General features: G+C 34.1%; 21 protein-coding genes and 1 non-coding gene across 34 annotated transcripts; 12 read left to right on the top strand and 10 right to left on the bottom strand.

Moving 5' to 3' along the window:
* Nucleotides 1–1,704: 1,704 nt before the first annotated feature.
* Nucleotides 1,705–3,036, bottom strand: LOC108223954 (uncharacterized). Its single transcript, XM_064088639.1, has 2 exons — nt 2,793–3,036; nt 1,705–2,573 (listed from the first exon to the last, which is right to left on the bottom strand). The coding sequence occupies exons 1-2, from the start codon at nt 3,030–3,032 to the stop codon at nt 2,052–2,054; spliced, it is 762 nt and encodes a 253-aa protein (XP_063944709.1). The 5' UTR covers nt 3,033–3,036; the 3' UTR covers nt 1,705–2,051.
* A 5,354-nt stretch (nt 3,037–8,390) lies between these two features.
* On the bottom strand, nt 8,391–9,000 carry LOC108209774 (histone H3.2). Its single transcript, XM_017380873.2, has one exon. It carries the CDS (start codon nt 8,926–8,928, stop codon nt 8,518–8,520), a length of 411 nt encoding a protein of 136 aa, XP_017236362.1. The 5' UTR covers nt 8,929–9,000; the 3' UTR covers nt 8,391–8,517.
* Nucleotides 9,001–9,932: 932 nt separating this feature from the next.
* Nucleotides 9,933–13,891, bottom strand: LOC108205008 (transcription factor VOZ1). Of its 3 annotated transcripts, none has more exons than XM_017374752.2 (5): nt 13,735–13,891; nt 13,301–13,549; nt 12,547–12,693; nt 10,767–11,283; nt 9,933–10,680 (listed from the first exon to the last, which is right to left on the bottom strand). In XM_017374752.2, exons 2-5 carry the CDS (start codon nt 13,526–13,528, stop codon nt 10,145–10,147), a joined length of 1,428 nt encoding a protein of 475 aa, XP_017230241.1. In that variant the 5' UTR covers nt 13,529–13,549; nt 13,735–13,891; the 3' UTR covers nt 9,933–10,144. The 3 variants fall into 3 exon arrangements, with proteins under 3 accessions (XP_017230241.1, XP_017230239.1, XP_017230240.1); XM_017374750.2 differs by having other exon boundaries at nt 13,647–13,854; XM_017374751.2 differs by lacking the exon at nt 13,735–13,891 and having other exon boundaries at nt 13,301–13,640.
* A 3,659-nt stretch (nt 13,892–17,550) lies between these two features.
* On the top strand, nt 17,551–23,933 carry LOC108196021 (transcription factor VOZ1). The gene is made up of 6 exons (XM_017363080.2): nt 17,551–17,630; nt 19,518–19,773; nt 20,134–20,280; nt 21,725–21,862; nt 22,599–23,115; nt 23,200–23,933. Exons 2-6 carry the CDS (start codon nt 19,552–19,554, stop codon nt 23,580–23,582), a joined length of 1,407 nt encoding a protein of 468 aa, XP_017218569.1. The 5' UTR covers nt 17,551–17,630; nt 19,518–19,551; the 3' UTR covers nt 23,583–23,933.
* A 494-nt stretch (nt 23,934–24,427) lies between these two features.
* Nucleotides 24,428–26,547, bottom strand: LOC108194761 (ras-related protein RABA1f). Its single transcript, XM_017361701.2, has 2 exons — nt 26,100–26,547; nt 24,428–25,028 (listed from the first exon to the last, which is right to left on the bottom strand). Exons 1-2 carry the CDS (start codon nt 26,318–26,320, stop codon nt 24,596–24,598), a joined length of 654 nt encoding a protein of 217 aa, XP_017217190.1. The 5' UTR covers nt 26,321–26,547; the 3' UTR covers nt 24,428–24,595.
* A 4,277-nt stretch (nt 26,548–30,824) lies between these two features.
* On the bottom strand, nt 30,825–33,776 carry LOC108195974 (WUSCHEL-related homeobox 9). 2 transcript variants are annotated; one of them, XM_017363016.2, is made up of 5 exons: nt 33,654–33,776; nt 33,356–33,553; nt 32,450–33,271; nt 31,195–31,422; nt 30,825–31,051 (listed from the first exon to the last, which is right to left on the bottom strand). In XM_017363016.2, exons 2-5 carry the CDS (start codon nt 33,474–33,476, stop codon nt 31,038–31,040), a joined length of 1,185 nt encoding a protein of 394 aa, XP_017218505.2. In that variant the 5' UTR covers nt 33,477–33,553; nt 33,654–33,776; the 3' UTR covers nt 30,825–31,037. The 2 variants fall into 2 exon arrangements, with proteins under 2 accessions (XP_017218505.2, XP_063941939.1); XM_064085869.1 differs by lacking the exon at nt 33,654–33,776 and having other exon boundaries at nt 33,356–33,617.
* A 6,859-nt stretch (nt 33,777–40,635) lies between these two features.
* LOC108197452 (GDSL esterase/lipase At5g45960) lies at nt 40,636–43,431 on the top strand. Of its 2 annotated transcripts, XM_017365090.1 has the most exons (6): nt 40,636–40,721; nt 40,931–41,116; nt 41,228–41,358; nt 41,654–41,890; nt 42,706–42,967; nt 43,045–43,431. In XM_017365090.1, exons 2-6 carry the CDS (start codon nt 40,963–40,965, stop codon nt 43,239–43,241), a joined length of 981 nt encoding a protein of 326 aa, XP_017220579.1. In that variant the 5' UTR covers nt 40,636–40,721; nt 40,931–40,962; the 3' UTR covers nt 43,242–43,431. The 2 variants fall into 2 exon arrangements, with proteins under 2 accessions (XP_017220579.1, XP_017220571.1); XM_017365082.2 differs by lacking the exon at nt 40,636–40,721 and having other exon boundaries at nt 40,771–41,116.
* A 2,833-nt stretch (nt 43,432–46,264) lies between these two features.
* LOC108214928 (GDSL esterase/lipase At5g45960) lies at nt 46,265–48,464 on the top strand. Of its 3 annotated transcripts, none has more exons than XM_017387194.2 (5): nt 46,266–46,568; nt 46,678–46,808; nt 47,107–47,346; nt 47,519–47,693; nt 47,870–48,464. In XM_017387194.2, the coding sequence occupies exons 1-5, from the start codon at nt 46,307–46,309 to the stop codon at nt 48,067–48,069; spliced, it is 1,008 nt and encodes a 335-aa protein (XP_017242683.1). In that variant the 5' UTR covers nt 46,266–46,306; the 3' UTR covers nt 48,070–48,464. The 3 variants fall into 3 exon arrangements, with proteins under 3 accessions (XP_017242688.1, XP_017242683.1, XP_017242674.1); XM_017387185.2 differs by having other exon boundaries at nt 46,268–46,568; nt 47,519–47,783; XM_017387199.2 differs by lacking the exon at nt 47,107–47,346 and having other exon boundaries at nt 46,265–46,568; nt 47,519–47,783.
* A 2,283-nt stretch (nt 48,465–50,747) lies between these two features.
* TRNAE-CUC (transfer RNA glutamic acid (anticodon CUC)) lies at nt 50,748–50,820 on the top strand. The gene has a single exon. It is a non-coding gene; the product is annotated as a tRNA-Glu (tRNA).
* Nucleotides 50,821–51,996: 1,176 nt separating this feature from the next.
* Nucleotides 51,997–55,077, bottom strand: LOC108212658 (uncharacterized). Its single transcript, XM_017384383.2, has 8 exons — nt 54,968–55,077; nt 54,804–54,895; nt 54,656–54,722; nt 54,536–54,566; nt 54,256–54,396; nt 52,563–52,588; nt 52,403–52,461; nt 51,997–52,313 (listed from the first exon to the last, which is right to left on the bottom strand). Exons 1-8 carry the CDS (start codon nt 55,007–55,009, stop codon nt 52,268–52,270), a joined length of 504 nt encoding a protein of 167 aa, XP_017239872.1. The 5' UTR covers nt 55,010–55,077; the 3' UTR covers nt 51,997–52,267.
* Nucleotides 55,078–56,308: 1,231 nt separating this feature from the next.
* Nucleotides 56,309–57,522, top strand: LOC108223946 (uncharacterized). The gene is made up of 2 exons (XM_017398427.1): nt 56,309–56,662; nt 56,914–57,522. The coding sequence occupies exons 1-2, from the start codon at nt 56,309–56,311 to the stop codon at nt 57,520–57,522; spliced, it is 963 nt and encodes a 320-aa protein (XP_017253916.1).
* A 1,188-nt stretch (nt 57,523–58,710) lies between these two features.
* Nucleotides 58,711–61,654, top strand: LOC108209685 (uncharacterized). Of its 2 annotated transcripts, none has more exons than XM_017380732.2 (5): nt 58,711–58,849; nt 59,167–59,504; nt 60,407–60,486; nt 60,627–60,685; nt 61,103–61,654. In XM_017380732.2, exons 2-5 carry the CDS (start codon nt 59,199–59,201, stop codon nt 61,405–61,407), a joined length of 750 nt encoding a protein of 249 aa, XP_017236221.1. In that variant the 5' UTR covers nt 58,711–58,849; nt 59,167–59,198; the 3' UTR covers nt 61,408–61,654. The 2 variants fall into 2 exon arrangements, with proteins under 2 accessions (XP_017236221.1, XP_017236230.1); XM_017380741.2 differs by having other exon boundaries at nt 61,108–61,247.
* A 464-nt stretch (nt 61,655–62,118) lies between these two features.
* On the top strand, nt 62,119–64,718 carry LOC108213002 (protein IQ-DOMAIN 9-like). Its single transcript, XM_017384718.2, has 5 exons — nt 62,119–62,524; nt 62,716–62,841; nt 63,136–63,363; nt 64,012–64,125; nt 64,210–64,718. Exons 1-5 carry the CDS (start codon nt 62,450–62,452, stop codon nt 64,519–64,521), a joined length of 855 nt encoding a protein of 284 aa, XP_017240207.1. The 5' UTR covers nt 62,119–62,449; the 3' UTR covers nt 64,522–64,718.
* A 445-nt stretch (nt 64,719–65,163) lies between these two features.
* LOC108215369 (nudix hydrolase 15, mitochondrial) lies at nt 65,164–67,786 on the top strand. The gene is made up of 4 exons (XM_017387854.2): nt 65,164–65,545; nt 65,632–65,774; nt 67,159–67,278; nt 67,358–67,786. Exons 1-4 carry the CDS (start codon nt 65,242–65,244, stop codon nt 67,568–67,570), a joined length of 780 nt encoding a protein of 259 aa, XP_017243343.1. The 5' UTR covers nt 65,164–65,241; the 3' UTR covers nt 67,571–67,786.
* Nucleotides 67,787–68,050: 264 nt separating this feature from the next.
* LOC108205276 (magnesium-chelatase subunit ChlI, chloroplastic) lies at nt 68,051–71,156 on the bottom strand. The gene is made up of 3 exons (XM_017375168.2): nt 70,914–71,156; nt 70,407–70,513; nt 68,051–69,308 (listed from the first exon to the last, which is right to left on the bottom strand). The coding sequence occupies exons 1-3, from the start codon at nt 71,017–71,019 to the stop codon at nt 68,259–68,261; spliced, it is 1,263 nt and encodes a 420-aa protein (XP_017230657.1). The 5' UTR covers nt 71,020–71,156; the 3' UTR covers nt 68,051–68,258.
* A 3,511-nt stretch (nt 71,157–74,667) lies between these two features.
* LOC108208395 (histone H3.2) lies at nt 74,668–75,301 on the top strand. The gene has a single exon (XM_017378931.2). The coding sequence runs from the start codon at nt 74,744–74,746 to the stop codon at nt 75,152–75,154; it is 411 nt and encodes a 136-aa protein (XP_017234420.1). The 5' UTR covers nt 74,668–74,743; the 3' UTR covers nt 75,155–75,301.
* Nucleotides 75,302–75,882: 581 nt separating this feature from the next.
* Nucleotides 75,883–87,184, top strand: LOC108206123 (uncharacterized protein At4g18490). Of its 6 annotated transcripts, XR_010288133.1 has the most exons (20): nt 75,883–76,116; nt 77,606–77,669; nt 77,889–78,012; nt 78,333–78,521; nt 78,687–79,502; nt 79,806–79,991; nt 80,187–80,366; nt 80,426–80,581; nt 80,667–80,786; nt 80,971–81,105; nt 81,241–81,369; nt 81,688–81,879; nt 81,974–82,151; nt 82,376–82,443; nt 82,539–82,740; nt 83,411–83,527; nt 83,639–83,698; nt 83,896–84,037; nt 85,454–85,613; nt 86,803–87,184. XR_010288133.1 is itself a non-coding variant. In XM_064085865.1 (18 exons), the coding sequence occupies exons 2-17, from the start codon at nt 77,606–77,608 to the stop codon at nt 83,681–83,683; spliced, it is 2,898 nt and encodes a 965-aa protein (XP_063941935.1). In that variant the 5' UTR covers nt 75,883–76,116; the 3' UTR covers nt 83,684–83,698; nt 83,896–84,430. The 6 variants fall into 6 exon arrangements, 5 of the variants coding, with proteins under 5 accessions (XP_063941935.1, XP_063941934.1, XP_063941937.1 ...); XM_064085865.1 differs by lacking the exons at nt 85,454–85,613; nt 86,803–87,184 and having other exon boundaries at nt 77,892–78,012; nt 83,896–84,430; XM_064085864.1 differs by lacking the exons at nt 85,454–85,613; nt 86,803–87,184 and having other exon boundaries at nt 83,896–84,430.
* A 6,715-nt stretch (nt 87,185–93,899) lies between these two features.
* Nucleotides 93,900–98,849, bottom strand: LOC108194053 (GDSL esterase/lipase At5g45920). Its single transcript, XM_017360948.2, has 5 exons — nt 98,662–98,849; nt 98,235–98,453; nt 95,982–96,049; nt 95,682–95,846; nt 93,900–94,287 (listed from the first exon to the last, which is right to left on the bottom strand). Exons 1-5 carry the CDS (start codon nt 98,758–98,760, stop codon nt 94,128–94,130), a joined length of 711 nt encoding a protein of 236 aa, XP_017216437.1. The 5' UTR covers nt 98,761–98,849; the 3' UTR covers nt 93,900–94,127.
* Nucleotides 98,850–106,455: 7,606 nt separating this feature from the next.
* On the top strand, nt 106,456–107,453 carry LOC108194512 (signaling peptide TAXIMIN 1). Its single transcript, XM_017361477.2, has 2 exons — nt 106,456–106,814; nt 107,060–107,453. The coding sequence occupies exons 1-2, from the start codon at nt 106,693–106,695 to the stop codon at nt 107,181–107,183; spliced, it is 246 nt and encodes an 81-aa protein (XP_017216966.1). The 5' UTR covers nt 106,456–106,692; the 3' UTR covers nt 107,184–107,453.
* A 7,396-nt stretch (nt 107,454–114,849) lies between these two features.
* On the top strand, nt 114,850–119,766 carry LOC108204706 (GDSL esterase/lipase At1g28580). The gene is made up of 5 exons (XM_017374270.2): nt 114,850–115,255; nt 115,628–115,843; nt 118,739–118,887; nt 118,969–119,248; nt 119,347–119,766. Exons 1-5 carry the CDS (start codon nt 114,973–114,975, stop codon nt 119,595–119,597), a joined length of 1,179 nt encoding a protein of 392 aa, XP_017229759.1. The 5' UTR covers nt 114,850–114,972; the 3' UTR covers nt 119,598–119,766.
* A 68-nt stretch (nt 119,767–119,834) lies between these two features.
* Nucleotides 119,835–121,705, bottom strand: LOC108223936 (adenylate-forming reductase 03009). The gene has a single exon (XM_017398416.2). It carries the CDS (start codon nt 121,651–121,653, stop codon nt 119,977–119,979), a length of 1,677 nt encoding a protein of 558 aa, XP_017253905.1. The 5' UTR covers nt 121,654–121,705; the 3' UTR covers nt 119,835–119,976.
* Nucleotides 121,706–125,215: 3,510 nt separating this feature from the next.
* Nucleotides 125,216–127,147, bottom strand: LOC108204705 (adenylate-forming reductase 03009). Its single transcript, XM_017374269.2, has one exon. It carries the CDS (start codon nt 127,056–127,058, stop codon nt 125,385–125,387), a length of 1,674 nt encoding a protein of 557 aa, XP_017229758.1. The 5' UTR covers nt 127,059–127,147; the 3' UTR covers nt 125,216–125,384.
* Nucleotides 127,148–138,386: the final 11,239 nt, after the last annotated feature.

The raw sequence follows: 138,386 nt of genomic DNA, 5'->3' as shown, positions 1-138,386 counted from the left end.
TATTTGTACTAAAATAACAAAAGTGATGATACACATACATGATTATTTTGTAAATATATAGTACTAGCGATCCATGACTTTTTATAACGTATATGTAAATTATCTTTCCGCCTCAAAGCAAGAGTTTTAGGAGAAAATTAGATATTATGATATATTAGCGGTTTGATCATGTGAATCATATAACATGGCAGATGTTTTGACAGTCAATATATTGAAACAGTTTTCTCAACTAGAAAATTGACGTGTATCTAGTTGAAATAAAATTAATTAAATAATTATTTATCAGATAATTTCATTCAAAACTACTAATTTAATACACTAGCTAGACAATGACTTGATAACATGCGTAAGTTATTTTTCCGTCTGAAAATAAGAGTTTTGAGGGAAAATTAGATATTAAAGACATATGAGCGGTTTGATAATTTGAATCATATAATATTGTCGATTGTCGATAAACAAAGCAAATTAAATAAGGATTTTTACACAGTGATTTAACTTGGTGCCCAAATTTCCAACAGTTAATACACAAGTTTTGTCCTGATATAATTTCATTTTCCCAGGAAAAGTCAAACATTAAGAGTGAAAAAGAAAGAAAGAGGAGTAGGTAGGTTAAAAAGGGTAAAAAATTGATAAAAGTGATGGTCTATGTTTAACATAAAAGCACTGTTACTTTCAGCAGATGTCAAGTGAAATGTTTGGAGTTTATCATCTTTAAATTTACTCATTACAGTGCCCGTGCCAGACAGCCTGCCTGCCAAATACTCCATGAGTTGAGCTTTTTGTATGTATATATCAATCCATTTTTAATTACACTACTGCCTCGTTAGCTTGTTGTTCGCGTTTTAAAGTCTAGAAAACCTATAAATGTCCTTCTTGCTTGTTCACAATGGCTATTACTCCCTCCGTCCCACCCAATTGTTTACATTGAGTTTGGGCACGGAGGTTAAGAAATATGTATAAAGTAGTGAAAAAGAGGAAGAAAAGTGGGTGAAGTGGTGGGACCCATCGATTTTTAATATATAAAAGAGAGATAGTGGAGTAAAAGTAGTGTGAAAAGGAAGGAAAAGTGATAAAGTGGTGGGACCCATTAACTATTTTGGGAAAGTTTTGTAATGTAAAGAAATGGATGGGACGTCCAAAAGAGGTAACTGTAAAGAACCTGGTGGGACGGAGGGAGTATTATTTGTGTCTTGCTACTCTAGACCTCATCATCTCGTTTATTTACTGTACTGTCTCCTTCCTGGCTGGCTCTATGGTGCATTTATACGCATCTTTACTTTCAGACATATTTCAGTCCATAGGTTTTAATTAATTTCTATCATTGTGGTTCCAAAAAAAATTAATATATAATTGTATTAATTATTCAAATCAAATTATAAGATACTCCATTTTCTAAGTTCAACCCCATTGTAATCTAGTTTGACTAGCTTCTCGATGGTACTCAATTTCACGAGATCATAATCAAAATTAATTTATGAAATTTTAATATATTAGTATATATGTATATATTTACATGTTCTTTGGATTTGTATATCATTGATTCAGGTGTTTTGGAATCAATTTTTTTTTTTTTAAGCTCCGGAACAAGAAGAAGTTCTATCCTTATTTTGATAGACATGATCATTTCTTTTTCTTTTTGAGAAAGACATTATCATTTCTTTATCATCTAAAGAGTTTTGTACTGCAACTGATAAATTTTGCGAGAATTTAATATCACTTTATTCAAATCAAATCGAAATTTTTACAAGTTGCTCTGAGAATACCCATTTTTAATATACAAATATACAAGTAAAACAATGAATACAGTAAGGACCAATGGGCTTCCAACTCTAAGTCAAGGTTTGCCAGCCCCACGTTGTTTTATGGGCCTCAAATTCTTTACTATTTCGAAAGATAGGCCTTTTCGTATAATATACCCGATCAGCATCCAACAAAAGAAAAGGCCTTATTGCTGGAGCTACTCGCTGATCAAGTGATATTTGAAATTAAACCAGTTCTGAAACAAATGACAACAAATTTTAGTAAAAACAAATGCTTGATGCACAAAATTGTTATCCTAACATCGGATGCTTAGCGGGTCGCTTTGCATGTTGATGTAACGGAGTCGTGTTCGTGTCGAGGTAGTGTAACAGCACGACCATAACAACTGAGGATACAAACATAGGAATCGGACCGAAAAACCACAGCAACAGAGTAAGAGCAAAATACAGTGATCTAAGTCCAAATGACCAAAAATCACCTGCCCTTATAACTGTTGTCTCGACATGTTTCGCAGTAATGTTGCTATTAGGCATAGTTATCAGAAATGTGGCATGGATAAAACATCTTGAGGATTGAATGAAACACGAAAATGCTAAGAGAAAACATACGAGAAGACATGTGTACTTGACAGACAAGGTTGCTGGCCTTGTGTCACCGTATATGAAATCGCTTTCCAGGATGCTGGAATTGGTTGTCAAGACGGCTCCCATAACAGAGCTGAGAGTTAAACAAACTGATGAGAAGAAAGTTGCAGCAGATACACTTGATGAGATCACGCTCAGGGCCATGCTAGCATTTTTGTTATCACCCTCCTGCAAAATATCAGTTACTTTTATTACAATATTAGCATTTTTTAATACGTTCAATGCTTTTAACTGTTGAATGTGTAAAATGACTTCGTCTAACGGTTAAAAAACGCTCAACATGTTAAAAAAATGTTATAATCTTGACAGCTAGATATTAATCCAATGGTCGGAAAACAGTTGTTGGAGACCAGGACCAGAAAAGAATGGAGGAGAAGAGAGTTTTGCCTGCATAATGCTCTCAATCCAAGCCTTCTTGTCATTATTTTCGAAGCCAATGACTGTAGTGTGGGGAATTTTAAGACATCTATAGAGCAGAAACAGATGGTAACCAAACATGATAGCTAAGCCACTCGGGACAAACACGAGATCAAGACTCTCCTTTTGGAAACTCATGCCTTCAATCTCTGTACTATGCTGTATAAGCTGGTTGATTATTGGATCATATAAAGAACTCGACATATTCATTTGGTGTTTATCTAGCTGGAAGTACATGACTTTTTGATTGTTTCGTATGTACCCCAACGTTTTCGTAGATAAGTAGGAAAAACAACTAGGATTGTTGAATTCCCTTCTCATATCTACTAGATTAAGATTCTCACTCCATGTTGATATTATGAACTTGTTAAGCTTAGATTAACAATGAAGATTACTAAGTCAAATTTGTTAAAAAAATGCTCAGTTGTCAAAGCACCTTTCTCAATTTTAATTTTTACCCTGCATAATAGACAGATAATACACGTGATAAGTTTTTTCACATCGAATCTCAAATCTCTCCAGATGAAATTCAGATTTTATTTTTATTTTCCTCACTCTTTGGTTGTTTGAAACCGGAAAAGGTGAGCGCTGTCTGCAAAAATAGTATGAAGTTATACTGGTGGGCTTCTCAGATTATAATGAAATGTCAAACATTTTTTTTTCAGTTATAATAATTTCTTATTTTCTTAGGAGATGAATGACATAGTATTAAATAATTCTTCAAGAACAAATAAAAAGTAATTATCTACAATTCCTTTCTGAGATTATCTCAGAAACAGTGTATAACCCTTTGAAACATAGCATCAGGACAAGATCACAAGACGATATATGAAGTTCATGATTGCATATAGGATTTTTAATCAAACACAGGGCAAGCATAGTCCTGCATCGTGAGAGCAAGTCCAATGCCCCTGCCCAAATCACCTGTCATTATCCTATTTTTGCATGCCTCCTGGGTAAATTGCTGCGATACAATGTGTTGGAAGTTTGTCATTTTGAGCACCAATTTGAGTGAGGCTCGGCTACGTGCTCGTGGCGGGTTATGCTTGGATTATGTTCTCCTCCGAGAGAGCTTTCCAATGCATGTTTATTCACTCAAAACGACTAAGGAATGGATGAGTTATGATGATCCAAAGTTGCTTCCTTGGTAGTGGAAATTTGGAGAGAAATACATGAGTCCCACATTGATTCTATAAAGAGCCTTTAAAGGCTTTATATAGTAGAACACTTTTGTAGTGTTTAACTTGTGTTAGTATGTTATGCTCCACCACCTACGTGCGCGCAGGGGGTTGCAAATTGTGGGATTTCGAGGGGAGTTTCGTGGCTTCGCAAGCCTCGGGCTTTTCCGCGTGTGCGACCTGCAGACACGAATGCAGCAAAATCTGGGCCCGAAGAATTACGGACTAGTTTTGCTGAATTTAATTTTCCACTGGACTTGGGCTCAATTACAGAAATTAATTCCGATTTGATTTCGGATTAATTGTTTGGTTTTAAATTAATTCGATTTGTCGGATTTAGTTTATAACCGCGTAAATTAATTAAACGCGTTTTAATTAATTGTGAAGCGTAGCGCGCAAGCCTTGCATCGTCTATATATATTCATTATAGCTTAGGGTTTTAGATATACGGAAAACGGGTTTTAGATACGGAAAACACACAGCCTCTCGCACCCAAAACCCTAGCCGCGTCGGTGATAGTTTCAGTCTTGTTCTTGTTCGTCGAAGGTGCTTACTGCATCGTTCAATCCGTTTTATCCTGGGAGGCGATCGTTCATCACACACGGTGAGGGCGAAATACGCTTTAAGGAGACAGTCGCGCACTAGACTTGGATTCTTTTACATATATCCTTCGCTTTAATTCTGTCTCCTACGTTTTGCACACACGAACACTGTTTGGTTTTTGCACAGATTGTATAACACAATGAACAAGTTCAATGTTTTACTTTGCAGGTTTGTAATGTTTTTCAGCTTGAAAGTAAGCCCTCTTGGATAAAAACTTAATCAATAGCAGACAAAGTTATAAACTTGGCAAGAGTTGGCCAGGCCAAGTTGGTGGCCAGTGACCAACTTTCTCATTCCACTGCAACGCTTAAAAATGAGGAGGATACCCTCCTCTCTCCTCCAACTAACAAGTATCCTCCCCATTGGACCTGCTCTGAGTTACTTGACCGGAAGGGTCTCCAGTCAATTTCATTTCATTTACAAGGTCACATGTTTATCTTTCATGGCCTTGGACCTGAGAATTCATGGCACTGCTCCTCTGGGGAAAGTTCTGTACTCTTCGATTATATGACAATTTGACAGGAAAGATTATAATTGACCCTAAATTTCTCAAGAACGCGTATTAGTCAAATCGTTGAACTTGATATGCTTAATTATGAGAAGTTCTTTTTGTACAAAATTTTATTGGATCACTCTGATCTAACAAGCGTGTGATCAATTCTCACAGGCAATGAGCAAAAGTCTATCCACAGATTCATCAGTGTTCTTCCTCGAGGCTAACTCCACTGAGTTGGAGAATGCAACATACTGTCTGGTTGTCATTGTAAAAAAAGCACTTGAGATTGAGACAGGCTGATGGGAAAGCAAACAACAAATATGGTGGCACATTTATCATCCACAACATAAAATGCTGACCATTTTTTTTTTTACAAGATGGGAAAATGATGGAGCGAGTAAGAGACTCCACTCTTGTAGAAAACAGGGAAAAGGAGCCTAGTTCAGATTAATTAATCTTCTGCAAACATTCAGCTGAGGTCTTTGATGCAACCAATTTCCCTGGCTCCCATTTCTAAAGAGACTAAAGCATTCCATGTGTTCTATAATGATTAAAAACGTTGATGAATTACAAATGCATACGTATGCTAAATCAGATGCCAGTAAGATTATGCCAAGATGGGAACAGATCCCTTTAGCTTTTCTGGATTCTTTTCATGATAACCCTTCTATTAAAGTGATACTGAAATTATCCTGGCTTCTAAATCATTAAAACAAAATCAATTGATTTCCAGCTGTAGTTGCTTCCAACAACGGCTCATAGAACAGAGCTGAGATTTAAACAAATCAATGCTAGGAAAGCTGCAGTTGAATAAGTTCGTGATCACTATGTTGTGATCACGTTAAGAACGGTGCATGTGCTTTTGGTAACAACCTGAAGAATATAAGTACTTCGATTACAGTATATTTATTTTAAATGGAGGAATGGACGAGGGTGGAGTTTGCCTGCTTATTAGAGCTTTTAATCCAAGTCTTCTGGTCAATATTTTTGAATATAAGAAATGCAGTGTGAGAAACATTAAGGGATATAGGAAAAACAGACAGTAACCAGACATGATGACTGCAGAAAAACACAAGATCAAGACCTTTCTTTGGAAGCTCACATCTGATAAGTTCTCCAAACTCTGCTCTATGATTTGTTTTACATGTACTCACAAAGTTTCCGTAGATACATACGTTGACAAGGCAACTAGCATAGTTAAAATCCCTTCTCCTGTGAAGAGCAGGTCGATTGTAAAAGCGCCTTAGCACCTTCCTCTTTGGCACATGCAAAGAGGCGATAAAATTGTGCATTTGTAACATTAAACTGTTACTTCATAGATACATTGAAAAACCAGAGTAAGGCACAATTGAAAAGCTCAGCTAATAGTCTAATACAAATTGTTAAGGTTTCAAGTACCTTATCCATGATGTGCGTGAAGTCTAGATGCTGGAGCCCCTCTGGTGAGCACTGCTTTCAGTATATATGTATAGTTTCGAGTTTTGACAGAGACTAGTTAGCTACTAGTAATTCGTTATTGGCTTGAATTTCGACCTTTCATAGGTAAGTTAGTAAAGCATGCATAAGTATAATCAGAAAGCAGTGCCAAAATGTAGCATGGCATTAATTGTAACATTCTACTACTATTCTTGTAGTACAACATGGTGTTCATCCCTTCCTGTCATAGGAGGATTCACAAACAGATAGCAAAATGTTGCTGATTTATGGAGAACCCATGTCACATTTGAATGTTACATTGTGGCCTTTGGAGTTGGCTCTTTTCAGAGTTGGGGATGGCGATAAAGACGTAGGAGAACTCGGGATAGAATATCTGCAATGATTCTTGTTTTTATGTGGACATTTCAAGATACCTTTCAATGGCTTTGTTGAGGGAGATGAATTCTCCTTGCCAGGAGTTCCATCGCCTGAAACGCCTTCATTTTCTCTAGCATAATCATCACCTAAGCGACCCCCCTCTCTCACGCGCACAGAATCCTCACCTGATTCATCTTCAGGAATTTTGGTTTGAAAGAAATTGCCTCTTCCATAACCTTTCCAGACTTTGGATACGAAACAATCATGTGCAACATTGTCAGGATAGGCATCAGTACGAACACCATAATAACTATGCACAACTTCGGAGAACTTGCTTCCAATATCTTTTTTGCCTTTCACTAATTTAGACCATGCTTCATTCACCAATTTCATTGTGTTGAATCTCTTCAAACATGAAAATTTCTTAGGGCTCCCTCTTAATATATTCTTGCTATCAGCGCCTAGAAGTGTCATGGCAATCGCACTTGACAAGAAGAGTTGACACATTGCAGATTTAATTCTCTCATGTCTCTCAAAAGAGGAAGCATCAGTGAGAGCCATCATTTCCTTGATCCCCAGAACCTTTCTTGCAAGCTCAGCAAGATCACATTTCGCATACTTGGCATTATTCCGAAGCTTAGCAGCCATGTAACCAACATCAGTCTTCCACGCATCCAATCCCAGCTCATCAAATGGAAGCAGATGATTCTTCTCAGGAATCCCAAAACCAACAAAAGTAATCCTCTTATCCGTGAGAAATTTAAGAATTGGTTCAGACAAACAATCCCCAGCCCGAAAACGTAGGATCACACAGCCAACTCCAAAGCACAACAACAGCAACACAATGTTCGGGTCACGAGGGTGTCGTATGACATCCAAACCAACAACCGGAGTGTGTTGCCAGACTTTCCCTCTCGGAAACAGAAAATCCATGGTGCACAATTGATCAAATTCTTTCGTTTTAAAGGTAATCGCTTCAAGTTTCACCTCGAACCGATTGGTTCTCAGGAACACAGTACCAGCCATCGTAACCTCACAAATTCTGTCTGCAAGGTATCTGTGCAGCGCTTGGGTATACAAACGATAAACAAAACCAAATTGTAGCACAAAATTCATGAGCCAACTGTGTGTCACCCCAAAAGGGTCAAACACACAGAGAGCACACTCATGATCCACATTACAAATCGGACATCATATATAGAAGCAATAGCAATTTGTGATTCCGCGCTAATGTAGCTCAATCAACTTACTTATGCTAATTCTGGGTTTTTACTAAATATAGCATTTTTACTCTAAAATAAAGAACCAAATTGAATGAGATAATATGATGATTCCTTAAAATGCATCAGGAGCCTAGCAATACACAATTTTGTCAAACACTAACCAAGCATCATTGCTTTACATAACAAACCCAGAAAATATTCTAAACAATTTATTAATCATAAATTAAACAATTTTATATAGCAATTTTAATCTAAAATACGGGACAAAATTGAATGAGATAATATGATAATTCATTAAAATTCATCAGAGCTACAACTTCAAATCTCAAACCCTAACCAAACAGCATTACTTTACATAACAAACCCTAGATATTCTTCTAAACAATTTTTTAGTCATGAAATTAAGCACGCTCTCCACGAATGCGTCTTGCCAACTGGATGTCCTTGGGCATGATGGTAACTCTCTTGGCATGAATAGCGCACAAGTTGGTGTCCTCGAACAAACCGACCAAATAAGCCTCCGCTGCCTCCTGAAGAGCCGCCACAGCAGAGCTCTGGAAACGCAGATCGGTCTTGAAATCCTGGGCGATTTCACGGACCAGGCGCTGGAATGGGAGCTTCCTGATGAGGAGCTCTGTGGACTTCTGGTACTTGCGGATTTCTCGGAGAGCGACGGTTCCTGGCCTGAATCTGTGGGGCTTCTTCACTCCTCCGGTGGCCGGGGCTGATTTGCGGGCGGCTTTGGTGGCGAGCTGCTTCCTGGGGGCCTTTCCTCCGGTGGATTTGCGAGCGGTCTGTTTGGTACGCGCCATTGGAATGGAGAATGTGGAGATGAAGAAGAGATTTGTGTTTTGATTTGTTTGTAGATGTGAGAGGAGAGTGTGATTTGGGGATTTTATTTATAATAAAGGAGGGGGATTGTTGGGCGGGAGTTGAGAGAATCGTGGCCGTGGATTTTGGGGATTGAATGGACGGTGATGGATATATTTGGTGCGGATCGATGACGTGGAAGGGGTTTGTGCTGAGAGATGATTCTGTTCGTTGATTTGGGTTGTGGGAGGCTATTCATCTACGGCTGACAGTGATTTCCAGAAGTGAGGGGCGGATCGATGAGCTGGCTTCTGGGAAATGGAAACTTTGAAATGAGTTTTCACTTTTCAATTTGCAGCGGGATATTTGAATTTGAGATAAAAACACAGATATAAATATAATGACGATACGAACTTTTATTATATAAATACACAAATAAAATATAGATTAATAAACAAAGGTACATTAGATGGTAGTATAAATTATTACATTAAAGGTAAATCATTATATTTTTAAATTTAAAAATAAAAATTATTTAAATCTCTCACTTAAATCTTAAGATTGCAGTGTACTAGTATCAATTAATATATTAAAATAATATCTTACTAATAAACCCACTATTTTTACGATATACATCGACCTCTCATTTTTACGCATTTAAAGTCTTGTATAAAATATAATTCCACAGTTTATTATTATTATTATTAAATAAAAAATTTAAAATAATTTATAAAATTATATTTTCCGTTTTATAACATACCGCATAGAATTTACCCTAATATATGCTCCCTTCATCCTTTTTTACATGTTCATTTTGACTTTTAAGCAATCAAGTTAAATGTCCATTTTAATTTTTGACCACTCAAGTAAACTATATTTTGACTGAAATTTATATGTATGATATAATTGAAAGAAAAAAAAATTCGGTTTTGCACTTCCCCCAATTTTCCCAAAAACCCACAAAGGGGGAACGCCCTCTCAATTAGACAGTTAGGACTTGGGAAAGTTGTATGCAAAGATGTTTCAAAATATATAGAAGTGACTTGACACGATGATCGAACTACAAACATTTGAAGCATGTCACCGACTCATTGTGCATTGTTTGACAGTGACCTATCAACAATGTATCTTATCTTTATACTACAGTTTAAATTCATCCAAGAATAAGGGACCAAGGACATGACATTGTGGATTGTATCAATGGACGTCGGAATTGAGCTAAGTCGGGTAGTAACCAGATAGGTCCTCAATAAGATAGTCGTAAGGCTCGCCAGCTCCATAATCAAACACATCGCTCTGGTTTGAAGCCGAATAAACATACGAAGAACCATCTTTCAGATTAGGTTTGAATTTTCCGTCAATAGAGGGCTTACTAGGTGGAACAGCTGAAAGCTTTCTCATTTGCTTTTGCAGATGCGCAACAGAATCTTTGCCAACCTTTCCTTTTGGACTTTTCTTACCATCTACAAGCTTAAGTTCCAACCTATACAGGGCAAAAGCATCGCACTTGCTAATCTCGTATTCATACAAATGCCATTCGAGATTTTTCATTGGTTGAGGATCCATATAGTATGATCTCTTCAACCCTCCAAACTCATTCATCACTTGCTTCCTTGACTCGTGCCAACCCCGTCCCTCGTAATCTGGAAGAGACCTTTGCTTCCTATTTCCGCTCTCAAATGCTCTTCGAGGTTTATCAAAGAACAGCCACTCTCTAATGGTTTCTCCTTCAAGAACTGAAAGATCGAAGAGCTCTGCAACAGCATAGAGAATCGATGATTTATTAATTATAATAAAGACTAAGACATAATAGGTTATCGACTTTAGCTTTCAAGCATACCAGGTGCGTTCCACGGGGCTTTTGTAGTTGCAGCCCCCTCACAATTAGGAACACCAACATCTTTTCCCTCTGTCTTAGCTTTAAGAGCTGAAAAAAGTAAGTTATCCTTCAAACCAATGCCCCCAGGACGTAGGACCGGAGTCATGCCAGGACGGCCTTCAATCGGTGCAAGAGCGCCATGAAAGCTGCTACAGTAGTCTTGATTCCATCCTTGTTCAGGCCTAGTACAATCCCAAAGTGCACATTTTGGTCCTAGGAAAGCAGAAGGTGGAGGGCAGATACTTGGAAGAAAGCTGGCTATCTGAGGTAATGCATCCTGTCCGTGGAAACCCACATTATCAAATCCAGTATAGAAAGTCTGCTCCAACCCTTTGTGCAAATCAAACAAATTGTAGTCAAACTGAATTGGAACATCCATGTTATTAACTCGCATTTTTGTAGCTCCTGATGGGGAGTCTTTGCATTGATCTACTAATCCATAGCCATGCTGTTGCGGCACTTGAGTGGCACGACAATCCTGGAATATATTATGCGTGTTTAATATCAGGAAGAGCATAATACTTGCTAAAAATGATAGAAATAGAAAACAAGTACAGACCACAACATAGACAGAAGTTATAAAGCAAAAATTAAGGACCAAATGGCCATCTAAAAACATACTTTTATGACCAAGAACTCAAGAAGCTTGTAGAACCTTTATAATTCATATTATGATGTGTATATACTAGGATATACGGTATTAAATTTTAAAGCAAATAAAAGGAGCAACCAGATTACATGAGGATTGAGACAGAACCAGGCCTTGGCTAGTGAAAGGAAGACACACAGATTAAAGTTAAACTTTAGAGACACCGACTAAAGGGGATACAACAACCACTAATGACATAATATTTTGTAAGAAGACAATGGTGGAAACCATTATGATTAAGAGAACAAAACATAGAATATTTCGTTATCTTTCTAAGTTCACTACCTGCCAATGAGAATCTATGCATTTAACTTCTTGGATGTTCAAGGTAAATTTTGGCCCCATCGAACATCAAAATTTCACAACCAAAAAAAATAAATCATTACTTGTCGTTATATTTCTTTGAAATAAAGGGAAGCATAAGGAAATATAAGAGAAAAAGTTTACTGCTAGTGGCAGGGAATTTTAGATATTCCTATATAGTATATAGTGCAAGATGGTCCTAAATTTATCCATTACTAAGAACTGTCCAATATAGACACATAGTTATATACTTTTATATAGTGCACGATGTTCTACAAGAGCATTTTCCTGTAAGTACTCACAGAGAAGAGCCTCCAGGTCCCACCATGTGACATTTAGCTGACTATCAGTCATCATGGTGGTTTCAAAGTTCCAAACCGAAGACCTTATATGGACAAGACTAGTGTTGAATGCTAATACTAGTAGCCTATGCAAGCTCAACCCAAAACTGAAACATGTTTTTATACAGATTTAAAGAAATAGCATGACTTACAAGTTACAACAGATATATGTTGATGTAAAGATTTGATAGCACAAGAGGGGAAAGGCAGAGGAGTCTGGTGTGATACTTAAACATTAGTAAATAACGACTACCAAGTCTTCCAAAGGTAGTATTGGTCATAGCTAAATTCATTGGTCACATGAACATGTGCATAACAAAGTGCCACCCATAAGTAGATACTATTAATAAGCAAATGCTAACAGTAAAAATAATAACCAATATATAAATACCAATGGGAAACTCCACACAATTGGACATAACTCTGGAAATCACTTCTTAGTTCTTACCTGCTGGAGTACAACATTGCTATAAACTTTTTGCATATCTGGTTCCGGCTTTGGTGCTGGTAATCCACTAGTGGCATCATCTTCCTCCTCACAAAGCTGCAAGAGCCTACCAATTTCCGTAGAAAAAGACCCTAAACTCACACCACCCTACACAAACAACATTCACACTGTTATCTACAATAATCAACACATTCTTAACAAAACCACAAATATTTACATCAATATCATCATCACCTACAATTTCAAGCACAAATTCACCCACAATTTAAGCAGTCAATTATAATCTCACATCTTCCTATACAAACATCAGCACAAAGTTACCACAAAAAAGGGACAGATATTGTCTAAAATCGCAGTCCTAGGAAACCAGGATACTTGGTTTCTCAACGCATCCCCTTATTAGCAATATTGAATACTCCACATATTCGCACTATCCCAGCTTCTTTTCCTTAAACCGTACTTAAAATTGGTGTTAATCAACTACTTTCTTGAAAACAAAGTATTGACATTTACAAATTACACTGACATCTACAGAAACCAAAAATCTCGACACAAATGCATATGTTTTAGATAATTAGGCTACACATTTTGATTCCATTTCCATCAAGTCTTTATTCTCCTAACAGTAACAGGTCTGATCATACATAACATTAGACTATCGCAGTATACCCCATACAGATCAAACACTAAAAACAACTTTTTCCGCAATCACAAAGCATAATATCCAACAAAAACACACAAACCCGATAATTACCTGGAAAGAAGAAGCAGGAGAAGGCTGATTAAGCTCAGATTGCCACTCCCTAAGCATCTGATTAACTTGTTCTTCCAACAAAGCCACATCATTAGTCCGGCTCTCTTTCCTAGCTGATTGCAGATCACAAAAAATCCCCTGAAGATCATCCACCCTATTCTTTGCTCTCTCTTTCATCACCTCATTCTGCTGCTGCCCACCAACTCCATTCTTCATCCCTTTCCCCATACAAACACAATCTCTAGCTTCCTGCAACAACTCAGATCACCAAACTCAATTACTTATCAAAAACATACATGAAATCAAGAATAGTAACAAACAAAAGATGGGTATATATTCGTTTTACAAGAGAGTTGAAGCACTGAGAGCTGTGGGGCTGAGAAGAAGGGAAGGATGGAGATTAATAAGTGGAAAAGTAGAAGAGAATATGATACCCCTCTTTGCTTAATTTTAGAGTGGGTGAACAGTAAACGGTCTTGGTTGAGTGAAGGACGGTGCTTTCAGCTTTTCTTACACAAGCACAAGCACAAGCACAAGCACTGTTCTAGTGTTCTGTCCTTTTTTATACGCGGCAAGACCTCAGACCTCAGTAATCTCTTTTGAGTCTTTCAGAGCAAGTCCAATAGGTGTGCTAAATCAAGTCTTAAATCCAAAAATAGGGAATATGGGATAAAATTGCACTCCAACACTATACTAGTGATGTGCTAAATCACTGGCACAAGCCTCCTCTTCCCTATTTTTAGAATATGCTAGCCATTTCTAAACTATTTTTATCATTAAAATATTCATTTCCTTCTCTCCTCCACATCATTCCCCTCTCTTTTTTTCCCTCTCTCCTCTACTATTTAATATTATTATAATAATAGGGAATGGATATAGGGAGTACTATTGGAGCTCATGTGCTAAATCTTGTGCTAAATCATTAAGACATATTATTTTATAATATTTTTAGGGAAACTCTTAGCATAGTGTTGGACTTGCTTACACCGTTTCACTGTGTGACGTACCTACTACCCGGAACTGATTTACACAAATTACTCCGAAGTTTTAATACTCCCTCCGTCTCGATTTATAAATGTTTTTTGGAAAAAAATTTGTCCCAAAATACTTGTCTCGCTCTTCTTTCAACACAAATTTATCTCTATATTAATTATGATTTTTTTGAAACTCAACATTATTCTCATTTCTTAATGCACTAAATCCCTATATTTATTGTGATTTTTTTGAAATTCAACTATTTTCTCGCTTATCAATGTACAAATTAATGATACATGAGATAAAATATCATCCAACCAACTATTTTCTTAATATGCCAAAATGAACCTATAAATTGAGACGGAAGAAGTATTACAGTAACAATTACTCCCTCTGTATATAAAACACAATTACATCAACTACTTCCACGATCCCCCTTTTATAATACTCCATCCCCCCATTTCATGTGATATTATCACTTTTTGCAGGTCTTTTTAGATATATAAAAAAGTACTTATATATAATATTTTTTTCGTGATTTCTTTTCTTATAAAGATTTTAACTTTAGACTTTTATACAAAATAAAAATTATGAAAAAAATTTATATACAAATATATTTACCAAACACATTGAAATATGCGTAAATAGTAAATCATCCAAATAAAATGGGACGGAAGAAGTAATATAAAGAGATTATTGCACTTTGTACCACTGGATTTTAGGTCATCAACAAATGAGTACTCACATTTTGAAATATGGTAGTTCGTACCAAAATTTGTAGCAGTTTTCAGCTTGTAACACTAATCCACCATTCCGTTAAAAACCAACATTAACGTTAAGTATTTGATGAGTAACGGTGTATATATTAGTTTTAACTGCTACTTTATCTACTGTGGCCCCTCAAAGTATATTTTGAAATTATTTTTAAACACACAACGGTGTAAAACAAACATTTTGGTATTTAAAAATAAATTTATCATATTTAATATTTGAATCCATCTTTTTTTCCTATACCCTTACAAATTTCATGTAAGTTATAAATTTTAATAAAATATTCTTGTGAAGTTCAAACTAAGCCCGCAAGGGTTGGTTCTGGTTAAAAGAGGGGACATGTATCCTCTTGGTCACATGTTCGACTCCTCAAGGGAGGAGAATTTGTGATTATGCCTCCTGGGCTAGAGTCTGTTGCTTAAATGCGCCTACGTTAAAAAAAATAATAATCAAGTAAAATAATATATAAAAAGTTGCTAATATTAATTTAAAATACAAGAATTTAATTGATTTGTTTTACAAGGGTGATTAAGAAATAATATACGATGAAAAAAGTAATTACTAGAGAAAAAATAGCAATACAATTATTTTTGGGAAATGTTATATACAGAGCTGGTTTTTAATATCCAGAGTAAACAAAATATATAAAGCCAAAACTAACCCGGTGCATATATAATAATAGCAAAGGAAAAAAATAAGATCAAGGGTAATTTCGTCTTTTTATACTTTCTCAGCTCTGGAAATAAAAGATTTGCTCTGGAAATAACATTTCCCTTATTTTTTTAGTACACATATTTTGTCATCTTGTGACGAGGAACATTTTTGTATAAATATTATATGTATATCACATAATATTATATGATAAATTTATAATATCGGGTTCGATCGGATTTCGGTTTGGTTCAGATTTGAATCGGGTTTCGGAAATTCGGATCGGGTGTTGGTTCGGTTGACTTAAAGATCAAAACCTGTATCAAATTCTATCGGTTTTCAAAAATAAAAATCAAACCCGTAACCAAATCATAAAAATCGGATTTGATAAACATCATTTAGATCGGTTCAGTTGGACATTCTTCGGTTCAGAAAATTCTCCATCCCTAACCTAGATCGGCTCGGATTGTGTGTATATGAGCTCGAGTTGGTTGCTAGAAGACCTCAAGTCTAAAGTCAACAAAACATCACAAAAAGGCTAGCAACTTTCAAGATAAGTGTGGGTGGGAACCGGGAAGATGAATGAGCTAGAGAAGGAAGGCATAAAGTTGCAATCTCTTCACTATTCCCTGGAGATTCTTCTTGTCAATTCTTTGGAGGATCGAGATAAACTGGTCCTAAGAGAAGCAATTATATTATGAACTTTTAAGGGGTCGTTTGGTTCGACCTTTTCAGGTATCAGGTATGGGTTTGGTTCATTCTAAACCCATACCTGATGTTTGGTTGGAAAATTTATTTTTAATACCTTAGGAGAGGTGGATATGGAACATGGGTATAAGGAATCAAAAATATTTTTATATTATATATAATTACATCAAATGCTTGACACAAAATTAAATCAACAACTTAAAATTGGATAAAATAAAATTATAAAATTATTTTTCATCAATAAAAAATCAATAAAAAATAATAACTTAAAAATATTTAAATTCAATATATTATTCATTCCATCACTCAACCAAACACATGATATCAAGAATAATATCTCATCCTCATACAACCTTAACCCCATTCCTCATTCCATACCACCGTGAACCAAACGACCCTACGGAGCATCCGCATCCTGCTATCCTAGTGCTTCAATAAATTGTCTATACATAGACGCAAGTTTGGATGGATTATTTTAAAGTCCATTTGACTTATGATTTATAAATTGTTAAAAATATGATAATAAAAATAAAATAATTTATGTATAATTTATGATTTATAGATATTTTTTGAAAAAAATAGATAGTTGAAAAAAATATTTCAAATTAATTTCTGACTTTAAATTAATTTTTTACGAACAGGACAAAATTTTATTTTGATGTATTCGGTCTGGACCGGATACTTTACATTCACATTAACTTTAGTTTATAATTTCTATCTAATTATTTTTAAAAATACAACTAAACAAATATTAGAAATAATTTTTTATCATAGATTCTGTACTTCTTTTCCATCTATGTTGCGTATAAAACTTATAACATAATTTTATATTTTGAATTTATTTCAAACTAATTCAAAAGCAACACTAATGTACCTTATACTCCAATAATATTATAAAACATTATTACTAGTCTTCTCCATTTCGAAATTTGATGATCCATTTGATTTGGACACATGTATATTATCGTATAAATTACTTTTCTAATATTTTTATAAATAACTTATTAATACTTAAATTTTATTTATAATAAAATGTTTTTTTAGGAAAATTTATAATAAAATGTTAAAAAATAATTTACAAAATTAGGTAACCCGAAGTCAAACATATGACGCATGAGTAAAGGTCAACCGACCTAAACGGGTCTCCTTCATAAACAAATATCTGCCTTTCGAAGTGTTGTCGTTAAGGGTATTCTTTGCTCCCGTCTTTTTCCCAAGTTTCGAGGTACGTGAATTCTACTCTAAATCTATGCGCATCAACATGCAGTACTCCGATTATGTGAATTGTTCTTTGTTACTAATATTATGCTATGCCATCAAATTTAAACGAAGCCTTGTTGAATTTATTTCTTTTCAATGATAAAGACTGTAACTTTGTACTGTACTGGAAGTTTAAATAAGAATGAATAATATGCGATAGAATTCTTGTTCTTTTTGAATCAGCTACACTTGTTAAATTACAGTGGGAATGTTTTTGCCCTTGAATTGTGGTTGGTTTGGGTCACGATAAAATCTCAAGAGATAAAAAATTGATGAATTAATATATTTTAGGGACTTTCTTTTAAGTTCAATATTTTAATAAAATTATCCAGTTTTGAGGTGACCGATTTGTGGAGGATTAGCTGTAGAGTAATGGTATGGCAGTTAGGTGAAAAATTGGTGCTGCTATGTATGTATCAGGGTTGTTAAATCACGCTTGGCTATGCTAGTTGTTTGGGTCACCCTTGGCTATTCTAGTTGTTTAGGAGCGATTCAGTGCGATTATTAGATTGACATAAAACGGTGCATGAAAAAAATGCAAAACTCGTGGTGTATAAAGCGGGAAAATAGTCACACTACGTATAGTAGACTGACATACCCTCGACTCAGAAACCATACTTGTCTTTTTGAACATTAGTTGAAAATACTACTTTTAATGTGTATGATCATAAAAAAAAAGAAGCAAGAATACTATTTCTATGAAAAATACCATTTATGGGTACTTCGATAGAGATATCCGAAAGGCGTCAGTTCGTTCTTGCGTCTTTGAATTAATTGAAGTGAAATAATTAATCTTTTTCTTCATATTCGCCGTATAGAATGGTCTGATCTCTGAGATTTTAATGAGCAATTTGTCTGCCCTCTTAAGAAAAAAATATATCGACTAATAATCTGGTACTTTTGTTTGATATTTGTACTGTTAAAGAATTTTCATTATGTTTAGAACTATAGTACTAAGTACTATTGTATTGTTATATATAAAAAAAAGGTATATATGCATAAATATAGATAACTATATTATATAATTTTCATTTTTGGCAAAAAATCGAGCGCTTTGCGCTCCAAAATTAGATCATGAGTTTTTTTTAGTTTTGTGCATTTCACATCACTAATATGTATGTCCTCTCTTTTGGAATCGAGTTTGTTATTTTACGCCATTAGTTGGGCTATGGAGTCCAGTGAATAAAATGGTACAGTATGTAAATTATAATTTTTCGTGGATACTTGTACAATATCAGTAGCGCTCGCTTGTGGAGTCTAGTAGAATTCTCAGAGTTTGCACTCTTTTGATTTACAGAGGATGTTAAAATATCTTTACTTGTCTGTGTAGTGTTTGTTAGTTACATTCCCTGTACGAACATTTGATTTTGATCATCTATTGGTTTAAAGAAAAATTGTCTGGAGTTTGTACTTATAGGTTTTAGGTACTTTGGAGAGTTTTTCACTGTATTCGTAAACACGAGTAATATATTTACCCTCGAAATGATTAAAAGAGCTATTTGTTTGTGTAAATGGTGATATTTATTGTTAAACGATGCCTATACCTTCATGACTTCATCCATATGATTTATGTTATACATATGATGTTTCTTATGTTGTGTTCTGCAAATTTGTTTTTACAATTTTTATTGGAGTTATATTCTGAGAAAAAAGTATGAAATACGGTTTTAACAAAAAAAAAATAAGGTTCTTAGGAGGGTAACATAGAAAGGGTCTTACAAAGTATAAATAAGAGATTTGAAAAATACAATTTTTCAGCATAGTAAACCCTTTCGCTTTTTCAGCATGTTTGAATTTTTAATTTTTGTACCTGTGCTATGGGATTGAATTTGGTTATTGGGGGTTCTTGCAGGAAATTAGAGATTGTATTTAGTGGTGTTGTGTATATGGGTGACGGTAAGGAGAATGGTGTTGGTGGGAAACATCAAGTTCTAAAAGAGAAAGCGAAGAATCGGGTGGATAATCTGCAGCGTCTGTTCTATGATCTGCAGTTGGCTAGGAAAGAGAGCCGCACAAATGATGTGATTTTGCTGGAAGAACAGGTTAATCAGATACTCCTGGAGTGGCAAACTGAACTCAACCAACCTTCGCCTGCTTCTTCTTTCCAGGTCCTTTTTTGAAAAAGATGGTTTTTTAACTGGCAGACTATTTTTGCTTTGTTAGTATAATTAATTATTATATAATGTTTGAACTGTGCTCAAACTCGTGCATATGTTTTTTTTGGGTTGAATGTGTTTTAAAAGAATGTAAAGAGAGTTTCATAACTAATAGAGTCAGTTTCTCTGCTTGACTGTTTAAGAATGTCATGTATACGAGCTTGAGACTGTAGACAAGGCGTAAGGGGAATGAACTTGTGAAAGTATTTTGAGACTGCACTTTGATAATTTATGTGATGACTATATTTTCAGCATGTGTGGTTCTGCTCGGAATTTTAAAATTTTCATATATAATAAAGGTTTTCTCTGCAGGGCGGTGGGAGTTTAGGGTCTTTTTCTTCAGAAATTGGTAGGCTATTGCAAGTTCATGAGGAGGGAGATGATGCGATTAGCAGATTACCAACCCTAAATTCCAAACCAGATATGCAGAACTTTTGCGGCAATGTGGCACCTCAACAGGTTAGAAGTGATTTATATACCATTGTCTGGTTGTTTTAGGACCATAATGCACTAGATATGTTTTTGAGAAATTTACTGCTACTAGCACTATACGTCTCTTATATTTGCCACCATCGTTACCCTCAATAAAAAGAAACAAATAACACGAATCAATTATTTTCTTTATTTATGGGTCGTCCTTCTGTCATTTCACTAGAATTATACATGAATATTACCAAAGTTGGATATACTGTATTATTTGTTTAGACCGGCCGTGAACATTATGAAGACACAAATATTGTTTGTTGGATAATAACATTTTCTACATGTTCCTCGAAATCCTATTATTTGTTTTCATGCAGGGACGGACATAGGCGGACTGACATGTAAGGGAGGGGGTGCCCCGGCACCCACTTGGGCCTGGGTTTAAACAATAACTTATAACCAAAATAATTTTGAAACCCACTAAAATTTCAATAAGAACCCATTTACCCGACCTTCAGCATAGAAAAAGCCCAAAAAACCCAAGAGAAAAAGCCCAACATATTAGCTTTCAAGAGTTTACACGTTCAATTCTATTTCTAACTCCCTCTTCCCTTATCTCAAAATTCCCAAACCTTATGCAGTGTCTCTGCCTCTTTGATCCTCTCTGTAAGATTTTATGAAATCAATTTGTTCTTGATCTCCTCCTCCGTCTTGATGAATTTTAGGAACTCACTAGAATAAATACTTGGGTCTGTCACTGGGGATGGATCTAGGATTTTTAACTAGCAGGGGCAAAAAAATGAAGGGGAAAATTTGCCACAGAAAATCAAATATAAACTACAAAATCTCTGGAAGCTCTGCTATGTATACATGCTAAGAACAAGAATCGAACAAAAATGAAACTAAATTATAAAAAAGATGACAACAAGTGTGAGTTGAACATGACACGGGCCATATCGGTGCGAAAAAAATGCTTCCAGACCCCCCACCAAGGGGGCTAGACTATGCATATACGTTACCAATTTATACTATAAAATGCAGATATATCAGAAGTCATGGGGCAGTGGGAGAAGTCATGGGGGAAAATGCCCCCACTGCCCCCATACTAAGTACTAACTCCGTCCCTTTTTTCATGTACCCGTATGTTTTCTTACAATGTCATCAGTTTCTGTTATGTTCCACTTGACTGGTCTCTTAGGTAAATATTAAAGCTGTTTGATTTTGCTTTTATAAGCTTGGCTTGATGTATAGCATGTATTAAACCTGACAAAGTTTGTACAAGATATGCCAGTCTTTATGGCTGTTTGTTTGGAAATGTGGGTGTCTTTCTGCTGGAAATTGTGTATATGAGGAGGAACAAATGTTAAAGTTCCTCGAGACTACATAATATGAAATTGTACGCAACGTCTTGTTATTGATGTACATTTGTGTCATTTTGCCTGACTGATGAAAGATGATGGTTTTAATGTTTTTTGTGCAGGTTGATGTTAGTTTAGGGTCTTTGTCTTGGGACCTTAGTGGGCTGTTGCAGCTTGGTGAGGAGGAAGATGATGCCACTAGTGGTTTACCGGCTCCAAAGCTGAAACATGATGTTATGCAGGAATCTGGTTGCAACATGGTACTCAAGATGTGTGGAGTTTAGATATGCTATTTTAATCATTGATTTATTATCATTATATTCACATATTATCAATGGTAATGTTTTGGTACCACAAGTCTTCTTCCTCTTTCCCAGGCCTTCTCCCATCTGTAATATCAGATTATTACATCAACTTTAAATTTATCATGTATCAGGGTCATGCACTCAGTCCATTAAAATGAATATATCTACTATTGGCACTACAGCCTTGTACATATAACTTAAAAGCTCCCTGGTGTGAAATTATGAAACTTGTGTAATGACTAATAGTAAGGTGTCAAGTCAGCTAGATGTTACGTTCTCAATCCCCGAAGCTCTACTCTTGGAACACCTTCTGGGGTTCTCTAGAAATATAGTACATGCTCTAGAATCTTACAGATAATACTAGGAGTCCTTAGTGATGGGAAAATTTAAAATTATCCCAACTACCAGCAGTCTACTTCCCTTGCATATTCAATCATGTTTCCTTCCATTAAAAATAAATGAATTATAGAATTAAATCTACTACATGTTTTCTTTGCTAAAATTGACTATGAATGTTGCGAAAGCTGAATATATCATTTGATTCAGATGCGGACAGTAGGAGGAAATTAGAAAGAAAATGAAAAAAATGCTTTTTCCTTTTTTTTTTTTTTAAATACTTGTGCTTGTTTGCTATCTTTTTGATCTAGTACTATGCTTTTATGAACTAAAAGGTAGGCATAATTTCTTTCAGGATATTCGCGACACTCAAGTGCCCTATCAGGACGGCTTTGTGCAAGTTGATCAATACAAAGACCCTCTATTAGGAGCTACCGGAATGCAAGTTAATAACATGGGTGTTCCAAGTCAAACTGACTACAATCTGTTTGATTCACGTCAAGGGTTGGATCAGACTTTCATTGCTGAAATTAATAACACAAATATCTGCGGCGAAATTGCTGTGCCTCAGACTGACAGCTTTCTACCAAGTGTCTGCCACCCACCTTCTGCTTTTCTTGGACCAAAATGTGCACTTTGGGATTGTCCTAGGCCTGTTCAAGGGTGGAATAAAGACTATTGCAGTACCTTTCATGCCACTCTTGCACCTAATGAAGGCCGTCCTGGCATGACTCCTATTCTACGTCCTCAAGGAATTGGCCTGAAGGATAACTTACTTTTCTCAGCTCTCAGAGCGAAAATTGAGGGAAAAGAGGTTGGTGTCCCAGATTGTGAGGGTGCTGCAACTGCAAAATGTCCATGGAAGGCTCCTGGTATAGTTAAAAACTACTTTCAATAACCTTTTTAACCCTTTTCTTTTGTATTCATTCGGTCATTGATTGTTTTTGTCATTGCAGAGATCTTTGATCTATCATTTATCGAAGGCGAAACGATTAGAGAGTGGCTTTTCTTTGATAAACCTCGAAGAGCATTTAAGAGTGGAAATAGGAAGCAAAGGTCTCTTCCAGATTATGAGGGACGGGGTTGGCACGAGACAGGGAAGCAAGTGAATAGTCAGTTTGGAGGGCTGAGGAGATCTTACTATATGGATCCACAACCAATGGAAAATCTGGAATGGCACTTGTATGAATATGGGATTAGCAAGTGCGAAACTTTTGCCTTGTATAGGTTGTCACTTGAGCGCGTAGATGGGAAGAAAAATCCAAAAGGGAGGCGGGGCAAAGATTCAGTTGCTCATCTGCAAAAGCAGATGAAGGACCTTTCCGCTTCCACCCAATGAGCCTTCTTCTGGATGCAAATTAAAATAGGTCTGATGGATGGTTCGGCGTATGTTCATTCCTCCAGACCATATGAAACTTTTCATTACGGAGCTAATGAGCCTTGAAATTATCTTGTTGGCGGCCTATATGGTTACTATTGACATATACCAAATTCTACACCCAATCAATAGATTAACAATGTTTTGTGTCTTTGTTCCCCCCCTGTGGGAGTTTCAATTGTACCATAAAAAATGTTACTTTAAATGTTTTAGAGATGGATGAATCCCCAGATATACAAGTTTAGACATCATTTAGCAATCCTTTTACAACTAACAGTGGCTTTAGCAGTGTTTTATTCGCTACTCTTAGAAATGTGATTTCAGCAAGTCTGTGCCAGGGTTTCGTTTCTTTTTTTTTTTTTGGTTTGAACATGTAACATAGCTTGCGCCAAATGAAATCAAATTTCGTGTAAAAGGAACGTAATGAGCTCTGCTTGAAGCGCTGGTAATGAAGTCTAAATAACAAGAGCTAATCGTAACGCTTTTAGATCATCGACATATTTAAGCTGCGCGCTAGTATAACACTAACCGTAATGTTTTCAGGTCATCGACATATTTTGCTAAAATGTCGTGAACACTTCACGTCAAGCACGTCAAGCATAAGTACTTTCACGTCATCTACATATTTTCCTGGAATGCCGTGAAGCTGCGTGCTAATATATACAAAGAGTGCTAATATATACAAAGAGACGGGATAACAAATATGCACGGCAGGGTATTCAATAATCTCAACAATACTTCCAGAATCGATACAATAACAGCAAACCAAAGAATAAAAGACAATGCAAACAAGAGTGGTAAATTCAACAACAAAATAGAAATATATAACTGCATTTTTTGTAATGTAAGTTACATCAGTCATCAGCAAGAAAATGAGTGAAATATTAGATTTTACAAGAAATCCTCTAGTAGCCTTAAATCAACCAAGTATCAAAATTACATTCTTCAAACACTGAATATTACTACCCTGGACTTCAGCTTGAGCAACATCCGCCTTTCTTCATAGCCGATACATCATCTTTGCCTCCAATATTAAGAGTTTGGCCCTTGGGCAAAACAGCCGGGTCGTCTCCAATGTCAAGCGCCTTCCTACTTACAACATGATAGATTTGAGTGAGCACTTCGGTGAAGGAAGACTCTACATTCAATGCCTCTAGAGCTGATGTTTCCATGAAAAACGTATTCTCACGTTCAGCAAAGGCCATTGCATCATCCATTGGAACAGCACGTAGGTGACGTAAATCTGCCTTGTTTCCTACTAGCATGATTACAATATTGGTGTCTGTGTGATCCCGAAGCTCTTTTAACCACCTCTCCACATTTTCAAATGTGATATGGCGGGTAACATCATAAACTAGTAAAGCACCAACAGCACCACGGTAGTAGGCACTTGTGATTGCGCGGTACCTTAGGGGTAAACAAGAGAAGATCAGATAAATTATTGAAACCTAAATGCAAGATCATCATAGATCTTAAATATATATCTCAGAAATGATATGTCTCACTCTGGTTTTAGCTTCGGACTTTGATTTATTATCAAAACTCAAAAACTCTGGTTTTGAAGCATTACCAACATCAAGGAAAAATGAATCAGGATTCTAACTCGCAAAAAGGCCAAGAATGTATATTGAATTCACAATTTACAGGCCCATGAAAAAATAATGACAGTCCAAATACAAATACAAGCATAAATCAAAAGAATGCAGAAGGTTAACTCTTTTATATCAAACTCTGACAAGATTCGAGTTTAACAGTGTCAGCACTACAAGGACTCTTAAGTTTAGTAGTGTTAATGAATGCTGATATCCTCTCCTACCATAGGCATCTTTGGTTGATTACCATGAGCAAAACAGAACTTATGCCTTCCAGTAAGATATTACGTTCTTGTAATTATCACTCGTTTGTTCAGAATTAAAGCATCAATCTTGTCTATGACACTAGATATATATCCTTTGACTGTTTGAGCATCTCAAATGCATTGAGTTACTTCTGACAAAAGAAATGGAGCCAAGAATAGTTCTCAATTTCAGTACGTTGATGCTCACATCTGTTTCAGAAAAGACGCGGACATTTGAACCCAACAACTGACAGATATTATGCAATTCCGAGAACACAAATAGTTACGAGTCTATGAAATTTGCCACAAAGTTATACATAGTATCCACAAAAAACTCGATTATCACATTGCGAAATTCTTCACTACATCATGCTATTAGAAAAACACCCATGGATCCAAAGAACAAGAATGATCAATAGCCGAGGATATAGCATGATTCAATTAAGACAATCATCGTCGCAAACAACAATCCCTCAAAGAGCACATAAAAGCAATCAATCTATTCGAATCTATTATCAAACATCAATCACATTGCGACAAATTCTTATCATAATCTATACATGATCAACAACAAATCACAAACTGCATGTGATTTATCAAACACATAAATAAACATGCATAGAGGGAGATAAAATATACACCTTTCTTGGCCAGCAGTGTCCCAAATCTGGGCCTTAACAACCTTATCATCGACCTGAATGCTACGTGTTGCGAATTCGACACCGATAGTCGATTTCGATTCAAGGCTGAATTCGTTTCGAGAAAATCTCGATAAAAGATTCGACTTCCCAACACCCGAATCTCCGATCAAAACAACCTTGAACAAATAATCATAATCCTCATCTCCTCTAAATGATGCCATTTTCGATACCCCTCTTGTTCTTTCGAGCCTATATATTAATTATAACAATGTCGATATATTTGAATGATGATGATCAAACGTGAAAATTTTGATGTAAAAATTGAATCAGGTGTGTATTTGTTTGTTTCATTATGTTTAGTTTTTCTTGAATGGGAGATTAAAATTTGCTAATTAATTTCCCCCAACATTTAGGAGGATAGAGAGAAACGGATTTATTATTATATGTACAAAATGTTTACTTTTATCGGGTATTCACTTTTGTTTGTTGGCAGCTCAATTGGTGGGAAATTTCAAACCCCCGGCCCCGTTTTTAGGAGGTTGTTATTCTGGGCTTTTCGATCTCTCAAAGTGTACATAAACGCTTTGGGCTTTACTGGATTCAGCGATTTTACAGATTTCACTGAATGTACCAATACTGGTTTGGAGACTTTACGAACTAAAGTAAAGTGATTTTAATATCCGCTTTCGCAATTTCTTACATATAATTTAAAGTAAAAAAGATATATTTTTACACATTATTTTTTAAAATTTATCTTTCGTAAAAAATTTGAATTTATATTTTTATTTAAAAAGTATATTTTGTAATCTCAAATTATGTGCCAATATTAAACCGACTATTATTTTAAAGCAAAAAAATCTTTAATTTATTATTATGTATCAATATTGATGTTAATACTAAACTCCTGAATTTGGATGTATATCTGGTGTCGGCTATCCGAATAAATAAAAACTATTCAAAAACTTTCATTTATTCGGATAGTCGACACCAGATACTGAGATCCCGATTCAAGCTACATACAAGTACGGTTTTCTTGTTATTGAGCATGTAATTTGAGATCTGTTAAATACGATTCAAAATATGATCTTGCGTATCATTCGTTGGCTATATAAATGATGATTTTAAAACAAATATAATATTATAAAAATATAGTGATAGCTAAATAAATATATGCTATATTAAATATATATTGATAATTAATTCATGACAAAATATATACGAATTATAAGATAATTTAAAATAAAATAAATTATATTAATATTTTATGATTTATGCAATTAACAATATAACAATGATTTTATTTTTTTTTGACAGTTATTTAGAAATTTGAAATATGAATATAACAGTATAAGAGCATCTCCAACCATCTAAAACCCTTGGCTAAAAGGTGAGTTGGCATACTTAAAATAAAAAAAATTAGCCAACAGCTCCAAAAAATCAACTCCAACCATGATCAGCTGTTGTCTATAAATTTAGCCAACCTCCTATGGATGGTTAAATTTGTCGAATCTCTGCAGGTCTGTAAGAAAATCTGTAGGAAGATTGTACATCATTTATTACCATATTGAACTGATATATTCTATTTTAACAATTTAAAATATTAATAACATATTATTTTTAAATTATAGCCAACCAATATAGCCAGTACCATTGAAGCAAAATTTCTTACAGGTTTAGCAAATTTTACCTAATATCTTGCATGTCCAATTTAACCAACGATTAGAGCCAACGCCATTGGAGATGCTCTAACGCAGTATTAACACAGCCGTGGTGTGAGTTGATTCATGCAAGTGAAACAGTTTGAAGGAAACATGTGTAGGTACATGAAGAGTCAAAATGGAGTGTTAATACAAGGGAATTTTGCAGAACACGGCCGATATATACAAATCACTCAACTCAATCAATCTTTTAACATCCACAGTGAATACACTGTTCCTACTGTTCACGGGTATCACTCCTAAGTCCTATTCCCCTTTCAACACTTCTACTCCACACGGACATGTGTATCTTCGTATCACGCTGCTCCCTCTGTCCCATTTAATTGTATACGTTTCTTTTCAACTGCTCGACACGCATTTCAATGCTCTTATAAAATATAGTTCCGTAACTTATTTTTGAGATTTTCTTTTTTCTGTATAAAAATATAACATCCAAACTTTAATTCAGAAAAAGAAAATTTTAAAAATAAATTACACAACTACACTTTACAGGAGCATTAAAGTCCGTGCCGCGTCCCCGTCCCCAATGTATACTACTCAGGGGACGGAGGGAGTACTTTTTACGAACTCGCTCTTGCTATTTCAATACCGAGCTGCATTGTGGCAGAATAACTTCTCATCTGACTTTCAACGGATCTAAACTGTACTTAACCTTTTCAATCCTCAAAATTAAGGAAGACTTGGACAGAAAAATTTAGAAGGAAAACACCTGCAATTTGCAAGGTACTATCAATATTACAAATGTGTGAAATAATTAAAAGTACTCCCTCTGCCCCCGCTAATAGTATATATGGGAGGAGGTGGGATGGATTTAATGCTTCAGTAAATTAGTAAATTTAGTATTGTAATTAATTTTTAAGATTTTCATTTTCTGTATGATAATTCATATTTTTATATAAAAAAGAAAATTTTAAAAAATAAATTATAGAACTATATTTGAAAGAGTCTTAAAATACATGCCGAGCAGTAAAAATAAATGTATAGAATTGAATGAGACAGAGAGAGTACTATGTTATATACGAGCAGTTTTATGTGAATGCTAGTACGTACTCCTTCCGTTTTGAAATATGGATCATATGATTTTTTTGCACAAATTTCCAAATTTTTTGACCACGTAATTGAAATCATTATTTTTATAATAATTATTCTAAATTATAATATTAATCATATATTTATATTTAGAAAAATTTTTTTGAAAATAATAATTTTAATTATGAAGTTAAACGACTTAAAGGTACGTGTCAACGACTTAGAGCATTCTTATCTATGCACATTTATAAAAATCGGTATTTGAGTTAAAAAGATGAATTATTTACATACTACTATTTTACCTGTGTAAAAATTGAAAATTAGAATTAATCGGTGAAGGTGTTTATTAGAGATTATCCGATAAAAAATCGAATATATAATATTATAAAAAATATTTAATATATTAGTTTAATTTACTATATAGCATATCATTTAAGAAGAGATTATAATAATTAATAGAATTAAAAAATTCTAATCTTCTGTCAAAAAAAAAAAAAAAAAATTCTAATCAAGAGTCACCTTTAATCGGATCGACCGAACTAGGGATTTTTAACAAGCATTTCAGAATTCTAGTTTCGTATCTGATAATCATTTTTGAATGAAAATTCAAAACTCTCGAATCTATTTTGAAGTATTTCAAAAATCTAGTTTCACGCCCTATTCTTGCTTTGTATCGTGGGAGGGTAATTAAGACAGTATGCTTGATCTTTTTTAGGGCTATGCAGGGAACTAGTACTGCTCATTTGTTTTGTTCACTGCAGAAAAGGCATACAATATTATAATAAAGTACAGTAAAAAAGAAGACTTTACAGGGAAAGATTGTTTAACTTTCAAGTATTGAATCAGTACTTATGTTTTCCATATAGATTGGTTCACAATAAGTACAACCAGGTGTCGACTAGCTAATGGTCTGATAGCCCTTTTTTCTGTCAAGATGTGAAAGAAAAATCAATAGCTTCACTTTTTACTGACTGGGCTTCAGTACTGTTAGGATAGCATTAACTTATGGATAATTTCAAGTTAAATCCGCTGTTAGGTTTTTTTTGTCTTGTCTATATTTGGATGTATTATCGGATGGATCTCTCTAATGTGTGCCCATGAGCACACATTATACATTAAATTTGAGAAGTTTAGTAGATTTTAATTGGTGGATTTGGTGTAAATGCAGGGGGCCATCCTTATTTATGATTAGATGACCAATAATAATGCACCAAATTCATAAAATTTAGTGCTTATTGTGTGCCCATGGGCACACCATATCTTAGTTTCTGATTTTTGTAAAATGATAGAAAGTCCTGTAAATTTTAACAACAGGACTCCTATAATTCCATGCATGCACTATGTTTCTGTTTCTTTATATCACAGAATCTCAATTATCTGTTGATTTTTTATGACAAATTTTTAGATTTTTGGAGGCAGATGATCTGTAAATATTGTCATGACCGATCAATATACCGATTTTTAAACTCTGCCGATTATTTTTTTGTACTGCAACCCTGCAGGCTGAAGCTGCTTATAAACAAAAGGCTTCTTGATCTAATGCACCAGAAGTAAAACAAAAGGATTTTTTAATGACCTAGCTTGCGTTACACAACTTTTAAGTGTTGAGAACTAACTGCCTTTGTATCCATATTATATTGTGAGTATATTGGGAGTGACAAAGAGTCGAATTGTGAGAATATTGAGATTGACGAAGAGTTGAACTTGAAATCTATGTGAGAATATTGGGGGTGACAGAGAGTCGTTGGAGAAATGTCCACATAGATTTTATGCTACATGTGAACATAAACAGCAGCAAAACATATAATTATAGTAACCAGAAAACCTGGATGAAGTTATGAAGATATGATATCAGCTTAAGTTGCATGCATACACACAGTTTGAAACATGTGGCCTACCAGTACCATATAATCAGATTTCAGATGCCAGTTGTAGAAAGTTATAAGAAAGTAGAAGAAGCAGCATATGTCATTATACATATGGTTAACGTTTCAATGTACATACACACATAACACAAACATAGTACTAGCAATTTATATTAGTCCACAGATTTTCATATTATCTGTTCCTCCATTTTCAGAACCATTAATAGAAACTTATACAGATTCAGCTAATTCAGCAATATGTAGATATATAGTAACTGATGCAACATCTACTGAATGATCAATCAACCGGTCACTCCATCTTCCATTTATATCTCTAGTTCTGCAAACCATCAAAGAAGAGCAATCAAATTTATGCAGTTTCGAAAACTATTCATGTAAATCAAGTTGAGAATTGGGTATATGGCCACCCTTATTATATTCCGACTACAATAACATAATATACTCATATGATGCATATATTACCATGTGAATGGAGATGTGAGTTAGCGATGGAGGCGGAGAGCAAGTAATAAAAAGCACCATGCTGGAGTGAGTGGAGGGTGACGCCCCACTCATTGGTGACCACAGGCTGTCCTGAAGAGTGTATGAGCACAGCATCATCGCCAAAAGCTTCTCTCACATTGAACGGCCCAGATGCCACCTCAATGGCTACGTCATTGATGAAAACCGTTGATTTCCTCACTTCCTCACCTGCACCAAACATACTCCTCATAGAAACACAACTATATATAAATACACGAAACCAGATCGACTAAGCAAAGCGGAGAAGTCAATGAACAGTAAGTAATACTAGGGAGGCATGCACACGTCCAACCAGACAGATTTAACACAAATTCCGGACCATGACACTAAAAAATGACCTCTTCTTTACTCCATCTAACAAATGTTGTTTACAACATGTAACGCATGCAATTTAAAGTTCCATCTGGAGTCTGGACTGTGTTTACAACATATATCAGATTTCGAAAGAGTCGGAACTAAAAAAGTATAGTTAATAATTTATCAGTCAACCGAAGTTTAAAATAGTTTTTCTACTATTTTTTAACCTCAAATTAAAATTTGGGAAAAGAATATATTAATATTAATCTTAAATCAGGATAGCTGCCTCTGAGTCCACGAGTATGATGTTCATACAGTATTTGTTAGAGTTTCCGGAAAAAGTATTGTTTATACAGAAAAATATAAAGATACAAAAAAAACTCCCTGTTAGCAATCTGGCGCAATTGACATATAAGGAGTATAACTCTGTTTGAATCACTGATTTACAAGTCAAACAACTGTATATATATGTGCTATCAAATCTAGGCTAGGAGCGCTGAAGTGATTACTCATTCAATATGTGCATATGACCAAATATGACTGTGATTTCACTCTTCTTCTTCAACACTATAGATTGTTTGGTCATGTGTATACTCTTAAGGTTTACTTGTGTCAAATCTAAGCATTGTTGTTTCCTAGATACATAAAACACCCTCTATGCTACAAGGAAGAAACTGACTTTTATAGCATATTAAGATTTGTTACAACTTTGAAAAGCCTGCGTAAACACATTTTTGGAATTTAATGATTATTGTCTTGATTAAAAACACAATCTTTACACCTAATTAGTCTCTTGTTCAAGCAGTTGAAATTAAAAACAGTGACAGAATAAACAAGTGTTGGATAAATTATAAGGAAGGATGGGGAAATAGAAAAGACAAGTAGAGAGTTGAGAAACCTTGAATGTGATTGATGGCAGACATAACAGAGGGAGAGACAGCAGGAGGAAGAATGGTTTGAGCACAAGTAGGAGTTGCAGTAGTCACACTGTAACTCAACAGTTGCTGCATCTTAGTTTTGTCATTATCTTCCCCCCTCTTATAGTAATTACTCACACCTCCAAGATTCATCAAGTCAGTAAGCAAAACACTAGCAGAAGTACTACTACAATTCCCAAAAGCCTGTCCTAAGTGTTGAGAAACACTGTTATTGTTATGACCTACATAATCATTTGATGCCACAAGTTCAGGAAAACAAAACCCTTGTGCCAAACTTAAACCAGCTGCACTTGAACCACTTATTAGGCTACTCTGGCTCCCCGGGAACATGTAGGGTTCCGGCAAGAAGGCACTAAAGTAGGGCTGGTTCACTGAGCCAGTTGGTGAGTTGAGCCCATCTAGGACATTACAAGAGAAGGGTTTTCTTTCGGCTGACTTGTGCGAAGACTTATCGGATGAGGATGAGGATGAGTTGGACACTAGTGGAGCAGGCTTGGCTATGGCTTGAGGGGAAAGAGTGTGAGTACTGAGTGATGACTTGGTGGTGGAATTTTGAAGGCTGTTTTTCTTGTTTTTGCTTCTGGATTTTCTGTTCTGGAACCAGTAGAAAACATTAGCATCACCAACTTGACCATATTCCTGAAGCTGAGCCCTAATCCTCCTTATCTCATCTCTGGGAGGATTCACCATTCCAGAGTTAAAGATCCCTTCAAGTATCCTGATCTGCTCTGGCTTCGGGTTCCACCGCGGCTTCGGTTCATGACTTCGTTCTTGATCACTCACTGTTACATCAAATTAACCATATATATTATCAAGATTTTATTTTTTTTTCACATGAAGCAAAAAAAGAAAAATAAATAAATTACCTGAAGATGTGAAAGGTCTTGAGATAAGAGGGGCAATATCATGTTGCCATTGATGGCGGTGAGAGTTGATAGAAGGCTTAGACCTGAACATGCTAGGCCAGTTTCTTTTTGATGAATCCATGTCTCATAGATCTATCTATCTATCAGCTTCCTCTTGAATATCAAATGAAACTCAACACAAATATGATGTCTCAGTACCTTATGATGATAGAATAAAATATGGTCAAGTTAAAAAAAAAACAATAAAGTGGAAAATAATGTGATAAACAAAAAAGGGAAAACAAGAGACAAGAATCACCTGTAGAAAAACAAGCAATAATAGAAAAGGATATTAAATGGAGAGGGAGAGGAGATAGAGGAGTCCCATAACCTATACCTAAGTTGTTGGATATGATAATTGAAACAATATGTATTTTATATTATATGGTACTAGTACTATGTGTATGTTGATATTATGAAACGAGCTGGGGAATACTTGTAGACTACACAAAGCAGAAAAAGAATGCCTGTGGAAGAGCAGCATGAGGAGGAATGAAAAGAATACATGCTTGGGCTTTTATTAGAATGCTTGACAGTGAAAACTCCTTTATCATCAAGAGATAATTAGCAGTTTTGTGTGGGAGATCAGAACATGTCTCTGATCTCCTTCTTGTACTTAAAAGAGTGAAATCAGAAAAGCTAAATAGCATCGCTAAAAAAAAACAGGACAAAACTGACCGTCTGATAACAAAAAATACGGAACTTAACTCTTATGCAAGAATTGTGTTTTAGAAGTCAAAAATGTTGAATTTGGAGAAAATTTATTGGCAAAGTTATGAGCTGCATGTCTTCCTATTAATAGGGATGGGCATTCACCCCGCCCCGCTCGACCCCGATCTGATCCCCGTCCCGTTCGGGTCGGGGATTCGGGGAATTTTTCGGGGGCGGGGCGGGGATCGGGGAAAGTTCTATAAAAAATTCGGGGATCGGGGCGGGGTCGGGGATTGGTGTCTCCCCGCCCCGATCCCCGACCCCGATTATATATATATATAAATAATAATATATTTATGTATATATATTATACTAAATATATTATTTGAAATAGATAATCTTTATAATATAAATAAAATTAAAAAATAATCTTTATTTTTATTGATTGATTATAAATATATTATAATATAATATATTTAATAATATTAAATTATCATTTAGTTATATTATAAATCAATTGTAATATGATTTGATGTTGAAATATAAGATAATATTATTTTATTAGTATATTAGGAGTTAGTAGTTTGTTTTTTTATTAAAAAGTATATTATATATTATAAATTATTATGTTTTTATTAAAAATAAAATTCCCCGACTCCCCGCGGGGATCCCCGTTCCCCATTCGGGGCGGGGATTGGGGAGAAAAATAATCCCCGTTCGGGGTTCGGGGCGGGGTCGGGGAGGGGTCATGAATTCGGGGATCGGGGTCGGGGATAGCACTCCCCGCCCCCGAAGTGCCCCCGTGCCCATCCCTACCTATTAACTTCTTTGGATTGACTCGAGGGCTTTTTTGAAATATGTTATTCTAAGCAGATAAGGGAGGAGATGAATGTGACTATGAGATAAATTTGTTTTTCTGAATTTTATTTGACTGGATTAAATAAATATTATTTTGAAGGAAGTAAATATTCTTTTTTGAAGTCTGAACAGTTACGTCCACGCTTGTACTTTGTTCAATATTCACCTTTACTATTTTGTTGCAATGTTGTCCATGACTATAAGATCGGTTTCATGGATTCGGTGATTTAGTAATAAATTGATTTAGACAGAAGTCAGGACGTATGATTTCAGATTTCTGATGAATAAACACGTACGTTTCCATATCTATTAATGGATCCGTTTCCCAACTTTTTCCTTATTATCATCTTCTTCTTTTTTCTATCTCTTCCGACTTGTCTCCGACATATATATCAATTACTTTCTGCTTCACCTCACCTTTTTTTGGGTGAAAACCTGGTTCTAGAAAGAATCTTTTCCTTCCTGTATCATTTTCTTAGGCACGAGTCATTTTAAAAATACCATGAGTGGGTTTAGAATACTCTTAAAAAAAATAAAAAAATGTGATTATTATTATTTTATAATTTTGTTTGTATTTGTATACAGGAAAATATTTATTTCGAACCTCTCGCTGAGTTATAATATTAAGAAAGTTATGTTTTTGTTGAGATTTAATATTGAAATTTATAACAACTTCCTGCAAAAATTAAAAAAACAATTTCTTATAAAATATTGGTGGAGCGCAATTTTTAGCTCAAAAAACTGTTGTTCGGAAAAAATATTTGTTAATCTACCAAATAATTTTTCACTATTTTTCAACCGGAGTGAGCTTAAGTATTTTGAAAAGATTTTATTCTAAAATTAAAACATCCCGAAAGAGAATAACGTGTCGGAAATTTGTTTCATCATACATTTTGAATTGTTTAACTTTTGAAGGACAATATGGGCGATGGGCCTTGTAGTCGGGACAATGATGGCGTGTCTTGTTTGTTAGCTGAAGGTTGAGTCTACAGTTTGCTATTTTTGGGCCATGACTTTAGAACCGGGCTTCGTAAGTAGTTCGGATTTGCCACGGTAGTCACACGAGTTGGGCTGGTATTTTTTTATTTTTTTTTATATAAATACTACTCCCTCCGTCCCAGTCATTTGTATACAAATGGCTGGGACACGGAGACCAAGAAACTGAGTAAGAAATGAGTAAAGCTGGATGAAAATTGGGTATAGTGGTGGGACCCATTTATATTTAATAATAAATTTGAGATAGTGGAAGAAAGTAGTGGGTGTAATAGTGTTTATATTATTATAGAATGGAGATAGTGGAAGAAAGTAGTTGGTGTAATGATGTTTTATATTATAAATAGTTTTGGAATGTATACAATTGATGGGACGTCCCAAAAAGGAAATTGTATACAATTCATTGGGACGGAGGGAGTAATACTCTCCGCGTACTGAAATGAATGATTTTGCTAACACGGGATTAGGTATTATTTCAAGAAATAATAATTTTTGACAAACATACTAAATAAATTTTATTATATTGCCACGATAAATTATCATGATTATAATATCAACTCGAACCAATTTTTCCCAACCCAAATCTGATTTGATGCGATACAAGCCAAATCTGTTCACTAAAACTGAATTAAAATCGAAGAAGATTCAATCAAAAATCATCTGATTATCCGAATTGGCTTTAACACTTAATTTTCTTTATCAGTATTTTGAGCACGTTTGGCTAAACTTATAACTTATGAATTAACGTGACTCAGTTGGAAGTTTAAAATATTGAGCAATTTTGACTTATTAATAATTTATGAGTTGTTAAAAATATAATAATAAAAATAAAAATGATTTATAGTAATTTATGTCTCATAGGTAATTTTTATAAAAAAAAGGTTTAAAAAAATTAATTTACTAGAAACAAGTACCTCAAACCAACTTTTGGTTTTAAGTCAGTTTCTGTCTTATTTATCATTTTAACTGACTTTTGACTTATTACACAAACAAACATTTTTCAGTTTAAATTAGAATTATCTTTAAATCCGCTTAAGGCCGGGACAAACATGCTTTTTGTCTTGCGGTGAATAACCTCGTTCATTCTGATTCCTTCCAGGAAAAGTTCTTATTTTCAACCAGGGATGTCATTAACGAAAAAGAAACCCTGATAGGTGTGTTTCGGTTTGCTTTAATATCTGTGAATACACCTTTAACTAAAAGTTCTGTTTAAGCTCCAAACAACTGCAGCACATAGTCACTCGGAGATTAAGCAGCCACTAAAATTGTACTTAAACACTTCGGTTTAGTGTAACATCAAGTCATCAATGATTAGCGCAAGTCATATAGAGCAGTATGATCAGCCTATTTTAAACTCTTCTGTCGCTTTCTCTCGTTTCCACGTTACTCCCTCCGTCCCAATGAATGGTATAAAATTTCCTTTTGAGACGTCCCACCAATTGTATACATTCCAAGTAGTAAACTTTTATAATATAAAATATCATTACACCAATTACTTTCTTCCACTATCTCCATTCTATAATAATATGGGGTTTATGGGATTTTCTATGGTGTGCCCAGGGCACACAATAGTCCCTAACTCCAATAATGAGACGTCCCACCAATTGTATACATTCCAAGTAGTAAACTTTTATAATATAAAATATCATTACACCAATTACTTTCTTCCACTATCTCCATTCTATAATAATATGGGGTTTATGGGATTTTCTATGGTGTGCCCAGGGCACACAATAGTCCATAACTCCAATAAAAATAACTCTTTTTGATTGGTGGATGAATAATAAATGATAATGGCCCCCCTGCATTCACATCAACTCCACCAATCAAAATAAGCCATTTTTATAAAATTTAGTGATTATTGTGTGCCCTTGGGCGCACATGAGAAAGACTGTAATAATATAAACACTATTACACCCACTACTTTTTTCCACTATCTCAAATCTATTACAGTATTAAATATAAATGAGTCCCATTATTATACACACTTTTCATCCAACTTTACTGATTTCTTACATAATTTCTTGGTCTCCGTGTACCAACTATTTGTATACGAATGGGGACGGTTGTATAAAAATGGGGACGGTGAGAGTTCCTTTTTTCTCACGCGTAAATTCATGGATTTCGTTATTGTTTCGACCGTTTCTGGGCTATTATTTAATCATATTTCTATAATAAATATTTTTTTTTCCCAGGAACAGAAGTGTCATAGTTATTGATAATTTTACATATTGCAGTTCTGGTTAGAAGAGCGTGGCAAAAAAAAAAAATTCTGGTTAGAAGAGATGTTTTTATTTTTTATTTACTTCTATTATACCCTTCTACATGTATTTTAAAACTTTGGGAGAAAATAAAAACAAAGTATAAATTGATTATCGAATTTTTAATATTTTAGGGGTCAACTTTTAAATTTATAATAAGTTGGTCATATATTTTTTTTAATTTATAAAAAAGATGGTTAAGTGTCACTTTTCTGAGGAAAAAGATTAGGGAATTGTTTGGTTTAGTTTTAAAAAAAAAATAATTATTGCTTAAAAGACAGAAGTGGATTATAAGTGAATTTGACTTATAAGTTATTAAATATGTATGGATAATTGTATTTATAAGTCAGTTGAGTTTTTGCTAATTTAAATTTAGAAATTAAAAAAAAACATAGTATTATAATACAAGAAACTTTATTACTAAATAAAATTTATTACACACTAAAGATATAAAATTTTCATAATAAAATACAAATCACTAAAAGAAGTCCAAAAAAGACTAATATTTTTGAATTCCAGCTTCTTACTTAAAATTTACAAAATAAACTCTTCCACTTCTTTTACAAACCATACGCAAGAAGCAGAAACAACTTAAATTGCTAAAAACATACACTTCTGCTCATAACCACACATGAACTATATTTTTTCTCCTAAAAATGATCTTTAACCATTTCTTTTAAAATATAAAAACCTGTCCATTAAAATATAAAAATGGATACAGTTCATCCACCATATTTTACCGAGCAATAACATAGTTCTGTATAATGTGGATGCGTTAGAGGCATGGTTTAGTAAAAATCGGCGGAAACTTTAAAATGTGAACACAATTATATACTTGGATCGGGTGGTGCTAAATATAACTAGTTACCAATAAGTGGAATTGAATTGAAGTACAAAAATGACAATTATTTGTGGAGCAAGAGTTTCTAGCTTCTTCCTTTTCTTTTCAGTTTGGTTTAATATAATAGTAGGCTAACGTTGATGAATTGAGTTGTTTACATAAATGTTGACCATCTTGTACGAAACAAAGGAAGTTAAATCATTGATCATCTACTTCGAAGGCTAATAAAAAAGCTTGACATGATGCTGATTTCTCAATTGACCTATCATGAAATTAGTAGATAAAATTTATACGCTGATTGCAATAATTTGAATTTACATGCTTCCTTCACCGCATGCTGCACGTGATATCTCATCTCGCGCTCACTGCATCGTATCAAATAAACCCTAGCTAGCTTTCTCAAATATTTAAGCATCTTGCTCATACATTTACTGCAGCTTACAGACATGTTACTGTTAGGATAACTATAATTACCGGATGTAATCAACAAATATAAAACTACTTTTAACTTGGCAGGAAACCAAGAACAGAGGAAACTAAAAAGATAACGAAGAGGTGGTTTGGAGATCTGCCCATTCCAAACCCATACTTAGTATTTGGTTATAAAATATATAATTTCAAACCTATACGTCAGATTCTCATAATACGAGTTTTTGAGTATTTAAATATTAATATCAAATAGAAGAATAATCAATGATGCAAAAATATATAATAATAACAATTTCTTAATATAAATTAATAATTTTATTTTTTTTAAATTAAATATATTGATTCTATCACTCAACAAAACACATTATGTCAGACATGATATGATGCCTTAATCATACCATATGATTATCCCGATTACTCATTCCAATCTCATACTACTCAGCAAACGAGGTCATGTTTAGAATTTCTCAATTTTTTATAATCTTTTACACGACATTTTAATATGTATATAAACTATATATATCTATATAAAAATAATCTACTAATTATTTTTAAATTTATATTTTTTATAATAATTTAAATATTGAATTTTATTTAAAACAATTTATAAACTTATATTCATAGAAATCTTAAATACCTGTTACAACTTGTGTCCCCATCTAAAAAACCCAAATATAATTCGGATCTCAAACACTTCCACTTATTTTACGTGACACCTTTATCACCTCGCCTTTTCACGAATTGAATGCAAGGTGGGACCAAAATTTATCTAACAAAAAGCCAAATTAGAGCAACTCCAAGGGGCTCTCTAAACAAGCTCCTAAGTCTAAAATTTAGGAGCAAATCAAAATTTAGTGCTCCAATGGGCTCCTAGATGCTCTTTAAAAATTTAGGAGCCTACTCTCTCTCCTTTCTTTTAAAGAGCATCTAGTAGCTCCTAACTCAATATTATATTATTTTTCCTTCAATCTTCTCTCTCTTTTAGGTAACTTTTTCCTCTCATTTATATAAAATAAATATAAAATGTGAATAAGGAGCCAAATATAAAGAGTAGCATTGGAGTTCTCACGTTTTCCGGTGTATTAACTTACTAGGAGCCACATTTTATATTATTGTTTAGGGAATGATTTAGGAGTACCGTTGGAGATGCTCTTATACTCCTATATACATAGGTGTCGATGTAAAAGTTCTAATATAACCTTCTTTACCTGAAATGGAGTCGAGAAATTCAGAAAATAATTACAATTTTCCAAAGTAGAATGCAGAAGCTGCACATTTCCGGCAAATCTAGCAGGTATAAATTGTTAATTTTCTCCTTTAAAGGTGCCACATGCAATTTTCACCATACTTGAAATTTTTTACCTAACATCTACACATATATAGTACAGAATCTAAGAGGTTTGTGGTATCCTTGTTCTGACAATATGCCTACTCATTATCCTATTTACTGTCTCCATTTCTTCATTCTGTTTATTTCGGTGTCATCATCCGGAACACAAACAGGATACAGCACTAGTTCTGCGGCTAAGTTAGCCATGTTCGTGTTTGGCGACTCCACGGTTGATCCTGGTAATAACAACTACCTCCAAACCCCTTTCAAGAGCAATTTTCCGCCTTATGGCCAGGATTTTGTGAACCACATTCCTACTGGAAGATTTAGCAATGGTCGCCTCGTCACTGATTTTGCTGGTAAATAATCTAAATAGACTTATCTAGCACAAAATTATTATTTTTTTGAATTTTTTTACTGGCTCTGTGTCAGTGTTTTCATTTGCTGATCGAAGTTGTGTGATTAATTAGCATCTTATGCTGGTGTCAAAGAAAATGTGCCACCATATCTGGACCCTGGCCTTAGCACGGACGAGCTTCTGACAGGTGTTAGTTTCGCCTCTGCTGGCTCTGGACTTGACCCTCTCACGGCCAAATTAAGCGTTCGTCTCTCTTCTACCTCTCAGATAATCTCTCTGGTGTCACTCATTTGAGAAGAAGAGAATTATAAATATGCTAGTGAACTTTATGTTTATTTCACGAATTAAAGTGAATACCCCACGAACTATAATATGTTGAGTAAGACAAAGGACAAACGGCAGAGCATTATTTCACAATAAGCAAAAAAATTAAATTTTTACTCTTTTCTCTGATTAGCAGTTATATTACATTTACAAGCAGAATTTAGTTACTTCTTACCTTTGGCATTTTCTAAACGTTTTTGAAATAAATGTGCAGGGTGTGATGTCAATACCGAAACAAATGGAGTGTTTCAGAGAGTATAAATCAAAGGTTGAAGAGATGATTGGGACAGAGAGAACTCAAGCCTTGCTAAAGAAGGCTGTATACATTATCAGCGCAGGAACGAACGATTTCATTGTCAATTATTATGGTGCCTCTGGAATTCGAAGATATAGCTACTCAATTCCCAGCTACTCCCAATTTCTGACGCAACAACTCCAAGAGTTAATAGAGGTCAGTATGTACGTAAGGCTGGTGTTATTTAGCATGCATGTTCACTGGAGTAATTGCGAGGACAAACAATTCGTCTGTCTCTGCAGGTTCATCAGGATAATTAAAATTGTCATCCTGATCACTGATCTAGTTGTCACTACTCTGTATAATGGTGGAACCTGGATTTGAAAAGAACCAGGATGAAAATTCAAGATTAGCATGGGCTCATAAGAGGAAAAAAAAAAAGAATAACTAATTATTTCATTTAATCAGAGTTAGCCCTGCCCCTTCCTTAAGTGACCTTAACTCTGCGAGTAACTAGATTCCAGAGCTTCTGTCCCGACATGATCACTTAATAGTTCTCACTTTTAGGTTGGACATTATTGCATGGAATCATGGGTGGATGTAGGATGATTTTTTTCAGGAAGTATGAAGCAATTTTTCACAAAAATCTTTATATCTTCAGAGGCTACTTTCATACTTTCGTAAAATTTAGAATGATAGAGAAAATGTCATTAAAATTTCAGAGGTATTCGTCAAAAAATAAAAATAAAAAAAATTAGGAGGTACAGGGTTGCCCGTCAATCATCATCCCTTACTAAATCTGTCCGTGCATGTAACCCCATTGAATAAGCTGTTGTATCAGAGATAAGCTACTTATGTCATTATGTGGTCGGCATACAGCCATGGAACTACAATTCACTTTGATTGAGACAGCAGCCCATAAAATCGCATTATTAATGGATACATAGTTGTAGTCACTTGTCACTACTAAATGTGTACGAAGTACGCATTTCCACTGATTCTTTTATTTTTCTTCTTTTTTTAATTTATAGGATCTGATGGACGTCGGAGCTCGCAGGATTGTGATCGTAGGGGTGCCCCCGTTTGGATGCTTGCCTGCCGTGATAACTCTGTATTCAAACCAAATCCTCCATCACAAGCGCGAGTGCATCGCCACAATGTCTTCGGATGCACAAGGTTTTAATCAAATGGTGAAACAAAAAGCTAAAGAATTGGAAAGGAATGGCTCCAAGATCTATCACGTGGACATATACGAAACATTCAAGGATATTATACAAGACCCCAAAGAGTTTGGTATGTTGAAAAACGTGTTAGAATTCAAACACAATTAAGTTAATTTTTTGATTAGTACTGTTATGGTTTTGTTGCAGGTTTTAACAAGGTGTATAGCGGTTGTTGTGGTACTGGATTAATAGAACTATCTTATTCGTGCAACGCGCAATCAAGGCTCTGCTCTAATGCTTCTGAGTTCGTGTTCTTCGATTCAGTGCATCCTACTGAAAGAACATATTTTCTGGTATTCAAGGCACTTATTCCGACTATTGATCTCGTCCTCAAGTCTGATTAGTTCCGGATCAGAAACCTTGATCCGGGGATCCTGCATTCGGATTTGTAGGCCTAAATTAGAAGGCGCAATTAGCTGTGATTAGTTGGAACACTGTCAAAAATTTGATTGTAAATTGGAACAGCACAAGTAGCTGTGTAAGAAAGACTCTGGTTATATGTGGAATAAAGAAGTATCACTATCAGTTGTAATATATACTATATACTAATCCACAAGTAAAGATGTGCATGCATATTCTGGCGCCAGTAGACTAACTAGTTTTGAAACAGAGCCGTGCTAATTGTGTTATTACTCGATTATATATAGTAAACGGGAGAGTACATAACCCGAGTTTTGAAATCCCATAATAATGTGGGTATTTTTCGCAAAAAGGAATAATAAAAAAGAAATTAGTCACCAGTTACAAAATATACCAGAACTCCACCTAACGTCCCTGTAGATTTTATATCTGCAGGCAAAGAGTACTCTGTCTTGACGGAAGCACGTACATTCTACTAAGATTTCGGCTTTAGAAATACGAACCAATAAAATTAACAAAAATATAACGCCAGTTAGTTCGATGAGAGCAATTTGATATAGGGCTGTTAACGAAATGAATATTTAATGAAATATTCGGTATTCGAATTCGTTTAATATTATTCGTGTTCGTTTATTAACAAATACAAATACGAATTCAAATCTTAAAAAATATTCGGTTCACTAACAAATACAAATTCGAATAGATAAATATTCGTATTCGCTATTCGCTTAATTATTCGGAAATTAAATATTATATATATATATATATATATATATATTATTTTATATAATATAGAAAAATATCATATTTTTTATTTAATAGGATTATGGATTATTTTGGGACCAGATATTAAATTAAACCAGCCCAGTCCATATACTAAAAGGTTGAGCCAGTGGAAGTTCTGTTGTATGATCTCGGAATTAATTAAGGCGTATTAAACTTTACATTTTTGTTGTAATTTGAGTTTTATTTTCTTTGAATTGGATGATTGTAGTCTGTATAATTAGTACTTTATAGTTTGTTTGAATTGGTGAAGTACGAGAGTTTATAACTTTTGTCACAGGCTAGCACTTCAGTTATTTAGTTCCATTTTGTTATAAATGAGTACCTTATACGAATACGAATAATTCGTGAATCTAACCGAATCCGAATACGAAAACAAATAATTATTCGGATAATAAACGAATACACATCCGAATATATGTATTTAAGCCGAATACAAATATGAAAATTAAGATATTCGTTTCGAATTCGTTTCGTTAACAGCCCTATTGATACCAGAAAAATAGCGCATAAGTGTTTTTATGCAAAAAAAGTAAAATTTATTTTAAAATAAATATATACAAGTGATTAAAGTTTTTGAGAAATGAGTAGAGTTAATGAAATAAAAATTCGTATTTTCAACTTCTTATAATTGTTTTTGATTTTTTACAAAAACAGTACGAATAAATGCCTACAAGTTTAAAATCAACAAGTCCAGATTTATACTGGGCCGAACACCCCAAATAACTCAAATTATCTGCAACTCTACCATCCACCACTGAAATATTAATAATTACAAGCAAACAGCTCAAGAGTCAGGTATAGGGATGGCATAAAAAACCGATTCGAATGGATACCCGACCGTTTCGATCCGAATGGATCTTACCGAACCCGATATTTTGGATTTGATTTTTAGACCCGAACGAGTTTGGATTTGGATTTGGATTTGGATTTGGATACTAGGTATTCCGTATCGAAACCCGACCCGAAATCCGAATCCGATCCAAACCCGAAAAAAAATCCAAATATATATATGTATATGTATATGTATATGTATATGTATATGTATACTAATATACTTTTTTTCAATTTTAAATCTACTAAATTTTGTTTATATATACATAGGTAGAGTGTGAATGTGTATATTCTTGGGTTATAATGACTTTTTTTGTTTAACTAATGAATTATTTTAAAATTTCATACTTCGTATAGTGAAGATTTGTGTTTAGAAATTATTAAATACGTTTCAAAATTTTATTAATGTGTAATACTTTATTATTAAAGTAGTTTAGTTTTAAATATAATGAAATTTAAGGGCGAAAAAATCAAAAATAATATTCCTACAATACTATATAAATTTCGGAATTCAGGTTTTGGATAAACCTGAACAAACCCGAACCCGATCCGAAACCCGTGGATTTGGATTTGGATTTGATACCTGAAACCCGATTGGATTTGGATTTGGATTTGGATTTTAAAAATAATTTGAATTTGGATATCTCAAATATCCGAACCGATCCAACCCGTTGTCATCCCTAGTCAGGTAGATCCTTCCAAGAGGGATGTGATATTTCATTTGGCACAGCACTCTTATTTTTGTTGGCCTAACAAGTTTGACAAGTAAAGTTATCATTTTTAGTATCCTCCCATGATAAAATCATTGTAAACTTATAGTAGGTATTTTATTATTTACTTATAATTATATTTGTTCGAATGTATTAATAATTTTAAATAATAGTATTAAATTAAGTTTTAATAATCAAGATGTTAAAATATTAGTATCTTATGATGATTTGGGAATATATAAGATACACACTTTACACAATTTATCTAGCTAAAATATATATATACAAGTCCAATTTGTTCATCAGTGCATAAGTGTCTTTTATAGAAAAATATACAAAGACAAAGACTGCTAATTATCGAACAATAAAATTTTCAATCCGGAATATGACAGGACGAGAAACAAATCAATAACATATAAGTTATAGCTAGTTGAGGTAATTATGTGTTTTGGCCTAATTTGACTATGAATATGTTAAAAAAGAAAAACTCAGTAAAAATACAATCATGCACATTGACTTCTGGTTTTCCACTCAATTATACCATGATATTTCTCATTTTAATTGAGGTAAAATGTGATAGTATGTTAAAACTACAATCACATTTTAATATCACAATCCTGGCTCCTTTTTTAAAATCAAATTATATGTTATTGGAAGCTCTCTGTCAAGGGAGTTAATTTTCTATATATGTCTTTATATTTTAACACAAATAAAATGCAGCTATGGGAGGTCCTTGCGTAAACTTTCTCCGTTTCGTGATTCAGTTTCAGCTCATTTTGCTGGCATTGGCTCAAAAACAAACCTTAAGGACTAATTCAGGTAATTTAGCCATTTTTGCATTTGGAGATTCTTTTGTTGATCCAGGAAACAATAACTACATCCGAACTATATCAAAGGCCAACTTCCCGCCATATGGCATCGATTTCGAAAATCAAATTCCTACTGGAAGATTTACCAATGGCCGCCTTGTCACTGATTACGCTGGTAATCCACTTCTTTACTTATAGCCAGAATAGTGTATTGTTGTTAATTTTACGTGCATTTGCGGATAATATTGAGATTGATATTTGATGTGACGAATTTTTGGGTGTAGCATCGTATGCTGGTATCAAAGACTACGTGCCACCATATTTGGACCGAAACCTCAGTATGGAAGAGCTGCTCACTGGTGTTAGTTTCGCGTCTGCTGGCTCTGGATACGACCCTCTTACCCCGACATTAACTGTTCGTATTCCTTGAAATATATGGCATGCCTCTCTTTTATCCGATTTTCTAGTGTGTGCAGATGAGCACAATCTAATATTCACATTTTAGATAGGTGGTTGATATCTATTGGCAACGGTCTTATATATTATTAATGATGGTCCTCTTGCACGCACAAAAATCTCCATCAATAATAAATCTCTCACCTATATAAAAAGCAGTTGTTAATGTGTGCTCACTAGAAAGACCCGTCTTTTATATTGCTCGAGGTTCTATTGTCTGGTACGTTGGTAATTTTGGTTTGTAAACTAATCTGCAGGGTGGTGTAATCTCAATGCCAAAACAAATTGACCACTTTAGAGAGTACAAATCAAGAATTGAAACCCAAATCGGGAAAGAAAGAACTGAAGCCCTGATAAAAAATGCTGTCTATGTTATTAGCGCAGGTTCAAACGATTTTTTATTCAATTATTTTTGGGTCTCGGGAATTCGAAGATTAAGCTACTCTCTTCCTAGATATTACCACTTACTAATGCAACAGCTTCAACATTTTCTGCAGGTCAGAATCTTAAACCTGTTACGGAATGATATCTAGTACTACCTCTGTTTTCTAATAATTGACGTTTGATCTCTGACATGCACCTTTAGATGCGTTGACCGCATAGTTAATATTTTCTTTCCGTGAGTAAAAATATAGCATTAAAACTATTTTCCTGTTTCCGACATTGCAGGATTTGCTGGACCTCGGAGCTGGTAATATAGTGATGATGGGACTACCTCCGCTTGGGTGCTTTCCCCTGGTTATAACCTTGAAATCAAATCCTATCAACGGGTTTCTTGAACGCCAATGCGTTACCAGAATATCTGATGCTGCACAAGGTTTTAATCAGATTGCTAAACAAAAATGTAAGGAAATGGAAAGAGTCGACTCTCAGATTTATTACGTCAGCCTATATGAATCGTATATGGATATTTTCCAAGATCCTAAAAAATTTGGTAGGTTAATATATGAACAAGCACGTTTAAAATACGCAGGCACAATATATAGATTAAATAAATTGGTTGGTTAATTATTTACGCAGGTTTTGATAAGGCTGACACTAGTTGTTGTGGAACTGGAATTCTGGAAGTATCGATTTTCTGCAATCGAAGATCGAGACTGTGCCCTAATGTTTCTGATCATGTGTTCTTTGATTCTCTGCATCCAACTGAAAGAACATATTCTCTTTTGTTTGAAGCTCTCGCCCCCACAATAGATCTCATCCTCCAGGGGAAACAGTAGCTCAATTCGTTTAACAATAAAACGTGATTTATATTGAAAACTGGAATCATATAAGTGTAACAGCCAAGCAGTTGCGGAGTATGCATGTATAAAAACTGTAAAGAAATGAGAGGAACGGAAGAAGTATCTTTTCTCGTATTCGACAGAACAAAGGAGTTTTGCAAAGTCCATCAATAATAATTCGGTGTACGGGTGCTTTTTTCTAGTGACTTGTTTGATTCTTATTTTCCCGATCTCCGAGTTGAAGTTTAATTTTGTCGTAGTCTCTGAAGTTCTCTGACTGTGTTCGATAGAGAAATCACATTCTGAGATGCGAAACAGAGTCCTCAGAATCAGTGAAATATTGATGTTAATTCGGCATGGAGGTAGAATAAATGAGTGAATGTTGAACGATATAGAGTGACTAAAGAATCTTGACGTACATGGAGTCGTATGGTTCTCATAACGAATCTAAAATCCTTCTTGTTATCCTGTACATCCTGCACGCTCACTTTGATCTTTAGGAATTAATAGCCATACGTGTACAAATGTACTCCAACTTTCGCACCGATTCCGTCCCACCAAATTCTTTACGTTACTTTTTGACACGTATTTTAAGAATTTTATAAAATATGCTTATCTTATGTATTTTTTTTAAGAAAAAATTCTGAAAAAAAATTTGGAGTTTAAACTTTTATTATAAAAAAATAAAATTAAAAATACGTTATAGAACTATACTTTACGAGAGGCTCAAAATGCGTGCAAATGGTGCACGTTAAGCGCAGATACGCCACTCATAATAGTACGTAGCATGGCGTGGCCTGCTTTTATTCATTCGTACTCCATCTCCACTTTTCTGAATGTTTTATTTTTTTGTTTTTCTGAATGTCTCGTAATAAAAACTAAAAAGTTAGTGCTTCGTCATTTTGACCCTGTTTCTTCCTACCTCCATTTTCTTTCTCGTTTAACTTTGTGCATAGTTTTTACTTCCATTTTACACTGCATTACATTTTTATATTTACGCTACTACACTTTGCGTTGGAGTTGAAGAGATAATGGTGCAAATATTGGACTTTCGAAAGTTCTCATCCTTGTCATTGAATACAGCAAGAAGTGCAAATTTTAAACAATGATGATCATGTGGGTTTATCCGTATTTTTGAGTTTTTGAATAGGTGTTTAAATCGTGGATGAGTTTATGGATTGTATACAAACACATAAGAAATATAACACAAAAAAAATTTAACACATATATTAATTTTTTATAAAATAGCGCGAATAATATATTGCAACTATCATACTTGAACTCTACTCCAGGCTCCAGCAGAGTATCAATTGAGCATGAGCAACTTCCCCAAGAGGCCAAGACTAATGGATATCCAACAGCATCTCCGACCCTCCCAAACCCTTAGCTAAAAATCTAGGTGACTTTCCAAAATTAAATTTTATAACCAATGTTCTCAAAAAATGTAACTCCAACCACAACAAGCTCTTGTGTATAATTATAACCATCCACCTATGGATGACTATATTTGTCGATCCGCTATAGATCTGTAGCGAATTTCACGTCATATTCCGCAATTTATTATCCTTCTTCCCGTTGATTACATATTATTTATTACCATGTTAAACTGATATATTCTATTTATAACAATTTAAATATTAATAACATACTATTTTTAAATTATAGCCAATCAATATAGCCAATACCATTGAAGCACAATGTGTTACAGATTCAGCAAATTTTACATAATGTCTGGTCCAATTTAGCCAACGATTATAAACAACGTCGTTGAAGATGCTCTAAGTACTTATATATATTACTACTCTCTCCGTCCCATTCATTTGTATACAGTTACCAAAAATAATAAACTTTTATAATATAAAATAACATTACACCAACTACTTTCTTCCACTATCTCCATTCTATAATAATATAAACACTGTTACACCCACTACTTTCCTCCACTATATCAAATCTATTATTAAATATAAATGGGTCTCACTACTATACTCATTTTTCACCTAACTTTACTGATTTTATACATTTTTTCTTGGTCTCCGTGTCCCAGCCATTTGTATACAAATGACCGGGACGGAAGGAGTAATTTTTATCTCCTTAAAAAGTTTAATATCTTAATGAAGTTGTACTTATTGAGAAGAACAAATTTTTGTTCGGCAGACATATTGAAAATAACTTATCATGAGGAGTTTAAGTTAGCAATGTGGCTGGGTAAGCAACTTCTTGTATTAATCTCTTAAATGCAATCATTTTTCTTTATTACTGCTGACCAAATAAGTTAATAGTATATCGATAATTTCATATCCTTAATACTCCCTCCATCCCAAATTAGATGGCCCCGTTGATTTTGGGCACACAGTTTAAGGTTCATTGACCGCATAGCTACATGACTTATTTTTAAAATTTTATTTTTGTAAATAAATATTTAAATATGAAATTTTTATTTACAAAAAAAAAATAAAAAAATAAATTTTGGAAGTAGACGGTCAATGCACCTAAAGTTACGTGCCCAAAGTCAACGGGGCCATCTAATTTGGGATGGAGGTAGTAGTTAATACTGGAGTGTGAATAAAGTAACCACTGAATGATAGCTGGCAAAGATTAAATTATATAAAAAGTGCTGTGTTACTTTCCAGTGCAGTTGATATAAAAAAACTATTGATGCAAATGTAACATCATCCGTTGTAGTCTAGTTGGTCAGGATACTCGGCTCTCACCCGAGAGACCCGGGTTCAAGTCCCGGCAACGGAATTTTTGTCCTGCAGCTGTATATTTCTTCATACCTATACCAACCGTGTGTTGCTTTAATCGTTTTCTTCAATCACTTCGATGTTTATCCTGCAGCTGTAAATTTCTTCAATCACTTCGATGTTTATTTTCAGCTGCAATATATTATAGATGTTATGTGGAAGCGTTTATTTTTGGCATTACATTACAGCCTGATGAAAGCTGCTGGTCCTTCACAGATCTGCAGCTATTTTAACGTCCTACCTTTTTTGATCTTATTATTTCCCATAGGATTTGGTCTGAACTTAAAAATAATTATCTTGAGATATTTTCTTTAGATTTTCTTCCTAGATCTGCATTTGTGGATTATTAATAGTTATATGTATGCCGTTGAACCTGGTCCATGTGAAATCAACTCGAAATATGATCCAGAAAAAATGTGGATATGGTTCAAACACCAGGTATACGGATAAGGGCTGTTAACGAAATGAATATTTAATGAAATATTCGGTATTCGAATTCGTTTATTAACAAATACAAATACAAATTCAAATCTTAAAAAATATTCGGTTCATTAACAAATACAAATTCGAATAGATAAATATTCATATTCGCTATTCGCTTAATTATTCAGAAATTAAATATTATATATATATATATATATATATATATATATATATTATTTTATATAATATAGAAAAATATCATATATTTAATAGGATTATGGATTATTTTGGGACCAGATATTAAATTAAACCAGCCCAGTCCATATACTAAAAGGTTGAGCCAGTGGAAGTTCTGTTGTATGATCTCGGAATTAATTAAGGCGTATTAAACTTTACATTTTTGTTGTAATTTGAGTTTTATTTTCTTTGAATTGGATGATTGTAGTCAGTATAATTAGTACTTTATAGTTTGTTTGAATTGGTGAAATACGAGAGTTTATAACTTTTGTCACAGGCTAGCACTTCAGTTATTTAGTTCCATTTTGTTATAAATGAGTACCTTATACGAATACGAATAATTCGTGAATCTAACCGAATCCGAATACGAAAACAAATAATTATTCGGATAATAAATGAATACACATCCGAATATATGTATTTAAGCCGAATACATATATGAAAATTAAGATATTCGTTTCGAATTCGTTTCGTTAACAGCCCTATACGGATTCAGAAGCACACCTCTGCCACCAAATGACATTAACTGCTAATCATAAGGATGCTAGAATAGAAGTTCTTTACACAAATTTGAATGCAGATCCTTTAATGAAAAAGGCAAATATATTAAAACTGTAATATACTATCAACTTGGATCGATAAAGGACCTTCCATTTACCACAAGACAACAATGCTGTGTTGATATAACAAAATTAATGTTTTTCTGACAAAAAGTTAGCCATCAGATATGCGCATTGCAATTTTGCTTGTACCTCTGGGTTGGAAAAAGCAGTATCCCTTGGTTTAGGCTAACTTGACTCTTGTGATGCTCCTGCTGCTTCATTATTACCATTCCTGAAGTGATGAAGGTTTGCAAAATCTGATATGTGAATATTTGTAGTGCTAAAGGTTAGACGAAGTCTACTGAGGCAACTAGAACTCACTTGGGCGATTGAGATGAATCAAGATGCATTGTTACGGGGCCATCATTGACCAGGTTGACCTTCACTTTCAGTAAAACGACAGTTAATACTTCCTTAACCTTTTCTCGACAAGATAATGGTGACATGGCAGATACCAAAGAACATAAATCAAAAACCTCACCTTCATCATTGCTCCAAATATACCATCTGCGACATATAGTGAGTGAAAATGAAATAGGATTAGTACAACGTTAAGCGTTTACATACATGCATGATGTAATTTGAGTAAAGCATCCCGCCTAAATCTAGAATAATGTTTTACGATAGATCAGACACACTTTGCCAAGTTTAATATAATACATTTAACATGAGCTTTATGACATGACATTGACACTTAGTCAAGGCCTAAATGTAAGGATACTTGACCCTTTATCATAGCTTTGAATAAGAAATGCCTGATCGCTTAGTAAACTGGACACCCAATTCAGGTCCAGGTAATTTTCTTACGAGTAAGAGTTATACAATTATGCCCCTTTAGGTTAAACAAAACACATTGTAAGGGAACAAAATAAAATTTGTATTATTTTGTATGTAAATAGTCACAAAAGCATTCTTGTGCTATCATGTCCTTTATGTAGGTAAATTACGAAAACTTAATGTTCTCACCTGTTGGTCACTATATAATCCTGTTCTGGAAACATGACCCTCTTAACTATATCATTGTAGGTTTATGCTCCAGGAATGACCATGCAACATCTTCCACCACTACTGTTAAAAAATTACACATAACACAGACATTTTGTTTCATCTAACCTCTTATCTTACGCTGTTTAGCTATACCCGTATAACATATTCACTATCCTCTACTCTGAAACTGGATTCCAGTATAAGAAGTATAACCCCATTTTTTCCCATCAAGTACACTTGTGATCACGTTAGAGTTATAAATTCACTTAATATAACAAATTCAGAAGCTAAAACAGACTTATATTTCAAAGTCTCAGTTCCATACGACCGCCAGCTTAAGGTACTGCAGACTGCAGTTGATGACTCAAATTACTAGCGCCCTGCGCACCTCTTGAATCAAATACTAGAACTACTCTTTTATCTTGTTAAACTCTGGGCTCTTTGAACAAATGTATCATGCCTATCAACATTTTCCAATGAAAGTAGAATATAAACATGCTCCAAGTAAATGAAGGTCGTGTTTGGAAGTTAGAGGTTTGGATCAAATTAGAGGTTTGACTGTTTGAGCAGGTGAATCATCTAACATTGCTGTTTGGTAGTTAGCGGATCGATATAGCGATTTGGACTCAATAACCTGATTTAGAAAATGCTCTTTGGAGGAGATTTTTCATTAAAGGACTGTCATGTGTCTACTTAAAGAACAAAAAGCTAATTCAACAACTATTTATCAAACAATTTCGTTCAAAACACCTAATCAATGAGCTAGTCAAAACATCTAATTTATTCCACTCACAACTAACCGGTAATTGCCACATAATAATTCTTTAACTGAAAAGGCTCCTCTTAATAGCTTTTTCAAAATAAGCAGATTGAGTCCAAACCACTATTTCAAAACACTAACTACCAAACACTAATATTAGAGGATTCATTTGTTCAAACCTATGATGCCTCAAATTATCTAATTTTTATCAAATCTCTAATTTGCTACAATCACCTATTTTTTTTTTATCAAACCTCTAACTTCCAAAACACTCCCTATACTTTTTTTCTTGCCTAAACATACAAACTACCATTCAACTTGTAATACCACAAAGAAGGTGTCATTAATCAAACTACAAAAAATCAGAACTCACACTCTACTTAAAGTCTTAAACAAACATTAATAACAAGGAAACCAAAGTCAGTACCTTTAACTGCATCAGTTCTGTAAGCTTTCCCAAACCTTTCAACCACAGAATTATAAAAAGGTCTCGCTCTATCAGGAGACATTGCCACGTGAAAATCCGGCTTGTTTCCCTTCATTATCCCATACAATGTAAACTGACTAACTGCACAACAGAAACAATCCTCAACTCTTCGAACCAAACAACTCATTCTCCCTAGTCCCAACTCCTCATCCCACATTTCCAGAAAAAAGCAAATTTCGCAAGTCCATTCACAAATATACTAAAAATAGAATTCACACACCTAAAAGAACTTCATAATTCAATTGCATAACCTGGCAATGCACCAAACAAAATCACTTATTTATTTGTTTAAATTTATCTAAACAAATAAAACTAAAAATGCTGGTAGTTTGGCACAAACATTTCGATCCCAGGATTTTCCAGTAGTGTCATTTGGGAACAATCTCATGTTTAACACTTTGCGACATCTGTAAATAAAATTAAATCAACAAATCACTCGATTATATGATAGAAAAAAAAGAATGATAGAATAAAAGAGGAAAGAATACATAAAGTCAGCATCGGAGTCAACGTCGGAGTCGTGAAGGCCGACGAGAACGAGCAGGCCAGGCCCAATTGCTGATACAGTGCGGCCTTCTACCTGCAATTGCGAAGATGAACACCAAATATATAAAGAAAAATATCAAGAAAAACATAATCATCACTTGTTTACCTCCACGCTAGCTGAGGCTACTCGCTGAACCACGGCCCTCATTTTTCTCTTATTTACTCTCCTCTCCTGCTAATTGCTATCACAGTCTTCGACTCTTCGTTATAAGAATGATAGAATTTTTTTAGGAATTCTGGATACTTATTTTTTTATAAAACCAAATATCTGGATTAATTTGATATTTTATTTGTTAAGAAATTATTATTTTTGTAAACATATAGTATAGTAGATAACATATTAACAAAAATAGCATGTTATCTTTATTAATTATTTATTTTGCAATATATATATATATATAGAAATTATAATATTTCGGAGATGAGAATAGAGTAAATAAAAAAATATTATTATTTTAAATTATTTATTTCACTAAACTTATAAACGCGTTAATTAGTATCTTTTATTCTTAAGAAAATTCATCGTACGTGGGTAACAGTGGAGATATTAAATTGGATATCAAAATTTATATTTAAATGATAATCCCTCCGTCCCTCCCATTTCTTATCGAATGAGTTGGGCACGGAGGTTAATAAATATGTATAAAGTAGTGGAAAAGAGAAAGAAAAGTGGATGAAGTGGTGGGATCCATTGATTTTTAATATATAAAAAGAAGATAGTGGAGTAAAAGTAGTGTGAAAAGGAAAGAAAAGTGAAGAAGTGGTGGGACCCATCGACTATTTTTGGTAAGTTTTGAAATGTAAAGAATTGAGTGGGACACCCCCAAAAGGAAAGTGTAAAGAAATGGATGGGACGGAGGGAGTATTATATTGTTGATTTGTCAATTTTATTTTTATATTATAATTGATGATATTAATGTGAAAGTAGATAATTTGATAAATTTAATTAAATATACATAATTACGTAAGTAATAATGAATATCATTTATGAGAATTATTATAAAATTTAATTATAATTGTACAAGAATAAAATAAAATATAAAAGAAAACAAGTTTACGACGCTAAAGCCTAAAATTTGAATTTCTAGAATAGCACTAATTATTTTATAATAATTGATAATATTAATTATAACGGATCAAAGTTTAATTAAATAAAATAATAATTTATAAATAAGCTTGGTTCGATCAAATCGGAATGGAAATAAATTTTCATGGAAACCGAATATCTGATTTGTTAATTAGTAGCAGGACTCGATATAGATTAGGATTCAAAGATTTTCGTCGTCTATGAAAGACTCTATAGATCCTGGCCCTTTCTCTCTGCGATTTCAAATACTCCATTGATCTCGCTTACATTCACAAAGAATACACACAAAAATCATAGAAAAACAACCTTTTCTCCCCCTCTTTGAATCTTTTCTTCTTGTTTTGTTCTCTTTCCCGTACGATGTTTCATTCTAATACCCATGTCAATGGTTTCTACAACTTCCTCGCTCAAGGCCTCGACAATCTTGACAACTCTTTTGCCTCACAGAACTTCATGTCTGTTGAGTTTCTTCAACATGTTCTCTCTTGTCTCCAATCTTTTCATTCCCAACTATGCATCTTAGTTCAACAACTTCACCTTCCGCGAGGCGGAAAATGGCTTAATGAGTACATGGACGAAACCTCCAGGCTTTGGGTTGTTTGTCGTGTTGTTAAATCAGCTCTCTCTCGCATGGAAACTTTTTACACAAGGGGTCCAAATATTGCCACCACTCTTCATGATCGGCATTATTTAAATTATCAACTTTCACGCCAGGTTTGTTGATTATAATACCCGGATGTTTTTGTGTACTCCACAGACCCTGTAATTATCGTCTCACAGTACAAGTCTCTTTTGAAAAATTACGCATATTATGAAAGTATTAATTTTGGAATATTGCCAGTTCACAGACAAGTATTATGGGACAAAAATTTCTTCTAAAACAAACTTGTAGTGTGGGACGGGGGAGTATATGTTTTGTAGCACTCAGTGCCTTTACTAATGCTCTTGTTTTGTGATCTTTATAGGTTTTTCAAGCAATTGCGGAATGTCAAAGCACCGCTAGCCTTCTCGTGCAGGGTAATAGGGTGCTAATGTATGTCAGAATCCGACAATTATCATTGAGATTTTATAAAAGTGTATCGATAGACCCAAAGTTCAATGCTTTGCATGGTTTCGAGGGAGTTCTGTATGCGATGAGAAATGTTAACTCATTGCTTGTTATGATATTACTGAGTGGACTATTATATTTTTGCCCTGAAACTAGTTTTTCTACTGAAGAAGGGAATGCTCATGGCCACGGGGATTCTGGTTCAGATTTTATGGTTTCTGCATCAAAACTGCACAAAAGATTGAAATCTGCAATTGATGAACGTCGAGGTCAAGGATCTGACATGCTTCTTTATGAATTCTTGAGGGCGAATAACACCTTAAAAGAGGTGGAAATTAAGTTGAGGAGAAATATGGATATCTACAAAGACATTAGAGTTGATGATATCAATGACATGGCCAAGAACTTGAAAAGTTGCTTTGAGGTTTTGCAACGCGGAGCTGAGAACTTTATTGTGCAGATTGATGATTTCTTTGATGAGATAATTGAAGGGAGGAAAAAGCTTCTAGACATGTGTAGTCAATAGGTAGTGACATTGATAAGAATTAAACTAGTAACACAGCCAATTAGATAGGCGGTAAGTAATAGATATGGTGTAGTTTTCGGACTTCTTCTAGTTGCAGCTATCTTTCTTGCTTAATTATATACAAGTGTTTCACAATCGTTTTATCCTTTCTTGAAAGCAGTTAATGTAAAGATTTGAAAATAAATTTATTCACACAGGAATCCAGTAGGAGAAACAAAAGGAATTGTTTTAGACCGGGATAGTTTCAATAGAAAGAAAAGATTTCCAATCACTGAAATGACATCTTCTAATGAAAATTTCTCATTTCTCGTCCTGCATTACCATGCGATGAAACCAGAGTCTCGAGAAGAATTTTTAGCAGAGGATTGTCAACTTCTGGTGAATGCAGCTTCTGTATTAAATCTCAGTTGGTTGCTCGCCTCACAAGTTGTGCTGATAATTTGAGGACTGTGGACATAATCAATCTTGCTAGTAGGAGTTACATTGCACTGAGAGAATCAGGAGATGATTATATAAATAAACTAATTGCAAAACACCAAGAGGTAGAATTTGCTGCTACAGATACTAAAAATTGGAATGACCGAGAAGGCTACTAATAATTTAGAACAATTAATAAATATATTAAAGAGTTTTAAAAAAATCCATACAATTCATATAACAAGAAAAGTACAATTTTAAAAACCGGCATCCATCTCCCATTTCTTTAGTAGTACTAAAATATAGATTATTTTAAAAAAATATTATTAATTTTTTCGGTTGAATAACTCAAGTGGTTAAGAGCGTATCATTTGTCGTTTCAAGTCCTGGTTCAACCATAGCTTGTGAGGCTATAAGCAATATTTGTCAAAAAAAAAAAATTAAAACTATAGCTAAAATTGCTTTTTAGTTAATTGTAATTCAATAATCAATATACTCCCTCCGTCCCATTTTAACTGCTTTTGACTTTTTTACACGTATTTTAAGATGTTAAAAAAATTACATCTAAACATGATTATTTTTTATAAAATTTATATCAAATAAAAGTTTAGAGTCTAAACTTTTATTTGATATAAGAATTGAAATTTTTTATTGAGTGTAGATATTGTTTTTTTACACCTCAATATACGTGTTAAAAAGTCAAACATCAGTTAAAATGGGACAGAGGGAGTACATGATTTGAAATATTAAGAAAAGATTAAATTATGTAAAATGATTTTCTTTAAAGACAAAGTTATGCCAGTACAGTACTTCAGTATCTAAACATTCGTCCGGCGATCTGATTCGTGGATAAACTTGCCACTGAGTTATATCTTAACTCGACTGAGTTCTAGTTTGACTCACAAGTCAGGTAAAACCATCTCTATTCAATTACAAATATGCACTCTTGTCCTTGATTTTGTCTAATTTGTGGCTGTCATTAGATGCCCTAATTTGAGGTTGCGAGTTAGCAATCGACGGTGCATATAAAGTGTTTGATGATATTACTGTGTTGATTTTGTTGTATTTTTGTTGCATACTTGAACTGATGATAAGAAATGAGCTAGATAATTAGTCCTCAAGTCTTGCATTTGTCAGGTGGGATTCTTTATAATTAATTGGCCCATGTTCCGAATTTGGTAAATAGCCATTATTTGATCAAGATTATATATTTTCTGTATGCAACAGGCATTGCAGTTGCAGCTACAGTGCTGCACAATATGTATCGAATTGTGAAAAGAGCCTTGAGGGTTGTAAATTCTGGAGTAGGGAGTTTCTCTGGCAGTTCTTCATGTTCTTCGACTCTTACTAAGAGACATCTCACTTGCTTTGCTTGGCCTGTGGATCTTCAGAAGTGCAATGATGTTCGAGGTGATTTCATGAAGTGGGGTTCACTTGGTTCGTGCAGGAGATCGAGTTTTGCCTCTGGGTATGAACCACTGAAACAAAAACCTTTGGGATCAATCATTGACATTAGGAGGGCAGAGCTTCAGTCACCAGAGGATCTTGCAGACATTTGGGATGATGTAATTTCTCTTCTTTATCTACCATATAATTGTTATACTTGAACCATCCTACTTTTGCATTCAACTACATATTTTTCGACCGATAACATGCCCATTTTGCCAGTTCCTTGATGCATGGACTCTAGCTTCGAAAGCAAGATTCTTTTCAATTTTTAATATAGGATATGATTATATGGTATTGCCGGCAGATGTATCGTTTTGTTTGACCTGGGAGTGTTTTACGGTTTTTATTTAACATACAATAAAAAGTAAGAAAAAAATTATAAATTAGGGAAATTAATCAACATACAGTAAAAGGTAAGAAAAATAATATAAAATTTGGATTTTAATCAACATAAAATAAAAAATAAAGTAGTTGCATGTGTATAAATATTATGGGATATGTGTATAAATATTATGGGTTTGAAAATTTGGGGCCCTCCAAACTTTGAGGCCTTGTGTTGTGGGACTGTTTGCACATGTTATTCACCGACCGACCGTGGTATATATCTTTTACCAGAAAAGTAGACACTTCATGATTTTTTTTTTAGCAGCTAGCTATAATAATAATCGTAGGTATATCGTCATAGTAAGTCATACTGGCCAAAGGATTCGTTATTTAATAGCTGAATAGGTTCAACATTAAGTATATATTTAGCAGTTTAGTAGATATGTAGAATCTGATCAGTTAAATGGAAGTATGGCTCTTCTTACTTCTCAATTTAACCTAGGAGAGTGAAAATATAGTATTATTTCTAGACTTATTAAAATTGGGTACACATTTATATGTGTTTGCCTATAAAGTTCCTAATATGCCGCTACAACTTTCTAGAGTAAGATTAATTAAGTTTCAAAATTTCATGCTTTTCGAACATATGCAAATATTTAGTATTGTATGCTTTGTCTCTGATTGCTTGGTATAGTTTCACTTGGGAAGAGGTCACATTGGTGTATCAATGAAAGCAAGCCTTTATCATCTGTTGCAGCAAAGAGCCGCAGACTGGTAACCCTGAAATAAACTTGTTATCTCTCTCTCTCTCTCTCTCTCTCTCTCTCTCTGTGTGTGTGTGTGTCTGTAATTTCATTAAAAAATACATAATGGCGCATATGAATAACATATTATATACATATACCATCTTGCAGCCGATTTTTTGTCATGCCGCTGCCGAAGGGAAGTGGCTATACAACAATGTTTGCTCAAGGTTTGCTCCTCAGTCAACTGCCTATTTTATTAAGAATTTTGTAATAACAGTTGGCATTACAAATCCAGCACACTGCAAGTCACATTAGTTTGAGGATCACTGTATGGTAGCTAAAACAGTAGTTAGTTCCATCAATGTATGGAAAATATATTTAGGAACCTGATGGTTGATACACCAAAAATGACCGCCAAACTTGATGTATTAACCCGTTAATTAGTAAAAGTTTGAGCATAGTCCAAATTCACCCAAAAATATGGGTAACTTGCGTGATTTACACTTTTAACAAGTTAAGCTTGTATTCTAGATGTGCTGTTGACATAAACATTTTTTTTACATTTTATGCATAGGGTCAAGTCAAAGGGCAGTAGCGTTATTTGGATTTCTTTTATAAATAATTTACCTCAAAAGTCTTTTCAGTGCAGATGCCACATATGATTTTTACTGGTCTTGAAGATTACAAGGCAAAGGGAACCGAAGCTACTCCTTACTTCACGGTTTCCTATTACACCGAATTTGCAGAAACCAAGGACTTGGTTCTTATTCGTGGTGATATTGTGTTTGCTAGCAAGCTTACCGACTCTGAGGCAAAGTGGCTTGTGGAGACGACACAGTCCTTTTACCTGAATGACAATAGATACAAATTGATCGAGAGGTTCAACAAACACACACGTGACTTTGAGTTTAAAGACGTTTTACAAGCATTGGATATCACATCCTTGTAGTTCTTTCCCCTTACTTAAAAATTTTGCTCAGGTGATGTAGAAAGAAAAGGTTTTGATGTTTAAGAGAACAGCTATTGTTGCGACTGTGGTCCACAGTGGAGATTCATTATGTATCAAAGTTTGTGGAGATCATGAGCTAGAGATCTTAAAGGCCATTTTGTTATTTTACATTGAAAGCATACTCTGTTGTTAACAGCAACTCTTCTAATAATTCAGTGGTTAATTCAACCATTATCTACTTCTGCAAGTTTAGGGAGACCTTAAAGTTCCATTCCTACTCAATTTAATCAGGCCATTGACATCTCGGATTAGAGTTAGAGCTCGAATCGGAATAAATATTTGAATATACAACTATCTTCGTAATATGTTGAAAATTGCCAGAAATTTGTGTAGGCCCTAAATACAAAGATGTTCTGGCATCAAGTTCTAATTTCAAAAATGAGACGTTATGTCAAAAATTCGAGCGGGAGAGATTTACAAAGTGTAAACATAAACAATAGTCTGCGGCTCTGCGCGTTATGTGTCACAGACTTGAGCCAGTCCAACCTACCAAGTACCAACCTTCATGATTGTCTCTCCTTGTTCCATCTAAAACACAATAATTGCACCAATCATCTAAAATATCTATACTAACACATAATAATTGAGATTCTCTCCCCCTTCAAACAAAACAACATATTAATATATTGCCACAAGTCTATAATGTGAATTAATCTGAGAAAGAGTAGGGCAGGAAAGCCAATACAATTCTATATTTTCATTGTTTGTTCTTCTGTCATTGACTCAGTGTGTCCTCTTATTTGTTTGGACTCTAAAGTGTGTCACCTTTCAGAAAATAAATATTGCAGGTGAATGTAGTGATGGGCCATGACAAGTATCAATACTTCAAACCAACCTTCTGTTACTTATCATTTTCTTCTTCTTAGCACCTTTTCAACACTTCTCTATAAAGCAGGGCCAGGACCTCCTGTGTGAAGGACTCTTCTCGGTATCTTATTATTGCTTGTTGCAGGTAAGGTAATACAGAGTTAGAATTGTAATAATGGGCTCTGGAGGTTGGCTCAAGAAGATGATCGGCTCAAAGAAAGAAAAGAATGGAAACGCGAAGTCCCTAGAGGTATCTTTAAACATGCTGCTATTATACACGATCAATCCTGATGCTTTTAGGGTTCAGTCTTCATATATAGTATGTTAGTATTGAATTTTCATTGCTGATCTTATATATGAGTTGGTGCGGTATGCCTATTATATTTCTATCTTTTGTAACAGGATTGTCTGTCTAATCATTTTGTCAACATTGTAATGTAGGTATATTCACAGAAAGATTCCTCCAATACTGTTAACAATATTGCTGATGAGGAACCTGTGACAGTTGCTAAGTCAATTGAGGATATAGCAGCAACGCGAATTCAATGTTCATTTCGAGCATACAAGGTATATCTTTTTTACACTGATACCATTTTGCTGTGTTCATGATGATGCTTTTGTATCTGTATTTAGTAGCTTGAGTGCAGGACATTCACAGAGAATATCCATTCCTTTCTATTTCTGTATTGACCAAATTTTATCGCAGTTTCTAAACCGTGAAATAGCGTGCGTTTTTTGATTAAAAGAGAATGTTATAGCAAGGTTCAAAGTTGTCCAAGTAGATATTGTTAGTGTCGGTATGTTCTTGGAGTATGTAGTTAGCAAAACCATAAAGACATAATATCCTTTATCTTTTTGCAGGCAAGAAAAATTCTTCGCTTTTTGAAAGGGACCTTAAAATTGCGTACCTTAACTCTGGACAGTTCTGTGAGTAAGCAAGCTTCAGCTACTCTGAGACACCTTCACACATGGAGCAGGATACAATCTGAAATTAGAGCCCGTAGAATCAGTATGGCAACAGAAGCTCGAATTAGACAGAAGAATTTGGAAAATCAATTAAAGCTCGATGCAAAGCTGCATAACCTAGAGGTAAGACCCGTGCACAAATCTTTACACATGCAGTCAGTATGTCTTAGCAACTCCTTGGTAAGACCTTGATTTTAGTTCATGAAAATGACTAACAAGATTAAAAAAGCTAGATTTTTATTCTTTGACTTGCATAGTTTTGTGCATTGTGCTCATATAGAACTGCATAATTAAGGAACGTGCAATCTTGTAACTGAGGACTAGGGACTCAGCACTAGTAAACAAAACATACATATTATTTGCACGATGAATCCTCAATAGCAGACGTAGTAGTTGGTGCATTGCTAAAGCCATTTACGAGCAAGGGTACAGTTTAATCACATACTACAGTATGTGCAGCCTTGAGTTTTTTGGCTTGAGATCAGGACTCCCTTGTATATATGCTAATCTACCAACTAAGATATCCCCTAGAGAAGTTTTTATGTGTTATGGCTATGTTCAAGCAACCAAATTTAGAATTTCCGTTCCAGCCTTCCAGGCACGCCACTAGAAATCACGTAGGTTCCCCCTAGCTGGAACTAGAATCTATATTATGTTCACTTAATCTTATACAGAATATCAGTGCCATTGTATGACATATGATTGGCTTTTCATGTAAAAATTCAATTTTGATACCGTTATCAATTCAATACATATCTCTGGACCCTGCAGGTGGAATGGGATTGTGGCACTAAAACAATGGAGGAATCTGTGTCAAATGTTTATTTAAGAGAAGCAGCAGCAGTGAAGCGTGAAAGAACTATGGCTTATGCCTTCTCTCATCAGGTAACCGAACATCACCTGTTTATTTCTTTAAAATTGTAAAGTTACTGGTAGTATGACCACTAAATAGACACCAAATTGTTCCAGTGGAGGGCCAATAAGAATCCTGTTTTGAATAATAATGAACTTGGCAATGCTATCTGGGGCTGGAGCTGGACAGAACGCTGGATTGCAGCTCGGCCATGGGAAAGCAGAGCCCTTGTTCAATCAAGCCCGAAGAAATCAATGAGTAGGCAATCAAGCAAGACTAGTAAAAACCTGAAATCACCGACAATGAAACCAATGCGTTCAGTTAAGTCCATTTCACCTAATGGAAAAGGAACTATAAAATCTCGCAAGTTGTCTTATGGAGAACCTGGGCAACAGGCAGCGGCTAATAAAGAACAGATGGCATGTTAGCTGCATGTCAATATCACTGCAGAAGGAACAAAGAATCAACAGTTATACCAGAACCAGTGACCTTATTTCAGAGTGGATTATTTATCAATAATGAATTTTTTTTGTTGTGTGCATAAGAATCAAGTGAAAACTGCAGTTTTTCTGAGCCCAATTTATGTCATGTATCTTTTGTAAATAGGAACAGCAATTTGGTTTTAGGCTCATGTCCCAGGATCACATGTTCGGTTCCTGGATTGCCCTATTTTTTATTACGTGAATTGCAAGTAAAAAACGCAAATCGGTTCTAGCGCAAATCGACTCTAAATTGTGGAAAGACCTTCTAACGTTTAATAGCGGTCAATAAGCAGATTAATAATATATATTTAAATATTTAGTTATAATATATATATTTTTAAATAATGAAATTAAATCTTGGTAAGAATTTAAATTTATGATATATGTAACAAAATATATATTTTTGACCTTTAATATAATTATAGTACTATTATAAAAAATAATGTTTTAAAATCAAAAAATTAGTAGTAAGTCTCAACCGTTTGATCCGCATAATAACCGTTTAATTTAGTAATTCGTTTAATTTTTGAAAACGTTCAGGCCGTTATTCCACCCTGACGGCTTTTTAGAACACTGATCAATTGGCGATTGCCCTCTTTGCACTTAAAACCCAAACATGTATAACATTCGGACATTCAACTCAACAAGTAACCACAAAGTAGATTCATGGATTCAAACAACACTACAACCTCAAAAAGACTTAAAGATTTGGCACAACAACTCATTCTCTATAAATCTCCATTACAACAAGCACCCAATACAAATCCATCCCATCAATTGTCTGATCTAAATGGGGCTGTCCAAGAAAATGATTTGAATAAAAAAGATGAGGCAGACCAAGTTACTGCTCCACCAAAAAGATTCAAACCCAACAGGGCTGCAGTGCTAGTATGTATATTTGAAGATGAAGAACACGATGATCTTCGCGTAATTCTCACGAAAAGATCCTCGAATCTTTCCAAACACTCTGGTTGGGGCATTTTGTTATTGAATTGTTATGTTGGTTGTTTTGATTTGGAGTAAAGATTTGATCTTTTTGTGATTTGGATTGTGCAGGGGAAATTGCATTGCCTGGAGGGAAAACAGAACAGGGTGATGCAGATGATGTGCAGACAGCTTTGAGGGAGGCTCATGAGGAGATTGGATTGGACCCGGAACTCGTTCATGTTGTTGCTGTTCTTGACCCCTCTACAACCAGGGTACTTTTTTTGATGTTTTTTCGATGCGTGTGGGAGGGGAGGGGAGTCGAGGGGAAATTTTCTTATATGTTAATGTGCTCCCTTTGAGAAAGCACCAATTTTGAAATTTAGTGGATAATTAAAAAGCTGTCGGATGTTAACCTTATTTTAGCAATTAGGCGCTCTTAATCATGATCACTAATTTATAACGATATGTATGAAGGCTAATATGGTAGTCTGTTTGGATGTAATGACGATTGTTGAAACATTGGACTTCATAATTTAAAATGTAATTGCTGCATACTAGTCTTGACTCTTGTTTACTCTAGTAGCCAGGGTAATAATTTTAGCATTTAGCAATTAGGCACTCTTAATCATGATCACTAATTAATAGCGATATGTGTGAGAGCTAATATGGTAGTCTGTTTGGATGTAATGACGATTGTTGAAACATTAGACTTCATAATTTAAAATGTAATGGCTGCATACTAGGCTTGCTGAGTTGGTGACTCTAGTAGGGTAATAATAAAGCATTTGGGACAGTGGGTTGCGAAAATGTGGAAGGGAATGAATTGGGGGACATGTTGTGGCTGTCGAACAAGATATTAGGAAAATAGGTGAGGGAGATAATAAGGAAGGATTTAAAACTCAGATCAGTCTTATTCGTGTCAATTTAATTCGACCTCTTATAATCCTCATTCTTCAGGCATGAACGACTGAACATTAGAGTGGCCAAATCAGAAATGACTCGGTTCTTCTTCCTCGATCAATGCAAGTTTTCTTCCACCAGTAGTATACTACATTTAGTAGTAATTTATATTCCCTGCTTCATTTACGAGGCCTAAAAGAACCACAAGCCAAATCTATCATTAGTACAAATTTGGTAGATCTGAACAGTGTAATTGTATATTACAATTAAAACGCTGGTAAGTGGCAGAACGATGCATTTACATGATTTTTCAGTCTAGCATGTACTTACTTTTATTTGGCTTCATGTCAAAGATCGTAGAGTGAAAAAGGAAACAGAGTTACAATCAAGTCATAAAAAGATTATGATATATGGTAAAGTTAAGAAATTAAATTTGTATTTATGGTAACAGTATTCAAGAAAAATATGAGAGCACACAGAGAATAATGTCTTATATCATTTAAGCATGATCTTCACCTGGAATATAACATTTAATTAGCTGCACCTTAGAATATGGAGTAATGTTTAATATACGTCGAAAAGCAAAGAGCGTTGAATTTCTTTCACCCGCTGAAACAAAGACCTATTTCTATGAGTTGAGTTGAGCTAAGTATATAAGAATTTCATATTTTATCTGAGGATAGATGTAATTACTAAATTCTGTTGGTGGTGTTATGTTGTTTCAGATCATTTTCCTTATCTTCGTACTTCTTGCAGTATGGTGTGACAGTAGTTCCTGTGATTGGCATACTCTATGACAAGAGAAAATTCAACCCTGTTGCAAATGATGCTGAAGTGGAAGCAATATTCTATGCTCCATTGGAAATGTTTCTCAAGGTTCTCTCATAGCATCACCCTGGTACATGTTTAGATAGTTATGATAACTACATAATTAATTAATTGTTGATATCCACAGGATGAGAACCGAAGTGAGACCCAGACTGAGTACATTGGAGAGAAGTATCTGCTTCATTTCTTTGATTTCGAAACAGATAATACAAAGTATCAGATATGGGGTTTAACAGCAGGGATCCTGATAACAGTTGCAACAGTTGTGTACCAGCGGCCACCAGCATTTACAGAGCTGAGACCTAGATTCTGGAGTGGAAATCACCAATGCAAGTTCTAGCTATGACAGCGTGATGAAATGAGAGACCAACACATCGTGTTAGGTAGATCGATTGGCGATTGATACTTTGTTGTAAATTATGTTGCTTGAAGTGTATAAATCCCCATTCTTATATTTTTATCTACTTGAGAGAGTTGCAATAAAATGGTAATGTTGTGGATCATTTGAGATTTTGAGGTTATTTGGGTGCAAATGTGTAATCATCTTGATGGTTTACATGGGTTTTCTGTTTACCACTTTCTCAGAATGAGTTTGCTCTGATTTCAACAAGCATATACAGAAACCACTGCTACTCCATTGGGCATAGCCCTGTAGACATAACAGTCACTTGCATACAGGATGAGATAAATATATGTTTAAATCATGTCCACGCCATCATTACAGCTCTGTAGAACTCAAGAATTAGTATAAGAGTGTGTTTATTGAAGCAGAAGTACATAGAATTACAAGGGTATTTTTACAGAAGTACGGCCACCACAATTGTATATAAATGATAATCATTCATTCAAGTCAATCTGTTTATCATGGAACATGCTCATGCTAGATTTACTACCGAAAAGAACACAACTGTTCTGTGCAATACAATTCTAAAACACCGATAACTTGGAACCTGGAGGTAAAATCCAAAATTTTCGGTACTTAAGTGACAGCTTATGCAAAATTACACAAGAGCGGATTTTTCATCAACTCAAGTGAAAACCTCGTAGAATTTTTCAATGACAAGTACACCCGAATCGATGGACTCTAAGGGATCCTTTCGAAGCCGGTGTCTCAAGCAGTTAGGAATGACAGTAGCAATATCCTCTGGTTGTACTTGGTCTCTTCCTTTAAGAGCAGCTAAAGCCTTTGCTGCCCTGTTTGTCACTATATCACCTCTCAATCCATCCACATTAAGCTCAGCACAGACCTTCGAAATTTTGACTCGAAGTTCACGATCAATCTGAACAGAAGAAAGAGAAGCCCTGGCTGATGTAATCTGCTCTGTGAGCTTATCTTGCTCTTCCAAATATGATACTCTGAATTCCTTTGGATTTTTATCAAAACGAGCTCTCTCCTCGACAATTTTCACTCTAAGCTCAGCATCCCTTACAGTCCCCACTTGAGCGTGCATTCCAAATCTGTCAAGAAGTTGCGGCCTAAGTTCTCCCTCTTCAGGATTTCCAGACCCAATAAGAATAAAGCGGGCAGGATGTGATATTGAAATCCCCTCTCTCTCAACGGTGTTCCATCCTGAGGCAGCAGAATCCAAAAGAACATCCACCAAGTGGTCATCTAGAAGATTAACCTCATCTACGTAGAGAATTCCTCTGTTAGCTTTAGCAAGAAGGCCGGGCTCAAATGCCTTCACACCCTCAGTAAGGGCTTTTTCAATATCAATGGTGCCACATACTCTATCTTCTGTTGCACCCAATGGCAAGTCAACCATGTTGATTTTGGTTGTCGTAAGAGGAAGTTCCTCACCTTGAATTATTTTATCACGTACTTCCGCTCCCATAGACTCTGGATCTTCTGGATCTGAGTTAAACGGGTCACCAACAACTACCTTGATCTCGGGAAGCAAATCTACCAATGACCTAACAGTCGTTGATTTCCCTGTCCCTCTATCTCCCATAATCATGACACCTCCAATCTTGGGATCTATAACATTAAGTAGAAGGCACAGCTTCATTTCATCTTGACCCACTATAGCTGCAAAAGGATACACCGGTCTCTGGCTTTCCTTAGCAAGCTTTTGTGCCTGAAACATATACAAAGGTCACAATTTCCTCCCATGAATTTATTGAAAGGCTTCCAATTTGGTTTAATGATATAAGACTTCCAAATTTCTGCAGTGACATTTTTATCTTTCTTTCCACCACTGACAAAATTTTCTTATGCATAATAATGCAAATATGATATGGCATCGTTTTTTAGTTACCAACGCATATAATCGGGCCAAGATTTAGAAACTACACCCCAGAGTTCCTTACAATAAACATCTTCTTCTATTAAAATAAACTTCAATATAACATCAAATAAATGCATCTTCATCTAAAAACCCTAGCTATTCTTGGCATCGTACAACCATTCACAAATTTTAATTTTGCTAAATAGATGGTAATATAAGTTAAAAAGGAACTATACAAAAAAAACATAATGGCAAGCCACTGAGGGACTATCTAAGATCAAAGTACAGAAGATTGAGGATAGAATGCTCGAGGGCAAGAGCTACTAGAAATGGCAGAAAAACCTAGGTCAACCACAAAGTAATCCATCTAACAATACTAGGCCTATTGAGCATCTCCAGCAGCATCTTAGCCCATTCCTTAAATATAATATAAAATATTGGATCCTAGTGACTTAAGATAATAATAGCTATTCTCACCTCCAACAATATTCCTTATATTCATTCCTTATATACTATTTTGTTATTAAAAGTTACCATTATTGCAATAGGTGAAGAGAGAGAACATGTTTGTATTCAAAATTTATTATAAAATAAGATTTAGGAGAGGAGAGAGGTTACCTAAAGATAAGGCATGGCTAGTGGATCTTAGTGATTTAGGGAATCACTAAGATACTGTTGGAGTGGATTATTTTCCCATATTCCTCATATTTTGGTTTAAGACTCCAAATAGGGAAGCTGCTGGAGTTGCTTATATACTTAACATATTGGATAATTCTGAAGTCTGAACTATCATACAGAGATGGCAAACATGCACACAACAATTACACTACTGCCCTTTTTTACTTGCAAAGCCATTTCTCTTACAAATGGAGTAAGCAACGTGCCTAATGAAATTGCATTAGAATTCATATGCAAAGTAATTTGAATACCACAGTCAATATTAAGTACCTGACTTTGGGCAGGGCTGATTTCAGTGGCCACATTGGTAATAGCAACATGAAACCGCGACCTTTCTTTCTTAATTGGCACACCAATTCCTCTATAGAGCTTCCTCCCTGTACAAAAACACTCACCTTTTAAACCCTATTACACAACTTCCATTTGTAACACTCCTCTGAAATGCAAACCAGGTATAGGTTTACACCGGACATTAGCCTACTTAACCAATTGACCTGATACTAACATACACATGCCAAGCTCAAAACCTCGATTCTCGCTCACCCAGAATTGTTACAACAAATACTCGTTTGTGAAGCATATAAGCCTAAATTGTCAACAAATAAACTTCCAAAGAATCAAGAAAACGCAAGCACAATAAGTAAAAACAGCAACTGGGTCCAAATTATGCACACCAAGATCCAAGAATGTGAACCCAATGAGTACCAAGTAGCAACTAAAAAGCGCCCCTAAAGAGCATAAGTAAGCACATAAGCATAAAGAGAGAAAGAGGCATACCTGGAGTAAGAGAAAGGGAATGGATACAAGTTTTAGAAGATTGAGAAGAAAGGGGTCTTGGAGAAGCCAAGAATGCTGGTGAACAAGTGCCAATTACTCCAGCCATTGTGTGATTAAAGAAAGAAAAGAAGAGTGTGTGTAAGTGTAAGGTTCAAGAACTTGACATAACGGTGGTGCTTTCAGTGTGGTGTATACAAGATAAGTGGATAGATTTCCATTCATTCGGAAACTCTGTACTAGTAGGATATAAATGAATATAATAATCGTCTGCACTCTTGTCCACGACTCCCTCGTTTTGATTGGCTGTTGTTGCTTTCCCTTTTCTCACATGGGTCCATCTCCAGCCCGCAAGTGAGCTTAACATAAACACCTATGACTTCAAAAGGGGCTCTCTCTCTCTCTTAACTTCAAATTTACGGGACGTATTTTATTATGATTTTAGTTTATAAATTTTAATGAATTGTATAGAATTTTGATTTTACGTGAATTTCTGCTAAAATATTGTAAAGTTGATGTGATTTAAGTACAATGCTTCAGAATCTCATGAATTCTGGTGAGATTCAAAAAACTTAAAATACACGGGAGAATTTTACAAAATCCATCATTTTATAAAATTCAAAAAAATCCATCAGCATTTGAATAACATCAGATTTTGATAGGTTTTAAACAATCATAATTGAATACCATCGGATTTTAAAACATAATTTAAAATCCTAATTGAATACTACCAGATTTTGTAGCATAATTTAAAATCTCAATTGAATATTTCAAGATTTTAATGGATTTCAAACAATCCCATGTGAATACCCTCAGATTTCATAAATTAAAAAAATACTTTAAAATCTCAATCCAGTACACCCCTCTCAAAAACTCAATGCAAAAATTAGAGTTCCAATAGTCTTCCACGAGCTCTTTAAAAAATTAAGAGCTCGTCAACTATCCTTTCTTGTGAAGAGTATTTAGTAGTTCTTTACTTCTATTTGTGAATATAATATTAGGTTATCTCCAAGTTTAACTCCAACATTTCTTACTTTTTACTTTTCCCTCTCATTTATATGAATAAAATATGAATAAAAAGCAAGTATAAAAAGAAATATCGGAGTTGTCATCTTTTTCAATGTCTTGACTCACTAGGATCCACATATAATATTATATTTTAAAAAGTGATTTAAAAGTCAGTTGAAGATGCTCTAATGTCAATGAATGTGGTTAGACCTGGACTTAAAATATTTGTTTGAATAATTTTTATTTATTAATAGTTTATAAGTTATTAAAGTTATAATAATAAAATTAAAATGATTCATAAATAACTTATCTCATGTGGATATTTTTTTATCAAAAAATGTTTTAAGGAATTAAGTCACTAGAAAATATCTCAAACTAATTTTTGTTTTTAAATTAATTTCCGACTTATTTGTAACTTTGATTTAACTTGTGATTTATTAGATTAAGAGATATTTTTCAGCTGTCGAAAATGATTTATAGATAACGTTTGGTTTAACTTAAAAAAAATGACTTATTGCTTAAATCAAGGAAATAGGATTACAAGCTATAGGTGAACTTAATTTATAGGTTATTAAAAGTATTTGGATAACTTTACATATAAATCAATTGAATGTTTGATAATTTAAATTTATAAATTTTAAAAATGTCAAATTATTAATATATAAGAATCTTTGTTACTAAATAAAAATTATCACATTATCAAAAAATTAAAAATTCCATAATAATATGCAAATCACTAAAAAAAAAAGCTCAAAAAAGTTGGCATATTAGTCTTCCAGCTTCAAACTTAAAATACCAAAAAAATACACTTCAACTTATTTTGTCATGCACTACAAGAAATTATAAACAATTTAAAGTATCAAGAGAAGTTTAGAAACACTTATTAGGAGTGTATTGGATTGAGATTTTAAAACAATTTTTTGCATTCATGAAATCCGAGGGTATTCGATTGGGATTGTTTGAAATCCATTAAAATCTTGAGGTATTCAATTGGGATTTTAAACAATGCTACAGAATCTAGTGGTATTCAATTGGGATTTTAAATTATGCTTTAAAATCCGATGGTATTCAATTGGGATTGTTTAAAATCCATTAAAATCTGATGGTATTCAAATGCTGATGGATTTTTTTTCATTTCATAAAATGATGGATTTTGTGGCATTCTTCAGTGTATTTTAAGTTTTTTGAAATCCCACCAAATTCAATGGGATTTTGAAGCATTGTACCTAAATCCTATCAACTCTGTGACATTTCATCAAGAATCCGCAAAAAATCAAAATCTCATACAATCCATTAAAATCCATAGACTAAAAACAATGCATTAAAATCCCAATCGAATACACCCCCGTTAGACAAAACGTTCCCAAACAATCCCATAACCCAGGCGAACAGCCTCCTCGTCATGAGCTACTACTCAGTATTTCTCCCGCACAATAATAAATTTTGCATTTCTGTATATGAAATCTTAAAGAATTATTTAACTTCACTTAACCTGAAATTCACTATTTCATACTCCATCCGTTCCTATGATTTCTATACACTTTCCTTTTCGGGATGTCCCATTCAATTCTATACATTTCAAAACTTTCTTAAAATAGTAAATTTTTATAATATAAAAATCTCACCCACGCACTAACTTCATCTACTTTTCCAAATCTATCACTTAAATATTAATGAGTCCCACCACTTTACCTACTTTTCTTTCTCTTTCTTATTAATAAACATTACTTTATACACTTTTCTTAGTCTCTATGCCCGATACAAATGTATATATCTCAATGGGACGGAGGGAGTATAAATTTTCAGTTTCTTATCATCGGAGTTGCTTCGCAAAGACCAGTGGCTTCACAATGAAACAATAAGGTTTTTAGGGTCGTTTGAGTGAATTTAAAATAAACTTTTTTGCTTAAAATAAAAAAATGGAGTAAAAATTAGAACACTTTAATCATTTATAAATTTTAAATTCTACTTCACTTTGTTTACTTTAAGATAGAAATGCTTATTCTAATCTTACCCAAAGTTTGGCCCCATAATCTTTCTTTTGAAAAAGACTATTAATTTAAAATTTTCATTATGATGAAATTCTTTGAAGACTCTATTTCTCGTCGAAAAAAAAATATATTTAATTAATACATTATAATGATCAGATATATATTGTCATTTCTATCATTTTATCCTAAACATTAGTATATCATATAAAAAATTAGGAAAACCAACAATTAAATTAAATGATATTTTTGTAATAAAAAATAGTAATTATTTAATTTTAATTAAGTTGACATTAATTTAATTGACAAAACCTGTCGTGGGCTCAGATAAGAGTCTGAAACTTAAAATTTTCAAAGTTGCATACAACTATAGAAGTGCTATACTGCTGCATTTTACGAACGAATTTAGAGAATCTAACTAAAAATAAAAAATAAAAAATTTAGAGAATCTAAAAATATTTTCCCGCTGCAAGTCGCAAACGAATTTCAAAATACCACTACCAATTTTCCAAGGCCAGCTCATCGATCCACCCCTCAGGCCCTCACGTCTGCAATGGACTGACAGCCGTAGATAAAAAGCCTTCAACAAGCCAAATCAACGGACAGAAACATCTCTCAGCACAAACACCCCTTCCACGTCATCGATCCGCACCAAATTCATCCATCACCGTCCATTCAATTCCCATATCCACGGCCACGATTCTCTCAGCTCCCGCCAAACAATCCACCTCCTTTATTATAAATAAAATCCCCAATTCACACTCTCCTCTCACATCTACAAACAAACACACAAATCAAAACACACATCTCTTCTTCATCTCCACATTCTCAATTCCAATGGCGCGTACCAAGCAGACCGCTCGCAAGTCCACCGGAGGAAAGGCACCCAGGAAGCAGCTCGCCACCAAAGCTGCTCGCAAATCAGCTCCGGCCACCGGAGGAGTGAAGAAGCCGCACAGATTCAGGCCAGGAACCGTCGCTCTCCGAGAAATCCGCAAGTACCAGAAATCCACAGAGCTCCTCATCAGGAAGCTCCCATTCCAGCGCCTGGTCCGTGAAATCGCCCAGGATTTCAAGACCGATCTGCGTTTCCAGAGCTCTGCTGTGGCGGCTCTTCAGGAGGCAGCTGAGGCTTATCTGGTCGGTCTGTTCGAGGACACTAATTTGTGCGCTATTCACGCCAAGAGAGTAACCATCATGCCCAAGGACATCCAGTTGGCAAGACGCATTCGTGGAGAACGTGCTTAATTTTATGCCTAATTCGATGAATTGGAAGGACATGTGATGTAAAGAAAGGTTGTTTCTAGGGTTTGTTAAGTAGCTTTTGATGTTCAAGATGTAGTCCAGTAATAGTCGTGAAAGCATTTTAATCGATTATGAAGTTATCTTATTTAATGGCCTATCTTTCTAACTGTTGAACAATGAGCATTCATTTCAAATTAGATATCAAGCACTGTTTCCGGCGCAACTATCCGGTAAAATTATTCACTAATCGTTAATTTCTGGTTACAGAGTATGATTAGTGTTCTACTGTGTTAAAATTTTCAAAATTAATAGAATTACGACAAGCAATATCATATTAAAAATTTATCAATAACTTACTTGATACTTTTGGGACACGGAGATCAAGAAAAGTGGTAAAAAATGAGTAAACGTGGGTGAAAAGTGAGTATAGTGGCGGGACCCATTTATATTTAATAATAAATTTGTGATAGTGGAGAAAAGTAGTGGGTGTAATAGTGTTTATATTATTATAGAATGGAGATAGTGGGAGAATGTAGTGGGTGTAGTAGTGTTTTATATTATAAAAAATTACTATTTTGGGAATGTATAGAAATGATGGGACATCCCAAAAAGAAAACTGTATAGAATTGATTGGGACGGAGGGAGTACATTTTAATAAAAAAATGGTCTATATAATAATTATCCCTTTTGAAAGTGAGAGTCCGATATCGAGTACAAATTATTTTATTTAACTACAAAAAAGTTTGATAAAGTGGTGACTTTGTATCTCAAAAGTAAATGTATGTGTCTTATTGTAAATCCATTTACCAAACACGGCGTTGGCGTGAGTCATTCTGAGCGTGCACCGGTTTAGTTTAAGCGCCAAATCTCTTTCCACAAAAACACCTGCACACTGAAGACTAGCGAAGCAAGCTTAGAGCCCCCTCTCTCCCTCTCCATTACATCCCTCTACAGTTTTCAACTTCGTATTCTCTCTCTCTCTCTCTCTCTCTCTCTCTCTCTCTCCCCCCCCCTCTGCCTTACATCTCTCTACAGTTTTCAACTTCGTATACTCTCTCTCTCTTTCACTCACTCACACACACACAGAGACACACATACTGCTATATGCTCTTCATTTTTGTTCATCAATCGAGCACGATTATTTGAATTTTCGTTTTACACTCACAGAAATGTAATTACTACTTGTTGCGATATAAGTATTCTCAATCTCACCCTAATTTAATGTGTATCAAATCTCTTTTACTACTGCTTACTCAACTTTCTCTGTAATTCATTTCCCTAAGTTCTTATATGTATATGTTTAATATTTGTGGTCATTAATCGAGCTCGATCCTTAAGTCCTTATCCTTTGTGTTTTATGTTTCAAAAGTGTATTTATTATGCGTTACGATATTAATTTCTTCCTATGTTTATGTATATCAGATGCATTAAGTCTATGCTTCATTTTTATTTTTCCACTTCATTTTTGTTCATCATTCGAGCTCGATCCTTTTCCTTTTTGTTGCAGAAATGTGATCAAAATGTGAATCAAGATATCAGTACTCTAGTAGTCTCAATGTCTGCCTAATTTATGCAGATTGATTCTTTATTAGTTGTTCTTAATTAATATTACTTCATCTGTTGTTCGAGTATAGTGGTTGTGTAACTGTTGCCGATCATTATAACGCTTATTTAACGATATCTGGTGTGTTCTTGGCATTTATGTTACTCTAGATTCAGTTTATAATGCGCCTTAACTAAGATATGATCAATGAAAATTTATCGTTTTAAAGGAAGAAGTTGACTGGCGTCATAGTTTTATCTTGGTGTTTTTCTCGTAGTATCTTGGTCAGGCTTGGTATTTGTTTAAACTGTGATGTACTATCACAAGTTAGGTGGAAGTTACAAAAATTTAAAGAAAAAGGAAAAACCAACTCTAAGAATTGCGATATATCTGTATATAACTACACTACTTTGTATTAACTATTGAGAGACTCAAAATAGGTACCTATTTGGGCATTATGTTAAATTATTATAGGATATCACCTTATTTGTGTTGAACTGCTGAACCTAAAGAATTTGTGTTTGTGCACAATATTTTAACTTTCAATTCACAACTTGGATAATCTTTCTTCCAAAGGAATATTTACTTAGTATATGAAATCCAATCATCTAAATTTTGCTAATTAAATGTGTATCTATTTTTACTGAGGCAGCAAACTAAGATTTTACTAGTATTTTTGGAGTTCTGTTTTGTTTGATTGCATGCTTATGATTGCTGTTTTATATATCTTACACAGTAGGATTAGAGTGGTATTAGATTCTAATTTGTTTGTTATCAGTAGTTTCTGTGATTGTGATTATCCAGCTTTTAAACTGTAGACCTCTGTGATGTTCTGACTGATCTCACATAGTTAAGATTCATAGTTCTGTTCTACATGCTGTGATAATGAATATGAAAATTTATATTTGTAGATGGCAGAAAAGCAAAAGGAATCCCTCTCATCCGCCAAATCAAAGGAAAAAACAGCACTTTTTGGTAATTCTCGAATTGCTCTAGTACATTTTGTTATAGTCCTATTTTGAAATTTCTAAAATCTGGGATCTAAACTATTCGTTCAAATGAAATACTTCTTGATAGCTATTAAAAAACTATAAGTCTACACCTGTACCAGATGTCTGTATGTTCATATCTTTATTTAGAAGCTGCAATATCACAGCACCAGCATAACAAACAATTTCATTCTATATACTTCAGCAGATTTGGATATTGGAAAGGATTTTCTTACTTCGTGGAAATCGATGGGTGAAGATGATCAAATGGATTTTGACTTTTCAACAGTTGCTAAAGGCAATAAAAAGCCATTCAAATTTGACAATATGTAAGAACTTCGTAATCGTTAAGTAGCTGTTGCCAAATTTCGTGCAGATTTAATTTTCATCTGTAGATATCAGTTCCACAAAGAAAATTAGATTGTTAGTATGTCTTGATTTTGAATTTTCAAAATTTCATAATGCTTGCTGCCTGAACTTTTTTTTAATAATTTGTCAAATTGAAATTTTCATTACTAGATGTTTTTGCCTGTACATGCTTTTTTTTGTTGTTCATTTACAAATTTATAGTGAATTGTTTCGGGAAGTGGGTGGAATCTGTAGCTTTATCACTACTTAATAGTAATTTTGGGAAAGCAATATTATTCAGGGACATGGATTTCAAGCTTGATGATGATTTTGGGAAAATATCATCATTCAATGTAGACATGTCAGACCTCGATGTCTCTTCCCCAGTGAAAAAGACTGGAAAGCCTAGTGGGAAGTCAAAAGAAGTATCAGCAGAAAAAAAGACTCAAGGGAAATCAGATCGGTCGACCTTCCAGTTTGATTTTGATGGGTATGTATATATTTTGAGCGCCTGTGACATAGCTTCAGCAAAGCTTCATAGAATACTTTTATTCCTATAATTAGCAATACAAATGTTTATAATTAGCTTTGGTGAGTTTTCAGTTGGGTTCTTCTCAGATCTCAATCACTCTTCTAATATATCCTCTGTACTCAGGTTTGACGATTTTAATTTCGGGCCAAGCTCAGGCAAGATATCTAAGCAAACTAATGCAAACCAAGATGCAGCACGTTCTCCAAGCCTAAGTGGGAGTCTAGGATTTGGGACCCACTTTAAAGAAACCATTGGAGCATCTGAGGGAGATGCCACCTCAAAGTTTGATAGCCAACTTGGTGGAGAACCGAATTCCTTGAGTAAGGAGAAGTCGCACACATCTTTGACGGATGTGCAAATGCCTTCAAAATCAGAAGTAGCCAAAGATGAAGCTACTAACCTGGTGGGACCAATTTCACCACAGAAACCAATTTGCGGAAGCACAAACGAAACAGACCACGAAAAATGCGAAGGAGAGAGAAGTACTCAGCAAGAACCAGATAAAGAAACATGTCAGAATTTATCTCTTCTATCTCTATCTGAGAATTCTTCAAGTCATCAGATTCCTCATAATCCAACAGAGGAAGTTGGTTGTTTAGTTAGAAAGGAAAGTACATACTCTGATAGTGAACAAAGTATATCTGGTGAAAAAACTGATATCGGGTTCAAGTCTGGGAATTTACACTTGGACAAACTGCCAGTAGATATAGCATGCTCACAGAGCAATGATGGTGAAAATAGCGAGTTTTCAGGTGATAATCCTGTCCTTAAAGACAACAATGATGATGCTGAACCAGCTCAAAGCGGTACACAGATTGAACAAACTTCCACAACAACCGCGTCAAAGAAAATGCTCCATGAAATAGAGACTGATGGGGAGACTATGAATGTGACTTCAGAGCTTGTTGCAACACCATCAGATACAATGGACACAATTATGTAAGAGTACTGATCTTCTCAATTGGCAATCAAACCAAAATAATTGAACCACTAATTTTGATCCTAGGACAGTACGACAAGATATGTGTGTGTGTGTGTGTGTGTGTGTGTACTAATTTATCTGTGACTGATGTTTTGTTAGAAACTTAAGCGAGACCGGAATGTGCTGATATATAATGTTTGGTTGACACGTAAAAAAATAGTGGACAATCAGTTTTTATACATTTTTTTGAACGATGATTGTTAGTTTTGTTTGTATACTAGAATAAATGCCTTACCATGACATATGTTATGTTGATGCAGTGAAGCCACAGGTGATAAGGAATTGCCAGGTCCAAAACGGGTAAAAAATGTTGTCAGGTCAAAGTATTTCAAGGGATCAGATGAAGCGAAGTTGCAAGTACAGCAATCGTCAGTAACTCAGATAAATGCTGCAGCCTTCGATAGACAAAGGATTCAGACATTCCAATTAAGTCCTGCAGATGAAGGGTAAGAGATACTGCAAACATTAAATAATATAGCAATTAATGAAATGAAAACATCCAACTGAATTTTGAGCATAGAACTTGACATAAGATGCATAAGTGGGGTGATTTCCTAATGCTAGGCTGGTAGGCACAGTTATCAACATTATTTGTAAAACATTTAAAGTTTTATGTGTATATATTTCTTCACTTCTTGCAGTGCAACAATGGTTGATAAAGCAATGCCAGTAAAGGAAAGTTTACCAACCAGCAACTCTGAGAGTTTTCAGGGAGATGAAACTAAATCTCAACTGCAGCAGGCATCATTATCCCAGGTGAAGATTGGAACTATCAGTAGCCAAAAGATCACCATTTCACAACAAAGTTCTGCAATTGAAAAGTAAGCCATACTTTTCAGGATACAAGTAAACTAAGTAATTAAATTGACAAAACAATTAGTATTAATATTAACAGGAAATCTGACAAGAAAGATTCACAAACTGGGAGCAAATTGGGTGCTCTACCACGGCCAAGCACACTTCCTTCAGAGCAAACAAATAGTGGCTCAGTTGGGATAAGAAGTCAAAAGAGCTCTAGCAATCTGATAAGTAAACGGTCAGGCTTCACACTATGTTTTAACATTCCATTACAACCAATTAACATACAGGCGTTCTAAGTGGTTTCATGACATATACCACAGGGGAAGCTTAAATACTGTTGACACCAGGAAAATTTTGAATAATAGATCAAGGCTTCAAGATATGGATGTGACCAAAGGATTTCGGACTGGAAGTAAAAGTGAGGACCTCGATAAATTCAGGTCATGGTTTTATACTTGGAATTCTCTCTTCAGCTGCATTTCAAATAGATACTTATCCACCAAACTTATGCAATTAAGATACAAAACTTATATTGGAATAAATGCCAGTAAGAGGTGGCATAATTTCAATATCAAGCAAATTAGCCAGTTTTAATGAACAATACTAATATTGAATTCTCAACAGGAAGCTTGACAACCAAGTTGCAAAAACTGGAAGAATATTACCAGTTCTTCCAAAGGCAACTTCGAGAGAGCAAATTGAAGGCTGCTCAGTTCAGATTAGAAGTCAGGGAATCCCTAAAGATCTCACCACCAATGGGTAAGTTTCTGTACAATGTATCGTGCATATTCATTCCAGCCCTTTTACTCTTACTGCTTAACTATACAATATGGTCAGAAAAACTTTTTGTATTATAACTAAAGGTTCTGAGTTCTGACTGGTTTTGCATGGCAGGGAAGGATACATTTCAGATAACAGCAGAACTTTAAAGGGCATGCCAAGGCTACATGACAAGGATGCTGCAAAAGGGGAACCTGCATCATCTGGAAGTGGAAAGAATGTAAAGGACCTCAATACTATCAGGTGAAGTATCTACACTTGGTTTAACTCTTTTTTAAGTTATTTATTAATTTGTCCAATCATGTTACATAAGTAAGTTGGAACAAGTCCTGGACATCACTTAATCTAGATATTGATTTGGAAAACTATCTCCTTGGATGTAAGATTCTGTTATAGACAGCATTTATCTAGAAATTCCTTAAACAATGCTTTTATTATGAGCTGAACTCCAACACTTTGCTAACTTTTGTAGTAAATTATATAATCCAGCACTGTACATTTCTTTTTATAACAGCACAAATGTACATCCCATATAAAACTTTGACATTCCATGCTCTGCAGCTTGCATGTTGAACCTTCCAGTTCAAATGAGCAGGCAAATGCATCTGCTTTGCTGCTTGGCCAATATCCTAGACTTCCACTTTCAGGCATGCAAGCTCTCCAGAACAATATCGTTGCTTCTGAAAACCAAAAAGTGCCTGACCTTAAAGACGGCTTTAGGACATCTGCTCCTTTTAAGCTAAATAATTTGAGGTAATATATTTAATTTTAGAAATTTCTCAGAATGACCTTGATGAAAATTGAGAAGTTCAGTGTTGAACTCTTTCGTGACAACCTACTGAAACAGGACTACAGAAAAAGTTCAATCCCCATCAAACTCAACACTGCAGAAGGATCCTAGATTGGTGACCAACTCAAGACAAGGTGTAGACTTGAAAGAAAACACAGGATCTAGAATGGGGCATACTGCAGACACAAGGAAAAAAGCATCATCTAGCCCAACGCTAAAGAGGAAAGAGATTGAGGTACTTGCATTACATCAGTCCCCACTCCAGATTCTCACATCTGAAAAAAATTGAAAAGAAGACGGAAGGATATCATAACTCTGGAAAAAATTCCGTATAGCAACAGCAAAAGTTTGCGTTATTTAATAATCAAGCAAAGAGTTACTGTATATTTTATTCGAAAATAATATCTTTCAGCTCTAATATACTAATTTTTCCTTATGCTAATGCATCCTAACATGCAGGATTCTAGTGCAAGTTTACCTATGTTGAAACCAACAAAACGTCTGTTGAAATCACCTAGCGGAAGCAGGTTCCAGTATATGATCACTTGTTTTGTCATTTAAAGAACTTGTATTTCATAATGTCCTGACTTTAATTGTACATTCTATTTATTTCTCTATGCAGCGATGTTAAAGAATTGTTGGAAAATTTTGTTGACAGGGAGCATAATTGTGATGGAAACACAGAGAATGGTCTTAGTAAATCCCTGAGTTCGTTTCTACATTTCCCTCAGGAAGTACACATGAATGAACTAGAAACCATTCTAGAAATAGACAATGACACCAATGTCGAGATAGCCCAAGCATGTGCAAAGGAGCTTGATGATGTAAGCACAAGTTATCTTTACACTTTCCCGTTCTTCAGTTTTCAATATTTAACCAATTTTAACCAAGGCAGGATCCCGCAAGGCAGTAAGATCTTAGTTATGTTTGCACTCTGAGAAAAATTTTGTTAATAAAATATACATAATTCTGAAGCAACCAACCTTATGACATGCCTTTTAAGTTGCACCAACAGTCAACACTAGCTTGCATGTACCATAGGTTTTCCTGCATTAAAAAAATATAGACAATTTTCAAATCTAAATTCAGAACGAGTTCCAAGGGCCAAGGAGCATTATAACTTTCTGTTGTCTTAGTGTGCGCTGCTATGCGAATATACATGTGATGACCTGAATCGTGCAAGTTTTAGTTCTGTGTATATAGACCATACCATATAAACCTCAGACATAAATTTCATGGTGCCGCTTTTTTGGATTTTACAAATTTAATCTTGATAGGATCTTCTGCCCCCATTTTAGTCAATGATGATACCCAACTTAGAAGTTAAAATCCCTATTGTGCTAGCAACAATTGTTACTCATCCATGTACCTTTATTGTGAGTTTTTCGTGTTGTTACTAGGCATCATTCACTATTTTTTTTTTTTGAAATTTCTAGAAAGGAATACAAAATTAGAACCTAAAAATTGATAGTAAGAATGTTATTGTTTCCACAGTTGGCCAATATGCTGAAAAAGAAACACGAGGAAGCGAAGGAGATTTTGGTTCGAGCTGTTGTCAACAATAATAAACTGCTGATGCTGAACCACCCCATAGCTATCCATGAGAAAAAGATATCCTATCAAGTCTTAACCATTTCATTATATGTGTGTTGCTAAATGTTCTTTTCATTATTGGATTTGTGATTTGAAATGAAATGTGAATATTCCTTCACAATTGCATACGCTCACTTGATCGAGGAATTTGCTGCCTTGTTGTTGTCCAAGTAGCTTTTCATTTAGAAGGTAATATTAGCTAGGTAATTATTTGTCATATAAAATATCTCTGGTACTGCTATATTTCTCTTTACTAATATAATTATAAATATTAAAATAATAGCAGATAAAGCTGTTTTACTTTGTATGCATATTTGCATTTTATTTTGAATCCTTGATTCTCATTGCTTTCTTATTACTGATATGTATTTCTTTGTACATTTCAGGAGCATCTGCTCTATCTCGTCTGTGAGGCATTTTTGTTGCTCCATTCACTTCCAATCACTTTGATCAGGCAGACGAGGAAGCTGAGATGTCTAGTCTTTCAATTCTAACACTTTCCGAACTTTTGCGTATCATCCTTTACAGGCATGAGCTGAGCCTTTGCTCAATAGCGTGTACAAATTATGTAGTGCTCATCTGTGTCTCCATGTCTAAAACAGCGGACGCCTAGGTGCAATCAATACTATAGGCTAAAAATATCGCTTGTGCCCTTTGTTGCATATTTCACTGGAACAGAGACATCGTCAAATTGTTGATGCTTTTGGGTCTTTGGCTCAAAGACACTTGGCAGGCTCTCTGTTTCATAAATTTGAGACTAGCTTTGAGCATATCTTATAATGTCCACTTAGGATTTAGGAAGCAAATATAATGAAAAATATACCTAAACTATCCCACAACTGTAATGATACTTTTCAAAATCTCCGGCAACTTTTCTGTTGCTGGCTAAATACGCGCCTGCAGATTTGAGGTTTTTAGTCAGTCTTTGTTTTTATCGGAAAAAATATGTATCCAGTAATTATGTTGAAATGAAATTTATGTGCGTCCATGCAAGAGATAAGAAGCAGGTAATCTTTCATTCAGTAGCCAAACTGCGTAGATGATAAATTTTTAATTAACCCATATATCCAATTTTAACTATTTACAATTGAGCATGAATCCTCCTATCTCGCTTGTGTAGGACATACTGTTACAATTTACAAATCTAACACAAAGAACTCTACTACCTGAAATCCAAGTCCTCAGGGACCCCTGTCCCCTTTCGAACTCTATGATAGCATAAGCCTAATATTTTTCAGTCTGCTATGTTTTATTTCGTTCTCTTCTGCATCTCTACATCAATACACATTATTTCTTACCCAAGCCAGCTTCCTCCTATATCAAGAATTTTTAACAAAAAATGGAGAATATCTAAATATTAATCAACATGCCACTGGCTCAGGGGAGTGTTTGGTCCCCAAGGCATATCACAGAAATAGAACTGCCCAGAATCACCTTAATTTCCACGTTAAAATGTAAGTGTTTTATATAGTTTGAGTGTTTTATATTGTGATATGTTGGGAGGAAACAGAAACAGCTAGTTACTATCGTACTGTGTCCTGCTCCATTAAAATGCGAGAGCCGAGCTTAATAAGTATGTTTACTGTAGTCATGAACCAATTTTTCCTGAATACTGATTGATATGTCTGGTTCTCCTTTGCTGCTATACAATTTGTATGATCGCAATTGGCCATTGTAGCTGAAGTGTTCGAAGATAGGAAGTCTTGGAAAATATATGTACTTGAATGGGAACAGAGTTTCATAATTTAATTTGATCATTCTCTTCTCATATAATGTAAAGGCGAATGCAAAATTTAGATAGCTCATGACAACCTCAGTCAACCATTTGGCACCACAGATTTTCATACTGATAGGCTGTTCCATCTTGTGTTTGGTTATGCTTTGTATTGGTTCAGTGATATTGTGCTGTGAAAATGAGTTGTATAATCATTTTAAAATTGCCAGGAACCTCTATGGTGCATTCAAGCTATATGGTCTCTTCATGCCATCAAGTTGAAATTGCCAGGAACCTTGGTGGTGTATTCAAGCTTTATAGCTTCTTCGATATCATTCACAATAAGCTTCACTAACAGAGTAAAAAAGTCTATCAAGAGGAAACATTAAGGTAAGATTTCGAATGTAATTGTGTGCATCTACGATCGATATTCTATGAGATTTGGTAAATTCTCTATTAGATTTCATATAATGTTAATTTTAATTTTGGCCTATATATATAGCCCAGACAAAAAGTTCAGGCAGCTTATCCGTCATGAAGATTTATGACCATAGTTTGTTTGTTTGAATGACAGAGTGAGCTATGGTCTATTAAACTTAAGAACATAAAAGCCGAGCAACTTTAACTATTACAACCTACAGATCATCAGAATCAAGGCTGAAATAACTTAAAATCGACCCATCCTTGATGTGCATCCTTGATAGAATTCTCATTCTTTAAGTGTTTATGTTGTATTGCTACTTGTTTATCTATCGACATGATTCAAAGGCTTTGGTAAAGTTTGTGTATCAGAATCATCTCATCCTAGATAATCGTATACGTAAAGGTGATAGGCCTATAAGATTCAGTTGCATGGATTTCATTCTAAACTTTAATTTCATATCCTAGTACCAGTTCCTATATTTTATTAGTAACATGGACGGAGCTCTCAGAATGCTTAATAAGCAGCACTCTGGCCGGCCATTCTTCTCAGTGGATTCTTCCTAAATAATACTAGAACTAAAGGGAAGAGATTAAAGTTAATACTCCAATAGAAAAGGGTCTGATTTGTCTTGAAGAGAAAAAGAGAAAATTAATGCAAACAATGAACTTGGGAGTATGAGAAAGAGAATAAGACATATGATGGTTGGAGTTTTTAAAGAAGCCAAAATAGGTGTGTCAAAATTGAATCCTCATGAGCAATAGCAAACATTCATAGTGGAGATTCTGTTAACTATTTTTTATCTGACATATCAAGCAGAAAGGGAGAGTTTCTCTTTGACTAGGACTGCAAGATCTTTGTCCTAGACTGGTTGTTTTTTTGCTGTCAAGTGATGTGTAAAAAAGTCTTACTTGATATAGATGAGGCAATTAGGATGCAAGAGGACAAAACAATCAAGTATGTTAATGTATATCCTTTCAACCAATCTGATATTGATTAATGAATTAAGTTAAGCCCTTAATGTTCTATAAATAGCTGAACCTCCTGGCTTTTAGTATTCAGCTGCAGGCCAAGCACAATCTTTCAAAAACAATACAAAGAACATGAATAAACTAAGATTCCAGGTCTGCCTGTTATTGTTCTTGATTATTTTTTCAGGGTCCGAGGCCCGTCCTCTTAGTCCGCCCACCCCAAAGAAGAATCTCAGCGCTCCATTTGAAGCAATATTCAAAACTGCTATAGAAGCAAGCAAAACCGTACGTAATCCCCAGAGATCAGCCCCAGGCGGCCCTGACCCTCAACATCATTAGTAGTGAGAAGCTTTTGAAGCCAATGATTTTTGCTGATATCATGGCGAGTGGCAACAAGTGCGGTGTAGCGATGATTCTTATAATATATGCTGAATATCTTGTTCACATTAGTAATAGCTCTGCATTATTCATCATAGCTTTTTTACAATTATCATAAATTTATATTTTCTGATTCTCAAAAGAAATGCTACTTGATTATTAGTTCCTCTGCATAAATCATGAATTCTGTAGCTTGAGCCTCAAGAGTTCACAGTAACTTTGTTATTATTGTGAGAACAGGTATCTAGATCGGTAACATCTTTCTTTTCTTCAAATAAACACTCGTTTTCAATTTTGAATAAGAGACTGTCAGTCATGAATCATGTGATACTGGTAGCCAGGGTCCTCGTATGACAATTGTCTGTTGTTAACTATACTTTAAATGAGTGTTGAAAAGCGTGCCGAAAAGTAATGTAATGAAATGAGAGGGACAGAAAGAGTAGATTTTAGTGCTTGTCTATAGACACTTATAGAATAACCGTAATTAAATATACTAACACACCCGTCTTATAATCGATAAACTCGAATTTTCGACCTCCCGCGAGAGATAACACAGAAACAAGATTCGACAAAGAGCTCATTAGTCCTTGCTATACATTATACGTATTTGAAAAGATCCTGTCTCTAGTTTCTACAGTAAGTAACAAAAAGCTTCCCCGCTTTCTTCCGAGTTGTTTATGACAAATGCTTTTAGCGTTGTAAACAAAATAGTGAATAAGAAATAGACTTACCGACCATGGTTGGTGTTATGTCATCAAATCTAATTTTATTTTGTGCGAATTATCACTTATCCACTGCTTTACAGTTTTCAGAGAGCAAGTTGTAGATGACTAGTAATTTACTACTCGCTGAATCACAAAAGTTGAAAGCAATGCTGATACATATCTCATCCTTTTAACGAAATCAACTCTCTTGAGATCCTAATCAAATATTTAAGGTGCGCGTCATTTATAGGACAAAAGGTAAAAAAAATAATATAAAGTACTTGCATAAAATTAATTTTAAAAAGGTAATGTAATTCAAGAATAAGTTAAATTTGAAATAAAATATAATACGTGTTGCTATTTTAATATCAAAAATCATTTTTTAAAATCGAACTAAAACAATAACTAGATTAATTGTAACACAATAACCGGAGATGCTCTTGTTCTCACAATCCTGGGGTAAATTTTTGTAGACAGACCCACTTTTTCTTTTAAAGCGAGACGGCCTGAATTTTTGTCTCAGACAGGTGAGTTCATTTTCCATTTCTCTATATAACAAAATCAACATGTGTTAAGCACATTCTGTCAAAAAAAAACATGTGTTAAGCACGCATCTGAAAAACAACAACGTGTGTTTTTCAGGGTAACAGTGTAACTGTAAGGTCTAATAAATTTTCAGGGTGATTTCACCTGCACGTACCAGTTACATCTTCTAGCTGTGTGTGACATATTTTAAAAGAAAACACTTTAGATTAAATGAGAGATAACTGCTGAATCGGCCATCTATCAGCTTTGCATCATCAAGGCAATAAATTTGTCATCTTGTCGATTCTAATTTCTACAATCTACATTGTGCCTGTTTGTTTAGCAGAAGCCGGAGCTGCTTCTGGCTTCTGCTTTTTTTGACCCGTTTGTTTAAAGAAGTAGAAGCACTTTTAAGAAGTTGAGAATGCTGACTTCTGTTTCTGCTTTTTTTCCAAACACTTTATTAACTTATTTACTTCTCACTTCTAATCCACTTCTTTACTTTAAGCACGGAATCACTATCAGTTTTTTTAAGCTTGACCAAACGGCCATTGTCTCTTTTGACTGTCTTATCACAAAGCTTGCTTCTTAAACCTGACGTAATTCATTAAATTAGTCACTGTGAGTATCCGCTGAAAACAAAAACATACTTAATTTTTAAATTAGTTGCAAAAAAAGCATGGAATGAATGGGCTCCCATATCAGGTATTTAAAAGGGTTTTATGCTTTTCCTCCAAAAATATTACTCTAACAATACATGACGACTATTTTTAAAATCATTTGGGGTCTTGAAGAGTCGAATTGTTTGACACATTGTGGTGTGGCAATTCGTTTATAAGAATATTATTTTATTATCTTTATAAAAGGAATGACATCATAAGAGTTTGCATGTACTATCCCTAAAGCTAAACTTGTATTCTTCTGCCGAGTCCATTCCCAAACTAACCTACTCTACTTTGTTCAATCATTCCCAGACTAACCTACTTTACTGTTCAAACTCAGTTTTTGTATATTCTTTTCATTTTTCAAATTTTTATTTCATTTACTAGAATTCTTTCATTTATAATAAATTATATAAATATAAATATATCACAAATTTCATAATTTTCAAATACAGAACATATATTAAACAATACAAATAATATAAAATAATACTACAACTAAAATTAAAAGACTTCATAATTAATAAAAGACAATTACACATGCATTTATGTGTTTTCATGTTTAATATAATATATTTTATCAATTAATCATTTAAAAGTATTATAATTATATTTTATGTGAATATTATTATCAAATTATAAATAATTATTTTACTAATACTCTATGCAACACATATGTTTGGCTATTGCAACATCAAATGGACATAAATGGCTATCGTTGCGGTAGGTATGAATTAGTGCCTCTAATGCAACATAATTTTGCAACACTCGTGTTTACACCATTGCGATAGGCCATATATGGCGTAGTGGTACCTTTGTTTGCTATGTTGTGTTTCAATGCAGGAGTCTAAGTGCATGTATATATAGCCATTTCAAGTGGTATAATAATGTTAGAGGTGTTGAATTATTATTTTTAAAAACAGTTGAAGTGACTATACACTGAAAAGTTTGAATAGCATGCAGTTGAAAAAGTAAAATTATTTTGAAGAATCTTACTGTTTGACTAGACTAGACTGATCTGTTTTAAATTTTGAATAGCAGCTAGAAAAAGTTTATATTGAGGTGACAATTCGTTTCCACAGATACATTATTTTCTTACAAGCAGACAACTTTACAGTAGATTTGACAATTCATAAAAAAATTACAAAATAAATAATTTTAAAAATATAAATTTCATTTATTTATATAAGTCAATAATTAATTACAAATTTTAATATAAATATACTTAAATTAATATTTATTTATTAATCAATAATAATTATCTACGTAAAATATAAATTTTAATATAATAATAATATAAATTATGAATTTTATATAACCCGTTTGGTATTACTATATATATATAATATAAAAGGATTTTTATAAATGAAATAAAATCTGAAAAATGAAAAGACTGAGTTTGAACAGTAAAGTAGGTTAGTTTGAGAAGAATCGAACAGGTTAAATTGAGAAAACCAACTCCAAACTAGGTTAGTTTGGGAATGGACTGCCTTTCATCTTTTCAGGTTTTAAAACTATCAGTACTACAAAAGGGCTCCTATTGCAATTTACAATCAAAATGAACTAATTTCATGAGTAGTGTGTATGAACGAAAAGACTATATTATATATGTGTATGTAAAATATGTTGTATGATACATATTTATTCAACTAATATTTATATGAAATATGTATTATATTTTTTTATGTGTTGGCAGATACACATGTATCGCAATCACGTTACATTTAACTGTTTTAAATTTTAACAATATCGTCAACAATATCCTAAATATTTTTCTAAACATGTAATAAACAATTCAATATCTAATAATTTAAAGTGTATATCGTATTTTTTAAAATCGAATCTCATATCAAATGTCTCCTTCTGTGAAATGACGTGTATAATCATTTTCAGTTCTAAATATAGAACCAATAATTAATCATGTCATTTTTCATTGAGAATTAAGATATGTAAATCTGTATCAGGATTGTGATTTTGTGATTTCGGTTCTCTATAATTACTGTAGAAAAAAAATATAGCTGAGTTGATCTCATAGTCTACATAAAACTGAGTAGAAAACGAGTAGACATGGAAGGAGATAAAGTCAGAAGCGACAGAGAGAAGTGGTTTAAGTGCGGACTAATGTTGATTAGTACATACAATATACAATATTAATTAATGTTTGTTTGTGCATGAATGCAGAAAGCAACTCCGTTTTAAGAGATAGAGACAACATTCATCCCTACTGGATCCCATACCATCAGCTTGCAATTGTTATAATTAATTTTACTTACACTGATTGAGAATTTAAAAAGTTAGAATGTTATTAGTAAAGAAAATTAAAAAAAAAGAGAATTTATAAAAAAATTAACTTTCTCAACTTCCAACTTTTCTCTAATTTTTTTAGAAATGCTTCTCCTTCTTCAAATACCTGGTCAACTAAAGAAGAAACCGATTTTTTATTAAAAGAAGACCTGCACATAGATTTACATATCTGTTATTTTATGCTCTTTTTCCTGTTGTTATGTCGACCATGCATATCCAGTAGTTCGAGTTTCATTAACGTTGATCTTGCTAAATAAGCAGTTCCGCATAATCTTAATTGTTCTGCACTTTTTCTATGCATCGTTCTGTAGCAGTGCACATTCTAACTTCCATGAGCTGATGACCATCACGATGAGAAGTGAATATCACCATTTCGGATGAACGAGCCTTTGCCTGAAATATTTAAATCAAGCTCTTCCTAATTAGCTGATGAATGCACTAACTGCATACAAAAGTCATTTGTTTCATATCATTGTTGATCTTAAATCTGGACTGATGAAACAGTTTTTAGGGATGAATACAGTCTACTCTGATAACTTTTTTTTTTGCGAGCTATACACATAATACTTTATAATGTAATTTTCAGTCAGAAAATTCATTACCCTGCCACCAAATAAAAGATTGGCTTAAAGCCGGGACTTAAAACTAATTTTAACTTTAAATTGAAAATTACTTATTAGTGTAATAAGTCGGAAGTCGAAATAAGAAGTTTCTTTCTCAGTGACTTAATTTTTTTGAATTTTTTTTAATAAAAATTACACCTAAATTATAATTTATTATTATTATTATTATTTTTAATAACTCATCTATACTATTATATACTTATATATAATAAGCGTAAGGGAGATAATTTGGTCGCATGGTCCTATGGTCCAAAACCTTATCATCCGTTGGATCGTATATTGAACACATAAGTACCGTTAGATTAGAACAAAATTAAATTATGTTTAATAAGGAAATTGACATCTACTTACATGTTTATAATTCCTTTTCCGAATTCAATACAAATTCTGTCTTTCATGTGTTTTTGGTTTTTTTAATCCAAAATAAATATTTCCTACAAATTTTAATTGTAGAATCGTATAAATCGCACCGTCACAAAATTATTTTTATCCATCGGATCGTATATTGAAGAAATAAGCACCGTTAGATTTAGACAAAATTAACTTCTTTTCCATAAGACAACTGGTATCTATTTGTTTATAATTCCTTTTCTGAATCCAAAACAAATTCTGTATTTCACGTGTTTATGATTTTTTTTAATCCAAAATAAATATTTTCTACCAATTTTATTTGTAGAATCATATAAATCGCACCGTCACAAAATTATTTTTATATAATATATTTTGAAATTAATAAGCCCGATTTATGTGAGGAACGAATACAAAAACTTTTTCTTAATCCAAAACAAATTCTACCATCTTATTGCATGTTTATGATTCATCTTCTTAATTCAAAACAAATTATGTTTATCAGTTTTGAACCATAAAAATTTTTAAAAAATTTTTTAAATCACATTATAATAATTATAATATAAAATACATTTATAAATATAATCTAATAGGAGCTGGCGTCACATATTCAACTTAAAATAATTTAAAATTTGATCGAAAGAATTTAATACTTTGACATGATATATAATTTTAATTTATTATTTATAAATTAAATTTTTTCACACCATTTAAAATATATTTAAAAAGTTTATAAATAAATTAAAACCTCCCGTGCCTTGCACGGGCTATAAGCTAGTACTATTAAAGCTGAAACATTAAAAGTTTGGCCGGTCGGTACTTAATTGAGCCTAATTATGGGCCTATCTATACAATCAATTGTTAAATTAAAAATTTATTTAGCACTCTTAATTAAAATATATCAATTCAAATATGTTTATTAAAAATATTAAAACTATATTTTAATTAAATTACATTATTCTATCATAATTTTATATTCACAATAAAATCAGTGAAATGTAAAATATGTACTATAAAATAACAAATATTATAAATCACCCGTGCATGGCATTGTAAGCTATTATTATATGATTAAAACGGGAACATTAAAAGTTTTAACTAAAACATATTATAAAATTAGTTAAATTTATAATATATACGATAAAATAACAAATATATTAACCGCTCATGCATTACACGGCTTATAAACTGGTAAGTCATTAAAAGTCAAAATACCCAAACAATATTTTAAACTTCCAACTTATCACACAAGTCATAATCACGTTAAATCATAAGTATAAACTCATCAAAACAAGTTCCAAAACTTGAACTAAAGCATCAATTAATATAAAGAAGATACCGTATTGATCCCATATATTTCAATCTGAACTAAAACAACTGATTTCAATGACAAAGCGCCAAAAGACAAACCCCTAAGTATTACTTTACATGGAATGGAAGCAGAAGATAAGAATAATAGGACAAGCCCAACAAAAGCCCATTCCTAATACCATGCAAAGCTAAAACAACACAGCTCTATTACAAAACAAATCATATAAATCTTGAATTTAATGGATTTCTGTGCACTATTGAAGTTTGTAGACAAGCTGGATATGCCAAAAACATGGAACATAACACTACAAGCTTCATACTGCTAGCTTTATTGTACAGACACTTTTTAATGCTTCCTAATTCTTTTATAACTTCCAAGTAACAAAAAAAATAAAAAATTGTTGATTCTGCCGGCCATAAGAGTAGACATTTGTTCCTTCCAATTATTAGTAGACATTAGAAAGCAGGTTCAACATATTAGCCTGAACGTTACTTAGAACATCAAGCAGAACCAGAAATACAGTACCATAGTCCATAGCATTGAAAATCTCAAGTCATAATTGATTCTAGTTAAGTTTAGTTATGAAAACTAGTTTTTTAACCAAAAGATCAACTGAATTATGAGCAAAAGGGAATTGACACCATAGAAATTCAAATTCACATTTCAAAAGACTTTAGGGGATCATTAGGATCGATTTCGCAGAGAGCTGGGAGGTCCATTGGTAGAGTGTCCAGGCTCAAACCTTCTTTTCTCAGGGTACTAATCAATTCATCAAAGACGAGCTTGTTTCCTTGACAAGTCAGGTGCAGACCATCTCTGCAGTTCAGATTGAAACACAATACAAAAGAATCAGAATTGATACCTCTTTTGCAATCACATAGCAATGGAGGAGCTCCCAAATCATAATTTTAATAGCGGCTTAGTGGTAGGAAACTAATAAATACATCTTTATTAACTTAATAACTTTACTACTGCTGGACTAACAGATGATGTATTTGTTTCAGAAATTTAAGGATGTGTGCATACTAATTGAATTATACTATGACCGGAGTAGTCATCAAAAAAATGGATACGATTGGCAAAAAGAACTATTTCAATATATTCAAAATAAAAAGATTTGTCCCTTAACTGAACCTTGTCTAATAGTTGGAGCAGTTAGAGAGAATAAATGCATGCACCAAGTTCAGCAGCAGAAGAGACTTAAATATATTTATCACTACATCCTCTCTTATAGTAAGTGTGCCCAACGGATAACCAGGAAGCTCAATGCACAACAAAGTTTGGAGGCATCAACATGAGAGCATAACAAGAATAGTCATTGTTAATACAATATATCGATCTATAATATTTTACACTAAATCCTACATCAACAGCCCAAGAATAAGTGGGCCTAAAGGCTTCTTCAACAACTAGTCTGGTGATGATGATGATGGGTTCACATTATGTTTATTGTCTTCATTAACAGCGAATAAGTCAGCCGACAAAGACACCTTCATCAAAATTAAAGCCTGAATACTTGAGCCTAAATTGTCATCATCATCAACATAAAAGCACAAAGAGTAATACTTTTGACAATGGGCCCAATGACTTACTGGGCAGAACTCAACATAAGACTTTAGACTTTGTAGTACGATGACAAAGGCAGCAGACTTAATAACTCAATGATGAAGACTGTAGAAATTAGAATCAACTATAAATTGTATCCGGAAGGATTTAGGATCATATAGAAATCTAATAGCTACTGCTGAGTTATTCCTAAGAATTGGAAATCGGGTGGCAAGATTCTACAATACATCAAACAGAAATACGTGGACTTGATCCCTGTAGATAGGGCAAGTAGGCACCTCAAGAAATAGTAATACTCTTGCAAGAACAGTACCAAATACCAAATAGCAATTGTCTTGTGTGTGTGTGTAATATTTATACCTTTTCTTCTGACGATCTTTATCAGAAAACCCTATTTAAAATTCAATTAAAACATAGCTTGTGATAAACATTGGCAAACAGTCAGAGCAAGACTGGATATGAAGTTTATATTCTAGAGAAATACAGTCGAATGTAGACTAATAAATTTATTGGATTGGTGTGCAAACATTGTGTCGTCAGTCTAAAATATAACTAATGGTGGATATATGACAGATTCGAACGAGTGCTTCCTTGATATAGATAACCAAAAGTAAAGTCAAGGAAATTGTGAACGGTAAAAATACCTCAGCATAAGTTTTTCCCAGTTCGGAAACTTCTGCATTCTGTTCCAGAGATTAATCACTGGAATTTTGTATTCTTCAGCAACTGAAGCACATGCTTTCGCGTAAGCACCTGCAGCTTCATTAGTTCTTTCTGGTAGTCCAGAAGGGTCCTCAGCAAAAGGGTTCCTGCAAAAAAATTTTTTAATCAGATTTGGAGCTGAAACAATGTGACATCACATCCATAATGTATTTCAACAATATGAATGGAAGATGTACATCTGTGTACAAAAAATTAAAAAAAGGGTGTTCTATTGCTCTCACTTAAGACGTCCATCTTCATCTATTGGTGGAGGAGTGACGAGGATAACAAGAGTTGAAGGCCACCGTTCCTGATAAACAATGTGACAAATAATTTACATCAGCATAAGTCTTGGCAAAACGAAAAATAACAAATTTAATACTTCTAAAATAAATGTACGAGACCAAATTGATTGGATCTGCATCTCGTACAATGCAAGATAATCATACTAAAAATATATACTTCCTGGTGGTCAGTAATATTTTGTCTGCAAACAAAATTTGAAGATAATCTAGAAGGTGCTAAAACTGTCTAATGGGAAGAAAAAAATGTTTTGCTTTCAGCTAAATAGATAAACAAATAGTGATTTGGGAGTTTAAAAAATATGTGCTCCCTTTCAAGTTTTTAAGTTTAAATAAAAGTTCATTTATACTCTTATATTGGTATAATTTCAAGTGAGGGATTGCATATGCAGAAAAGTCAAGTATAATAAACTAGTACTCCTCCCTAAGACGTAGCTTTGCTTAGATACTGACACGGTTTCAATTTTCTAATATATGAATACATGAATACATCAACCAAGTTCACACATGGCACCAAGGAAGCATATAACAGATACAGTAATATATTGATAGCATACTGCCTTTTATAACTTGTAACAGAATTACTTCAGACAAAAAAAATAAATTCAAGCACTTGTCCAACTAGTTTCAAGACTCAAAAATAAAACTCCAACTAGTTCGAATTATGATCAACCAAAGGGAGCTATGCTATCTGCTGATGTTTGAGACATGATATGTGGACTGAGAACAGATACTACAAGAATTGGAATTTATCACTTTCAGTATTGACAAGACAAAATAATTATGATAATACACTGAATAAGTTATTTTCAAATATATTTACATTATGGCTTTAACAATTGGTAGCATTAAATCTGCAAGAATAATTCTCCATAACATCAAGATATCGAAAGAGATAGCAGCTTCCAGTGTGATATCATAAAGATGATTCGCCCTCGGGGTATATTAAAAGAAGTAGAGAGCAGGGCTTCAATTAGGAGCAAAATAATCAAAACCAAGTTAACTAAAAAAGGTGCCAGAGCATATTCCTCATCACTTTAGTTATGTTTTGACAAGGTATACAATAAACAGTTTCAAGTAGTTTAGTGACAGTTAAGTAAGGTCAAAGTGTCTAGACAAGGCAAGCTAGTGAAATGACAAGGCCTTCCATAAATCTCATGTTTAGCAAGAAAGAAAAATTAGAATAAGTAAGTGGCAAACAATAATAGCGACTGATGGACCTACATATATACAATTTGTTTACCACCATCATTCCCTTTATGGATCTTCCAGGGCCACCAGCCCAACATTAGCAAAGTGCAACATATAAATGTTGACATCAATGGGATTTTTTGTGTACACGAGCTTATGTATCAAGACTTAACCGTTTGTCTCCATGTCAAAAATTAACTTATATATCTGATTGTGTGGAAAGAACTTGTGACTCAAAACTGAATTGTTAGTAGAATTGTTAAAACAGATAGAATAAAGGTACTCACTTCACCAACTTAATACGAATTACTTTTAACATCGCCCCAAGTAACTGCTAACACTTAGGTGTCATTATTTCTTTAAACTTAAGAGTTATACATTATTGATTGAACTATTCCAACAGATTATAACTTATAACTACAAAGGTCACAAAATAACTTCAAGTAGTAAATAAATTTTTCTGACATACGCGGAATAACACAGACTCTGTTAAAATTGAGATCAAACAAGTTCATACTGACACCCTCTCTGAACTAAAGTTAAAAAGGTCAAAATGAATCTCTTTTGGAATTGGAAGCAATAGCCTATTGCTACATTAGGCATTATACCCTCATAGTATCTATGCTCTAAGTCAGTTTCTTTTATTCTTTTTGCAAAGTCATAAAACAATTTATAAGCATAAGATAGTGAATAAGCAATCTATTATCTACTCGCATCGTGTATTCCAGGAATCAACTTACATCCTCGCAAGCATATACTAAGAAGCACAAAAGTAAGTTCACAACTGCATTGATAACATGGTAAAAAGACGATTCTCCTGCACACATAGATGGACACACCATACAAAATTGTGCAAAACAAAAAGTTCTCCGTTCTATTAATAAAATTCCTGTTCTCCGATTAATAGAAGTTTTAATTTAAACCTTTGCATGAGCATATGTAAGAGGTGTACCCCTGGCTGCCTAAGTACATATAAGGTTCACGTCGAAGAACGAATAATACCTTGAAATAGGAGACAATGGAGTGGAGATTGTGGCGATACTCATCAAGAGGGACATGCTGATAAGCAGAGGTTCTATCAGGAAGAGCAGCATCATTAGCACCAAAGAACACTATTATAGCCACCGGTGCCTCCTTCTCCTGTGGTGGAAACACCCTCTCCAGCACCTTCAGTGCCCACCTTGTATTATACCCACTATACCCCCTCACCAATATATCAAGCTGTACAAAACACACACACAAAAGTCCATTCAGAACACACACACCCACCATTGTCAAAAAAGCATCACTTCAAGAAAATAACAAAAAATTAAATAGAATACAATACAACAATAGCTAGAAACACATACACAAACACAAACAGTACAACTTCATCACAAAAAAAAAACATAATTTCAAGAAAGTAAATTTGGCAAAGAGAAAGAGGTACCACACGAGCAAAGTGGTGAGTTAAGGAGGCACCCCAGCCACTATTATTGAATGACTCTTCAGTAATGGAGTCACCAAAAAGAACCATCTTGGGCCTCATCTTTTTCTTCTTCTTCGTTTGATTTTTATGCCTGCAAAATATGTTCCAAGGTATTTATAAAGAGAGAAAGTGTGAGAGGAACACTGGTACACGAAAAAAGGCAAAAACATTTATTTTCTTTCTCGAAGTGAAAATTATTTCGGATTATTCCATGTTTTTGACTTAAATCTGACTCAAAAATATCATTATCTAAAATTAATTTAAGAAATGATCCGAATTTATGAAAAAATTGAATAAAGTAACAAAATCTGAAATATAAGTATTCATATACTCGCTGGGATTAGATATTATATTATCTTTCGTAAAAATTTTACCGAATATGATCCATGTTTTTTATGAATTTATACACAAAATATAATTTCAATTTTTTATATCTGCAAATAAATAGTAATTTAATTTTTAATATAATATTTTAATATAAATTTCATAAAATATAATTTAATCACCATGATCGAGCATTGATTATCATCGTATATACCTAATAAACTATATATGTGTGTATTTAAAATTCGTAATCATTATGTTTTAATAATATTATATTTAAATAATTGAAGTAGAGATGACTTTTAATATTAGTGAATCATATTTGATGGATCATAAATTATCCTTTTTGAAAATAAAAAATACGTTTGGTTCATATCAGAATCTCAAATAACGGATAGATTTATATCCGAATAAAATGATCTCAAACTCGAATATGAATATACTAAAACTTAAAATAATACAATACTTGAGTACAGGAGATATGACTTCACCCTGATCATCTATAGTTCTAATATTGACAATAATATACAGGGGCAGCTTAAAATAAGTGCTTCTTACTTAAAATAAAAAAGTAGAGTAGAAGTTAGAAGCAAGTTAAGACTTATAAGTGGTTAAAGTGTTTGGGAAATAAGCAGAAGCCTGAAACAAAAGCTAGCATTCCTAGCTTTTTTATAAGTGCTTCTTCACTTTTTACACAAACCCTACGAAATAAGTGCTTCTAACTTATAAACCAGAAGCTCTGCTTAAAAGCCGGAAACAAACACCCCCATAATAAAATTTCTGATATCTACCGGAATCTTATATATTTAAAGTAAATTAGATTTAATGAGTTTGAAGGCGCCTGAATCCAAAATAGCAATGACAGCTGACAGAAATGAAATGAGAAAAGGGGTAGGTGAAGGTAACACATGTTAAAAATAAATACAACCACCGAAGCTCTGTTGTTTGGCCCTTTGCATCACAACTCACAAGTTAAGATTGTTTAGAAAAAGGCTGTACCTTTTACACCTAAGATTTGGGTAAGTACAAATAGTTAGGGGTGTAAAATGATCCGGGTGATCCCGGGTACCCCTCTGCTCAAGTACCGGATCATATTATTTTTAGCTTGTCCAGATTTGGGTCCGGGATCGTTTTATTCGGGTATAAACCGATCCCGGGTATTTGAGATTCGGATCTGAACCGGATATGATCCAGTATCGTATTTTCTATTTTTTAACCGGGTAGTTTATGATCCATCTAATATGAGCCGGATATGATCCACTAACGTCATATATCATTATTATTTCAGTTGTTCAAATAATTATCATTTAGTCTAAGTAAACATAATATTATAAAATATAATAATTTTGAATTAAAACTTATAGTTATGTGTTGGTATATATCATTTATTAAATATATATATATGAAGATAATAAGTATAATCACATTAAATAAATCATATTTTATGAAGATATAAACTTAAATAAGATATTACAATTTTATAAAATGATGATTATTTACTTACAAATATGATGGTGTTAAAATATAATATGTTATATGAGTTTGAATCGAATATGAACCGTGGATCATATTCGGTTATTCGGGTAGGATCATATTATGAAAAATTATATGAGACCGAATCTGAGCGGGTATAGGTGTGCTCGTATCCGGGATCATATATTATACGGGCTTAATTTTTCCGCCAGATTTGGATCGTTTTCAAAACGGATATGAGACATGTATCATATTTTCGAGCCGGATATGAGCCGAGACACCGGATAGTCCGTATCGATTTACAGCCCTACAAATAGTGAGTATGATGTTACTGTATGTATATGTTGTCTGGGATTCTGCGTTTGCAAGTCAGTCAGCCGAGAGGGAAGGTTGGGAAATGTGAGTTACTCCGTGGCCTCCTGTTGTATTACTCTGCTTATGTTGCTTGACTTTTTGATTGGAGGAGAGGGTTAGGTGTACAAATTTATGTATCTAAATTTATACTCCCTCCGTCCCACTGAGTTGTATACATTGGGGGACGGGGACGCGGCACGGACTTTAATGCTCCTGAAAAGTATAGTTGTGTAATTTTTTTTTAAAATTTTTTTTTTCTGAATTAAAGTTTGGATGTTATACTTTTATACAGAAAAAGAAAATCTCAAAAATAAGTCACGAATATATTTTATAAGAGTATTAAAATGCGTGTCGAGCAGTTAAAAAGAAACGTATAGAATTAAATGGGACAGAGGGAGTACATAATAATGATATATGGTGGTAGGTTTTATTTTTTTATTATTGATGTAAATATATGTATAGAACTTTGTAGACAATTATACAATTATATATACCAAACATTTTTAACTCATGTTTCATGTTTTTTATCCTTGGTCTAGGACTAATATCTCCATGGGCAAATTATAAAAAACCAAAAATTTATATGTATATTTTAATTTTATATTTTTCAAACCGTTCTCAAAATAGTAAGTTTTTATACTCCCTCTTCTTTTCTTTTCTTTTTTGACGGTTTGATATTTGAAACACACGTTTAAGTACTTTGATCGGGAATTAAAAATATATTTTTTCCTGAATAAAAATATATAATCAAAATTTAAATTTACAAAAAAATCACTTAAAAATATTGATTTTTACCATCCGATCAACCCACCTGGAGATGTGTAACGAAAGTCTAGAACATAAAAAAAACAGACGGAGTAATATATAAATCTCATTCACTCACTATTTTCATCTACTTTTTCAATTTTATTAATTAAATATTGAAAAGTCACATCACTTTATTCAATTTTATTTTTCTTTTTTGATACTTTATACTTCATTCGTTCTTTTTTAGTTGTACGCTTTAAAATTTCAATGATCAAATTAGTCATTTTTTAACCAAAATATAAGAGTTAAAAAACTGATATTGCATTTTAAAATAGATTGCATATAATTTATAAATGATATAGTTTGTAATATTTTTTTAATTATATAATATATATAAAACTTTGATTAATTTGATTATTAAAAATTAAAACTAGATAACTAAAAAGAGACGAAGAATTATCATTTAATGCACTTTTTCTGATCTGAAACGGAGTATAATTCAAGCTAGACTGATATTTTTCCACTCGATATTCGATCTCATTTTTCCTACATTCGGAATTCAGTATGAATTCTTATACTCATCTATCATCAAAATAACGCTAAATTTTCTGTTTTAAATCAACGGCGAATATATTAAAAAATTTATCCCCAGATTTTAAATTAGACAATTACTCCCTCTGTTTTTTAATATATGACGTTTGACTTTTTGACACACACACTTTTAAGTGCTTTGACCGGATAGTTAAAAATATTATTTTTGAATTTTTCTTTTTCTGAATAAAAATATACAATCAAAATTTTAATTCACAAAAAAAATCAATCAAAAATAATGATTTTTACTATCCGGTCAACCCACTTAAAGTTACGTGCCCAAGTCAAAAGTGTCATATATAAAAAAACAGAGGGAGTATGACTCAATGGATGTCAAATTGAATTTTAATGAACTCAGATATTTTTAATCTGAATTACATGAGGAACCTAATAAAATAGGAGTATTGGGCTAGACACTAGGCGACCCTCTGAGACCTCCGAGAGACAGCACACTTAAATTTTGAGTGATAGAGCAGACCAAAATACATGATGCCTTCACCAACATCTTCTTCCTTGCTGAACAATCTTTGTTATCATCTCCAAATCAACGCCTTCTGTTATACTCTCTCTGTCCCTCTCATTTCTTTACAGTTATTATTTTGGGATGTCCCTCTCATTTCTTTACATTACCATAAATAGTAAGTTTTTCCCATCATTACACCCACTATCTTCTCCCACTATCTCATATTTAACAATAAAAACTACTATTACACCCACTACTTTCCTCCACTATCTCAAATTTATTATTAAATATTGATGGGTCCCACCACTTTACCCACTTTTCATCTAACTTTACTCATTTTTCATACATTGTCTTGGTGTCCGTGTCCCCCTCCAATGTAAACAATTGAGGGGGACGGAGGGAGTAAGTAATTGGATTCCAATCTCTGTACTAAACTGAAAGACACCGACCAAGGGCCCATATGTTAACAACAGAATAACTTTGGGAACGGAAATATTACCAGTCCTAGAACTAGTGGCGGATCTGACTATAAAATAAAATGAGTCATTTGATGTCAAAAAATAAGGGGGTCAGTTGTCCCCGGCTCATACTAAGATCCGCCTCTGCCTAAAACGAATCATTTGATGTCAAAAAAAAACATTTAAAATCAAGTTAAATGTTTAATTTTGTAAAAATTATACATTGTACTAGTCAAAATGACTCGTATAATTAAGCGAGAGAGTAGTAAAATGGGTTTTAAATTTTTTGATTCATATCTTCCCAATAAAATTAAGATTAAATAATAAATAATAAATATTAAAATTTACTAAGCTAATTTCATTTATTCTTAGTTAATTCCTTTTCTTTTTCTAATGTGTCCTGTATCCATATATAAATACTAATAGAACTGAAACCCAAAAAGTGGTTCGCACAATATTTAGATATCTTTACATCAATTTGATCGTTTCTGCTGCAGATAATGTACATCTCCAATGGGTTCTTTAAACAAACTCTTAACTCTAAATTTAAAGAGCAAGTTAAAAATTAGAGTTCCAATGAACTCTTAGAAACTCTTTAAAAATTTAATATTGCACCTTCTTTTTTTTTAAAGAGCATCTAGTAGCTCTTAAATTAATATAATATTAATTTCTCTCCAATCTTCTTTATCTTTTAGTTAACTTTTTCCTCTCATTTATATAAAAATGATATAAAATATGAATAAAAAGCCAAGTACAAAGAGTAGAATTGAAGTTTTCATGTTTTTTGATGTAAGAGCTACATTTTATATTATTGTTTAGAAAATGATTTAAGAGCACCGCGGAGAAGCTCTTAGTCCATTAACCCCCGACTCAGTAATCACCGCTATTCGAAAGTGCTCCTGGAGGACCTGGACCGCTGGACGTGCATATCTTTTGCAAAAAAGTTTAGTCCGTACTAGTACAAATAAAATTATTTTGGGATTTTCTATGGTGTGCTCAAGGGCAAACAATAGTCCCTAACTCCAATAAGAATAGCTCCTTTTGATTGGTGGATGAATAATAAATAATAATTGCCCCTGCATTCACATCAACTCCACCAATCAAAATAAGCCATTTTTATAGAATTTAGTGATTATTGTGTGCCCTTGAGCACATATTAGAAAGACCGAATTATTTTAACCTAAATAGCCCAAGTTTGATACTCCATGATTCAAAGCCCCAAAGTTTCAGCTTTTCTTAAAAAATGTTAATCGCGGGTTTGTTGTCGATTGTTCATTGGTTCGACGCTTCTAACACTCGAGTATGCATTTTAAATATGAAGCGCTCACCCAATATAAATATGGGATGACTTTGACGTCCAATCTTTCAAGAAGCTAATAAGTATTAGGAATTCGGCTTTAGCTATCTGGGTTCTGATTTTTAAAGCTGACTTTAAATCACAATTTATTCTTAGCATTTGTATAATATAAATTTTATAAATCGTTTTTTACTTATAAATCAAGATAAAAATTTGAAAGCAAATTTTATGCAGATTTATTTTTAATTTATAAAATTTGACTTCATAAATTATAAACTCATTATAAAAATATTTTATAATAATTTATTACTTAATTGTTACTTTTTTATGTGATAAAATATCAATAAATTATAAGATACTTTAAAATTACCTTCTACTTATGAATAAACTTTTCCTTCTTATAATAAATAACTTATTTAAAATTAGTCACCCGGCCCTTTCATACTCTACTGAAATGCATATGGTCTTCAAGTCTCGACTGTATAAAACTACTCCCTCCGTCCCCCTCAATTGTTTACATTGGAGGGGGACACGGAGACCAAGACAATGTATGGAAAATGAGTAAAGTTAGATGAAAAGTGGGTAAAGTGGTGGGACCTATCAATATTTAATAATAGATTTGAGATAGTGGAGGAAAGTAGTGGGTGTAATAGTAGTTTTTATTGTTAAATATGAGATAGTGGAGGAAAGTAGTGGGTGTAATGATGAGAAAAACTTGCTATTTATAGTAACGTAAAGAAATGAGAGGGACATCCCAAAATAGTAACCGTAAAGAAATGAGAGGGACCGAGGGAGTATGAAATTACATTCAGAAGAATGCACCAGATGCTTGGGCAAATGCCGCGTAGTGTAGGAGTTGACGCATATGTTCTGTTTAAGGCCCGTACTTGTTTACCGGGCTGTAGACCCATTTAAGGCCCGTACTTGTTTACCGGGCCCTAAACAAAATAAAGCACCGCATTCTCCAGGCTTACTGATTCCAGTGTTTGGGCAAATGCCGCGTAGTGTACTTGTAGGAGTTGACGCATATGTTCTGTTTCTGGCTTGGTTTATTAAAACCCCGAACAAACAAGCACAGGACCACAACTCCTTTTTGGGTACAAATCACCTAAACTAGATGGAGCAAACGGATAATTCGGACACCGATTTGACTATATTCGTATCTGGATCCAAATTTGGAAATTCATACCTGGATCTGAATCTGAATTTTTGTAAGGATAATATTCGAATTCGGATACGGATAATATCAGTATTCGAATCCTATTTTTGATCAGATTTTTATTTCTAAATTAAAAATTAAAAAATAGTAAAAATTAACGTTATTCATTTGTAGTTATTCATGATTTCATTCAGCTAGCAACGCCAGAGATGCTCTTTAGCAGATGTGCAAGTGCAGCATAAATATAGACAGACAGGTCAGTGACACAGATATATGAATTGGACCAACCAATAATGTCAAGGAATCAATCCATAAGAGCTCTTTTTTTTTTTGCCAAATATTCCGTAAAAGAGCTTCTGTTACATCATTGAACAATTATTGATTATTGATTAGAAAGAGTAATTATTTATTTTAATCACTTAACTTCTACTCAGACAACTTATTTTTACAGCTAATTTTCTACACGGGGAGGTGGCATAGTTTATAGCCAGCACTAGAATATAAATTCTTTCTGTAATTACTTAATATTTAGAAAAAAGTTATATATTAAATATTTTAAAACAATATATTTTATCTCATCAGAATAAGAATCAATTGATATATATTTATCCGACCTCCCCGGTGGTGTTTATTTCATTAGAATAAAATTTTTATAGGTTATTTGACTTTTTGATCACATAATTAAAATTAATATTTTTAAATGAAAATAGATTATATATATTATAATTTACAATTTTTCTTAAATTTATAAAATAGATGATAAAATTCAAGCGATTTATATAAAAAAGGAGGAAGCATAACCATGAAATTTCTTAAATTTTAATTGTTGCAAGTTGCCGAGGAAATAATTGTATCGGCGTGACGCGAAGTTGTTCGTCCACAGTTGACCCATTAGGCTGGCAACTCTTTTTGTATTTGCTTTTTGTTTATATCTGTTCACTTATATGAAGAAGTTGTTGCATCTAATCTATATTCTATTCTCGGTGATTTCTTGAGCTGTCCGCTAAAGGCTGTGAGTTGCTTAATTTTGCTGTTCACAACGCATATAACAAATTAAAAGATCTGACAAGAAAAACAAGAAACACATATACAAGACCAGAGTAACCAACTAGAGAGGATCCAAAGGATGGGTGGTTCAGGAGATGATGATGGTTGTCAATGCAGGCCTCTGGGATTTCTCCTGGGTCTGCCCTTCGCTTTCGTCGCCCTCATCCTCTCCCTCATCGGAGTTGTCATCTGGATCGTCGGGTACGTTTATGATCCCGTTCTTATATTTTTCAGAAATAAGTTACTTATGTACATAAAATGCGTACTTTTCTCCGGAAATAACTGACTTAAATATTTAATACTGAAAAATATTATCTAAATGTGAATTTTTTTTTCTCGAAATAAGTTTAGCCAAACGGAGGCAGCTGATCATGGTTTTTGTTTTTGTAAGAAAGTGGAAATATTTAGTGTTGATATTGATAAGGAATGTGTGGTTATGAGTGCAGGTTGGCGTTGACATGCATATGTCCATGTTGTTTGTGCGTGACGGTGTTAGTAGAGCTAGCAATTTCTCTGATTAAGGCTCCTTTTTCCATTATCAAGTGGTTCACTGAGAAGATCCCCTGTTAGATTTTAGTCTTTTCAGCTCTTTTTGTTTCTGTTCTTCAGTTTTAGCATTGATTAGTTTGGTTACCTTAGCATTCATTTTAGTTTGATTCACATTTTCAGAAAACGTTCTGTATATCTATTATTCTTCCTTGTTTAGTTCACAAGTATTTAAGTATAGCTGCTTTTCTCAATAGGTTATTTATGTATGCTGTTGTTTTATCATATGAACTATGAAGTGTGTAATCATTTGTGATTGTTTGGCTACAGTACCTTTTTATCTTTCAACTTTCACATCAAGTTCAAAATACACCTATATTTGGTGAACTTGTGTCCTTTGTGAGTTGCAAGAAGTTTGTTTGGCTTTCATTTTCGGAGCCTCCATCGGTCAAAATATGCAGAAGATGGAGGACAACTTATAAAAGCCATGTAGATTGAAGAACAAATTTTCAAATATAAACTGTGAAAGATCATTACTCTGATGAAGAAACTAGAAATATCTCTGGTATGAGAGCCTAGGCCTACTAATAATCTCCACCCTAAAGAAGTGCTACAAGTTTGCCGACATGGCTCTGAACTGCCGAGGCACAATTGTAGAATACATATATGTTAAAATTCGTTGAATAAATAAGATCCGGCAAGAAATTTCCTCCAACACCTTGATGTTTTAAACGGACTACTGTGCATGTTGTGATCTAGATAGCAAGTCCAGAGCAAATTGTTTTCAGAAAGTACAAAATCTTCAATCTTAACCCTGCCTTTCTTTCTTTTCAAAGTTTTGTGAAGCTATTCTAAATCTCCAGAACGGCCCTGCCTTACAAAATGTTGGAGAAAACTCACAGACTCATTGTTAATTCCTGCTGATCCCTGTCGACAGTAGGTCCATTAAGACACGGAGAGTTGGGTAGACGAGGACCGTCAACATGTTACTTTAAAGTATACGTTAGCTACACTGACGTTCAGCCACTATAACTTGCTGATTGAGGGACCTCATAGTTATCCATTACACATAGCCTTTGAGCCAAGAAGCTTATGCAGCAAGAGAAGTTTCAGATTACTTAAAGAATTGCACTAGATATGAACAGAGGGAATATTTTTAAGCACTAACCACCAAAAAGGCCCGTCAAATTGAGATTCTTAAATGTCAAATTTAGATTCTTGAATTACAGTACTGCACTTTGGTCATCAAGTGATGACACCAACAAAAGAATTAACCAAGATATGTCAACTGCGCGTGAACCGGTCTAATATGCTGACAACATACGTCGAAAGTCTGTCAGTGTCATCACCTACTTCAAGCTTAATCCAGTCCAGGGAGGCATGTACATCGAAACTAGTCAGTTTCTTCACCTACTTCTGGTAAGAATATAGAATGTTATCGTTCTGTTGAACAAACTAGATAGATACTGAATTCTCTACTATGCCTAAAACTTGGTTTACATTTTCTAGTAGAGACTAAATTTCTGGCTTTTTTAAGTGATCGTCAGCTACATCAATTTAGTATTGCCTGGAAACAAACAGGGGAAATTTACATTCTATAAAGGATCAGGCCGGCTAGGACTGCTGAGGACTTTAGGCAAACCCAACAATCCAAAGATCCAAATTTGAGCAGATTACCCAGATTCTTCTCCAGCAGTGATCCAAAAGGTGATGCAAATTTGGATCAGTGAATAGTACTGATCCAAATTTGGATCACCACTGTTCACTGATCCAAATTTGGATCACCTATTTTATTATAAAATAATGATTTTGTTATTTCTATATCTTTCGTTTATCAGACTTAAAATTAATTTGTGATTATTAATATTTAATTTAAAATACTTTATAATTAATAATTAATAAAATTAATGTTTTGGTCAAAACTTAGAATAATAGGAAAGCAAATTTCATTGAAATTTAAAAAAGAATACACTATATGCATAAAATAAAAAGTACATAATATGCATAAAATAAAATTACAATACCGAGAAATGATTAGAAAACATTACGATAAATATAAATTTTGATTTAGTCGAACAGATTATTTCCTTGATTTTGAGATATTTTGATCGATGTTAAAAAATTAATTAAATATAACATAAGTAGTTAATAATGATTAAAATGAAATTTAAGATTATATAGTTTATATAAAATTTGTGTAATATAATATACAAAAAGTAATTTGGATCAGAATTTGGATCACGCTGCTGGAATTGGTCAGAAATTTGGATCAGAATTTGGATCGGTTGGTGATCCAAATTTGGATTTTTGGATCACAACTGCTGGAGATGTTAGAGGGCTTGCTGACTGCATATGGACCAAAATTTTAGTGGTTTTCCTATTTTAAAATTTATTTATTTTCTTTTTGACGAAAAGCGAAGCATTTAATAAATAACTGAAACTCAGCCGAGACAAACCCTCGAACTGTCAATTACAACCTGATTAAGAAACAAAAAACGAGCTAAACATATAGCCGCTTTGTTTTCAGATCGCTTAACAAATAGAATATTTAAATTCTTTAAACTAAAAAGTATTACAATCAAATCTCTAACAATCCAACCTACATCAGTTGTGAACATAGTAGCATCGCAATTGACTTTCACATAAGTAGCAACATCTGTAGCCCAATGTTCAGAATTATCAGTTACATCAACCGATATTGGATCAACAAATGACCGCAAAAGATGAACAATTATATGTCACCCCTATATAATCATAAATGCTATTTTCAAAAAATACGCTCATAATAAGTATTGAGATTGCAAAATTTGAAAAATGAGTGTCACTGCAGTGTCAGGAATCAAATAAAAGCAAATGATGTTTTTCTTGTAATTATTTCTCTACTATACACTTATCTTCGTGCCAAACATCTTTCCATCACTCCATCAGTGTGATGGCAGGAATGAAAAATAAAACAAAGGGGGAGCTGGATAACACAAACAAAGTCATTATACTTTGAGTCCCATCGAAATTACAAGTTCATGATGGATTTCAACATCTTGTAAGATGAAATAGAAACAATAATTTTCATGTAAAACAACGATATATCAGGTATAGTCATATCTAGTTACAGTCCTTTAATATAATAAAAACATAGTGCTATAATCTAATAAATATATAATAAATTGATGTTGTAAATGTTTTATAAATTATTAAAAAACAATAATAAATAATTTTGATCAATTTTTATTTCTTACTTAAATTCATAAATTTGATAACATGATAAAGTATTCACTTAAATAAATTGAATTATTTTATCCTCGCCTTTCAAATTTTAATGTAACTATACAGAATAAAAAAAAAATTCAGTTTAAATTGAATTATGATTTGAAGCTTCCAGCTTTAAGCCTTCACCTCATAGAGTCTATTGAACCTATTTGTCTAGATTTTAAATTATTTAGTCATAATTTAAAATTACTTCTGAAATTTAAACTGAAAATTTTATGTTTATCTAAGTCGAAAATTAATTAAAGTCGGAATTAACACCGACTTACCGTGAGAAGTTAATTTGAGGTATATTCAGGGACTTAGTTTTTTATTTTATTTTTAAATAAGTTATTTATAAGTACTATATTACCCATAAAACATTTTTACTTTTTATTATTACATTTTAGTGACCCATAAGTCATTAATAAGTCAAACTTATTCAAATAAACATTTTATACTCGCAACTTATAACATTAAGTTTTAAATCACAATTTTAAACTCAACCAAACGGGTTCTGGTGTTGATTAAAATCAGGAGTTTTGAATCATTTTCGACTTTAAACTGAAAAATGTATATGTTTGTGTAAAAAGTCATAAGCTAATTTAAAGTTGGAAAAAAGTCACAAACTGAATTAAAGGCCAGAAGTTGGTCAAATGTACTTTTTGAACAACTTATATTATTTTTTATGTTTATCTTAACAAAACTCAATTTACTCACTCAAATAAATAACCTATCAAATTAATTTTTATTATTGTATTTTTAATAACTCATAAATCATATATAATAGAAAATTACTCAAACTGACAATGTAAAATTTTAATTTATCAGATTAACCTCTATATATCATAAGTCATTATTTTAAATCGTCCGTGATTATAAATCACTGTATATATATACACACACCATTTTTAGGTCAAAAATGAGTAATTATACCACTTATGAGGGATAAAGAGATGGTTCATATTCGTTATTTGTCAAAAAAGAAATAAAATAAAGATTTATCTTAGAAAAAAATAAAATTATATATATTTTTTTCTAAAATAAATATTTATTTCAAAAAATAAGATTAGTCAAACGAGCTCGCTATCACCAAAGACTCAAACTTTGTGGTGCTAAATTTCGTTCTTACTTTTATATTTTGAAATCAAGTATACATTTGGCATCACCACTACTATATATAAAAATTAAAAGATAATTATCACTAATATCACCAAATATTAAAACAACATTAAATGAGTAAGCGTTAAAAAATACAGCTAAATGTCAAACTAAACTGGCATTATTATAAGAGCAATAAATATTTTGATGCTATATTACACCAATAGATATTTAGGTTTTATAACACGAGGCACTAAAGTCATTTAACAGTTGCACAAATTATATAAATTAAAAATATTTTTTCTTTGTCAAATTTATAGAGAGCCATTTTTCACTGATTTGTTCCTTTTTTCCAATGTCATATATAATATTTTGTTTAAGCTCGACTATAAATACCACCTATATTAGCAGCAGAAAACAGGTGAGAATCAATAAGAAGGTCGTAATTCATACAACTATTTCAGCAGAAAACAACACTAGTCATGCCAACTTATTGTCAAAGTAGGTGGGAAATACCTAGGCCCATATGCCAAGTGTTGCGATATGAGAGTTGGCATGTAGAGTATTTTTTGATTTGCTTTGGAGTGAAGTCTTAAATACTGGTAAAGTTTGATGTTTTATCTCAAACAACCAATTTACGTGTACTCATGTTATGAGGATTTGAAGTGGATGTCGATTTTATCTCATTAGTTAAAGTCTTTCACCTTATTATTATGAAGCATTAACATGAATCACATGATTGTATCGTTAATCATACTATCCGTCTGCCAATATAGTTCTGATTTTCTATAATTTGAAATAACACGTAAAGGCTTATAAATATATCTCGGAAACAGTGCCGTTTGGCTGAGTTTAAAAAAAGTGACTTATTGCTTAAAGTAAAGAAGTGTATTAGAAGTGAGAAGTTAGTTTGAACTTATAAGCTACCGGAAGTGTTTGGATACCGTGACTTTAAGTTTTTTAAGTGTTTGGATAACTTAAATTATAAGTTGGTACTAGTTTGGCAATTTTGAAGTCATTTTCTGTTAGAAATAGAAAGAAGCAGAAGTTGAGTTTAAAAAAAAGCTAGGAAACCTAGCTTTTTTTCTAGGCTTCTTTTCGTTTATTTAAGCACTTCTTCACGTTTGCCAAACAGATGGTAATAAGCGGAAGTGGAGTTTCGGACTTTTAAGCCAATAAGTCATGCTCCCAAACACTCACTTAATGTTTCAGCAAAATAAAAGGTACAGAGCTTTAAGATAATTTATAGTACACTGAGTAGATCAGATTTATAAACTAAAACTAATATCTTAACATTAATTCTAGTTATATTTAAAATGATACCCAATGGATCCCATTTTTGTTTACTATCCTTGACTGTTATGGTAAAAATCGAAATAGAAACTAATCAATTAATTTTTAAATTCAAAAATTGTCAGAGATTTATCAAAGATTTTTCGATAAACAAGAATTTATAATCAAATTAAAGTATAAGAAGATCAATCAATAATTTTTCGATATGTCAGAAATCTTTAAAAACACTGTTCTCCTTGTCGGTAATTTGAATAAAAAACTAATTATCTGTAAGAAAAATATTAGTAAAAGTCTGGTAGTGGTCTTTTGAGTCATCTGTGCTTAGTTGTTTAATGGCCTCGAGCTTAAATCCTGCCATTCACTCTCTGGCTTTGTTCTGCCTTTTCATATTAAGGTTCTTTCTCATAAAACTCTTACTCCCTCTGTCCCTCTCATTTCTTTACAGTTACTATTTTGGGATGTCCCTCTCATTTCTTTACGTTACTATAAATGGTAAGTTTTTTCAATCATTACACCCACTATCTTCCCCCACTATCTCATATTTAACAATAAAAACTACTATTACACCCACTATCTTCCTCCACTATCTCAAATCTATTATTAAATATTGATGGGTCCCACCACTTTACCCACTTTTCATCTAACTTTACTCATTTTTCATACATTGTCTTGGTCTCCGTGTCCCCCTCCAATGTAAACAATTGAGGGGGACGGAGGGAGTATCATGGTAAGCTATTAAGTGAGTCATGATTCCAGTTTGAAAAGGGCCCTCAATATTTCTTCACTTTTCATAAGGTGGGACTCGAGTGAGCCAATTGGGGTTCATATACATGGACTCACCTTAGGGAGAATAATCTATCTTGTATACTCATTTTTATTAGCTTGATAAAGAGAAAATTGCTGCAAAATACCTAATATATTTACATGTTATAGGTGTAATCGGATCCGAGTTTTACAAAAAAGCACTTCATATTGAAAATTGACATGTCAATTAAGTTTAGTTGAATATGTATTTGAGAGTATTAATTTCTTTAAATGAAAATATTGGTCACTAAAAATAGATGGCACACGCATATTTACAATTACGCATGTGAGACTCGATTTTTCTTGGATGCTCTAAGCACCAACCCTAATATAAAATTATTATTAATCAAGTCACTGAAAAAAGGTGCAACATGATATGATAACATGTACTGTAGTATATTCGAAAGAGGCAAGACTTATCTGAATATATACTTTAGACACGAATTAGAATAATATATGTTGGCCACTAGACAAATTGTGAACATATTCCGAGAAGAAAGAAAATGTATACGCATGAACATTGATGGAGCCCTTCTTAACCGTTTTACGCAAACACTGATCGGACTTATTATTCAGAGCGTGCTCAATTATAACGTTAGAAAATTGATATTGCGCTTAAAATTCTCAATTAAAATAAAAAAAAAATCCTTTGTACAAATCAATTATCTGCGTATTTCATTTTTGAGGATGTTATCAATTTTTAACATTTATAAAATTTTATAAACAATAAAATTCTGATAGTATAAAAAATTCTTGCACATAAATTTCGACAGCTTTACAAATATTTATTTCTCCTATATATAAAAAATAAAAGGTTAGAGAGTGAGTAGCAAACAATATTCCTAGAGTGAAGTTCGGCAAATCTGTAATTTATTGAAAGATATCTAATATATACTCAATTATTGTTATAAAATATTTGACTAATTTATCATTACATACTAATTTAAAAAATCAAAAATTTTAATAAATCTCCAAAAAGAATTCTAAATCAGGTCTAACTTATTTTCGAATTTTACCACCAAAGAGGAGATTGATCACTTAGCGGTCCTCGCTGCTATAAAAATAATGGGGTCGTTTGGGTTAACTTAAAAGAAGTAACTTCTTGCTTATAGTAAAGAAGTGAAGCAGAAGTGAGAAGTAAATAAGTTGATAAAGTGTTTGGAAAAGAAGCAGAAGCTGTGAGGGAAAAGTTAGCATTCTCAGCTTCTGCTTCTTTACACAAACGTGTAAAAAAAAGCAGAAGTCAGAAGCAACTTCTAATTTCATAAAACAAACCGGCCCAATATCTTTTATTAGAAAAATTCAGGTATACTCTGGCTAAATTCTATATATAGAGTTACACACACATCACTGCTTAGTAGCTAGCATTTCTCTAGCTTTTCTCGGATATATCTTCTACAACCTTAAGTACGTAGTTGTAACATATTCACTCATGGCCTCTTCATCTTTTACATCGAAGGAAATTACGGCCATAAATCTCATTCTATTAATATCACTAACTCCGATTCTAAGAATTGCATGCGAATCACCTTCATGTGAACGTACGTTCACATCGATAATAAGCTTCGGTGACTCCCTGGCTGACACAGGCAACAAGCTTCATCTCTCAAACACAAACAACCCACCGGCCTCCGCCTCGCCGCCTTACGGCGAAACTTACTTCAAGTCCCCCACCGGACGGTGCTCCGACGGTCGCCTCATCATTGACTTCATTGGTATGTTTGAATATTTTTGTTCCATTGATTTATTTTTTTAATAAGATTTTTGTGGTGTTATTACATGTTTTTTACATTATGCTATTTCTTACATGTTTATGGTAATAAAAGTTGGTTTGTTTCTTGTCATGGATCCTTTTCTTGTTAAAAAGATAGTTTAGGACTCAACTGTAAAGTTGGTAAGAAAAATATCTATACCTGCTGTCCGGCTTCTTCGAGATTAAAATTTTACTAATTCTATAAGTAACATATTTTGTACGCATATTAATATTCCAATATTTTTATTTTTAAATTGTTGCGATTAATACAGAACTAATTAAACAAAAGACTGAGATGCAATTGCGTGAATAAATTTTTAATTGATATGTGCAGCTCAGTACCTTGGAGTTCCCTTGGTACCTCCGTACATAGGCGGCAAGGTAGCCAATTTTGGTGCCGGAGTGAATTTTGCGGTGGCCGGAGCGACGGCACTGGACAAGCCATTTTTCGAGGAGAGAGGGGTGGATATTCCGGTATGGAATGGCTCTCTAGGGACTCAGTTGAGTTGGTTCAAGGATTTGCTACCATCTCTCTGCAAAACCTCCTCAGGTAATTAAGTTAAAAAACACCTGCGATTTGGTGTGTTGATTATTTATTTTCCGCGTATTTACAGAATTATTAGATTTTCTATCTTTTGAATGTTAAAAGAAATTTTTATTAGCTTCATCTGTAATTTTTAAGATTTTGAAACATATTACTTAATTTTTTGGTACTCATTCTTAAATTTTTGACTGTTATATTTTTTTTCTTTCAATAATAACAACAATCATATTTTTATTTTAAAATTTATTTTAAAATATAATTTTAATTATGAGTCGAGAAGCGTGACTGGTATATTTTTGACTGCAACTTTAGTGGTGTCTATTCATGTTTCAGCTGGGGTGAACGCTACAGTACGTGAGTGGAGTAACTGTTAACCGGCCGAAAAGTAATTAAAGCTACTTTGTCGTTAAACATATTTTACATGAGACGAAATATGAAGGCACACATTATACACTAAAATTGATGGTTTTGGTGAATTTTGATTGGTGGACTTGATGTAAATGCAGGGGGCCGTCCTCACTTATGATTAGGTGACCAATAAAAATACACCAAACTCATAGAAGTTAGTGCTTATTGTGTGCCCATAGAAAAACCGATAATATTAATATATACCGCTGCGAGTATGTTAAAGTAATTTTTAACATACGATTCTGATTCCAGCGGAGAGTTCAATATATAAAGTATAGTTGGGTATATAATATATCAGTAATATTATCAAATGTAATAAAAGTCTTGATAAAATATTGTGCTAACCAATTATGATAACTTAGTGAAATGTCTGGATAATTTTAGTCAAAATGTTTGTTGATTTAAAGAAGTAAAATAAACTGTTACTGAAAAAGAACTAGGAGTTGCGTAAAAAAAAACTAATTTTCTGAACTTACAAGTTCTCCGGGGAACTTATAACTTGTTATAGAAAGAAGTCTACTTCTGACTTGCCAAAATATAAAATACTTTTTTTTTTGTCACATCCAAAATATAAAATACTTATTCATTTATTATTTGCTAAAACGCAGTGATGTATATCATCTTAAGCGGGTGGTTATTAATTTTTATCGAGTTTTAATCAATCGCTACAAGTAAGATTGGTTCTACGGAGGGGGTTGGTGCGGTGGTGGGTGAATTGGGAAGTTGGTAGAAATGGGTCTACATATATGATAGTGGAAGGGCCAATATATTACATCGATCTTCATTCCTATCCGGTTTATATATTAGTTAAAGGAATTTTATCATCGAATGAAATAATACCACAATTGTAAAATTAACAAAAGAAATATAAAAGATGCATATGCTATAAGTATATAAGGCTAATGACGCATAAGTGACACATGCATATGCATGGTGGACCATGATTAAATGACACATGCATGGTCCAGCAGAGTCCTCTCAGCATTTTTTTTTCCGCTAAATTCCTCTCAGCATTTTTAATTGTGTGATATTAATTTTTTTGATTAAATTATATAAAATATCGATTATTTAAAATTTATCGAATAGGTAAGATATCGTATTTCGATGGTATTGAGTATATATAAAAATGATATGTTGCTATTATTTAAAGTTGATATAAATAAATATATTATTTTAATATATTTATAAATGATGTGAAATCCTGCTATACGTCGTTAAGATCTCTAAATGTTAGTTAAATATAGTCGATATGAAATTATTGACTATATTTTTTTAATCAAGAGGAATGGTCAATGAGATTCATTTCTTTATAATTATAATATGTCAGAATAATCCATTAAAATGTCTATTTTATATTCCTTTTGTCCTTTTTTAGTTGTCACATTTTTATTTTTGTTGGTCAAATTGATTAAGTTTTGACCAAAGATTATAAGTCACCCTTTTATTATTTTAAAAAACTGAAAATTACATCTTAAAGTAGATTAAAAGCTATTTCGGATGACATATTTTTTTTATTTTTTCAACTGCTAAAATATTAATAAATTTCCATCAAACTTTGATCAATTGGACCAGCACGGACTGAGGGGTAGATATTATCTCTTTTGTAATTATGACATTTTACATAGACTTTTTGCAGATAGTTTTTTACGTGGGATGCTCTGATACCCTGAGCTTTACCAATTTAAGGTTTAAACAACAGTAACAACTTTCTAATTCTAAAGTACTAATAATTTCAACTTGATGTTTGCGTCTCATGCCTGCACGCTAAATCCCCCTATTGTCGTGTAGAATTGCTATCACAATCATTTTTCATAATACTTGAGGTCGCTAACAACGCCCATAAAATGAAAACTTGTAAGATCATCTAGCTGTGTATTCTCAGCGCATCGGACGCTACCCACCACGTTCCAACCTTCTGTTGTTTCTCCTTGCCAGCTAACGCTACTCACCATTCTCTACTATACAAATTTTTATTTATTATTGCACATATATAGATATTGTCCGAAACAAATATCCAAAAATTATAATATTCAACGATCAGGGTTTCACTAAATTTTCAGAAAAAAAAGCAGACTGAAATGGAATATGTGATAAATATAACAATTTACCTGGCCCTCCTCTGGTTCTTAGCTGACGGGAATATGTGCCTATTCAAATTTGTTTTCTGGATAATATATATATGATTGTGTGAAGTGCTTACCTTATACTTGTACAAGTTGTTAGAACTGTGGTCATCCTTATCCTGCAAAATTTCAGGCTGTTGTCATGTAAAGCCAGGAGGCAGGGGATGACCCAGAGCTCATGTTCGGAAACAAATTTTGATCACTACTATTACTATATTGGGGAAATTTTAGGATAAAATTCTTAACTAAAAAAAAGAGTTGTGAATTTAGAATTTAAATTTGCATATTAGGAGATCGATCATAAATTAAATTGATACATGGAAATTGCTGGTTTAATACTTATTATGTACATTTGTTGATGTAAAAGCAGATTATGATGAACTCTTTGAAAGAAGTCTATTTCTTGTGGGAGAGATAGGAGGAAATGATTACAATCACGCATTGCTAGCTGGCGTCAGCATGGAAGTGGTGGAAACGTTTGTATCGCCCGTCGTTGCTGCCATCGTCTCAACTGTCAATGTAACAAAAATTTGCAGTTCACTCTAAATATTACATATGCTTATCTGGAGTTTTTACAATATGTTGGTTTGTATATTGCAGGAGCTATTAGATTTGGGGGCTAGGACATTAGTAGTGCCAGGAAACTTCCCAATTGGATGCTCGGCAGCTTATCTGACAACGTTTATGACCAATTCTTCTACGAAAGATTATGATCCACAGACCGGCTGCTTGAACTGGCTAAACAATTTTGCTATGCAGCATAACACAATGCTGAGGACCGAGCTGGCCCGGATTCAAGAGTCTCATCCTCATGCCAACATCATATATGCTGACTACTACAATGCGGCAATGCAACTATTTTTAAATCCATACAAATTCGGTAAGCCACCTTGCACTGATATTTCTAACTGATGGCCACAGCTACATAGATTTCCAAATTTTATCAAATTTGAAGCTTATTTCGTGTATGTTGTGCAGGATTTAGCAAGGGTGCTATAACAGCATGTTGCGGAGGAAAAGGACCATATCATTACAACACATCAGAAATGTGTGGGCAACCATTAGCAACTGTGTGCGCGGATTCTTCTCAGTATGTTAATTGGGATGGTTTGCACTTGACAGAAGCAGCCTACAGCTTCATATTTAAAGCTTTATTTCAAGGACCACACACAGTTCCTCCTTTCAGCTCGTTATGTTCAGCAGCATCACACCCACAGTATGATCAATAAGCCAGTGCTGGATAGATAAAGACTATCATGTTGCACGCCTGTATATAAGTGTATATTACAAATATGATATGCGCGCTTCTTACTTTACTCTACCTCTTGTACCATTAAGGTTGAATCAGTGTGTACGAATTATTTAAATATATTTTCAGACTGATTACTGTGTCTTAAATTATGTGTGTGGATGATCACAATGCTGTAAACTCTTTTTTTTTGCCAGGAAAATTGAATTTTATTAATTTCTCAAGTCATTCATCATTACAATATTTAAGTCCGAATAAACGCTGTTCACTCGCCAATTACAATCAGCAACATGCTACAAGCTGAATAAGCTACTTTGTTCGCTTAAACTTAACCCAAATGTTTCGACCTTTTAACCCTGTTAAGAATCCCAAATCGGACCAAATGCTGGAATTCCAGAGGCCTTGCAAGCATTAACAACATCCCTACTCCCTTCAGGATTGCTGGTGACAATAACAACCTCAGCTCCCCAATTCTTTGCAGCATCAATGCTCATTTGTGACACATTAGGCCTTCCAAGTATTGCAGTGTCATGAACGATTACCTTGTCTTTGGGGAATCCACTAGTCCATTCTTTGATTTCTTTGCCAAAATTTTGTTCAATTCCTTTGGCCACCCAAAGCACGCACACATCTGCAGACGATGGCTGCAATAAGAATGACAAGAAGACACATATACCTGATCCAGTGGCCACCACAAGTACTCTGTTGTACATGTTAACTAAATATGGCAATCCTGCGAAATGCACAGTTCGGACCCATAAATGACTAGGTGGATTAGAGACTAGTGATTTTGTGAAGTCTCCAACTGCACCAGCAAGCATCATGTGCTCTTGTTTCCCATCTGAAATTATGCCAAATGCATGCCATTCAGACAAAGGAGATGGGCTTATTCTGCCTAAGATGCCGGACTTCACACCGCCCTGAAACTTGATTATGGATGCATGGCCGGATGGTGCTGAGATTTTGACTGGTACCCGTCTCATGGTCATCCACGGGAGGATTATAAGGATGGTAATGGCTAGTGTGAACCAGAATTCTTGGTGCTTAAGTAATATTGAGGAGTTTTTGTAAGACTTTGTTATGGGGTCATAAGTAATTTTGAGTGTGATGAATGCCCAAACTAGTACAAGACTAGCCCAACCTGCAAACCGATGAATCCTTTCAAAAACATTATGGTGAAGATGGCGTACTAGTGGAAATGCTGCCAAACAGGACAAAACAAGAAGAGATAGGATTATTGAGGCTATTCCTATGATTGCATTTGATGTATTTTCTCTATCTTGTATGGTTAATACTAATGCATATATCAACCATACAACTGAAGAGACTCCAGCGCCACTATGTATCCCTCCAAGACACTGTAAAAATGATGTGACCCCAGTCTTGAGGCGCAAAGGCACCCAAGAATGCCCGAAAATCTTGACAGCTAGCCAGAAAACACCACGTAAACAGGCCTCGCTGCGACAAATTGTCAAAGCAAGAATGTTGGCAATTGAAAATAGTGCAGCATTGTCTTTAGCATACTGGAAATTTCCGGTGCAAGCAAGCACCAGAAAGGTGATATTGATAGTCAAGCAAAGCACAAAGAGGCGCTTGTACACCGTGAACAATCCTTGATCAAGCAATATAACCGACAATCTAGCATCTCTCGGTTTCGTGGCAACTTTAGATGGTTGTTGTGTAGGTGATCTCGCCAGAGGGCTGTCTTTTTGTTCCTCCTCTTTGTCAAAACCTTCTTCAATATCTGCCATGAGTCCATCATACTCCTCATCGTCGTCGTCATCAAGGTCTAGATCACAAAAGTGGCTACTAGAAGTCCTTTGTGTCAAACCTCCAATAGATGAGGCATACCTTCTGGAACTTCCCATGGAAGGTGTAATCCTTTTGGAACTTCCCCATGGAAGCCAATGCCTTGCACTAGGAGGAGGTGGATAATCAATGGGAGCCGTTTTGATGGCAAATGGATCGCTGGACGGTTTGATCTCAAATGCCACTCCTCTGCAGCTTGAGAATCTTGCAAGTTTTTTCACATCCATTTGATTCTATCCCAAAGCAAGAGCTTTCTAAGTGTTGTTTTTAGGAGGATAATAATATGAGTGTGTGATGTTACTTACTTTTGTTGTTCACTATTTATAAGTGCACCTCGTATGGTATATGTTCCAATGCACATCCATGCTTCTCTTGACTTTGTCACGCAATTAGTTTTGCCGGTCAAAATTATAGTAAAAGATAAGCTGTCAGGACTTTTTTATCCTAGGAAAGTTGTTTCGTTTCTTTGTGTTTATACCCAAGAATAATACTCCATTCATCCCGGATAGCAGTCACTTTAGATTAGTTGTTCTTAATTTCTTATGTATTAAGTAAGAGTAGTGTTGTTGCGTGGATAAAACCGGATAATATTGGGTACAAAAGGTTGAGAACATGACGATTGAGATGAGAATTGATATTATTTATGCGAATATAGAAATCCGTTTCAAACAAAACAACATATGTTGTGTGAAAGATTTTGTGCCTAATTTTGTACTTGAAATATTTCTTATTATTAATATTTAAAACACATACCTTCACCGATCCATCTTTCAGAAAATTTTGAACAAGAATTTGAATTCAAATATTTACACAGAAAAATGAAAATTTAAAAATAAATATTAAAATAATGATTTTCAAAACATGAATTGGTAATATTGAAACTATAATAATAGTTTAATTTGTCATTTGGTTGATCCTTTTAATCATAATTTTAAAATAATGAAAACCATATTGTTACAATACTAAAATAAATTTTATAAACAATTCTATATTATATGTGATTCCCATTAGTTCTATAGTAATTTTAAAGATAAGAAAAAAAAATTAAATATCAACAAATGCATTATTATACATTATTTTAAAATTATTAAAATATTTGAAAGAACTCATGCCGTACACTATTAGAAGATAGTATGTGAAAAAAGTCAAAAATAATTAGTACTGTATTTTAAAACACAACAAGTGTGTGTTGTATCGTTATTTTCATCATAACTGTCAACGATTTACAAGGATCGTCCGGCGGCGAATCTTAGTGTACAGTGTAAACTTTTCGGGTTGATCATCTAGTTGTCGTAAGCAATTCACTTTTAAACAAAATTCAATTCTTTTTTGTTAAACGGCAATACAGTCTATACAGGTGCCCATCTATGTGGAAAGGTTATTGAGATCTTGATTAATTAATAATTTATAATAAATTAATATTTATTATAAAGTTTTTGATTTTAATATAATAACAACAACCTTACATTCCTCAAAAAAAATCAACGACCTTAAATTTTTATTTTTAATTAATTTACAATCTTGATAAATTAATGTTTCCTCATAAATTGAATGATTATATTATATACTGTCCATTCAAAGGTTAAATTAAAAAAAGGCGTTAGAAATTTCAAAGGAGAAGAATGGCATTGAACATTAATTGATATATACGATATTTTTAAACTAACCAACTTTGTAATCTATCCTTCAAACAAAATTAACAACGTTGTAATCACTCTATACACTCTACTGACTACACCATGGTACATATTAAGCCACTTTCCTCTTCTGCTAATTTTTAAATCATGTAGGTTCAGAACAATGCCAAACTTCAAAGTTTGATTCTGAAAAACAAAAAGTAAAAATAAAAAAATCGATGGTCGAAATAGACTGAGAAATCGATAGATGTGTAAGTTTGTTGGCATAGTAGGCCACCAAGAATTTGGAGGAATTTACAGAAAAAATCATGTATCGCCGAGAAAAGGTTTAATAAAAGAAAAGGTTATCTTGAATTTAGTTGAAAATATGCAACTGAAAGCCTGCAACTGCAACTTCTTTTATAAAAAAGGAAATGATTCACCCAGTGAAAGGTTGTGGTTATAAGTTATAACAGAAACAAGTCGTCAAAATATTAGAAGTTAAAAGAAGTTTTATGTTCTGATAAATGAATTGGGCCAATAACTTTTGCAAGAGATGATAAATGAATTTGTTGCAAGTAGCTAGTTTAATACTACGTCCATTTGTTGATGTGAGAGCAAAAGATGATCAGCTCTTTCAAACAAGTGTGTAACCTGTGGGAGAGGGCAAGGGGAAATGACTATATTATAGTCGAAATTCAATAATATCAACCAAATTGTATGGCTTGGCCTCATATGAGGACTAAAGACATGAAAATAGGCAATTAGGTCAGGATTAAAGCTGTTTTCTCTTGTATGGAATGAAAAGAGAAAAATATGGAATGAAAATTATACAGAAATATAATGGAGAAAGAAGAAAATATGAGATAATACAAGTTATTTTGTGTTAAAGAAAATGTCCTTAGGATATGGATGAGCTCTGTCGTAAATATTAGAAGTCATAATCAGTGAGAATTAAGTAGTGGAAGCAGATTGAAGAAGATTTTATTTTGTAGTATTTTGATGGGTTGTTCTTGTTGAAGAACTTGTATGGTCTTTTCATAAACATTTTTTGGATGGCTTTGTTCTAGAGTTTGGATTGTCCTTATCGGTGAGCAGGGCGCCCTCTAATATTTGAGTTAAGTTATAAAGACATAGTCAAGTTTGAATATGATTCGAAAAGTTCTGAATCGACTGGCACGGTTCAAGGTCCTTAACTAGGCCGCATCATATTAGGTCCTTTTCAATATAGCAGTTGAAGAGTAAACTGAACTGGTAGGAAAAAATCCTAGATCTTTTGTAATCACGAATCCTTGCCTGCTATCTCAGCAACCCCGACTTTATCACCACCACCCTCTAGGATGAATTCCGACGAGCAGCGATAGTCAGACGTCTTAATTTTGGTAATGACCTCAACTTTGTTAATTCCTGGATTTCTCAGTTAACAGACTACAATCACGAATTGCTGGCCGGCTTGAGCATGGAGATGGTGAGAGCTTTAAGTTTTTGTATGCAGCATAATACTATGTTTGAGACCCAGTTGGCCCGAATTCAAGAGTTTCACACATCCTCATGTCAACATTGTATATGCTGACTACTAAATCCCCGCAATGCAACTATTGTATATTCTCATGTCAATTTTTTAAAGCCCTTTGTTACATATTGCTGTTACTATTTCTCAATTGCTGATTCTTACATATTGTTGTGCAGGATTTAGCACGGGTGCTCTAATAGCATGTTGCGGTTCAATCAACAAGGAAATTATAGATGCTGGCCTCGGAATAAACAATTGAATAAAATGCAGGTTGTGTGCATATAGTTGCCTCCTTGTGCATTTTGTGCACTCCATCTTCAATATCTAGCAAAATGCATGCCGCAATTACCAAAATTGAGCAACAAGCATACTTCCGTCCATTCCATTTAACGCCGTTAGGATCAATGGTAGTATAAATTGTCACTTTAAGATGATGGGCATTTTGATAGAGTCAAGATATGTAAGCACATATAAACCTGAAGCAAACACATTTCAGTTCTTAATTTTTTTCAGTTTATTGAACATGATTATGTGATAACCAGTTTTGCGATCATAATCTGTCGACATCAACTGGTTGCGCATAACAAATAGTACAAAATACAGGCTAAGCAGTTCTAAATTTTGATATTTATAGTTGAAGATGCCTACTATGAATCGGTATTTTACAATTCAGCATAAAATATTATTTCAAATTTTTTGTACATGTATTTCTACCATGGTGGCCAGGCCTCCGATAGAACATGATTATGTATATGAAACCCCAACAAACAACTCTAAATGCAAAACATATCTCGTTCCGAGGTAGTTAATTGCCTTTGGATGATAATGTTTAAGAATCCCAGATGGGACCAAAGGCTGGAATTCCAGAGGCCTTGCAAGCATTAACAACATCTCTACTCCCTTCAGGATTACTGGTCACAATAACAACTTCAGCTCCCCAATTCTTTGCGGCATCAATGCTCATTTGTGACACATTAGGCCTTCCAAGTATTGCGGTGTCATGAACGATGACCTTGTCTTTCGGGAATCCGCTAGTCCAGTCTTTAATTTCTTTGCCAAAATTTTGTTCAATTCCTTTGGCCACCCAAAGCACGCAAACATCTGCAGACGATGGCTGCAATAAGAATGACAAGAAGACACATATACCTGATCCAGTGGCCACCACAAGAACTCTGTTGTACATGTTAACTAAATATGGCAATCCTGCAAAATGCACAGTCCGGACCCACAAATGACTCGGTGGATTAGAGACTAATGACTTTGTGAAGTCTCCAACTGCACCAGCCAGCATCATGTGCTCTTGTTTTCCATCTGAAATTATGCCAAATGCATGCCATTCAGACAAAGGTGATGGACTTATTCTGCCTAAGATTCCTGACTTTACACCGCCCTGAAACTTGATTATGGATGCATGGCCAGATGGTGCTGAGACTTTGACTGGTACACGTCTCATGGTCATCCATGGGAGGATTATAAGGATGGTAATGGCTAGTGTAAACCAGAATTCTTGGCGTTCAAGTAAGACAGATGAGTTTTTATATGACTTTGTTTTGGGGTCATAAGTAATTTTGAGTGTGATGAATGCCCAAACTAGTACAAGACTAGCCCAACCTGCAAACCGATGAATCCTTTCAAAAACGTTGTGATGAAGATGGCGTACTAGTGGAAATGCTGCGAGACAAGACAAAACAAGAAGGGATAGGATGGTTGAGGCTATTCCAATAATTGCACTTGAAGTATTCTCTCTGTCTTGTATGGTTAATACTAATGCATATATCAGCCATGCCACTGACGAGACTCCAGCGCCACTATGTATCCCTCCAAGACACTGTAAAAATGATGTCACCGCGGTCTTGAGGCGCAAAGGCACCCAAGAATGCCCAAAAACCTTGACAGCTAGCCAAAAAACACCTCGTAAACAGGCTTCACTACGACAAATTGTCAAAGCAAGAATGTTGGCAATAGAAAATAGCGCAGCATTGTCTTCAGCATACTGGAAATTTCCGGTGCAAGCAAGCACCAAAAAGGTGATATTGATAGTCAAGCAAAGCACAAAGAGGCGCTTGTACACAGTGAACAATCCTTGATCAAGCAATATAACCGACAATCTAGCATCTTTCGGCTTCTTGGCAACTTTGGTTAGTAGTTGTGTAGGTGATCTCTCAAGAGAACTTTCTTTCCGTTCCTCCTCTTTGTCGAAACCTTCTTCAATATCTGCCATGAGTCCATCATACTCATCGTCGTCGTCATCAAGGTCTAGATCACAAAAGTGGCTACTAGAAGTCCTTTGTGTCAAACCTCCAATAGACATGGCATACCTTCTGGAACTTCCCACTGAAGGTGTAATCCTTTTGGAACTTCCCCATGGAAGCCAGTTCCTAACACTAGGAGGAGGTGGATGATCAATAGGAGCCGTTTTGATCGCAAATGGATCGGTGGAAGGCTTGATCTCAAATGCCACTCCTCTGCAGCTTGAGAATCTTGCAAGTTTTTTCTCATCCATTTGATTATAATTACACAAAGCAAGAGCTCTTTAAGTGTTGTTTTACTTGTTTTCTCAAATGAGTGTGTGATGTGTGTTACTTGTGTAGTGCACTATTTATAAGTGTACATAGTGTTGTTAGTGTAGATGCTTTGCTTGACTTTGTCACGCAAATTAGTTTGGCCTGGTCAAAAAAAGAAAAGAAAATGCGTGTTGTCATGTTTCTGCATGTCCTAGGAAAGTTGTGTTGTTTCTTTGCTTGTTGTGTTTGTAATTTGTAAGCGAGAATAATATATATGTTTATCGTTTTTTTCACCATTGTTAGTATCTAGTTGAGTTCGACAAATATGGTACTATTGAACATTAATTAGCAAATTCGATACGTCAAACAAACAACTTTGCGATCTCGATCTCTTTCAAAAATATTAACAACGTTGTAATTACTCAACTGAATGATACATGTACAAACTAACCCATTTTCATCTTCTGCTAATTTGGTTCTACTGACAATTGTTTTTCGATTAAAGTTTTGTTTAAGACTTTAGATAAACAATAATAGTAATTATTGGCATCAGATTTAAACCTCTGACTTAAAGATTAGACAGACGGTCTTTTATTGATGTCCTTTTTTCTTGGGCAAGTGTTACAGAACCTCATGAGTTCCTTATAAATAAGTTTTTAAAATTAATTTTAATGATTTGAGACAATTTTTCATATATTAAATCCAATAAGAATCTTTCTACTTTTTGTTATTATGATAATAATAAATTTGAACTCTTAACTAATTTTGGAAAGAGGACAACGATGAAAAAGTAGGAGGTGATGAGAAATGTCTTAAAGATTCCTATTATTTTTTGAAAGTTCAACTCTAGGAATCATTCCTTACAAATAAATATAAATGATTATTCGGCAAGAGGCTGTTTATGCAATTTTATATTTCAACTCTCTTGTAGTTCAACTTAATTCTATATTTTCTAAATTATAACATAAAACTCATGTAAGTAAGTTATTTGATTTCCTTTGAATTATTGTTTTTTACAAAAATTCGTATATCAAAATTTTATTTTTACAAAATAATAGGAAAAATATTAAAAAAACTCTTATTTTTGTAATATTAATGCAGTCAAACATGCTAATAATCATTTATACATATTATAAGTAGTTTTATAACTTATTTTTTAAAATTTCTTTTTCTCAAAAAACAAATTGATATCAAAATTTTATTCAAATTATTTTTTTTGAAAATAAGTTAAGAAATTATAGCGCAAAAGCATTAAAGTGCCTGGTGTGTTCCAGTCTCCTGGACGATGAAAATCAAATATGTAAAAGTATTTTGAAAACCTGATGCATGTCTCCTGATCTTGTTTTAAATCTTTTACTTAAATGACGTGCAAAATATACTTAATATTAACTGAATGATTAAATGTATATAGGAGTTCCAATATTATAAGTGTGGAGAATCATTAAACATAATTAATTAGAATTTGAAAAAGAAATAGAAATAAATTTTAATATATCTATTATTTTTTATCTTGAAATTCAAATTATGTTATCACATTTTTACTATATAAACTTGATTCTCTTAAAACATGAAAAACGGGATCCAATTCAGAAAATTGCAGTTGAAGTTGACTCGAGACTTGAAAGGTGTGTAATTTATTTTAGCAGAAAAAGTCCGCAAAAAATTAGAAGAATCTCATTAACCATCCAAACCCAACCTAGGTCTCTAAACTTGCAATACATCTTGAAAGCATTTTTCAAATGCTAGTTGATGTGTTTTTCTCTTTTTTATTAAAGATGATAAAAGTCAGAAGAATATCTTATTTTCTTTGAAGGTGGTGATAAATTTCTTCTCGAGTACTAACTACTAAATGATATGAAAGAAAATGAAACAAAATATAATTGGCGACAAAAGATTAAAACAAGTTGTGGTACAATTGACTTCGAAAGTCAATATGGTTCCTGCTCATTTGATTGCTCTTACCTTTCCACCAGACCACCCATAATGTTCTCTCAAAGTACCCACTTCACCACTTGTAGTTGTAGGTAGGGCTGTTCACGAACCGAGCCGAGCCGAGTTTTGACCGAACCGAGCCGATCTTTAATTTTTTTTCTGACGAGTCGAGCCGAGCCGAGCTTTTTTATCGAACAAAAATTGTGTTCAAGCTCGGCTCGTTAACTAACGAGCCGAACACGAGCTTGTTCGTGAACAAATACAAGCCGAGCCGAGTCGAGTCGAGTCGAGCCGAGCCAGAAAAAAAATAAAAACAAACCGCTAGTTGGCTCTTAAAATAGCTAACCAAATAATTTTATTTTTTTTGAAACTTTGTTTATATCACTAAAATGTATATATGTTAACATCCATACGGTTGGATCGGTAAGAAATATTTTTTAAAAAATTGAAACACTAATTTAGGATTAAACACTAGTTAGCGGTACTAGTTAACCTTCTACTTGACTGTTAAAATAGCAAACCATATAAAATTATTATTTTCCGAAATTTTGGTTACATCACTAAAATATATATATAAATTATATGTTGAATTCTGAGTTCAATAACATATATAAATTATAAAAAAAAACCCCAAAAATATTACATTTTTTCGAGCTTTAACGAGCCGAGCTCGAGCCGAGCGAGCTCGAGTCGAGCTCGAGCCGAGCTCGAGCCGAACATACTAAAAGCTCGGCTCGAGCTCGTTTACTTAACGAACAATTTTTTGTGTTCGAGCTCGAGCTCGTTAACTTAACGAGCCGAGCCGAACGAGCTCTTAACGAGCCGAGCTCGAGCTTGTTCGCGAACAGCTCGGTTCGTTAAACAGCCCTAGTTGTAGGTTTGATGGATGTGAAGTTACGTGTACGTATATGTATATTACATCAATACATTTCCGTTGTGTTTTCCGTTTTGTGACACGGTTTTCTTAGATCACTCACATACACTCTGTGTGCAATGCTGTTATTAAGATTTGAATATATCATCAGCAAATCACCGAATTACATAATACAGTTATAGAGGTGTACGCAGTGTTCTAAAAGTCGGCGATTAATCGGGATTAATCGCCGATTAATCGCTGTTCGGTCGGCCACCGTCTCGATTAAGCGTTAATCGGTGAAAAAATCGTTTTTTCTGAAAATCGGGATTAATCGGTCAAAAGTCGGGATTAATCGGAAAAAATCGGTCAAAAATCGGTGAATTTAAAAAAGTGAAAAAAAGTGAAAAAATTTTAAAATTTTAAATTTAATTTTAAATAAAATAAAAGACACAGAAAGACAAAACACATAAATTAAATTTGTTTTTATTACGTTTCACTCTTTTAATATTAACTTCCAAACTCTAATTACTTAAATTTGCAATATATATTCCTTAGCAGATTGAATCAAATATATGAGATGACTAGGCTTGTATATTGTATATGTATATAAAGGCATATTTTGGATTATAAAAAATCATTACTCTTTTGATTTTATATGATTATAAATTTATACTATATATAATTTTATTAATATATATATATATATATAATTTAAAAATAATATTAAATTGATTACGATTAATGATCCGATTAATCACTCCGATTAATCTCCGATTATCCGATTAATCGCTGGACGGTGCCCTCACCGACTAAGTCCGATTCCCGCTTTTTACAACACTGGGTGTACGTAATTAAAATTTGGATATATCTTCAATAAATTGTCGAATTACTTCGTACATGTGTACTATGTATTCTAAGACATGTGTAGATTGCACATGTGTGGATTGAATTGAAAGAAACTTAAATTACAAATTATAAATATATTTTAAGAAGAAATCCGTGAAATGCCTTTAACAAGAAATTATCGTCCATACTTTTGTAACAGAGACAATTAATTTTTATGTGATGCGTTGAAAATATACATCATTAACGATCAGCATTTATACGGTGAGAGGCACCGTTAAGAAGTGATTAAAATAGAGGCCAATTGCAAAAATAATGTTGGAGGAATCCATTTTTTTGGTCGTAGCTCGATTACTTTGTTTTTATTATATAAATAACTGATTATATAAATAGGTCCATAATTCGGTCTAAATACCGACCGATTAAATATTACTTTCACAATGAAGGGATTTAGTTTCCCTGTCATATTATTCTTTTTTTTTTTCAATTATTTCAATTTAATTTTTTTAATTTATTTGTTCAATTCATTTGCAAATAAATGGGAGGTATGGAGGAATACTATTTAATAAATAAAACTATATAATTGTACTATTAAGGAGAATAAATTACTAATAATTATCAAGGGCACTTATGGAAATTAGAAATTTAACATATTTATCATCTAATACTGGTATTTGATAATTATTTGAATTTTTTTTCCTCCGCACAATCGAAAATACTAATTTGAAAAGACTATGGAAGGAGTCTTAAAATTACTTAATTGTGTATATTTAAAATAAGTAAATAATTATTTATAAAAAAAATCCTACGCGGTCCATATATATACGCATAAATGTGGTACTCCCACCGGCGTGACTTCCTATTTAAAGACTTTGTCCTGCAATTTAATAATTAGATGTGCGCATCGTCTTCGTGGCGTTCGCGTTCGATAAACAAAAACTGTTTAGGTCAGTCTCATGTGAAGAAACCGATGAGTTAAGGTATTATATTAATATTATATCACACACTATATTATTTGTTGTGCACTAAGCGGGAGTTTTCACAGAAACAGCCTCTCTATTTTAAGGATAATCTTATTGTTTTCAGACCCTACTCTAAACAGGATATACTGAATATGTTTGGTTTGGTTTGGTGTGTTCTCGTGGAATGATAGTGCACCACTCTTGGCACTACACTTGAATGATTATCCTCGCAGAAATGAACAACTATAAACCAATAATAAGATCGACAACTTGTAATCATGTACATCTACCTCTCTAAAGAATACTAAACATGGCGAAAAAGGGATCTGAGCTTCCAAAGGCGAAAGGCGACCGGATCGAAGGTAATGGAAACACATCTAGGGTTCACTTTTCTAAATCCAGAGGAGGGATTTCTTCTGAGGAATTTGAATCGAAAACAAAGCCTATTTTACAATACTGGTTTCTACTCGAGACGGAGATGTACGAGGCTATCATGAAGGGGAACTTAAGTCTAATGCCAGTAGCTACTGCAAGGGTTAATTATCTCAAGAAGGTCATCCCAGCAAATCTCTTGGGTGAAGGTATAAGAGGGGAAGAAGATGCGTTATGGCGAATCCATAGAATACTCCGTAACAATGGGTGGTGGGAAAGAGCTGGAAATCTAGTAATCTCAGAACAATCTCAAGGTATGCCCACTAATTCGGATCCTCTGTACCAATTTCTTCAACTGCATAGCCATCTTGTTCATCCAAATACTAGGAAACTAGTTGCTAAGGGAGTTAGGGAAGGCATCCGAATGGCCTTAAATCAAATACATTACGGGTCGATTGAGGAAGCTAGAAAGAAGAAGACTGGCCTTTCGCCAAAAGATGATACCAATGTTGCTCGTCCCTCTAAGTTTCCGACTAGTGTCACTACGATTCCCTCAAAGATTATGGTGGAATTTATTAGCAGTTTCCGTCATCTCGTAGAGCCTTCAGTCTACAGGGACGCAATGCGGGGTCATGACAAGGCTCTGTCATTAGCATTGGGGCAAATCCATCACAAGACCCTTCCTCTAGATTCTCAGCAGGTCCATAAAAATAGTTACAAAGATATACTAAACCTTGAAAGGGAAGGAAGCATCAAAATGGATAAGTCTGAACCACAGCAGAATATGACCCCACCCTCGGGGAAGGAAATCACAGACACAATCTTCTTCACAGGGATGAACTCTTCGGTTAAAGTAATTGAAATTTGGCAGCATTTCAAGAAAGCCGGAAAAATCAGGGACATCATCCTTCCTAGAAAAAGGGACAGATTTGGTAATCGCATTGGCTTTGTTATTGCTCACAGTGTCTCCGAGGCCGAGAAGATAATTCGCTCGCTAAAGGGCAGCAAGATTGGTTCCTCTGAGCTCTATGTAGCTCATGCCAAAAAGTTTAGCTCAGCCTCTTCATCCAGAAAGGCAACTTCTAGAGGTTCTACTTTCCCTGCTCAGTCCCCTAAAAAAGGCCTAGACAAGCCCAATCCTCATGTTGTTGATAGCAATTGTGCCAAATCTAAGTTGCCCCCGTATGTGGTACCTCCCATACGCCTGGAAGCCAATGAAGACCTAAAGTCCGAACTGGACAACTGTTTGTGCCTCATTACAGCGAAGCCCGAGACTGTCGAATCCGTGGAATTCATAGTGGAGGGCTTGGGCTTTAGAGATGCTGTTATCAGAGGTATGTCTAGTACAAAGTTTCTAGCGTATTTCGACTCGTTGGCACTTATTTCAGAGGAAGATTTAGACTTCTTGAGTATTGGTTTCATGGAGGTCAGGAAAGTAAAGGATACAGATTTAATACCCCCAAGGAAAGTGTGGCTGGAGTTTAGGGGCCTGCCTATCATAGGTTGGACTGAACAAAATTTCGCCCAGTTGGTTAAGAATTGGGGACCGGTTATCTCATTCGGGCAAATTCTAGATAAAGTGGATTGCTATTGTTTACCAAAACTTCTAATTGAAACAGACTGCCTTTCGACAATAGAGGAGGAGGTGGAGGTTGAAATATCGCAGAAGAAATGGTGCATTACAATAAAGGAATCTCATGCAGATGAATTACAGTATGAGGTAGGTCCATCTGTTCTTCCGGACATCGAAAAGGATATATCGGAAGGAGACCTTAATGGAGAAGTCATGGACAACGCCGCTACTCATAATTCAGCTCACCTGAACGACAGAATCATGGACGACATAATTTCTCACAATCCTGACATTGAAGGGGATAATATCAGTGAAATAAATGACACATCAGATGTGGAGGTAGAAGACTCTCTGCTTAACCCTCTTACCCCCAGGCCTTCAACTTCATCTGATCACATTCCAACTAGTGGCACTCGTGATCAGATAAATCAAAGTGATCACTCAGTAGAGAAGGTCGAGATATTTCAAACAGCAAACTGGAAGCCTAGGGAAAAGGAGTCATCAATTTCTATGGTTCAGATGCAAAGTGATCAGGATAAATCTACTTCCGACTACAACCCCGTTGATGATCTCTCAGATCTTTGCAGTTCCCATCCGTCTATCTTGAAAGATCTAAAAAATCTGAAGGTCCAGTCTAAGAGAGGCAGACCTCGGAAACCCAGCTCCAAACATTTAAACAAGCATTTTAAAGTACCTCGTAAGAAGAAGGTTAAGGGGGAAGGACTTAAGCAATGCTCTCACTTCTTTCTAAACTCTTCATACGACGAGGCGGAGGCTATTTACGAAACTGGGGTATTAATGGGACTTCTGCCGGTGAATTCCAAAGAGAATTCACTAAAGATGATCAAAGAAAATTTGGTATAAGTTCTCTATACCTATCTGGTTGTCAATTTTATTATCTTATGATATTACACAATTATATGTCTTGGAACATTAGGGGTGCAAATAACCCCACTAGTCGGTTCCTGATCAGTCAGTTTGTCAAAAAAGCGAGGCCTTCAGTGATTTTCATTCAGGAAACAAAATGCTCGGGGTGGGATCATAAGTGCATAGCAAGCCTGGGGCTAGGGGCTAATGCAAAATGGGTGGAGGAGCCTTCTAAAGGGCTTTCAGGGGGCCTTCTTATAGTATGGAAGGAGGATGCTTTCTCACTAATTTCTCATCAAAGTAACAGACATTGGTTGTTGATTAAGGGTTGTTCGCCTACAGTCCCGGGGGGAATGGCTCTAATAAATGTTTACGCCCCCCATAAGTTGTCAGACAAGAGGGTTGTTTGGGAGGAGTTGAAAGTGGTTATAAGCAATCTGGAAGAAAAATATGTCATGCTTGTAGGTGATTTTAATTCAGTGCGGGACAAGGCTGAGAGAGCAAATTGCACTTTTCGCCCAACAGAAGCAGCTTCCTTTAATTCTTTTATAGATGCCGTTGGTCTGGTTGAGGTCCACTTGACTAACTCAAATTTCACTTGGTACGGCCCAGGGTCAAGATGCAGTAAACTGGACAGGTTTTTCCTCTCATCAGAATGGTTTTTGGCAGGAAATTGGATGGTTTTTGCGGAACATCGGAAAACTTCTGATCATAGGCCTTTGATCTTAAAAAATAATGGTAGTGACTGGGGCCCAAAACCTTTCAAGTTTTTTAACTTTGGCCTCAAGGAGGAAGAATTAGTCTTATCTATGAAGGAAGCTTGGGTCAACTCTTCTGCTCCAAATCTGATAGCAAAATTTAGAGAGCTTAGAGAGGTAGTCAAGGCATGGAACAATAAGAGGTATGGGGATATAAATGACAGGATTGCTCGGCTTGAAAAAGATCAAAGTAGATTAGATGAAGGAATGCCGGCTTCACAAGGGAGAGGTGAAATCTTGACTGATTTAGACAAGCTTTACGAGATCAAATCGAGCATGCTCTGCCAGAAGGCTAGAGTGGATTGGCAGCTTCACGGGGAAAGAAACTCGAGGTTTTTCCACAGAATCATAGCGAAAAGAAGGAAATCTAACAATATTGTCCGCATTAGCAGTGGGGACGCGGTATTCTCTACAATCCCTGAGATTAAACAGGTGTTTCTCAATCACTTTAAAGCTCTTCTGGCTCCTTGTACAAGCCATAAAGTGTTTAGCCTTCCGGAGGGCTTTCTCCCAGTGCTATCTCAGGCTGAAAGTGCAGTTATGGTCGAACCATTCTCTTTAGTAGAAATTTACAAAGCATTGGAAGACTCTGACCCAAACAAATCCCCGGGCCCAGATGGTATGAATGCAGGTGTATTAAAGGCTTTATGGAGTTCAATCAAAGATGAAATATTAGTCTTCTTTCGACAATTCTTTGCCCTCAATCCCATCGGCAAGGGCTACAATTCATCCTTCATTGTCCTAATACCGAAGAAGAAAGATGCCACAGTTCCGGGGGATTACCGCCCTATAAGTCTTATGAACTCAGTGATGAAGCTCTTAACAAAAGTTCTATCACGAAGATTGAAACCGGTATTGCCGTTGCTTGTAAGTCAAGTTCAGACTGCCTTCATAAAGGGCCGACAAATCACGGACAGTATAATGTTGGCAAATGAGGTTGTTTCTGCGCTAAAGGAAGGGAGGTCCAATGGCATCATTCTGAAGATTGACTTCGAAAAAGCCTTCGATAGGGTGAGATGGGATTTTGTTTTTGAGGTTCTTTCAGTTATGAAATTCGATGATCGCTGGATCAAGTGGGTTTTGGAAATATTCAAGTCTTCCAGAATTTCAGTTCTCATAAATGGTAGTCCGGGCGAAGAGTTTTCTCCAACAAGAGGCTTACGGCAGGGGGATCCGCTCTCCCCTCTATTGTTCAATCTTGTTGGTGAAACATTAAATATTCTTCTAAATAAGGCTGTCGATCATAAGCTTATTAACGGTGTTCTACTTCCGAACTCCTCTTCCCCCATTACACATCTGCAATTTGCAGATGATGTGATCCTTTTTCTGGAAGATGATATTAACTCTGTTATGGGTGTTAAAAGGGTTCTCCAGTGCTTTCAAATACTTTCAGGATTCAAGATAAATTTTAAGAAGAGTTCCCTCTATGCCTTCGGCAATTCCAAGTGTCATGTTCCGAGGTGGGTCGAGCTTCTCGGTTGTACAGCAGATCATGGGCCTATAAAATACCTGGGGGCGGTATTGGGTGCTAATCCCAGTTCAGTTCGCTTTTGGGATCCTCTTTTGCTAAAATTCTCCAACAAAATCAATTCTTTTGAAGCGGATAAAATTTCCTTGGCTGGTAAGTCAATTCTGTTGCGTGCAGCGATAGATAGTGTCCCTCTTTACTGGTTTTCCTTGTACAAAGTCCCGGTTACAGTCGCTAACAAGTTGGAACAGATGAGAAGAGCATTCCTGTGGGGTAACAAGGAGAACGGAGGCAACAAACTTCACTTAATCAGTTGGGATAAGGTGTGTTCGCCTAAGGAACTAGGGGGTCTGGGTCTCTCTTTGATTAGTATAAGAAATTTGGCTTCTTTGGCGAAATGGGTATGGAAAGCATACTCTGAGCGAGGCAGCATGTGGAATGAGGTTCTCACAAGGCGTTATGGCAAAGTTTGGAACTATGACATCTCTCGGCTGGACCCAAAGGTGTGTTCTCCCATCGTGAGACAAATTGTAAAACTAAGTTCAGACCCTAGGATAGGTAGTCTCTTGTCTAGGGAAAATTTTAAATGGTGTGTGAGAAATGGATCGTTGGCTTATTTCTGGGAAGATTGGTGGATTGGAGATATTCCGCTTTGCTCACTTCTTCCTTCTCTATACAATAAGGCGAGAGTTAAACATATGGTAGTTAAGGATTTCATTCTTCTGTGGATAAGAGGCAGCCTGAATGATATTTGGGTTGACACCTTGAATTCAGAATTATTGGATGAATTACCTGTACTCTCAGGTCTATTGGAACAATTCTCTCTCACCGTTGGTGTTGACGCCCTGGTCTGGCTCCCTGGTAACAACTTATTCACTACAAATCTGTGCCGAAACCTTCTTTCAAATTTTTCTTCTTCTATTCATCACAGTTATATCTGGAGAGTGATTTGGAAGATTAAAGCTCCGCCAAAAATCCTCGCTTTCTTATGGAAGATTCAATGGAATATATTGCCAACCAGGGTGTTTATTAGCCTGAGAATTGTTGGAGTCCCTAACTTCTGTCCTTGGTGTGGAAGACGTCAAGAATCAATTTCTCACCTGTTCTGGGAATGTACTTTGGCAATTTGGGGTTGGAATTATATTGGGAAATGGTGGAATGTCCCTGGAATTGTTCGTAGAAGTGGGAGTTTTTCACTAGTTGGCCTTCTAAAAATTTCTTCATCACCTCTAGGGAAGGAAATCTGGAAAATCGTTGTAGCTGCAGTTCTATGGTCTATTTGGCTTGCGAGAAATGAATTAGTATTCAATAATAAAAGGATCAGTGAATCTTGTTTTATTAAGTTAATTAATCTCAGGGTTAATAAGTGGGGTTCTGTTTCTGGTTTCCTGACTTTTGGAGCAGATCCTCTCTGGAGTGTAAATCCACAAGGTGCCATAGCATTACGTCATCATAATATCCTCAGATCTTTTTGGGGTTTTAAAAGAGACCAATTTGATTTGGTTGGGGCAGTGGATGGAGCTTGGGGTAAGATTGATGAATTTAATTATAATGGTGGTATTGGTGGCTTCCTACAGGACAGTATAGGCAAAATGATTCTAATGTTCTCTGGTCCTGCTAGTTCCAAGTCTGCTCTTGAAACTGAGGTGGATGCCATCTTGCACCTCATTAAATGGATGATAAAATTAAAGATGGA

Source organism: Daucus carota, chromosome 1, assembly GCF_001625215.2.
Source record: "Daucus carota subsp. sativus chromosome 1, DH1 v3.0, whole genome shotgun sequence".
Lineage (NCBI taxonomy): Eukaryota > Viridiplantae > Streptophyta > Magnoliopsida > Apiales > Apiaceae > Daucus > Daucus carota.
Note: the sequence above shows the minus strand (reverse complement) of the source record. Positions and strands in the feature narration are given on the sequence as shown.

What these genes read in the sequence shown, in the direction of transcription:
- LOC108195974 (XM_017363016.2), bottom strand. Translation starts at nt 33,476, where the DNA reads ATGGATTCATCAAAAAGAAACTGGCCTAGCATGTTCAGGTCTAAGCCT. An exon ending in AAGACCTTTCACATCTTCAG is followed by an intron (nt 33,272 to 33,355) that starts GTAATTTATTTA and finishes TTGATGTAACAG; the next exon opens with TGAGTGATCAAGAACGAAGT. An exon ending in TGCCATCAATCACATTCAAG is followed by an intron (nt 31,423 to 32,449) that starts GTTTCTCAACTC and finishes TGTTTGGTGCAG; the next exon opens with GTGAGGAAGTGAGGAAATCA.
- LOC108215369 (XM_017387854.2), top strand. Translation starts at nt 65,242, where the DNA reads ATGGATTCAAACAACACTACAACCTCAAAAAGACTTAAAGATTTGGCA. An exon ending in GAATCTTTCCAAACACTCTG is followed by an intron (nt 65,546 to 65,631) that starts GTTGGGGCATTT and finishes TGGATTGTGCAG; the next exon opens with GGGAAATTGCATTGCCTGGA. An exon ending in CATTGGAAATGTTTCTCAAG is followed by an intron (nt 67,279 to 67,357) that starts GTTCTCTCATAG and finishes TGATATCCACAG; the next exon opens with GATGAGAACCGAAGTGAGAC.
- LOC108194761 (XM_017361701.2), bottom strand. Translation starts at nt 26,320, where the DNA reads ATGGCATCATTTAGAGGAGATGAGGATTATGATTATTTGTTCAAGGTT. An exon ending in GACACTGCTGGCCAAGAAAG is followed by an intron (nt 25,029 to 26,099) that starts GTGTATATTTTA and finishes TTTACCCCTAAG; the next exon opens with GTACCGCGCAATCACAAGTG.
- LOC108194053 (XM_017360948.2), bottom strand. Translation starts at nt 98,760, where the DNA reads ATGAGGCCCAAGATGGTTCTTTTTGGTGACTCCATTACTGAAGAGTCA. An exon ending in CCATTGTCTCCTATTTCAAG is followed by an intron (nt 96,050 to 98,234) that starts GTATTATTCGTT and finishes ATTGTTTATCAG; the next exon opens with GAACGGTGGCCTTCAACTCT. An exon ending in TGGGAAAAACTTATGCTGAG is followed by an intron (nt 94,288 to 95,681) that starts GTATTTTTACCG and finishes TCTGAACTGCAG; the next exon opens with AGATGGTCTGCACCTGACTT.
- LOC108209774 (XM_017380873.2), bottom strand. Translation starts at nt 8,928, where the DNA reads ATGGCGCGTACCAAACAGACCGCTCGCAAATCCACCGGAGGAAAGGCC.
- LOC108209685 (XM_017380732.2), top strand. Translation starts at nt 59,199, where the DNA reads ATGTATCGAATTGTGAAAAGAGCCTTGAGGGTTGTAAATTCTGGAGTA. An exon ending in CAGCAAAGAGCCGCAGACTG is followed by an intron (nt 60,487 to 60,626) that starts GTAACCCTGAAA and finishes ACCATCTTGCAG; the next exon opens with CCGATTTTTTGTCATGCCGC. An exon ending in TACAACAATGTTTGCTCAAG is followed by an intron (nt 60,686 to 61,102) that starts GTTTGCTCCTCA and finishes AAGTCTTTTCAG; the next exon opens with TGCAGATGCCACATATGATT.
- LOC108205008 (XM_017374752.2), bottom strand. Translation starts at nt 13,528, where the DNA reads ATGGGGAAAGGGATGAAGAATGGAGTTGGTGGGCAGCAGCAGAATGAG. An exon ending in CTCCTGCTTCTTCTTTCCAG is followed by an intron (nt 12,694 to 13,300) that starts GTAATTATCGGG and finishes TTGTTTGTGTAG; the next exon opens with GGTGGTGTGAGTTTAGGGTC. An exon ending in AGCCCCGTGGAACGCACCTG is followed by an intron (nt 10,681 to 10,766) that starts GTATGCTTGAAA and finishes ATGCTGTTGCAG; the next exon opens with AGCTCTTCGATCTTTCAGTT.
- LOC108196021 (XM_017363080.2), top strand. Translation starts at nt 19,552, where the DNA reads ATGGGTGACGGTAAGGAGAATGGTGTTGGTGGGAAACATCAAGTTCTA. An exon ending in CGCCTGCTTCTTCTTTCCAG is followed by an intron (nt 19,774 to 20,133) that starts GTCCTTTTTTGA and finishes TTTTCTCTGCAG; the next exon opens with GGCGGTGGGAGTTTAGGGTC. An exon ending in GCAATGTGGCACCTCAACAG is followed by an intron (nt 20,281 to 21,724) that starts GTTAGAAGTGAT and finishes TTTTTTGTGCAG; the next exon opens with GTTGATGTTAGTTTAGGGTC.
- LOC108194512 (XM_017361477.2), top strand. Translation starts at nt 106,693, where the DNA reads ATGGGTGGTTCAGGAGATGATGATGGTTGTCAATGCAGGCCTCTGGGA. An exon ending in GTTGTCATCTGGATCGTCGG is followed by an intron (nt 106,815 to 107,059) that starts GTACGTTTATGA and finishes TTATGAGTGCAG; the next exon opens with GTTGGCGTTGACATGCATAT.
- LOC108213002 (XM_017384718.2), top strand. Translation starts at nt 62,450, where the DNA reads ATGGGCTCTGGAGGTTGGCTCAAGAAGATGATCGGCTCAAAGAAAGAA. An exon ending in GAAACGCGAAGTCCCTAGAG is followed by an intron (nt 62,525 to 62,715) that starts GTATCTTTAAAC and finishes ATTGTAATGTAG; the next exon opens with GTATATTCACAGAAAGATTC. An exon ending in GTTCATTTCGAGCATACAAG is followed by an intron (nt 62,842 to 63,135) that starts GTATATCTTTTT and finishes ATCTTTTTGCAG; the next exon opens with GCAAGAAAAATTCTTCGCTT.
- LOC108214928 (XM_017387185.2), top strand. Translation starts at nt 46,307, where the DNA reads ATGGGAGGTCCTTGCGTAAACTTTCTCCGTTTCGTGATTCAGTTTCAG. An exon ending in CTCTTACCCCGACATTAACT is followed by an intron (nt 46,809 to 47,106) that starts GTTCGTATTCCT and finishes ACTAATCTGCAG; the next exon opens with GGTGGTGTAATCTCAATGCC. An exon ending in CCAAGATCCTAAAAAATTTG is followed by an intron (nt 47,784 to 47,869) that starts GTAGGTTAATAT and finishes TTATTTACGCAG; the next exon opens with GTTTTGATAAGGCTGACACT.
- LOC108223936 (XM_017398416.2), bottom strand. Translation starts at nt 121,653, where the DNA reads ATGGATGTGAAAAAACTTGCAAGATTCTCAAGCTGCAGAGGAGTGGCA.
- LOC108205276 (XM_017375168.2), bottom strand. Translation starts at nt 71,019, where the DNA reads ATGGCTGGAGTAATTGGCACTTGTTCACCAGCATTCTTGGCTTCTCCA. An exon ending in TTCCCTTTCTCTTACTCCAG is followed by an intron (nt 70,514 to 70,913) that starts GTATGCCTCTTT and finishes GTTTTTGTACAG; the next exon opens with GGAGGAAGCTCTATAGAGGA. An exon ending in TCAGCCCTGCCCAAAGTCAG is followed by an intron (nt 69,309 to 70,406) that starts GTACTTAATATT and finishes TATATGTTTCAG; the next exon opens with GCACAAAAGCTTGCTAAGGA.
- LOC108197452 (XM_017365082.2), top strand. Translation starts at nt 40,852, where the DNA reads ATGCCTACTCATTATCCTATTTACTGTCTCCATTTCTTCATTCTGTTT. An exon ending in CTCTCACGGCCAAATTAAGC is followed by an intron (nt 41,359 to 41,653) that starts GTTCGTCTCTCT and finishes ATAAATGTGCAG; the next exon opens with GGTGTGATGTCAATACCGAA. An exon ending in AACTCCAAGAGTTAATAGAG is followed by an intron (nt 41,891 to 42,705) that starts GTCAGTATGTAC and finishes TTTAATTTATAG; the next exon opens with GATCTGATGGACGTCGGAGC.
- LOC108223946 (XM_017398427.1), top strand. Translation starts at nt 56,309, where the DNA reads ATGTTTCATTCTAATACCCATGTCAATGGTTTCTACAACTTCCTCGCT. An exon ending in ATTATCAACTTTCACGCCAG is followed by an intron (nt 56,663 to 56,913) that starts GTTTGTTGATTA and finishes TGATCTTTATAG; the next exon opens with GTTTTTCAAGCAATTGCGGA.
- LOC108208395 (XM_017378931.2), top strand. Translation starts at nt 74,744, where the DNA reads ATGGCGCGTACCAAGCAGACCGCTCGCAAGTCCACCGGAGGAAAGGCA.
- LOC108212658 (XM_017384383.2), bottom strand. Translation starts at nt 55,009, where the DNA reads ATGAGGGCCGTGGTTCAGCGAGTAGCCTCAGCTAGCGTGGAG. An exon ending in TAGCCTCAGCTAGCGTGGAG is followed by an intron (nt 54,896 to 54,967) that starts GTAAACAAGTGA and finishes TCGCAATTGCAG; the next exon opens with GTAGAAGGCCGCACTGTATC. An exon ending in GACTCCGATGCTGACTTTAT is followed by an intron (nt 54,723 to 54,803) that starts GTATTCTTTCCT and finishes TTTTATTTACAG; the next exon opens with ATGTCGCAAAGTGTTAAACA.
- LOC108204705 (XM_017374269.2), bottom strand. Translation starts at nt 127,058, where the DNA reads ATGGATGAGAAAAAACTTGCAAGATTCTCAAGCTGCAGAGGAGTGGCA.
- LOC108223954 (XM_064088639.1), bottom strand. Translation starts at nt 3,032, where the DNA reads ATGAATATGTCGAGTTCTTTATATGATCCAATAATCAACCAGCTTATA. An exon ending in GGATTGAGAGCATTATGCAG is followed by an intron (nt 2,574 to 2,792) that starts GCAAAACTCTCT and finishes GATATTTTGCAG; the next exon opens with GAGGGTGATAACAAAAATGC.
- LOC108204706 (XM_017374270.2), top strand. Translation starts at nt 114,973, where the DNA reads ATGGCCTCTTCATCTTTTACATCGAAGGAAATTACGGCCATAAATCTC. An exon ending in CCTCATCATTGACTTCATTG is followed by an intron (nt 115,256 to 115,627) that starts GTATGTTTGAAT and finishes TGATATGTGCAG; the next exon opens with CTCAGTACCTTGGAGTTCCC. An exon ending in TCTCTGCAAAACCTCCTCAG is followed by an intron (nt 115,844 to 118,738) that starts GTAATTAAGTTA and finishes ATGTAAAAGCAG; the next exon opens with ATTATGATGAACTCTTTGAA.
- LOC108206123 (XM_064085864.1), top strand. Translation starts at nt 77,606, where the DNA reads ATGGCAGAAAAGCAAAAGGAATCCCTCTCATCCGCCAAATCAAAGGAA. An exon ending in CCATTCAAATTTGACAATAT is followed by an intron (nt 78,013 to 78,332) that starts GTAAGAACTTCG and finishes AATATTATTCAG; the next exon opens with GGACATGGATTTCAAGCTTG. An exon ending in TAAAGAGGAAAGAGATTGAG is followed by an intron (nt 82,152 to 82,375) that starts GTACTTGCATTA and finishes CCTAACATGCAG; the next exon opens with GATTCTAGTGCAAGTTTACC.